This window comes from Necator americanus, chromosome X (genome assembly GCF_031761385.1).
Source record: "Necator americanus strain Aroian chromosome X, whole genome shotgun sequence".
Lineage (NCBI taxonomy): Eukaryota > Metazoa > Nematoda > Chromadorea > Rhabditida > Ancylostomatidae > Necator > Necator americanus.
This window is the reverse complement of record NC_087376.1, coordinates 27,532,977-27,672,826: the sequence shown is the minus strand read 5'-3', so window position 1 is coordinate 27,672,826 and position 139,850 is coordinate 27,532,977. Positions and strand designations below refer to the sequence as shown.

The following is a 139,850-nucleotide window of genomic DNA, read 5'->3' as shown; positions in this document are numbered from 1 at the left end:
TTATCGACCACCTGTAGCAATAGTCGTTGATGGGATCAATTTAGGAAAAAAAGAAGCGCTAATTGCTGAAAAAAGAAGCGTGAGAGCTGATGTACTTATGCATGGGAAAGAAAAAATAGCATAGGAATAAGAAGAAAAAAGTTCAAACATAAAACTAAATATGCAGTAGCAACGATGTGACAGTACGATTGACAGGACCTAACGACGATGAGGTGATGACAGACGTCGACGTCGCCTTCACCACCACCACCACCACCACCATCACCACCGCCGGCGCCGCCGTTGAGTGACGACGTCGCGATGGCATGAACAACGGCCGTTGGCGAGGCACAGGCGAGGAGCGCGAGGGGCACACGCCGCGAAATCAGATTGTGCGTGCAGCGCCCGCATGAGGATAATAGCGCGCGGCGACAACGGCCCATTCAAACTGGAATTTCACTCACTCACATGCGGTTCGTTTCCCCCTCTCTCGTTCGTTCACTGACCACCTCAAACAGTTATGGGGCCGATTACGTTGCGGAATCGAAACCTCATAAATGGGTGTGTAACTCAGCGCAGTCACATCAAAGAACGTGCTCTAATCGATGACGCGGTGAGCTCAACTCAATTCGAAACCTAGTCTAACATTTCAGACGTTATCGAAATTGATGCTACATAAATATAGAAGAAAAGTGAGGTGTTCGCAGAATATGCACGAGATGATCTGCTGCTAAAAAGGAGGTCAAGTAAGTTATGTGTTCTCTTCAAATCCAGATCGTTAGTAAAGGCTGGTTCGGTTTTCAAAGTCATGGTATTACTGGAACGATGCGAACAGATTCCAATCAAATACAGATGAATCAGGCATAGAAAACGATAAGCATTGTGAATCATGTTTTGTCAAATAGTAAAGGTACGGAGGGCTAAAATTTTCCAAGATAGGAGAAGTGGTTGAAGAAATTCCCGAGTTATGGCAGCGTTGAGAAGAAAATACTTCAAAAGATAAGCAGGAGAAAGAAAAACTTTCCAGATCAGATCTGTAATACGCCACTAAACATTTTTTTCCGAGAAAAGTTAACATGTCGGAAGTTTACTTGTTTCAAATCCATGGCGAATATACAAAAACGTTCTACACCATGCGAACAGGTGGACTGAGTAAGGATAAGAGGAGATCGATCAAATCCAGCACTTCACTCCAGCTAGTCAAGCGCCTTGTATTCTAAGTAGTTCAGAAAAACACACGAAACAAGAAAAGCAGTCAGATGAACTAACAATCAATCCAGGATTCAACAAAGAACTACTGATAAATAAACAAAAGGCTTTTTTTTTCTTTTCGAAAGAACCATGTATGAATTGGAATACGACCATCAAAGATATTCCTTGGAAAAAAAAATAGAAAAATCGAAATACTCCTTGTTAACGAGTTTTACTGATTATTTCCTTGTTTCAGGTTGTTTAGTGTACCTCCTTCATTTCCACCATAAAACACAGAACAACCTCTTGAAGGAGCTCGGTAAGTACACAATGCTACTAAGCGAGAAATAGTCACACTTAGTTTTCTTGACAATGTGCAAAGATTTTCAAAACTTCTAATGATTGGCTGTGCTTCTCCTGACTATTTTTTTTCTTCCGAGGAATGCACTTTTGAATAGTGATTGTTTTGCGTTGCTGCTGCAACAACCGCAATGTTTCTTCCTGTGAAAACAACTAACATTCGGGGAAAAAAAACCTATTCTACGGCAAAAGTACGTTTGTTCGCTGAAAAATTGTCACAAAACTTTACATGCACCACAATGAAAAAGATGATTTTCAATGAATAGAATAGAGAACAAAGAGGACTTTTTTGAAAAATATTTTCATTCATTACTAAAATATAACTTATTTTGTTTTTAATTTAGCGATTAATGCATCCAAAATGAAGAAAATGTCGGCCTCGAAATTCCTTTTTGTATACAATTTACCTGTTCAGCAAGAATTTCTTGCCACTCCAGTAAACAATGAGCAACAAAGGCAACACTTTTTCAATCATTTATCCTCAGTAAAATTTTTGATTTCTCCTTGAGAAACGAGAACAGATGATGAACTCCATATTTGTTGTCTGCTCGATAATCCTGGATAATTTAGAACTGCAGAAACTAAAAATTTATTTATATCGATGATAAAATTCTATTCTCAAGAAAGAAGCTGACTATGCTTGAACTTAAGATGAAAGATCTATGATCTAAAAATTTCTGTGCTTTTTTTCACCATGGAAATGTCCTCAGCCAGAAATTATATGGGAAGAATTGCAATGGGCACACGGACAATTTTTTGTTAGTCTCCAAAATGTCTTGTACAAATTTAAAATTTGTACTTGTCATTGAAGCAACCATAAGCGGTCAGCTTCTTAACGATCGGCAATCAAAAATAATTCCTTATCTCGTGAGAAATCACTTTTTTCGGGGAAAAACGATCGCTACATCGCAGTGAAATGACGCATTTCTATGTCGCACTTCCATTTAAAGCCGATTTCTCGAAGAAAAAGTGAAATTTCTAATATCAGATGACGGATGAATTTTGAACGTCGAAACTCAAGAGTCGAAAATGTATTGAAATCGAATTTCAGCGACAAAGTGGATTTGATTATGACGCTAGTTACGCCGATGTGCAGCGTTCGTAAGTTGGGAAAAATGGGATTTTTTTTTTGTGAAAAGAAACTATTTTTTCATGAAAAATAAGATAAACTTTTTTCCTGGATCTTTTTTTAGGTTTCAACTTCATCTCATACATTAGTGTTTTAAAATCACATCAGCTGAAGTGACGTAGTTCTGTGTAAAGGTGAGTTAAAATTTTCCCCAAGAATTTTGGATAGCTGCCCTAGCTAGTCGGCGTTGGACCACTTGTTCCGACAACTACAAAAATTTTCTTCTAAAGAAAGAACTACTGTAAGTTATAAGACCTTTAAAACATGTAAATCATGTCGTGGGGTTACGTCCAGAAGAATAAAATCATGCCTTTCTATATTATGCACAAGTATTTTTCTTTATTAGAGCAACTGGTTTAATTATAAATCAAAGATAAGAAGTATGAGAAAATCCCTGCAGATCCTTGAGAAAAAGGTAGTCGGTGTGAAAAAAGATAGAGTGCAATGTTGTTTAAGCAGTAAATATGCTTTTTTTCTCCAGTGATATGGAATCAAAGAATAGAAAAATTAAAATTCAATTACAACTGAATTAAGTGATAATTTTTTTTGTTTATGAGTAGATTATAAAACAGATTTATAAGCGTTTCTAAAATGCTACAAAATTTGCAGATTATAGAAAACGTGAGGGTGCAGAAATTTCTTTTACTCCTATGGCAGAAAAAAATAAAGAGAAAATGCGCCATTATTCTAAGCAAAGCCTCATAATCCTAGCGTGAATAGCATCTAATGAAGCTGCGTGGATGTAAAGCCGACATAATCATAGCTAAGAGCAATCGACATGGACAAACGGAAAAGTGCTTCAATTTTCCTCTTAGCTATAATAGGAGCGGTTTTTAGAGCGTACAGGAAGGAAAAGTGCTCAGTATTGAGCGATATTCTGACGTAAGATCCAGTACATGAAAGAAAAGGAGAAAATTGTTATGATAGGAACAATAGAGATCTTTGAAGTAGTTGCTGGATTTGATAAAGGTGTAAGAAATACATTAAAAGAAAGAGTAATTTGGATTTTCTAACTAGTAATGAGAGTAAAAAGTGATTTTATTCTGCATATTTACCGTTGAAGTTGAAAAAAGGAGTTAGAGGTTTTATAAATCGTCAAAGTAAGTTCCGTAGGTACCCTTTGATGCGTGAGTTTTATCCCGAGAAGTTAAAAAAAAAAACAATATGATATATTTACGTAGAAGAAGGTCCAGAAAAATACTAGGTAAACAAAGCATGAGGTAATTCTCATCGTCTCCCTTGCCAAAGCAAGTGTACGCACATGGATATATGATAGGGGCACCTGTTCCGAACCATTAAGGACCTATGAGGGGACCAATAAACATGTCACGCGTCCAGGTAAGTCATATCGACAATTATCCATTAGAAAAGGTTAATTAACGCCCTTCATCACGCGTAAGCAACGAACGAACGAAAGGCGACGTCTGTGCTACCAGATGGCGAAGTCAGAGCCGAAATTAAAGCACACAACGATAAGAGCATTGTATAAGTGGCTTAGAACTGGTAAGAAGGACAAGAGGTGCTACCTAAGAACCATATTAGCATTCATTTAGAATACTCAAGTATAGAGAAACACTAGCACGAATCGACATCACGGCAATTATGAGTCGAATATATAGTCGGACGAGCTACAAGGTCATTCAGAAGAAACACACATACTATTTAGCTTTTAGCTATTTACCTTGATGTAGAAATGTAAGAATCCACATATAAATCCGAGCTTACGCGATATTTTGTCGAGATTTTCTACAGTTCGTAAACTGGACATTACAACACATCCTCGCTTTCTCCCTAGAGCATTGGAATAACAGTGAATTTTCCGGGAATATCGATCAACATTGCAAACGAGGCACTCTTGGTGACAAACATTAATCACACATACACACAAGTGCAAGATGTCCACTCGAAGCGGATGTTTTTTTTTTAAGAAAATAAGAAAAAAACGACGTCATTTCATTAGAAGAAATTTCCAGAACCGCCACACAGTAGGAATTTAATGCGTGAACGAGTTGAAGGTGAACGTTTATGACGCGTACGAGTGCCCGAACGTTCCGTATGTGGCCCGTTTCATACCGCAAATCTAAACGAGGTGATCAGAAAAAATGGAGGTATGCGACGACCTTCACATCATATATGCTCTATTTTTATAAATACTATAATAACATTAAGGTGAGGGTTATTCCGGATTATCATAAGCTGTCGAGGGTAGAACTATTGCTATAAATCCTAAATCCTTAAAAAATTTCGTAGGCAGAGCTCTAAGTCTTTCTTTTAAGCAATCTTTGCTTTCTTACTCTTTCTGTTTTGCCTTCTTGTATGATCAGACTTTTATACACTTATAAAATTACAATTGTATTCACTCCATATTTTGTTTCTACAAAATTTTCTATTTTTTCTCTTATTTCGTATTGAATCTTGGGTTTACACTTGTTTTTCTAAAATTGTTTTGCTTTCTGTTTCTTGAAACAGCAGCGACCATGCAACGAAGGAAAAAAGATTGATTGAATAAAAATAAAATCAAGGGGAAGTATTGGAGTTTTCCCTTGTCAAATTAGAAAATAATTTCTAATACATTTTTATTCTCAGTCAATAGTTCAATCAAACTCATAATCAACCTTATTCCGCCATCCGACCTATCTGATGTAGAAATTTCCTAAACCAGAATCTCCGGAATGACGATGGTCTTTGATTAAAAGCAAACTTTAGGTTGAAAAGGGAAAAAAATGACATTACTTTCGGATGCCGCTCATACATAAAAGACGCTTAAGAAGTTTTATGAGGACAGAGAATCCTTCAATCGCTATGGGATCACGTTGTTATACTTGAACCGACCAAAGTTGCAAACCGCAACGTGACTGTTCGCCTCGCAAGCATCAGCGTACGAAAACAAACACGTAATGATTGGATTGTGAAGAAAAATGAACGATCCTAATGAGTTGGAGCGATGAAAAAGTGATAGTATTTGCCGGGAGTGCACTTGTACTATGACAAGTGATAAGCGTATGGATAATGAGACAATAAACACACTGTTTGCTTTAATTTCAAGTGCTCACAAAAAAAGTGAGCATAACGTACGGTAGGATTGCATTACTGCATCGCAGCTGTACTATGTCTTTGTGTGTGAGATCGTGGAAAAATCCACGAAGCCGAAAGATCAAGGACGAGAAGTAGTACAACAGAAAACTGCTCTTTATCTTCGAAGATACAAAATAGATGTACATTTCTCTCCATATTCATGGAAAATGAGAAAATGAAAACCTATAAACTCGGATGAATCCTGCTAATCCAGTCCCACCCCCACAAAAATAAAATCATTTCCTGAAGAGAATGAAGGAAAATGGATCAAAAGTGATGCGTCAAAGAAGCGGCTAAATTCTACGAATCGTCGACTTCCTAATACGAATGTTTTAGGTCGAATTAGCAGATCCGTGAGTCAACGATTTCGTGGATTCGCTCGCGCACACACACTACACGCCACAACCGACGACATTTTGACGGTTGCGAAAAATTCGGGGCGTTAACGACCTGCCACCTACAAAATGGGTCGTGAAAATGACGTAAATTGCTGCAGCTGCACATATTTGTCCGGAATTTTAATGAATTATTTGGAATACGAATACGGACGTATATACATAATGGATAAATTCAGAATGCGAATAGGTTTTAATGTTTGCTAAATCAAAAGAAAAAAATCGACAGTATCACTATATTGTTGGTCGTCAAATTATCCAGGTACCTCTAGGATATCAGCAAGACGTCGTAGCCCAGTTGCGCGTACTTCTTTAGAATTCCCAAATACATATAGATCTTGCATGTAAGATAAGCCAATATATTGAGTTTTTTTTTTATTCCTGGAAGCGAAATCTAATGTTACAGGTATCTGGATTTTGAAGAACGAGGAAAAATAGTGGACTATATCTAATATTGATACAATTATCTAGTTTGTCACCATTTTTTTTTGCAAAGCGGCAGTCATTTCAATAGAAGACTCTGGATATCGGCTTTGTGCGAACGAACATATCCAGAAAATCCGAGCAATTTCATCCAAAAAACGTATTGTTTGCATATGAAACATGAACATCATTCGGAAGATTGATAGAAAACAAAAAAAAAATCCACAATATAGGAGATGAACGCACAGAAAGGCAGAAGCAGTATTAAGATCCGAAGAGCTAATTTCACTGAATGTGCAGCGAGCTCGGAATAAAGAAGTAGTGGAGAAAAATCTAAAGGACGTGAAAAGGAGATCTCGAATGAATGAACGGTTCAGAACAGATTCTGGAATTTACGATTTAAATTATAGAATAGGAAATACAAAGGTGTGAGAAACGAATATTTAGCAATCCATAAAATGTGATGGAGCCTTTTTCCTGACCGAACACATCTCGTTTCCGAAAACAATCCGTGTTTTTGTGAAGGATGCTCAAAATCGAGAAGACGAAACCGGATGGCGGGGCAACAGGAAACAGCTTTCTGTGAATGTGAGACTACAACTGTGCGTGTGTGTGCGTGAGATCTTAGGAAGGAAGAAAATCGTATAGAAGTATGGATACTTTCAAATGTGGAACGCACCGAAAACAACAACAATTACGGATCGGACAGCTCCCGCAAAGCAACTAACAGCAACATGCATGAATGACTCTAGAGGCGTTGAAGAATGAGGTTGAGGAAGGGGGGAACGAAATGAGGTACGAGGCTGCTAAGGAGCTGAGACGAAGCAGGATATGCAGGTGCTCGAACGGACTTCTCCCCACTCTAGGAGAGGCGATCAATTGTCGGGCCAAGTAGTCTAATCAGGACCGGACTAATCCCACACACGAAGAGGTCAAGAGAACCGGCGACATGCGTTAGCTATATATCGATCAATAAATGGCCACCAACAACATCGTCGGTCGGTCACACTGGAGGCGAGGGAGGGGTATCATCATTGCTGGAAGGGGTCTTGCTTATCGTTCGCCGTGGCGAATCGTGGGAGAAAACGGAGCGAATGAGTGCTGCAGTAGCGTCGGTGCATGATGCGAAACCTCGCAAACGTTCGTGGATATGTCCTCCTCATCGTGAGGGCGGACCGGTGCCGGGTGTTTGGACGAGAATTTAAAACAAAAGGGTACGAATGCGCGAGTTGAACGAAAAAAAAGCGAGAAAACTAGCGGCACAATCAAAGGAATTAAATCGTAGCCGAGGAAAAAAAGGTGGTGAAAGGAGGTAGTAACGGGCAGAGAATAGTAATTGTACGCTTCAAATTGCGTCTGTTTGGGCGGCTATTGATGGACGAACGGGGCTATTTTGGTACGATAAATTTGTTAGCTATGCTGATTGATAACAGTAGAGATAGAATGTTGGAAGATGTATGAATCATACGAGGTACAATAACTCCAAATACGAGTAAGGTGGACAAAACCCGCCGACGGGCACTCCAAGAAATGACGAATGACAGCAATCAATAAGGAGCTGGTCTGCCAATTCCCTATTCCGACAGAATATTAGCAGAAGAAAAGTGAGAGGAAATAGAAGAATAATGGCCTATGGTGGTGGTGATGGTTCGGTAGCGATGGCGCCAACATGCGCTGAGCGATGCGATTGACGGACGTCGAAGATGCGAGCGCGCGTTACGTCGCTCTCGCTTACCTTTGCTGCCTTGAAGCGGGGCCTTACGTAATCGACGAACGCAGCCCACAACTGCTAGGCCACCATCTATGCGAAAGAGACCATTCAGCATCGATCGACCACCTCAAAGTAACTCTTCACTCGTTCGATATCCTCCTTTACTGACTGCTCGTTGCCATTGGTCTCTTGTCCAGAATCACATAGCATTTATTATAATATTTCCCGTTTATTTTTTCATAGTATATTTATAAGCAACAAGCAAAAGGGAAAGTATTAGAAATCCAGAAAGTAGTTCTCTAAAATATTTGAATACATCATCGCTGAATGAGTAGCGATACGATCGCATTGGTGAAAAACGTGCGACGTCCCATATTCCTGGCGGGTAGTGAATTTTATGGGTGCATAGGCGGTAAAAGTATCGTAAATTGGTGGTTTAAAATAGTGCAAGAAGGTCCTGAATAGAATGACTGAAATCAGTTCTTTTCAGATAAAAGAATTTCCTCTTTAAAATAGAATATTCGATACTAATATAAAGAATATCTATGAGTCATATGACCCAGCTTTCGCCGTCATTTTCTGTGTTATGATAGAGATAACGGCCGGGCACTAAAGAACTGATCTATACATGGGAATGGGAAACAAGCTATTGTTCCGGCCGTATATGAACATAATTTCCTCGGATAACTTGCTTCGGATCTCCTAATCTCTATTATGGACTGGAAGGCCACAATTAGGATGCACGTTTTATTCGTGTAATTGCGATATCGTCTGGAAATTCAAGTGAATACGTGACCTTTCACGTCCTTCGCTATGGACATACAGTACATTCTCGAAGCACATCAGGTTAAAATATAAAAAGTCCCTTTATCCGTTTTTGAATTGGGTATATTCAATTTTGTTTTTTCACCACATATTTTTTCATAAAAATATCTCTAATTGAACAGATTCATTGATTTAAAAAGTAACTAAATGGAACCGAGGACACAGGAAACACGCAACTTTGAGTTTTATACGAAATTTTTTATACGAAATAAATGCTTGAAAGACAGAAGTGTTCGACTTAATTTGTCGCGACATGCGTCACGTTTTCCCGCATTCCGCGCTGACAAAATCGACACATAATCCTTAAGCATCTGTTTAAAATAGCTCAAATATAAAAATCTAAAGTGAAATTTAGTTCCCTCATGGAATAGCTGGCGTTCAGGACATTTTTTCCAAATATCCACTTTTTTTCTTTGGGCTGTTCTACCTTTTTACAAAATGATATTTCTTGATATGTACATAATTATAAATTTGCCTTGCATAAAAATTGTTGTAGTGATGATACGTTTTCCCGTTCGCTTTTTGAACACGTAAAAGATCCTTTTCCATATTAAAATGTACAGGCTGAGAAAAGTTTAGTGCGTATTCGAATATTCGAGGAAGAGTGAACATGTAATTGCAGAGAAGACTTGAGATATTTGGCTCACAGAACCCGGAGTTCTACTGAGAAGTTATTCTCATTAAAAGTGGTTCTAGGAACATTTTAAAGGATTGGACGAAGCGCTGGAATTTTCGTAACGGATCTCTCTGTTCACATCAGCGGACACCCTCAGAAGAATTCGTATTATTATTCACAATAACTGCAGGACCTGAGACTGTCGTTTATTTGGAGAGAACAATAAGAATATATGGCAAAAATCTGGCATCAAAGCTTTTTAATTACGCACTAACAAATGAAATCTTGTTAATGAATACTTGGTTGCCTCAGTTCAGTAGTATGAGCTAAAAAGCTATACACGTCCTGCATCCATGAAATGTAGGATGAGCTGGGATTGCGTGGTTAAGCGTCGCATGCAATCTCAATTACCAGGCAATCTTATCCGGGAAGTCTTCAACTTGGAATACTGCTGTAAACGAATTCAATCTCTGAACTTTAAACGTAACACTCCTTGAAGATGGATGCGATGGATTTTCTCGATGAGCATGCGAAGCAGAGGAAAGTCGGCCGACAATCAAACAGTGAGGTGAGTTGAAATAAAAGCGTCCGTCCGGCTGCTAGTGCTCAATGTGAGCTGAGTACACATCGGTGCTCGACCGTACACGAAAAGCGAGTGCTAATATCAGATCCGTCAATGTTGCTGGTGCCTCTGTCCACTGCTTCTATGCAAAATGAGTCGCCACCGGCATTCGGTCCTATGTGTGTTCAAGGAATTTCGGCATGGTTCGACCGCCTCAGCGATAGCGTTTCGGAGGTCCAGCTTCGTCGTTCTGGACCGCTCAGCCATAGCTTGGTGCTATTCATTGCCAAACAATAGACAAATGTTTTGCATGTTCTGACTAAAATAACGTGTCGTAAAATTTTTTGTATAGACTACGACGAAAAGGGCATTATAAACAAATTCCTGTCGGGACATTTCTCGATACTATTCTCGCACGTATACTGTTGTAAAATCTACGCTGTAAATTCGGCTGTTGAAAAGGTCGTGGATAAATAGACATGGATAAGAAACAAACGGAACGGAAGTTGTGTGCCTTCGTAATGTGATGAAGAAGATACTCTCAAATCCAAAGAGCAGGAGCTAAAACAGAAAAATATTGAAGAAAAATTCGTGGATTTCTCAAAATTTGTAGATTCTTCCTTTTATGAATGAAACGAGTTTTGATTTTATGTTCACATTTTTTGTATTTGATTAGGAAACGGAGCCTAAAATTGCAAAACTGGGAAATTTAATAGGGGATGAACTGAAAGGACATGCGCAGTCCAATGGAAATTATGGATTTTGAAAAAGTGCATGGATATGTGTATCCCTGAGAGAGGGAAAAATTTCATTAGATTTTCGCCCACAATGGACATCGAACAAGAATGGCAAATTTCAGCGGAGAGTTTTAAGGATCTGAAAATAATACGTAAATGACGATGATCAGAATGTACACGAGCACATGTAGTAAACACTTCTATTTTGAGGGTTATTAGTGTTTCAGGAAATCTATCCTACTCTTCTGGATAAAAGAGCAGTTGTAAAGAAGATCAAAGAGAGCTGTGTTCGATTTTCAACGAGTTCAACTTCTTAAGAGTCATCTTTCAGAAAAAGCGAAGTGTACCTACAATTTTATGGAATTGCCATAACTGCAACACATTTTCTGTACTCCTTTTTTTAAGCTTAACAAATCAGGGTTGTGTAGCTTCTTTTGAAAAGTCCTAAATATACAAAAGTTTTTTGCCTTTTTTAGTTAATCTGTTATTATCTCAGATTTTAAGCTTGAAGGATAGGAACGGAACGATCCGTCAGTATCGCTACGGTAGATATCACAAAACGATCAAAGCGCATCACAACTTAAAGGTATCACTCCACGAATCTGAGGTGATACGGATTTCAGGTGGAGTATTCGTATGCGGGGTTGTAGATTAAGGAGTGGAGAGTGATTCCGCCCATTTCTTCCCTAATTGCCGTAAAAATACGGCCCGGAAGATACGGCTTCGGGCGTTCTGGCGCACTATTTTCTACAGGGAGTTCGACTGGAGCGCGGCAGCCTTGTGCGGCGCCGCATCTTCCGGGCCGTTTTTTACGGCAATTAGGAAGAAATGAACGGAATCACCCACCTCTCCATAATCTACGATCCCGTATACGAATGCTCCACCTGAAATCCGTACCACCCGAAATTCGTGGGGTGATGCCTTTAAGTAGAACCTAACATTGCGGATTCGTTTTACAGGACAGAGTTACGTGTAAGGATTTTAATGGATTTTCAAGTATTATAGTGGTGTAAAGAGAGTGAGAAATGTATTCTGTTTTTAGGAAAGTTTTACTCTACAAATTACATGAATTGAATTGATGTCCGTGAGCATGTTATGCGAATTGTTTGTAATTTATGCAGCTTATTCCTACTCTAAGGGCAAAAACTTCATATTTAACGATGTTTCCAGAAATCACTCAAGTTTTACGGATCGACGACATCATTGGTGTATAGAAATAGAGCGCACGCGACGAGCACATCGAAAACAACACCGGATGGCGAAGGCCGGCACTTCTTTCTAAGATCGGACTGACACTTACTCGACCGTAAAGTTTGATTGCGCAGCACATTGTAATGTCATAACTTTTCACATCAGATGGGCATAGAAGAACGTTCAAAAACGTGCCGCCTAGTTTTGAAGTAACACCTGAGATGAACAAGTTTTACTACGTACTATATAGAATTACGCTACGCAGTAATTTTTCGATGATGAATGAGATGTGGTTCTAGACTGACATTTCTCACGATCATTACTATGAAGAAATCGCGAAAGTGAACAATGTCACCGGAACTGAATCCGTGAATTTATGGAAGTGAATTCGATGACAAAATGAGATAGATGACAGCGGCACATATGGAATAAGGTGCTGGAAGAGAAAAGGCCGAGGAGACAGGAGGGCATATGGGTTGGGATTATAATGAGCGTGCGATTAGCACTCGTTACGTAGCTAGGCCTCCAGTAAACATCATCACATGAATGGAGCTCGTCCAACTAACGTCTACAACAATCAATACAAGGACGAATATTATACGAGATGACCTTGCTGAAAACGAAAGCTTTTCGGAAGATCTTAAGAATTACAAGGGATCCCTGGATGTATGAAGGACACGTGTATCTATCATGTCTGAACGCTACCGCATAGAAATTCCCAACAAAAAGTAGGATATTGGTTATTATGCAGAACATTTCTTAATCCTAAAGTGCGCTTCTCTTTCGTCGCACAGATGTTGGATTCAGCGAAGAACAAGGACAATGCTTTCAGCGAAGTTTTATTCGACGAAAAGAAGCAGCCGATGTACGCGAACGCGTTGAAAATCCAGGGAGCGGCAGCAGATGCACCTGCTACGCTTTGATTACAATGCGTTTTGATGGCACACATGACGACATCTCTGGACATATCGCTAGAAAATTGTGAACCACTTATATGCGGAATGTAGTGGGAAATTTGCAGATAGGTAAATTTCTTTTTTTGAGAAGTTGCTTTATCTTTTGTCTGTGTTATGGTCATGCTTCCCTTGTGTACGTGTCTTTCCCTGTTTTTCATGAAATACTCTAAAGAAAGTTTCTTGCATATCACACAATTGGGAGATTTTTTTGATGTCACGGAACTCGAAAAAATTTTTAACGCCCTCTAAGTATCAACTTTTTTTTTTTCATCTTCTCCATCATAATGTCAGGAATATTGTGTAACAAAATTTAAACATTTTGCAAAGTACTTAGATAAGTAAGCAGAAAAATGCACTTAAAAAGGATTGAATTTCGTATGCAGACGTATCCGGGAGCAAGGACGTCTATAAAAATTCATATTGCGATCATATTGCCACGGCCAATAGTCGGATTTACACCTGTGTAGCAGCGGGGAATGTGCTTGAATAACAGGCGTTGGCGATTTTCCCATCATTTCATGCAATACGGTATAGGAATAACCGCATACTGATGATATCCGTGCATGTGATTCCTCTGGACAAGTAACACATTGGATGAGCCAACACAAAGCTACAAAGCTACCAAACGTTTGGGATAATGTTCTAGAAGAAATGAGTTGGTGAGTGTTGCAGGCAGAAAGGGAGGCAGGCGTTGAGTGTCTCAGATATGTAGCAGATGTGTTGTATTGGATTCTGGAAAACTTGTTAAAATGCGAATCCTCTCGGTCCTCGTTTTGCTGCTGTCTGCTCGGAACCGCTACGGAAATGATTCATATGAGTGGTCGAGGAGTATAGCCAGAAGACAGATGGGCATACGTCAAAAGATCATGGATATGTGTCCAGCGCTAAATGAGGTGCTGAACGTTGAACGTTCATCACTGTTCCACGAGAAAAGAGGAAAGAAATTTTTTTCACTCGTAGTTTGTTGTACAAATTACACATTCTCCGTCTCATCTCATACCGTAATGTGGTTGCTGATAAGTTATCCTAATGTTCCATGGAAGAAAAGGAAGCAGCTTTTTTATAGATATTATCCTTTTCAAAGAGAACTACAAGGAAATAAAATGCAAGCCATTTTGATTCGATTTTACAGGAATATATCCGTAATTGAAACTTCTTCCTTTCATTTCTCTGCAGAGGTTTAATGAATTTCAATTGAGAAACTGCTTCAGGGTATTGGCTTGTAAGAAAAAAGCAATTAATTCGGCGGCTAGGCTACAAGAGATCCAGTAAAACAATATTTTAAAAATACACTATAGTGAACCTGATGGCGATCTGATACTCATCATGATTCATTTTCGAAAATGGGTTAAACACGATAAGGCAATCCATCAAATCACTATTTATGCACCTGAGCTCGGATAATCTACTCAGAGTTGTACGGTAATGTAAATTTAATCAAAGCTAATGTAGGATAAACAGAGATTTTATTGCGATTCTTTGCATAAAGTGGTGACTAAATTAAATAAGTAATAAATTACGTTGAGAAATATTGAGGAAAATTACTTGTTGAGAAATATTGAGGAAAATTACGCAATGAGAAAACGAAAACAAAAAATTAAATTGAATCTTATGCAGTTATTACTTCTGCAAATGAATATGTTTGTCTAGAAGTACATGGTGTTCAAGTGTGAACCTGATTACGGTGAGAAGCCCATGCTTTTCATTCTTTTCTATCATTATTTTTTTCTAACCAGATTGAATATTTGATTATGTTAGGTTTCTCGAAGTTTGTGGATTCAAAAAAATGTGTGACAAAGTTTTGATCCTTTCATTTCAAAAAAGAAAAGTTAATTGAGCGCAGCACACAATCGGATTGAAGAAAATTTCACTTCAAAATCTACTACTTTTGTTAAGTGTCTGTATAGCTTTATAGGCCACTACTACAGTAACTATTGCTACTTCACTAGTATTTTATGAAAAGTAAATAAAAGACATAGTAACGTAATACCAGTTATTAGGCTATCATTTAATATTGTTTGTTGAACATTTTTAAAAATTAAATAGTCATTGGAAAAATACTATCTGAAGAATATTTCTGAGTATTTCTCATTAAAATTCTTTATGAAAAGATATATTAATCGAGTTGACAGTAGAAGTGTATTTAGAAAAGAAAAATTTAGTAAGAAGGTTCTTCTAAATATTATTTTTCCCTGGCACAAACATAATCTACAGTATCTTTTACTTCTTTGGTTAATGTTCGTTAATGTACTTGTGCTTGTTCTTTGAAGCAATTTTGAACAAGAATAGCAGGTGCAAGTTTATCGTACGCTAAAAGCAATAATTTGCACGTGAATAGAAAAAAAGTACACCATAAATCGACGCCTTGAAGTCGTTTCTGGACAAATTAGCAATTATGGTCGACGATCTTAACCTAGTTCTCAAGTGCTTAGTTGTTCTGGACGAAGTTAGACGTAGTGAGAAGTTTTTCCACTAAGATATTAATGCAATACATTAGTCAATGCTACTACGCCAAGGTGACTTTTTAATGTACCGTAACGACGTGTGTATTCATTTATAAACGAAGAAGAAAAAAAAAAGAAAAAGAGAGAAGAAAGAAAATCTGGACGTAGACGTAGATGGTGACCTTGTGAAGCATAAAGTTGTATACTACAGCTGCTTTCATATGTGATGATATTGAGGTCGGTGTAAGCCTAATGAGAGGAGAGCGAGGGATGAGTGATGATTTGCGGCGAACCCTTTCATATTACGTGCCTAATCACCATACGCTAGCGATCATATCATGCATGTTCCCATAAAGTATTCATCAAGTTGTGGAGAATCTGTCTCGTATAGTAGAGTCAACATTTTTTTTAAAGTACACGGTGCTGAAGTTAACACATTCGAGAAAAAAATAACTTTTTCTTAAGAATTAAAAAAATATAAAATGCATTAGAAGTGCATCAGTAGTTGTTGATTCCTTGACGTTCTGGGGAATTCGGAAGGAAGACTCATATTCAAAGTGTTTTTCCTATTTTATCCTAAAAATTTCCACCGATGCCATAGTGAAGTGCGTGCGTTTTCCAGAAATTAGACATATGGAATTCATTGCTCAGATTGGTCGTGCATCATGGAGTTTAATGACGCAAACAAAGAGAACACATTGGAAACAATTCGTATTGTTCATTCGACATATGTATGTATTTTAGCTAGGACAGCAAGAAAAGATCCAGGAATGTTGACTCATATCACAGTAAGATGAACGCTCACAATTATTCACAGTCAGATGGGAGTTTTTATTGAGGATTTGTCTCAGGATGAGTAAAGCGAGCTTGTCAAACCTTTCAATTACTGCCTACAATGGAACACACTTTCGTATAAATTATAGTGAAAAAATTCAACAGAAAAAAAGAGCTAGAAAGCGAAGCGCATTGCGTCAGTATATGTATAAGTGAATGGGTCTGGATTAGATCGGAATTTGATGGTAGCGGTGCCCTCTAGCAGCTGTTGCCGATTGTGCAACGAGCAAAACGCGTCCAACCGGCCAGCGCGACACAATGTAATAGTTGGAGGGTGGAAAAAAATTGCGGAACAGAAGCACTGTTGTAAGGAAAAACATACGTCTATAGAGGGAATCGTTCTTGGACAATGCTAGGATTTTTCTAGGATTCTACGAGTAGCGTTACAAACATTTTAGTTCAGATTTTTGGATGAAATCGTAGTGGCTCGTTTTACTTTTGTACCTATCTTATTTCCTTATTTCCTTCTCCAATATTTTTCAATATTTTTATTTTATTTTTAAATTTTAGCTTGTCATAGAAAGTCTGGAGAAGAAATTGTAATTTGCTCAACTGGAAGCGCTTCTCTTAAAATTATTCTCAAATAGAACGTGAAAGATGATTGCTGAATTTGAGGTTACACGTTATTATTTTAGATTTTAGATTTTAAAGAAAAATAAAGATGATTTCTAAAAATAGATAAATAATCAATCCTATACAATACATCCTTACATCTGAGCAAATTTTAACTATTAACTACGTATTTTTGTTTTTTATCTTGAACTCTGTTAGTAGATGAATATTTTATAATATATTCAACATTTTATGACGTTTCTGGATTTACAATTCCATAAAGGGCAAAAAGATACAAGCTGCATTTCGTGGAAACCTACACTGTATTCCGTGGAAAATATCCGCTTCCATAATTATGTAAGTTTCAGAAATATAGGAATATCGTTTCATTTGACCTATGAAATCACTTGAAACTATTTCACTTCTTTTACTATTGTTGTCTGGCCAAGTGAAGGAACTGCTGGTATTTCAGTGTTAGATTACTTGAAGTGAGGGTTAATGAATACTTTGGAAATACTGGTAACATTTCATTGTTCTAATTGTACATTATTACAGTGTTTGTCAATAGCAGACAGGGTCCCACATAAAAATGATTAAAATATGGATAGTTTTTGGGAAGAGCGTTGCTACTCCTTATGCTGTTTATTTTTGTTATTTTTTTAAATTATTAAACAATATTAGAGCGACTGGAATGCTTCAAAAAATTTTCAATAATGTACTGATATGAAATAATGCTAGAAATTTCCAGAGGCCTCTAAAATACGATTCTCTAATGAGAAATAGGGAGGAAATATGCTGTGCAGCATTGCACTTGAAAATAAGTGTTTTCAACGACGATGGACAATTGAGCTCAGAAAAGAGTATTGAGGTTGAGATTAGATTCGGAACGGCTAAGAGGGAGGGAGAGGGGCCGGCTGTGCAGAAGCCTATTTGTGTCTTGCAACCCTCACTGACCGACGAGGATGTATGGAAGACAAATCGCATTTGGCCTTTACACGAAATTTCATTATTCTCGTGAAAGGGTTTCGGTCAACGTTGGCGGCTGATAGCCGACGAAATTCTACGCGAACACCACACATGTCTCTTATTTATAATGTCGTTGTACGTAAAGAAAAACATCGGATACTTTAACGAATATTTTCTGGATGGTGTTTCAATGTAGAGTAAAGCGAATTACTACTCTGCTACTCGCACATGGGCTCGGGAAACGATAATTGCAGAGTCCTTTCTAAGCACTTTCTTGCACTCTTTTAAAGGAAGCGTCGGACAGCGAATTTTCGACACAGAGGTCTCCCCAATATTTGATATGGATCGGGATGTATTATTCAGAGGATGAATCGTCCGGTGACCTCTGCAACATCGAGCAGTGAAATCGTAGCATTTTACAAGATCTATCAAATTTTGACTCATTTCGAGGAACCCTCTGCTCTCAAATTTTGAATTATTTCGAGGAACCCCCTGCCCTGCTTTTTCAAAAAAAAAGACAGACGATGAAAAATGTAGGAACTCTACAGCCGAATTGTCGAATGTTGGTGACGTCATCGGTCGAATTGTTACTTGTAGCTAGGAACTATGAATCCTCCAAATTCCACTCCGACTCCGTTCCATGTTAGGAAAGGATTTTCTATTTCTGTTTTTCTTCCTAAACAGTGAATTCTTTAAACTAGTATTTGATATGAACTTCACTCCAATAATTTCTTGAACTCTGCCTTTAAGCAATTATTGGCAAAATTAAGAACAGGAAAATCAAGTGAGGAATTCCCCATCATTTCCTGAGCGCTTTTGTCTTATTTTCCTCCGAAACGTCCTGGTGCTGACCAGCTAAAGTGTGACGTAGTCAGAATAATAAGAATTTCATTAAAATCGGTAATTTCCATGGTCAGTATTGTTAGAATTAACTCTGGTTTTCATATTGTTGCGTTGGTATCCAGTAGATATTCCAGTGCACCAACTCCCGGATCACGGTGGGAAAAACCGTTAAAAAAGAAGAAAAATGAAAAAAAGATAAGATATAAGGGAGGACGATCAAATATTGCATAAATAATTAATAGTGTTTTCGGTTAAAAAAGTTTCAGGAATCATGGATGCAAATGAGGAGGGGAACCAAAAGGGGAGTCAAAACGATCGGAAGGGGCAGTAGTTGGGGGTTAGTGACACGCGCTGGTCGTCTTGATAACGCCTAGTTTGAGCAAATATTTTGAGAGGATGACAGCAAATTACTCCGAGGTCAACATTGAGGAGGAAGGCTACTGTTGTATTTTCCGCAAATTAACTAAACATCCTGTAGGATCAGGAACATTTGAATTGGCTCAACAATAAACAAGTAAAGCGTTATAACAATTTTATTACAAGTGCTAAACCTGTTGAGGACGAATTCTTTTGATTTTGAAAACATGAGGAAATTCCTATAAGAATAAAATATACAACCCGTTCAAATGAGACTAGCACAATATCTACAGAAATATGGATGAGACATTCATGAAATAATGCACTTGGAAGGAAAAATACCGCTTTGCAAATAATTGCAAAGTTCGAAATAAAAAAAAATCACGAGAAAATGATTGTCTGGATTAGACAACCCATTCAAATGAGAACAACCGTCACCCTGTTACGCAGTAGTCACAGATTCTCTATGTATATAACCAAGATTCGCGTATCCTTGATGTTTACCTGGGGCCTATAAAGGGAACTAGTTATTCCAAACTATTTATTTATTTGTTTATTTACTCAACCATTCACTAAAAACGATCCATATGTAGGCAACACTCAAAAGAGTGAAAACAAATGTGAGAAATTTAATTTTTTTTACAGGCAGTAGAGTCCACGGTAATAATGTCTATAGTGGAAGGCTAAAAAGGCAATAGTAGTTTACTGGCTTCACCTGGATTTCTAGCGAATACATCCCTAAGGAATGGCCAGGTCCTTCAAGTCGACTAGCGGTTTCGTATCCGAATAGTCGTGGAATGTAATGCAGAGCAAACCTGAAAAAAATAAACCTAATAATAAAAACAAAAATAATAATAATAATAATAAACCATCCAGAACATATCCAAAAATTTAAATGCAATAATACGTGCAAATTTTCTCCACTAACACTTTTTATCGAATTTTTTAAGGATAACCGCGCGGAACGAAGTGAATTGGAATGAAATCCAACCAATAAATGTGAAATAATAACAATGACAACAATAACAGCTTAGCATAGTAGCTTAGTTCATCTTCGTATTCTCCTTTTTTACTCTTATTTTCGCGTTTGTCATTTTTTCAACGTTATTATGGTGGTATTTAGGATATTGCCGGTTTTTTATCGATAAATAATTATTTTAAAAAAACCAACAAATAGATGCGCTTCTCTACTGAATCGAGACATTGATGAATTTCTTCATCCACAAAAAAGGCTGTACCTCACTGATCGAAATAAATGGAGAAATCCTCGAGATTCACAGTGAGATGACGTAGAAGTTCTCATATTATAATACCAATGTGTTTATTTTTGTAGTGTCTCGTCAATAGGATGTGTTCTATGTTGTACGTTTTGTAGATACCTGAATGCGATAATTAATAGAACGAGAATGATTATGATCATTGCTATTCCGCCAAGCATCCACGAATCTGGTATGGTCCCGTGTGGAAGTGAGTGTTGCTGAAATAAAAAAAAACGAGGAAGAGGCGATGAAGTTTGCTGATCAGCTGTGCTGAGCTAACGGCGTAAATGATGACTGGTTTTATGCTTTGGAACTGTTTACACTACAATGTGCTATTTGCAAATGAACAAATAATGCTTGAAAATGTGTTTCCTGGAAAAATCGATTCGAGATAGTCGGCTGTGTGTCGATGCGATTCCGAAATTTCTCTAGGACGTATTTACATTGTGAGCGTATGACGTCATGATACGCGTGTGGATTTTATAACACAAAGAATAAAAAAACGAGTGAACTATATCTTCTGCTTTAAAAGATAGCAACGACGGTTGAAAAGAGAGCATCTGCGGCGATAGATGGATGTGCGATGTTAATGTTTGTTGGGATGGCAATGTGAAAATTGAATTGGCATCGAAAAAAAAAGCGGGACTAGTCCTTTTTGTCTCTGTAAACATTCTGCTGTTCTATTGAAAACGTCAATTTTAAACAGTTTAAACAGTAAGAATTTGCATTATTTGTAGCAACATATTAGAAAAATTGACTTTCTTTCAAATTTTCTAAAAAACCAAACATGTAACATCGTTATTTATTGCCAAGGGATCTTTTCAAACGAAGGAACGAAAATATGATTACTCACTTTTCGGAATGTGGAATTCTGATACAATGCAAACGTTCGATTTTCGATACTCCTTGGAACCATAATAGAAATAGAATCTGTAAAGGAAAATCTTGGATTTATCACTTGTAGAAGTCATCCGTGGCAGATAAAACAATATAACGAGATATTTTCTCAAAAATATACAAGAAATGTACTTCATAAGCTACACCATTGTCAATACATAGCAGCTGATAATGGACCGCGATAAGTTTTTGTTTAGTGCAGGGAACGATTAAATTTTATAGGTATAGAAAAATAGAAATAGACAATGGGCCATTTTGTGACGATATGAAATGTTACGGATCATTTCAAAGGGAGAGGAAAGGGGAAAAAGAGAAAAAGGCGAAAAAGTTTTCCCAGATGTACAAAGTGAGAAAAATATCCTTGCACCCGTAACCTAGGTGATGATTCTTCCCTAAGAAACACTAAATAATATAAATTCTACAAGCAGCAGGAAAAACTAAGAAATCGTTGCAGAATAATCACATAATTTGCCCAGAGGTAATTTTTTTGTAGGTGTACGTCACTGCTGAGTTGAAGTATGGATTCCTGAATCACGTCCGATATGTCACATGTAACGAGAACTGGCTTTGCGAGCTTGTTGCCGAACTCTTCAACCGCCATCTCTATGATTTCGGCTCTATTTGACTCTTGAGTGATCTGGATTGAGGATGAAGGATTTCATTTAAAAGAGCCAGATATATATATATATATACTATATATTTATTTATCTAGCAAATATAGCATCATTTGCATCGCAAAAAAAACATCTGGTAGCCAATTATTCCAAGCTATTTCCCTGTGTGAAACGGAAAAAGATCATAAAGATCAAAATTAGTTTTAATTTAAGTTGCAGCTTATAAATTTTACCCGCTTCTTCACACGTCTTACTTTTTTTTAGTGAAGTATTCAAAAATCTTTTTTTTTTGTTTATTTAGATTTTTAATCTAACATTTTCTAATTTCTTTCCGTGATTCTCTAGGATAACTATTGATAAGAAAGGTGCTCACTTCTCTTTTTTAAATAACCTGCTATCCACTTTTCCTTCATTTTATTTATGGGCTCTTTTTATTACTTTTTTAAATTTATCTTTTATGGGCTCTCTTGGTAAAATTTTTCAGGTATATATATATATTTACTTATCTAGCAACAAAAACAAAACAGAAAGTCGAGAAAAAACAGGAACAAAACCAAAACAGAAAGTCGAGCACCAATAAAAGTCCAGAAGCTTTAGTTGTTACTTTATAATTTACCATATTGTAGACTTGTGGTTGTTATTTATTATTTATTACAATTAAGTAAGTTGTTTTCGAACTAAAGTTTTTTTTGTAGCAATTACATTACTAAAACACCATCTAGATATAATGAAATGACTAAATTTTAGAAAAAAAAGTTGAAGAAAATTGCCGAAGATTTTTTTATCATAAAATGGGCGTGATTTGCATCAGAGATTCCAATGTTTTCAATGGTTCTTGTCTATTTTTCCAAGTTTTAATAAATGCTACGAGATGAGAATGAGCAATGTGTCGCAAAACGCTGAACACAAAAATAGTAATTTTTGATATTTTTCGAGAAAATCCCCTTCAAAACATCAATGGAAACGTCTAAATTCCACACGTAGCTACTGTAGTTTCATATGCAGAACAAGTTAAACGCAGAAAAAGATTCATATTAATTCTGTTCTGTTTTTATATTCATTCAGGATCAGATATGCTGAATTACTCGGTTGTAAATCACCTGATATCACTGGATGGCTTTTCACAAAAACACGATATTATTATTCTTTTTAAAAATATTTATTTGTAAGGGGTCAAGAAAGTTCTACAGTGGGAGTTTAAAAGACAAAAACCGATGTGAATTTCAAAGTAAGCAAATGTTTTAAAATTTCAAAATATCTAGAATTAATAAAAACAGGAATAAGGATCTATTTACAATGCACTATATGTAGAATAATATCATATATAGTTCAAGGTCATTAAACAGTGAATGGTATATAACTTATATTCCATGCAGTTGAATGAACATTCAACTGCATGGAATATAAGTTAAAAAATTATTGAAAATAAAGAGAAGAAATTTTCGGATAATTCTCAAACGGGTTCTCTTTCAAGAAATATTCTGAAACTATTATGTAGAAGCAGTTATTGGAAAAAGAGTGCTTGAGTGAGTAAAACAAAATTCTGTAGACCAGCAAAATTCAAACAGGGCTGTGTTTAAGACGAACGTGTTTAAATATTTGAAGCAGTCATAAAAAGCAAAATTCCCATAGTCATCGCTTTGTGATTCAGCAAGTATGACAAATTGTTATCCGTGAACTTCATAACACCTACGTATTTCCTTGTTATCAACGGGAAATTGTAATAATTTTTATAGACAGGGATCCAAGATCTTTCTGATATCATGTATTTGATATAATTCTCGATCTAGCGCGGTGAAAAGCTTCTTTTCCTATTCTATGCTGCATTGAAATAACATTTAAATCACAAAACAAATATAAAAACAAACAAATAAATAAACAAATAAATATGAATGAAGCCGTGTAACTTCTCAAAGGGCTGTATTCCACGACTGCATTGTGAAGTCATAATTAATGCAGTATCTTCTATCTCCTATATTTTTCATAATAAGAATGGAAAAAACGTTTTTTGAATCTAAAATATATTCTTATTCATTGTTTACCATCCTCTTTGATAATTGCTCACAGTGCTCATTCATAATTCTTCTCAGATGTCAAATTATGCAACTCAAAAAAAAAACTACCGTATTTCGCATTGGATGACCCATAAGCACTTAATTTACAAAAAATTAAGTTTATGTCTTATATATCTACTTCTGAAACTACATAGAATTATAACCGATATTTTTCCTGTCAGAAAACTTTATTAATGAGTATATCTAATAGATATCTTTTACACATATTGCTATTGCTTTTACTGACGAGGAAAAGAAAAAAGGCTCAAGTGTGCCGAATCCACATAAGCATAGCCGAATAAATGTGTTTAACAACATCTGACTAACGAGAAAGTGGGAAAATGAATGAGAACGTTGTCAATACGCAAAAATCTAATTATACGAAATTTTGCCTAGTAAAAATAAGCGAAATATATAATATTACCGGTCGCAGCTGCTCGGTCCGGATAGGTGCAAAACCAGACTTGATGAGAGTTTTCATCGCCGGATTATGAGTATTATTCATTGCAACAAAAATAATTATTTATATCAATTAAACTATGTAATTCTATTTCTACTCAGATCCCTATGGTCGGATATTTTTGCGATCAAATCCGTTAAATAACTAATCAAAACTTCAATCAGTCTAAATCTTTTTTCACCTTCTTTTTCAAATAGAAATGGATTAGAATGGTCGCATAAGCGTAAATCAGAAAACAAAATAAGGATTCTCTTGCAGAACAGGGCAATATTTTGTGAAGTATGCTTTCTGCTTTTAAATCACATAGAACTACCTTAGAACAGGGCATCGAACATTTAGGCAAACATTTTCAGGAATTATATCCAAGAGATTCATAGAACGCCCAGGTTTCACATGTAAGTGCTGCGTAGTGCGGTTGGAGACATTTATTTATTCTGCAATTTGTCATGAAAAGCATTGATATTCGCCAAAGGTTTCGAACCCGTTCTGTGCATCCCCCATGGCTGTACTGATGGAAGAAAATGTGCCCGTTAACCAGAGAAAACGAAGCGTACGAGCGACTGAACTAACTAAGCGGCTAATAGTCGGCGCTGATTATAAACTATAATGGAGTTGTTGCTCTAATCTGTTCCCCTTAGCGATCCAGGAAGTGTAAAGAAGAGAAAAGGAGAAGAAATCCTGCATACTTTTCATTGTTAGCTCAGATGACTTAAACGTGTCCATTGCAACTCAGCTTCCCGACCGTACTGCTATTCCCTATCACAAAAGCTGTCTCTGCTTGTTGATTATTATAGCAATAGTAGAGAAAAATATTTGCGTATGAAAATATTTATGGAATTTATAAAGTTAACAAAACTAAAGAAATAAAATGAGAATGACATTGTGAGGAGACATGTGCTTTGATAGACTCTACCAATTTTTTTTTCTTCAAAATGAAAACCAGGAAATGAGACTTTCTACAAGAGACTCTAGGAAATGAGTTATTTTGAATACTTAATTTATGCATCATCACTTTCTTGACATAGATTTTTGGTCGTTGAAAGAAGGTGCTCGAAGCTGTCAGAGAAGCGAAATGATTTAAGTGACCAATTTTATACTACTTAATTATACCAATACAATTCGAATTATAGGAAACAATAGTGAGGGTTGAGAAATTGGAAATGTCGAGTTAAGGAAGAAATTCGCGGAAACGTATATTCCATTCCAGGCATAGTTTATGGCATCCTTCCTTCTTTGTACCATAATATCGAGTGACTCATTCGGCATCAATAAAACGTCAACAAGGACATAATTGCGTGCAGATGGCTGCTATGACAGTGGAAGGACTATTTATGCTTTTTCAATCAAACTCAGAATGAAAAAAAAAACGCTAGAGCTGTTAGTGTTATCTGTGTCCAGAACAATTGTTAACCACCTTAAATTACCAAGCAACGTCCTACGAAGAAAAATATTCGATTTGTTTGAACGAAGTACTGAAGCAACATTAGAAACATTAACTGAAACCGAAAAGGGCGATTGCCCTCATAATGAGGTCCGAGAAATTTGTGGTTAGCTTCAAAATGAAGTTATGCAAAATGCATTTCTATTAGTGTTACGGTAGAAATGGATAGTTGATTTGAGAGTAGAATTTAGAGAGAAAAAAGTAGCGATAGCATGGAGTGCACGAGTATATCGCAGGAGCACGTCACCACCTCGGATTTTCACTGGAAGAATATATCGTCCTGCCTCCGATTGATTTTTACAATTTTCACCGTTTCACTTGCTGGTTGGTTTAAGAAGTCGTTTCTTGTGAAGTTTTACGGAGTAAGACATTATTAATAACCATAGGATGAACGTATTTGCAAATTTGGTTGTTCTATGATAGAATGATTGCTCTATAAGTGTTAGTAGATGAGAAATGGAGTGAAAAATAGAGTTTCATCCAAAAAACCTCCTTTTTATGGAATTAATACAAATTAACGAAATGACACCAGATTATCATAAATATTGTAAGCATGATTTCTACACTAATCTTTATACGTTGACGGAAAAAAACTAAGTCAATACTACTGTAATCCTAAGAAATCCAGACCTATCATTTAATTACATAATAATGAGGAAAATGTGGATGAAAAAATACACTAGAGCGCCTTCATTTGCACAAATGGCACAATCCTGAAAAGGCTAAGCAAATCTCTTTGCTGTATACAATAACATCGGCGTTTATTTTCTTAGGATGAGTCCTAGGATTCAATAATTTCAACAGCCCATTCATAAGATGCTGCATTGCTCATCTACGAGCGGCACTTCTTATACTCATCACACTCATACCCCTCAAATGTGGAATGAAAAGTGTTCTAAGGACTAGAGAATACAAGAGGACACATAGAGAGGCAAATAAAAACCTCACGGAGTTGTTTATAGTCCACGATTCAATCAAAATAAAAGCGTTTTGGTTTTCCGTTTGTTCGGGAAACAAGAGCAAAAGGCAGTGATTACATCCAGCACGACATTATCCAACAAAGAAAAAATTGACTGAGACGTGTATGACTGACATTTTGCAGTCAAAAATGGTTTGCAATGAATTTTGTTTCGAACTTAATTAGCCTGAAAAACATAGTGACAGAGAAAGAGTAGCCGTGTTCGAAATTGAATTTTAGTACTAAATTGTAAACTTGAAAGATTCCTTATTATGTCAAAAGAAATAGGAAGGGAAATTGTTATGAGGTTGTCTGGAGAAGGCTTAAGTGAAGTAATGCTCTTTAGTATTAGTTATTAATAATTTCTTAGGTGTTTACAATATTTTAGTGCCGTTACCTGACAATTCGCACAAACCTCCACGGAAGTTAAATATGGATCAACCAAAATAGTTGTAAAAAAATTATAAAATATTGATTCCTTAAAATCTCATCATTGCTGTACTTCGGCTATCGTAAGGTAATTACTGCAAAAGGTTGATGATAATTCTCCGCCGTTTCAAGAAAAAAATTTCTAAGTAAAGCTTGAGCGCATGATTTCTCTTAGAGATTTTTCTTTCTTCAGCTGTTATTGTTTACTCCACTATTTATTCATAAACATGGAAATAAACATGCAGTTTTGTGGTCAAACGTGGCTACGAATTGCGACATCGTATGTTCATGAGACAGCCGACATGGAAGGAGTTTGTTTTCGGCAGTGTTCCCGAGGGCGAAATCTTTTCGAGGAAAGTTCATTAGAGCCTCTTCAAAGTATACATTTCTGAAAATGAGGTTGAAAATAAGATTACGTGCACTGAATCACTGAATTTCATGAAAAGTCAAAACATAACAACTTCTTTTTCCATATATTGATAGTACACTTCTAGGAAGTAACGTGTTATATTTCCAGAGAGTTGAAGAGAAACATATTTTAATATTTCCAGAGAGTTGAAGAGAAACATATTTTAATATTTCCAGAGAGTTGAACAGAAACATATTTTAATATTAACAAGACACCGACTTTTTTGAGTTTCTATTAATTTCAAATGAAAGTCGGGTTCATTTCTTTGTAAATGAAAAGCAATATTAATTCTGTTCAATTTAAACAATTTTCCAGGTTTGTTGTCATTAGAATTCTTGAATTATTCATGTTAAGTGCACACAGTTACATTCTAGTATGTCACAAAAATACGACATTATAATTATTTTAAAAAATACTAGTATGTAAGAGGGCAAGAAAGTTTTACTTTGGAAGAACAGGAATGAAAAATTAATATCGCCTCTATAAAACAATTAAACAGAAATTACGAAATGGGTTTCAATACTTACGACTAACAGAAATATGTGGTAGAATATGTTCAACCAAGTGAACGCAACGCTTTAACCGCAACGCACACTCTCTCTCTGATTGACGTTCTCTCTCCTCCCTCTGCACCACTGCAATCGATCAACCCAACACACCCACCCAATTGAGCATTTTCTGACCCGACTAGATTTACTGATATATTCATAAAATCTGTAATATGCTATTTTAAAAGGTTAACAAAACAGTATACAACTGGAATTGATTCATTTTTTTTCGATTTTTTGCGTTTTTTAAGAATAAAAACTTTCAATAATGAACAATGTGTACTGTTTACAAATTTGCTTCTATAGGATCCTACACACAACGAAACGCTTCTAGCAGCTGTTCAAACAGTCCAGGACGTTCGAACTGTTTACGGGCATTTGATCATTCCATTGTGTTTGTAGTTATCCATTTCGACGCACGTATTTTCATTTTGAACTATTTTTTCTGGTACTGTATGTCTGAGATGTTGAACGTTTACGTTTTACGCCATGATAGCTGAAGATAGACCGATGAGAAAGAATTGTTTACACGATTATTCGTAATATTTATGATCTACATTCATTCCCAGGGATCACGTTTTTCCACATATTTGTAAATTATTAGCCTCAAGCGGGATTGAATTTCACCCGTACTTTTGCACGAATGTTTGAATAAAATTCCGGAAGCAATCTCATTCAGATATTTAAGAAAACGAAGTAATCACACTATTTGAAAACAAAATGTACGTTAATGACAATGCATGAATTGTTTTGGAATATCTGAGGAAAAAATTTGAAAATTCAAATATTCGAAAGAATTGGGTGTTTGGATAGAAAAACTGTAGCGTACTCCAATATTTGAACAACAGTTTCGTACGAGACGTTAAATAAACGATGTTTGCCCAAATATTTTCGCGATAACGATAGTAGGTTGACGATAGCTCTTTTTTTTTACAGATTTTCTAAGCTATGTCTTATGAGGTTCAAGCAAAGTTGTCACACTAATTACTCTAAATTATACAGCACAGTAATTAGTAAAATAAAATGATATAGGTAGGGCGTAGCGCAGTTGGTCCGCTGTGGTCGCATGGTCGATGTTCCGAAACCGTCCAAGTGCCAACCAAACCTTTCATGTCTTCGACGTCGATAAATTGGGACCGAGAAATGTTTGAGAGGATAAAAACACTGGGTTTATACATCGGTTGGCCCACGCAATTCATTGAAGAGGCCATCACTCGTTCCAGAACCTCAACGATCACGAACTGCAGTAGAACGCGTTGGCCCATCCCAAGTGGATTGATACGTCACAGAATTTATCCTTCATCCTTCAGAACAGTGATCCTGCATCGTTCTTACAAATTTGTTTAAGGAATTTTTAGGATATTGTTAGTAATAGCTCCATAATCAGCTCCTTGAAACTATTGGTACCTGAATGTTAAATTTTTGTTTGACTATTTTATCTTTGTATTTTTATTCAGTCGGACTTCGCACCCATTTAGAAATTGAAGCGGTATTATAGCACTTTCAAAAAATCTGATTAAACTACTACTAAAATTCTGGTTAAGCCAGTTACATTATTATTCGTTTTTTTTCGAGTATTTCCATATTTCAGGACACTTAATTTTCTAATAATCGAGTGGGAGCTAGTCGTTTTTGTTTGAGTGGTAATGTTTCGAAACTTATAAAATATTCTTTCTTTCAGATATTTGAAAATCTCAACATTCTTTCTCCCAATATTCTCCATAAAGTTAAAAAATAAGCTCTAAATGTCTACTTTTACGGGAAATGTTTGATAAACTCACCTATAGGGCATTGGAACTCAGTTGGATCATGGACAATTTTAGCTGAGTTTGTAAAGGTACTCACAAACTGCTTAATTGTGGAAAAACTTCATGAATTTTGTTATAGGAAAGTGACCTGATGTTCTAAATCCAGAAAACGGGACTACCGCAGAGTGTTACATACATTATACATTTCCACGTTACACTGCTGAATTAAATCAAACAATTTCTTATACCTGGAATTCGTAAAAATGTAATCAATAACATTTTTGTGAAATGTTATTTTTCTATGTTTTTCCTTTCCTGGCTCAGTTAAGTACTCGGGCACTCACTGTTTTGTAAAAAAAATATGATAAAAAATAGAAACAAGTAGAACCTACGAGCAGAACGAGAAAAGAAATTTGTGAAATAAAAAATGGTAATAAAATAATAGTTGAACATAAAGGAATGAAAAACTTGGCCTCAGGCAAAGATCTTCGCAGAAGCTACCTTTTTTATTTGGCAACTTTCTGATCAATTTAACTCCCAATCGAGAACGAAGTGACTAAACCACCAAATAATTTCTACTATGAAAATATATTGTTTCACATTTTAGACTTAAAATTGCTATTTTTCTCATAAAATGAAACTAAGACTGACCAGTACTGCTCGCTTACAATGTCTACTTTTTCCAAAATAAATTGTAGCCATCTTGTTATTGTCGATAAATTACACATTATTACTATTTTCTTTTCATTAGAGCATCTTGTCGGGTGTGAATAATAAAATTAGCAATTACTGAAAAAATGACGAAATGAATATTATAAATGGTGCACATTGCATCAGGAGTCTTCCGTTATTGATTTTTACGTAGTATTTTGAGATTAGTTACCGTGAAGATCTCCACGTTTTTACTTTTCCTAGAAACTACAAATAATGGCTTCGGCAGAATTTTCCTTGTTGATGGCCTATAGCATTTAAACATAAACAGCAAGAAAAAAAGTCGTCCTAAAAATGCCCTCCATAGTAATTTTTCAAACAAAAACCAACGAAACGAGGTTGTTTACAAACGAAGGAGGCTGTTCTAAAGTCTTGTTTATTACAGGATTATGGTAGCACCAGCACACGTTAAAAACATTGTACAATTCCTGCAATTATGACTAGCTTCCTTTAGTTTTCATAGAAGTTTCAAGGATTGTTCCATTAGCGTAAGGTGAGCGTCGTCAGTGGAGAAGAACTGGAATGAATGAAAGCAATTAGAGCGATCATTTTGTGCTGCAAAATAATGCTTTTATTTTTAAAGTAACAAAAAACGACAAAAATCTCATGGAGTACAATGTTGTCATTAATCTCTCGTAAGTTAGGAATTTTCTTCTGGAAGCCTCCTCAGAATAACAGTGCCCGCATCTAAAATTGAAAAGAGTGGCTAAATTTTGAAAACTATGAAAGTAGGGATTTTAATTCCATTTCTGAAGTTTTGGGATAATCAGCCGTTAAAAAATGTTTATTTTCACCTGTAATCATAAATTTTATTCAAAAATAATCTAGTGAGAAAGAAAGGATTTTTTTTCAAGATACTGCTGCGTTTCGCCCTCATGGTAATTTAAGGAACGTTTTGGAAAAATTCTCCTGTAAATCTTCATTTCTAACCATTCTAGAAGTAGAGAATGGGAAAGAGCCAAAAATGAAAGGCTACTTTTCTTACATGTATTTAGGATGTAGCAATGGAAGAGAGATTTAGAAGGATAAGCATTATATTGGTAAGAAAACAGAGATCAATCTCCAATAATGGGATTATACGTTTAAAAAAGTTGTGACCATCCACTAATCCGTCACCATATCAGGATGTGGTCACCGCTAAATTCACTCCTTGAACCAGTCTGAAGACCAGGGTTCGAAGCAAACGTCCCAGATGAGTCATTTCGCTTCAGTCATTCCTATTGATGGACCATAAAGTGTGACCAGCTAACTTTCCTCCGTTTATTTTCTCCTTTTTTCGTCACCTGAGTCCATTTACATGAAGTGTTTTCTGATCAATAAAATGAACCTACTTTCTGGAATCATGCCAACTTTTCTACGAAATTTAAAAAAAACTATTTTGCAACAGAATTTCCTTCCAAAAACTTGTAATTCTTTCTTCCCTCATCAGCACACATTTCCTTCATCTTCCAAGAAAGCGAACATTTCATGATCAATTGTTTCATCGCCTGGATACCATACTTCTTGGATAGTCATATATATTGCATATATGCAATTGTCGAGAGAATTCCTGAAATGGGCACACTACCACCAGCGATCAAATAGGTGTTATTCACATAGTTATTAAGTTGACTTCTTATTTTTTAACGCACGCATACCCTTTAAAATTTCTCCCCCATCACATTATCACTTGCTCTGAGCCTCTGAGCCTCTGAGGATTTCCTAAAACAAAGACTTTTCAATTTTTTTCACTGACCTTAAATCTGCTGTTGAGCTATCCTAGCTATGAGTCCTAGCCCCACAGTTTCTGGTCTCAGCGAATTGTAGCCGTTCCAGAAAGATAGAACACTGCGATGGACACTCATACATCGACGATCATGAATATGCGATTAAGATACTGTAGAATTGTAGAGGGTGTGGTACTGTAAAGAAACAACCAAATAATCTAAAAAAGGACAAAGTGTTCGACGTCAATCATACGGCTTAGGATAAAGCAACGCGTTCACTTCAATTCAGAATCGTTTTCGGTAAACGAAAGCGTGTCTAGCCTAAATCTCCAAATAAAAATCTAGGCGAATAAAGTCAGTGTCTTATCCCTCCGAGGCAGGTCTGGTACCATTTTGTCGACACCGGTGGGATGAAAGATTTGGCTGACACGAGATCGGCTTTTAATCATCGGTCGGTCGATATGGAAGCTTTCAACGACTGCGCTACTCCCGCCAGGCAACCTAATACAATGTATATTTTGATTTTTAATTGTGATAAAGGTATCAACTAACATTAATGAAAAATTAATTTTCTAATATCACATTTCATAACATACCCGTAATCGTTTGGATATTTTTTTTCAACGTTGCCCGATTATTAGCGCTATAGCGAAGTATTTTTTTCGATTATATTTTTGCTCGTTGCCTCTATATGAGAACTAGAGGGTTCATGGCTTAGCAAAACACCTCAAAATTGGTTGAAATCATGATGAAATAAAACTATAGCGATCGATAAACTGGAACTGGTACTTCTATTTTCCGTTCGTTTCAACTTTGAATGAAGGCTATAAAATTTCTGAAGGATTCAGCGTGGGAGAACAAAAAATCTGGGATGAAATGAAATCTGCTGCAGATAAAGTAGAAGCCCCAATATAGTAGTCAATTATTTTGGTAATATCATAGAGCACTTATAACAAAGAGTTGTTTGTTAGTTAAAAAGAATTTTTAGAGATTATCTTTAGTATATAAGATCAATACATGGAATTTAATAAGATATCACAGAAAAAAGTAGGGCTTATACAAAAGAAATCCTTTTGTAAATATGTTGTCTTTTGTAGAAAAAAAGATATGAACGAGGCACAATATTCTACTAATATTCAAAATCACTCGCTCTTCTACGCGTTTCGTTTTATTTTTGTTATTCCATGCATCGTCCATCCAGCTATGATGATGATCCTAATTTCTTATTGTCCTCGATCTTCCTACTATCTTCTTTATTTCACATACACTTTATTGGAATCGCATAGAAAATATTAGCTCACGTGTCCGAATTATGCGGCCCGAATATTAACCGTTTCGGATGCATCCAGGTATTATATGGATGACGCCGGTGGAACGGATCAGATCGTCGAGCGCTACAATAGCGTATAGGCGCATAGTGTGTGTATTTATGTGTGTGTGAGAGTTGTTTATGGTTGTGTATGCAAATCAGCGCACTCATCCAGATTGGCCTCTTTCAATAACCGTCTCAACCTCGACCCTCAATATCGTTATTCCTGTTCTACGATCATCGTTAGAGGGTAGAAATCGTTATGATTCGTCTCATAAGCACAAATCATACGGGTTGGCATGAGGATATCCCTCAATTTTCGCGAACACGTTCTTTTTTCACAACTGTAACTACGTATCCTTACTAAATTGTCATGTCCTTGACTGTTCACTCGAGTACACCACATTGTCGGCTTATCGCTAAATGTTTCTCACAGCACTTTGTCGACCTTTGAAAAAAAAAACACCACCACACTATTTCTGCAATTTTGAGATAGAAATCTATTGTTTTTATGTACTTTTTTTTGTTGAAGTGCAAACTTTCAGAGAACGATGTGCCTAAAAGAGCCGCCCGCCCATTAGGGCAAAAGAGACCGTTTTTTGCTTATTAAATATGCTCACGATAGTCTTCCTTGTAGCAATTAACTATTTCCGAAAGCATTTTAGCAAATCTCGGATGTAATGCAAGCAAAGACGAAATTAATCGCAGCTACTGTAACTTTTTTTCGGAAAAAATCAACTTTGTTTTTCCGAAATTTATAACAATTATTTTTTGCATCCGCCTTACTTAGACTACTATATTCCAGCACTTTTGTAGCAAGAACAATCGCAAGGAAATAATAATGTAGTATGTAAAACATTTATGCGTTGATTTTTTTTTCAAATAACATTTCAACGAGTTCCTCATTTCAAGTATGAAACATTAATTATCCTGGTTTTTACCTTCTTCCTCCGCTCTTTTCATCCTCAAATTTGCACTCAACTTATTCGCGGAAATTGGTACTCGGTTTAAGCGGGATTCGACTCGAATTTATTCGGTGGTCTTAAATATAATCATCTAATCGGATTTTCTTGAAATATTTAATGAATTAGCTAACTATTTGAAATATCAGTTGATGAGATTCCCGAATGTCACTGTTTTCTGGAATCCGTCACAATATTTTCATTATTTTCTGGAATGTTTATCTATTTTGTAATCTTCGGAAGAGAGCTAACCTTTTCTTGATCAATGTACCATTTTTTTGCTCTACCAATCGAAACTAGTCTGCAATCTTCGCGTAATCGATGCTAGTTCCGTGCTGTATTCGTGCTCCAGGTATTTCGTTCGTATTTTCGTTCCCATCCATACAAATTATACTATGAGAGCATCCAAAACGAGTAGTCTTTGAGTTAATAGCCGTACACTTACCTTTACCAAGGTGAATTCATGGGAACTCCTTTTTCTTGTGTCTGGATTCTACTCTGTTCGCTTGTGAAAACACTAAAAATCGTTTTCTGTCTTTGTTGTTTGTTTATGGACTCATATGTGTATTGCTTCAGTCTGTTTCCATCGAATTTTTCTTTAAACCCTTTTTTAAATTTCGTCCATATAAACTACATAGTTTTTATTTAGTGTTCAATTTGTAAACAAACTTTTCATTCTTTCCTACTTGTTATGGTATTCTCTTCGTTCCGTAGTCAACTCTCCGAGTAGTTTCTGGATATTGTTATATCTCAACATGTTCTATATGACCTCGTAAGAGTCCTATATCGTTCTATATCGCTACTGTCGATCCCTATCTTTCATATTTGCGACTCGATCTTTTGTTCTTTTTCCATCTCCGTGCTATGTGGATCTCAATCCGTTATGAAACCATTGCAATATACATTCGAATGTTTCACTTTTACATTTATTCTTACTTTTATTTTCTCTTTTTTTCCTTTATTCCTACAGGATATTTCAATTACGTTATGTTTAATGGTATTTACTTTTGTGTATGATGAGATCTTGCCTATCTATCTGCATTTTTTTTCGTCGTAATATTTCAATTTTGGCTGCTTTTGTCGGAACATAGGTACGGATTGCATGTATTCATTTATTGCTCTAATGTATGTGTAATATAAGTTGAATATGCATCATATTTACGTTTAAATCCTTTTATTTGCACCATAACAATAATTAGGAAGAAGAACCTTGAAAAATTAGTAGAAACTCGTTTGAAACTAGTAATATTTTGTCCCGGAGCTGTAAGTGAATTAATTTATGTAGGATACCTTGGATAATATTCTTTTTATCCATAATTCACCTGGTTATTAAGCCTTCTAGAAGAGTATCACGGTAAGACCTTATAAGTGCTTAATGAATTCGAAAATTAAGCAAGCAGCAAGTTTTTGACGTTGATTTCCGGAAATACGTCAAAAAACACGTTCGCAACAGATTCGTAATAAGAAAAGAAAGAACTTTATGCGATATGTAGCCCGTATTCATGTTCATTCTTTTTCATTCTATATAGAAAAAGAAGTGTATACGAATATTCCACTTTTATCGTTACTTCAAAACATGGAAGAATATTCGTGTACATAGAAATACAGGCAAATTGCAGGTTGACCTAGGTTGAAGCAAGTTTTTCCTTCTAAAATGCTACTTAGGAATTTCACATGGGAATTGAGCAAGTTTTTGTGGTGTTCATTAATCGGAGAAAAAAATTGTTCAAACTCGTAGTTGATCGTAACTACTCACGATTGAATGTCAATTTAGTTCACTTCCACTTAACCTTAACCTAGGTTGCCTAGTATTTACCGTACTGCTTGATACCAAGAATTTCTATACTTATTTCCTCATTTTTTAGAATATTCCTATGCTAAATTTGTTTACTTCACAAAGAAAGTAGAATATTACGGTACAGGTTATGGCCATTAATTTTATTTTCTCCTTAATAGCTCGATAATTTAAGCGCCTTTTCTTGTTCCACATGGAAAATGACATGTAAACTAAGTGTTTTGTCAAACACGCTTCCCAGAATCTGGAACAAACATCGCTTTGTGCTAAATTTTGAATAGATTAAATTAAGTGGTCTTTTTTTTTCTCTGAAATTTCCGCGTTTCGTTTGCATTTTCGTTTTGTAATGGGACTGTCCTTTTAACGACTTTCCGAACGTTTTTTTTTTCGATGGATAGAAGTCCTCATCCGACATCAAAATCCCGAACATTGAAGTTCATTTCGGGAGTTTTAGAGGGAAAACGAAAGAAATGCGCGGGAACTTTGAGGAGTGTGACTCTAGCGATGCGTACGTTTCTCACATCCTGCATTGTTCACGTCATATCGGTGACGAGTCAAGCGCACATCGTCGATTTTCATTCGAATCGAATGACATAGATTTTATTTCAGTTCCTTTTTTTGGTAACTATTTGTTCATTCTGTAGTAATTCAAGTTTTCTGTCTGTTATTTTTTTTAGCTCACCTCGATGTTTTCACTAACCTCAACCTACACCTGTCCTGAAGAGGATCGTTGTCCATGTATCGGTCGTCATTCGGTTCTCAGTCTAATTGTTCACATAGGGGTAATTCGGCGGCGATTCGGCTCAGCGCTCCCCTCTTATAAGTCGCGTGCAATTTTCTGTTCCCTCCCCGTATCCTTACATAACAATTAACCTTCCCTATATGATCAAAGATAAAACATCAGCAGTATTTTTTTTTTCGTGAAAACTGTCCTTCCATGAGAAAATATTGGCTACGAGAAGTCGTTTCTTTTCAATGATTTATCTTTTCATAACAATTTAGAGCATTTTCTTTAGGTAACGAAACCACCATGTTTACTGTAGAAATACCCTAAAGCCTTGTTTAGTTTTTCCTTTTCTGTCTTGAAAATTTTCCTGGAAAGTTTTCGCTTGTTAAAGCTTTCAGGCTCATCTTTATCCTCTCAAAAAATTTCTCTTCTCGGTTTCACTAATACTAGGAAAGTAGAACTTCATTTCTTTTTGTTACCTTACCTTCTACCTCTTCTATTTACTCCTGTCTCTTTCATTTTCTGACGTAAAAATGCAAGGATTACGATGTCATCAAATATGTGTGTATGTCTCTTGGCACGTTATACACGTAATTTTTATTTTTAATCTGATTAGGCAACTTTCTACAATCACTCCATTGAAGATGTCTAGTGAAAACTACGGGAAGTAGGTGTTTCTCATGCTCCTCATCGGAATTTTTGAATGAAAAAATTGATTGCTACGTATTTATAAAATTTTTCTTGTGTACTATCGATTTAAATCCCGTTACCCTCATTTTTCCACCATTTCTGCCAGATTTACCTCATACTAGTCACCGCAAATATTTATTGAAACGTTACCTCATTCATATTACGATTAGAAGCTTATATGTCTCATGCCTATCTAAGCTTAGCTACAAATATCCTATCCGAGTTAATCAATCCTTCCATTCACCTATATTTGGAAATAAAATTTTATTGTTTTCAGAATGCTTCTTATTCCAGCAGCTACTTATGTTTTCTATGTGTTTATATTATGTTTTGAGTTCAGCTTAGTTTATTTTTAGTCAAAAAAAAAATCCAGAAGCTTGGTTAAGCCATAGAAATTTCAACTATACAGAAAGACGTCACAAAAAATGTAGTGCAACAGCGAAAACATGTGTAAAAAGCTGCTAAGATTTAGGAATTTGTGAAATGCTACATTTGAATACAGTGTACCAACTTTTTCTCCTCAAATCTCTTTTTTTTTCTGAAATTAATAACTGAAAATCCCTTCTTTACGCACTCTTCAAATTTTAGGTGAACGTATTGTACTGACCTGAAAAAAAATTCCGGTATTGTTATTTGCTCAGCCATTCTCATTCACTTATAAGATAGTAGCACGTTTTTTTTTGCTGGCGGATATCTTTGGGTCGCTTTGTGGTGCTTCTTTTTCTCTTTTTCAAGGACAATCGCATTTTATCACTCACCGCATCCTCTCCTTTTCCACATCGAAGGAAGAACACGATTTTTTTTAAACCTTCCAACTCGTTTTTCACCTCTTCTACAGCTGTTGGATCCACATTTTTTATTCCTCGTTTTACTCTTCTTTCTTCTTCTTGCATGTTTCTGCGATCCGTGGCCGCGATCCGCGATTGAGGACAGATGTTCTCAGCAGTAATGTGCATTTGTTGACCTCTCTTATTTAACTGTATTTATGTAGTCAAATAATAAGGCCAGTTTTTTTTTAAAAGGGAAAATGAATGGTACTAAACTGTAAGTCTTTTCTATAACGGTGGCGACAAAGGTTAGAGAATAGGGATTTTTAGTGAATTTCTAGAATGTTTCTCTATCGCATTTCACCTTCACACCCAATCAGTGCATTTTTCGAAATTTTGCGGTGGGAAATGATTTTAAAGCCTTTGCGAAGATGGGGGGGACGAAGATACCCGTTATTGTTATTACGGATTTTTTCATCATTCTTTTCTAGAAATTAATAAAACATTAAGGTTGTTTAATTTGAAAGAGTTCACAAACACATTTCTTTACTCACGCACCTCTCTTTCCATTCTCAGTAGTTCGCATTCATATGTCCAGGAAAAATTAAGCAAAAAGTAGTAAAAACTTTTTTGGGGTTTGCGAAAATAACGAGAATTTTTCCCAAACCTAAAATTTCCTCCAGAATGTCACGATAAGATCTTACAAATGTACTCTTCTTTAAGAAAGTGGCGTGACTTGATTGAGCTCAAGAATCATGAAAACTTTTCAATACTTCTCCCTTTCCAGTAGAGTTCCACGCCTCCACAACTCCATTGTTCTTAATTTGCTCCCACAGGCGTGTGGTTTTGGTCAATGAGATAACAAATTATAGCATAATTTTCCAAGAGGAGCGCAAATTTGGAAAATCACAAATTTGCACTTTTCTTGAAAAGATAATTAGCACTTTCCACTCTGAAGATCCAGATTTCACCCTGTTTTAACATTTCTAAATGATTCCCTGTATTTGCATCTTTGTACTTTTTTAAAGTTCTTTTCTCTGCAGTAGAAAATGAAGTAAATATTTTATATTGAATAATTAATTATGAAGAAAGTATAGAATTGAGAAAGGTATAAAATCGTTTCAAGCATCGCAGTGAATAATGAAACTTTGTTTTTTTTTTCTGTTATTTTTTTCTCCTGTCTTCAAATTCCAGTCCACCATTTTTTAAAACCTTGTAGTTTTTGACAAAAAAACTGGTATATTGTAATAAGTACTTGTCAGTTATTTTGCTTTTTTTTGAATTGTCCGCGTGGCTGGGCGTTTTCATGTTTCCCGCTATCTGCTGGGGGATCTATGAGAAACTACAAGTAAAACTCTTTTACTAGTAGTTGCTTACAGATCATTGTCCTAGCTTAAGTCACTTCTCAAAGATATGAAGGATATCTTCTGCATTTGTTCAATAGTTTTTTTTTCTCAATCACATAATATTTTCGATTGTCCCCTGTTTTTTTTTGTTTTGTTTTGGTATTCACGGTATCTCTCTTTCGTCTTTTACTAATTGAACCCAAAATTCCTTCTGACAACATTCAGGTTATGTATCCTACGGACCCTCATCACATAGTACGAGAAAGGATGTCTTTTTTTGAGCACCTATGCAAAGAAGAGGTACGATGTTTGTTATTGTATCGGTTGATCCATTTCACCGTTGAAAAAAATGAGGTTGAGGATTTGTCGGACACAATGGATGGTAGCGCTATTGATCGTCACGCAAAGGATTTGCTTTTTTCAAAATTTCGACACTTGTTGTATGTATAGAACCATGAAATGTTTACATAGCAGCTTTTCGCGTTACTTTTGCAAGACCAGAGTAGGGCATGAGGCACACTTCAGTTGAATAAGCTTAATTAAGTTATAAAACTGTTATTTCCGCCCTTAGGAATGCATAGAAACAATTATAAATCATGTAATCTTCATCTTGTAATCGATCTATTATTTAGTATGCTGACATTTTTAAATAAAATTAGTACATAATCTTTGACGCAAGCAATATTGAGAAGGACCTCTCAAATGTCCTCTTAACCTCGAACAGACCTTTTTTTAGAGCTTTTTTATAGTTTGTAAATAAACCATAAGTACGGAATGAAAATATCGCAAACTCATTGCACATAAAAATTTTCAGTGTTCAAATTTCACTCCAGAAAAAAGTTAGCGTTTCTACTCTTCATACAAAAGCAAAAGTTTTTTTTTTGTAGAAACGGTGACCTGCATGTTTACAAGACCCTAGACATTTATCGCGGTCCGAAATTTTTGTATAAAAACATTTCAGGATGAGAGGGAGGAGAAACGTAGAAAATCCACTGAAATTTTGAAAGTTGGTTGGGGTGTGTGATATGATGTGAGCAACTTAACTAGGTTAGAGGACAATAAAAAAAAAAACTTTGAAAAACTGGAGCAATCTTTTTTTTTATTTCCTGGGTGTGCTTCTCCTGTGGAAAAAATAGCGTAGGGAATTGTTCACGAACTCCTAGGTCATGTCTTCGTGTTATGGCATTTTATAAGCTTGTTTTGGATCCCTTTTATTCTAATGCTCTGTGTTCATTTTCTTCCTGCAACGCTAGCAACTACATATACATTATGACTCAATATTTCAAATCCAGCAACTGGTTTGATAAAATAATGCAAATCTATCCGCGATTGAATACACAACACCATACATATATGTTCATTATTCGGCGGCGTGAACCAGGATCATTTTCTCTTACTAAGGTTCAGATCTGTTCACAATTCAATTTTGGTAAAATTATACCCAAAAAATGTTTAGGTCAAATCATCCACCTTGAGACGAGTCAGACCCACATCTACAACGTCATTACCACAGTAAGATTTTAGTTGTTCTTTTTTTTTCGAAAAAAAAGTCAAAGCGTTTTCTTATTCCTATAATCGCACAGAGCTTCACATCCTCCACAAAAACCAAAACGAACATTCATGCACACTTTCAAGGACGTACAGGTTGAGGTTGGTTAGATTGGAGGTTTTTTTTTTGTACTCGTCCTTTTTTTCTGTCGATAGCGACGAAACGACCTTGGTCGTTTGACGGTTACTCTTCTGTCCGAACGTGATATTTGTGTAAAGAAAAGCTACTTTTTGTTTCCTTTGTTGCATTATGAAGAAAATATTGAGAAATTTTCATTGTCTGAAATGATATATACAAATGAGAAAGGCAAATATGTCGGAATTGCCGATCATAGTCAATCTATTAAAGTATTGAGGATAGAGTCAAAATGAGGTAGTAGTAGAAGTTCGTGTTATTCATGATCTCCATGGATGATAATGATGTACAACAACAGTTCGTTGAACGTATGGTCTTGGACGCCAACCCCATCCACCTCCATAGCCGGGATAATTCATTCCATAACCACCACCCATTCCACCCATTCCATTCATTCCATAACCACCCCATGGTCCTCCCCATTGCCTCTTGACTCGGGCATTGTTGAGCCTAAAAAGGAGAAATGATAGTGGTCCTCTTTTTTGTTTGGTTTTTCGTTTTTAAATGTGATTTTAAGAATTTTTCTTCAAAAAAAAGTATAGGTTACGATAAGGGCTAAGAACTTACGGAACAGCTGCTACAATGGTAAAGATAGCAAAAATAAGAATAAGGAGCTGCGTGTGCCTCATAGTGAGTTAGTTTATGGGGTACTCTTGAACTGAAACCTTATAGATAGTAGCCGCTTTTATATGATGAGTGAGATGAGTATAGTTACGTTGTTTGGCGAGCGTGACCCGCGGAAGGTCGTTGCTTTAGAGAAAGAACCGGACGGTCCGCTTTGATTTTCATATGCGATTCTTCCTCGATTCTTAAGTGACCGTGAAATTCGCAATGATCGCATTGTGTTTATGCTATCGAATTGTACAGTACGTATCAAATATACCAAATCATGATGTGCTCTACAGTTTCTCCTACTATTGTTTGGCGAATAACAATGCCAAGAAACAATTTGATGGATTCAAATTGACGTGCTAACAATACGAATTGATCGAACAGTGTCGAAAAATGTAAATGTTTCCCACAACGTCATGATTACCATGCTAGTGGATTTGTATACGAAGTCTAAGATCCGAGATTGTGGAGTTATCGAAATCGGCCGTTTTTATTTTCTTTGAAACAAATGGAAATGAAACGCTTAAAAATTTTTTCCAGTAATATTTACTTGTGCAGGAATGTTTGTAGTAATTTAGAATTTTTGTGGGAAAAAATTCCGGAGCAGAGGGATCTTTTTATCTTTATATTTTATTGTTGTTTAACACATTTATTTATTGTCTAAATCTCCCAATTAAATTTTTAACATATTTATTTTTTATTTTGAATTCATACTAGTTTTTCGGTTATGACTAACTCTGGTCCAAACTGTTTTGTATTCTTCAACGTCTTTCCTGATTAAGACATTGCACGCAGTTCGGTTATTTGTATACAATACCAGTCTGACAGTCCGACTAAAGCAGGACTTCAGACTCTCTGTGGTGTTCGCCCCGTTCCTTCGACACCATTGCAATATAGACACAACTTGGAATCATTACTCAAAGTATAGGTTTCCCTCTTGTTTTCCTCAACCGTTCTCACAGAATGATGTTTCACATAAAATGAAGTGAATGACATCATCGTACTGATAAAGATAGCGTTGCACATCAGATCATGTAAACAGTTGACTATTAATTAAGCAGAAGTTAGCATTCGTGTTTCCAAATTCTGAAGAATCGGAGAAGTCGTAGAGGTGAAAAGTAACGCGGAAGGTGGATACGACTATGAAACGCTTGCAACGTCCCATTTACCTTTTGCGAGATGCACACGAAGGTACTGCGCGATACTTCTACACCACAACACATGAATTCGACGCCATGGGACCCGTGGCCCCCTCTTCTATAGCTATCTGGCACCGGCGGCCCAATCCGACGTCGATGGACCGGTCGCACCTCCCTTTTCGAATTTCGTGACTGACACACACACACGTGACAGAATAAGTCCGTTATTATATATCATGATAGTCAAGAATAGAGGAAGGTGATTCCTAGAGATGTAGGATGTATACCACAGATTTACACTACTTGATGTAGGAGAATTTTATGGACTAAAATTAAAGCCGAAACATATTTTTGTTTCTTTCTCTTTTGTTTACTGCACGAATTACCATTAGCAAGCGGAAACAATTCTAGTCCAAGAATTCCTACGATCACTGTTCAGATAAAGATATACATGTTATATGTTTGGATAAAGATTTAAAAAGAAGCTTTAGAGATCTTCTTTGTAATACTGTACAGTAAAAACGGCTCAAGGATGCTGATGTCGCAGGTTTGGATTGAAAAAAAAAACAACCAAAACAACCTCCTTCTCCAGGTCATTCCATATATTTTCATTTTTACATGCTAAAATGTTTCAGGAGAGACATAAATGCTCCCAATTTTCTGTTGAGAGTACTTATTGATCCCAAATGTATGGATTGTGATACAAAATTAGAGAATATGGTTATCAATATGTAAGAACCACGATTAGAATCATTTTTTAAATGTAGTACCGGAACGGCGAAGTGCGTATACTGATGGACCCGTATTTTTTTCGGAATCAAAGAAGAAAGTGAAATGAAAGTCTTGTCTTCTCCTTTATTTTCTTCATGGCAAAAGGGCGAAAGAACATTTTTTTTAAAGCATCTCTTTGTGAGTTTTCAGCAATATGTTCTCATTGGAACACATTTCATTTCGTCGATGCTTCCAGTAACATAACCAGTGCATACTTATACAAACTCGAGTAATTTTTGAATGATTTACTCTAGTCTTTTCTGGCTACGCACATTCGTACAAGCACTAGGTGTCCTGCCTGATAATTAACAGTGCATATATTTTCGTTTTTTCCATTCCTCTTCTGATATTAGGGGTACCCGTAAGTAATAAATAATTCCAGTAAAAACAGAAACAACAAATTCACTTAAATATAATTTTACCTTTAGTAGATCATGTTATCTCCGTCATTATCCAAGACCTTTGGCCATTTAGCTGGTAGGGTTTCAATCTCTTGTTCATAAAATTTTGTTTTTTTTTAAAGAGAAATATGATTCTGGGTAAGCTCGTACTTCATCTATTTTATATTTTATACTATATTTTTGAAATATTATTCTATTTTATTAATTTATATTTTAATATTATAATATATATTTCATTGGTGGGGAATATTTGCTTTAGTCTGTTTGAATTTCTTTTTTTTTGTATTTTTATATAATATTACTTATTTTGAATTTTGAATTATTCTTGAATTTCTATTCTTAAGGGGTTGTTCCATCGACCGGAATAAGTGAAGATCAGATAGTGCTGTGACTATAGATTATGGGGGATTTGGTGAAGCTTCCCAGTTTAGCTGCCCCATTTTTTCCTGGAATATTCTCGCTGCGTGCAGCCGTGCATTATCGTGCTGCAATAGATGTGAAACCCATATACGCTGCCTGTGAACCTTCCCAAATTCCTGAAGATGTCTTAGAACAAGTAGCCTGAAGGATAAAGGATAAAAGGATAAAGTCACTGGCGTATCAATCCACTTGGAATGCACCAACGCGTTTTACTGGAATTCGTAATCGTTGAGGTTTTGAAACGCGTGTTGGCCTATACAATGACTTGCGGGGGCCAGCCGATGATCAATCCAGTGTTTTTATCCTCCCAGACAAGTCTGGTACTAAATTATCGACCCTGGAAGGATGAAAGGCTTGGTTTGCACTAGGGCGGTTTCGAACCCTTGACCGTGTGGCTACAACGGACCTCTAACCGACTGCGCCACACCCACCCCGTAGCCTGAAGAGTGTTTGCTATTTCCTGAATTCTTTGTTTCGGATTAGTTTCCACCAGTTATTTAAAAAAAATCATTAACAAACGTGACAGGGCGTCCGCTTCGATAGTCATAAGACAAGTGAAAATCACCGCTGGAAAATTTTTTAAACATGGGTTGACACTTTTTGACTCTCAATACGTTACCATATACATCACAAATTTTCTTTATTGCAAACGTCGCATTAACACCCGATTGAAGATGAAACACCATGCAATGACGTAAATGTTCTTCGGTTGGTTGATTGCCCGCCATTTTACAACGTTGTAATAAAAAGTTTAGAATTTAACTGTCACAAATGTCAAGGCCACGAGCCTGTAATATTGATATATAAAACATGTGTTTACGAATTCACACTCTGAAACAGGGCTAAAGCAAATATTTCACACCAATAATAACTGATTACTTTTTGGGTACCCCAAAATCTTTCAAAAAATAGATAAATAATGCTGGACTGACAATTGCAACACTCTCTTCAGTGAAACTTTGACGTTGGATTTTGTCATTGATTTTTTGATTAGTGAATGTGGTATTGTGAATCCAGGATTGCTAAAATTTCGTAGTTACTACGAAAATGGCTGGTCAGGATGAGATATGAATGGTTCGCCCTTATCCGAAAAAAAAGTTTAAACTGCGCATTATCCTTCTTTATGGAACGTTATAAAGTCTGATGGTTCCTATTTGTTCATTTAATAGTGGCTTTCATTTGGTGAAAATTCGTTCAACTTACCGATGATGAATTACTACTACTTTTAATTTAAATAATAGTAATGAACCTTTTGTCTAACCTTTTTTGTTTTTAGGATGTTATCCATGGAAAACAGAACTTTTTTTCTGCACAAGAATTCGTTCGCTAAAAGGTTAAAATTATTATATAACGTTCTATAAAGAAGGATAATGAGCAGTTTAGACATTTTGTTACAATGGATAAGAGCTAACCATTCATATATCATCCTGAACAGCCATTTTTGTAGTAACCACGGAATTTTAGCAATTCTAGATTCACAGTACCACATTCACTGATCAAAAAATCAATGACAAAATGCAACCAGTGGATTATGTTGGTGTCTTAGTTTGCAAAACGAAATATACTCGGATTACGACGTAATAGGTGTTGGCATTGAGGGAAAAGGCTGAAGAGTTTTTTAAAGTATTCTCGTAACTTTTTATTGTTGCAAAGAAAATACTTGTCAGTTCTCACATCCCGAAAACATTTATTCTCTATCAGAATAAATGCATTTGAAGAAAAGATAACGTAAAGAAATATTGAAGAAAATGTTTACAGCATGTGTAGCTAATGCTATTGAAAATTAAAATACAAAGATTTTTGCCAATTATTCATTTAATCTGGTAGACATTCGTGGCGTTAGTTATTGCTTCTTTTTAGCATGAAACGTACTGTTTCGGTAGTTATAAAGGTTTTGATGAACTCTGAAAATAGTCTACAAAAATATGAAGAACTAGAAGCCACTTTTAACTTTTGCCGTTTCAAAATTTCCCTGTTTTAACTGTTTTCATCGGAAATTCGTCAAATAGAACACTCTAGCTTGATCCTTGTAAACTACTGTAATTATTTCACTCTATTCTTTTGCAGTAATCAAATTTTTATTTGTATTTTCTTAAAAGTTGAGCGGAAGAAATTATCCATTGCAACGATGAGTGTAGGATAGAAATTCCACTGATTTCAACGATTTCTCTCAGTATTATTTCGCAGCAGAATTTCGTGGAAATTTCATTAGGTTTGTGTCCTTTCGGACCTACTCATTCCGATTTCTATTTTGCTTATCATTGTACGGTGAAATTCACGATAATGTTGTGATGAATTCGCTACAAAATACATATTTATTGAGGTTGAGAAAGTGTCCAACAGAGTGTTATTATCTTGAGCACACATTTATTCGTTTTAAAACTGATTACAGAGTATACAAGAAAAACAGTATCTTCTTCAGATGAATCTTATCCTGGATAGTAAGTGACAGTCTTCCTTACAATTTTGACACCTCCAGGACCGAAGCCACCGTACCCGTACCCGTAGCCACCTCCCCACGGTCTATAACCATAGGCGAAACCACCACCATATCCTGGAGGACCATAACCCCATTGTCTCTTCTGCCTCACCGGTGTGGAGCTGAAAATATTTGAACATAATAATACATCTTAGCGCCTATGAAATATCAATTTCACTAAAGTTTTTCTCTTCATTTAAATGCGTTAAGAAGAGCTATGCGGTAGATGCAATCTGTGGTTTTAGGGCGAGGAAAGTGACAAAACAAAGTCTAGACAAGCTACGCGAATTATTTTGTATTTTTATCTACAGACATGTATTTTAACGAAACTTAATGTAAGGGTATGATAAAATTTGCACTCACCTTACAAACGAGGCAACAAAAACGACAAGAACAAGGAGGGTAACGTAAAGTTTCATTGTTCTACTTGGTGATATTGTGATATGTGAGAGCCTTATATACACCGTACTCGGGTACACCTACTGCAGTCGTCACGGTTTGCCCAGCCTTCGAAGTCGCTGAACTTCATACGAAAAGGTCATCTCATCAAAACAAGACAAGAAGAGCATTAAGAAAAAAAAAACCGATGTGAATGATAATGAGTGATCCAGCTTCTTTTCTGCTTTCTTACAACACTGTTGAATTATAAGCGGACACGGACTGCATCTATGCTTTCTTTTTCGTTTTTTTTTTGGAGCGATACAGGGATTGGGTGGGCTGCTGATGTCAGGATGCAAAAAATACTTATTCTTTACGCTAAAAGTTTTCGTCTCTCAAAGAATTTGATCTTGAATATTTTCCCATTACTTCTGATCGGAGATATACGTTGCTTCGCATAAATGCATATGTAGAAAAACCTACAACATACAAGAGAAAAAATGGTGTTCTTTTACACGTTTAGGATCCAGTAATTTGTTCATTGGTCTTCCAAAATCTGAACTCTGATGATCGCAACGGAAGATTGATGACCTACGTAACATTGTAATCTGTCAAGACGTTTTTTAGATATAGACCCATTTATTAAACTTCTATTCACTCGATGAGACCTGTATACATTTTATTTCAACATTAATTCTAAAGAAAAAGTTTTAGGTGACAAGTCTGCGTTATTGAAAAACATGATCCACTTTCATCTAACTCGAAAAACCTCTCAAAGTTTGTCAATTTTTTGAAGTGCTTGCTTCAAAAAATTTTTTGAAGCGGCTGAACTTCGAAGACACTTTTCAGTGGAAATTCACTTGTATGCACTTGTGTTGTATGCATTTTGTATTTTGATTTTTATCGCCTTCAAAAATTAAATAATAAAAAATATATTATGGTATTTTCACTTATCTATCTTCATACTACTGGGAGAACTGGTTCTAAAACTGTTACTTCCGCTACTTTTCATTACCTTAAACAAATTGTCGAACACTCCATGTCATGTGAATATTTTTCAGAATTTCCTCATAATAAGTTCATCAGTATAAAATGATTTTCCCACCAACAAGTTTTTTTTTCGTTGGCGTTTTGTAAGGATCATTCTATCATTTGCATGGTATGTGTAAAATTCTGGTCAACATTCTTGACATTATTATTTCTTTCTTTTCGGAAGGAAATTGAAGCCTAAAACCTGATCTGAAGTAACGCTTTGAAAACGTTGTATTTACCGTGCTTATTACACTTCTTAGCATTCTGTTGGTCTTATAAAAGTGATAAATTTTCTGGATGTGACCAGTTTTTAATTAATAAATGTATGATTTGTAATTTTCGAACTTTCACTCTCACTTAAAAGTTCAAGATTGATTTATTGGAACTAAGGTAATGTTGTGTTCGTATGTGATCCTTGCTTCAAATTATTATTAAAAATCATTTGTAGGCATATTCCGCATGTCTTGTACCAGCTCTCTTTTCAAGCTCTGCTTCCTCTTTTTCAATCAATCTTTTTTTAAAATAATGTCTACTTAAATAGTTTTGTTCTTCATTCTCTAGTCTTTATAGGTATCCTTTCTTTTTTTTTAGAGATCTTTGGAGAGGAAGAAGGAATTTTGCAGAATTATTTAAAGTATATACACACATACGTGAATTTTTTAAAGATAGAATTCCTATTAAGTTGGGCGAAATCCTCGCTTAAAATAAGGCTAATCAATCTGAGTAATAAAATTAATTAATTAATTTTCTGTGCACTTCTGGAGGTCAGAGAGGGAATTTTTCGTTAATATTCTGTATTAGGCGAATTGTTGCTATCGTTGAAGTATCCATCTGTCGTTTGCACTTTAAAATAGACGTCAATAATGAGAAAATGCCCTTGTAACACAAATGCGCTGCTGTAAACACTCGTGACAGAGGGTCAGAGAAATTTAAACCTTCCGCATAATGGCTGTCCTTGAGTTCTTTCCCTGTATGAGAAGATTTGAAGAAAAAGAGGAGAATATTCGTGATTCTATGTTTCCCTATTTCCTTGGATTATGCATAGAGTGAAATAAAAAAAAGACATTCTGTAAGGAGAATAGGCTAAAATTAGGAAGTAATCATGGGGAGAGAAAGTGTGACGAAAAGAAATTTGGATCTGCGTATTTCAGACAATTCATTTCATGCTATTTTCCATTTACTTCTTTATGTGGAACCGTTTCTCAACTGAAAGGCGGACTTTTTACAAATTCTAGTTTTTCGGTTCCGCCTTTGTCACGATCTTCATTCAAAAAGTCGTAGAGATGATTTATATTGGTTCATATCACCTATTGTTCGAAAAAAAAAAAACCAGGAACTTCTGTTTGCGATTCAAGGTCAAGTAAATTTGTCATTTTAATTAGAAACACAAATAAATAAATATACATGTATAGATGTGCATCAGCGGTGATCACAGATCACAAAATTTTCTCTTCAATATGCTTGACCAGAACACGAGTGTCACGAACAACTAACAAAATACAATCACTTTTTTAGAAAAAAAAGCAGAAAATGTTAGAGGGAATTATGTACTTTTGAGGGATTTCAGGAAAAGTTTCGAATCATTCTCACTCAAGAAGCATGTTTTTCCTTAGAACTCCTTCAGAAAACGGTCTCTGCTATCACCGGTATTTTGACGATCTTACACGATTTAAAGGCATCACCCCACGAATCTGAGGTGGTGCAGATTTCAAGTGGAGTATTCGAATACGGGATGGGAGACTATGAAGAGCGGGGTGATTCCGTCCATTTCTTCCTAACTGCCGTAAAAAAACGGCCCGGAAGATGCGGCGCCGCACAAGGCTGGCGCGCTCCAGTCGAACTCCCTGTACAAAAAAAGTGCGCCAAAACGCCTGAAGCAGTATCTTCCGGGCCGTTTTTTTACACCAATTAGGAAGAAATGGGCGGAATCAACCCCTCTCCGTAGTCTCCCATCCCGTATACGAATACTCCACCTGAAATCCGTACCACCTCAGATTCGTAGGGTGATGCCTTTAAAAAGAGAAAAGATAGTCATCAAAGAAAGAAATACTGCACCAATTACTCTGACGAAAGAATTGGATGTATGGCAATATATTCCAGTTTTGAGAAAAAGAGAAAAAAAAAAGAATTTCTCTTGTAATGTTAGAGATCGAATCCACATATTGGATGTCCTTTCGACAAACCTCCACTGGTAGCAGCAGACTTCTACCTTTACTTAAAATTTTAAATGGTTTTATAAAGAAGATTTGGTAAGATTGAAGGTTTTTCACCATTTTCAATAATTGACATATTTTGTGTTTTCTTTTGTCGTTGTGTCTTTCATCTTTAAAAGAATCACAATGAATGGAATACACACTGATAGACCGGAATATCACTTGTTTTTTTTTTGTATTAAATCCTCCTATATCACTCTTTCCTGAAGAAACGGATAGTTTAGGGAATGAAAATGTTGGACTTTGTCGGAAACCAAGAAGTCATGAGCATGTAGAGGCTCCTAGATAGGAGGAAACGCTCAACATTCGATTTGACTCCGTTGAATTGTTTCCGAGAATTTATTAACTATTCTATAAAATACTTGTTTCATGGCGGACAATGGTAGAAATCCTTTCTTCTTCCTTAATGCTAGAAATGACGGAGTAGTATTTTTGATTTTATGGTTTTTGATAAAATCCTCATAAAATCGCGGGAAAAAAATGTGGGACACACATTTGCAAAAGATCAATTAGAGATTAAAATCTTTCCAACCATGAATGTCATTCTGTCAAGATCTGATATTCTCCTCTATTAAGCTCCGAACACTAATCACTATCTCCTTTACGATAATTGGTGTTTTATGTTATCCAGACGGTTGCGGATAGAAAATTGTACCGTATTTCTGGTCGTTCAGCTATATCATTGTTCTATAAAATCTGCAAAATTTTTGGAATTCCGTCAACAGGTCTCGTGAACAACGATTGTCGAATAAACAACATATAAACAATTGGAGAAAAATACGTAGGAAAGGTTGAATTTCTTTTGTAGAGTGGTAAAATAGAAAGTAGAAGTTTTTTCTTATACGTATGACGTGGGAAAATTTCGCGAAGTAATATCTGAATCTCTATATATCTCTTTTCATAATTTTTTTCATAACCTATGGTCTTTTTTCAAACTAAAACCTGGATCATTTTAACTTTTTTCATAGACATCAAATTCTTCTTTCTGCTTGACTAATTTATAGAACAATATTCCATATTTTTGTACACGATACTGATTTCGAAATGTAGTTTTCCAAAGTGTGTCTGATTGATGTCCTTCTCTCTAAGCAGTTTCGCTGACGGTTCTTTACACAGCCACTAATTCCGCGAATGCAAGTTATTGAGAATGCGAAGAGAATTGTGTAGGAGTGGATCTTTATGTCGATTTTGACAGGTACTGAATACAACGTAACTTATCAAATAAAATGCAATTTTTATTGATATGTAAGGCGTACTAAATATTGCCAAGTCTTTTAATACTGTACAGAACAGTCTTTCACTCATCCTTGTCTGATTACAGTCGTCTTCACAACTGTCTGAGGTGGAGGTGGACCTGAAAACTGTCTTGATAAACCTCATAGAGTAAAATGTATTGGTCCATTTCTTTGAAGGTCCAAAGTTTTGCCTGCTGGAAATAATGAACTGGTTCTTATGCTATGATATGTTTACCGTTGTAGAGGGAGTGCTGTGATCTGGTTCAAAATAACTAGAGATAAGTGAAAGTTGACTGTTTTGAAGATTTTTGCAAATAGTTTTTTTTTCTAAATTACATAGAAATCCACTGCCGAAATGCTCCTATTGAACATAACACCTGTTTTGTTCTCTCTCTCTAATACATCGTCTAACATAATTCTTTTGAATAATCAGGCCTCCCTGTTAAACTCACCTCCAAACGGACCTCGGTTAAATCCTCCCCAACCGTTATGTCCAAGACCTTGATTGAATCCTCCAGCTCCTGGTCCGTACTGATTACCAAATGGCTGTCGACCAAATCCACGTCCTCCGTAATTATTGATGACAGTGCGCTCAATAACTGTGCGTTGTCGTTTTTCACGGATAGCGCCCCTAAAATGAAAATATAAGCGGTCCTATAAAGAAAATTTCATGCAATACTAGTAAAATTCGATGCGTTTATGCTTACCATACAGCTGTTACGGCGACGCATAAGAGGAGAAGAAGTGAAAAAGTGTTCATGATGATACGCTATACGTTGTTTATCATGCTTTTATAGTTCCGATTTGACCTTCGTAAAACACATCAATCGCATCGTTGGCTATCTCTTGCCATTTGAATCCACATATACTTGAACGCGTTGTTTGTTGTAAACCCCGTTCGAGTGTGATCTTGCGATCACGAACTGTTTCCTTGTTTATGTTAGAAGCAAGTTTAAAATGTCCTCTGCATCGCAACGCTTTGTCTACATTCACAAAAGATTCATCGAAGGACATCATTTGTAGAATAAATTAAACGGGAGACATTGAAAAGTGTTCTCACCCTTTTCTCATGTACATGTCCTTCTTCGGTTCCTTTTCGACGTCAATATCGTTGTGATGATGATAAATGATTTCGGGAACAAGATCTTAGAAAATATTTCCGTTAATTCACGTTCTTTATTTGGCGAATATGGCAGTTCATTAAATGACTGTCATCAGCGAAATACTTATCAACATCAACATCAACAGTAAAACCCACAATTCAACGTGCGATCAACACAAATGGGGAACATTGAACAAGCAAAAAGATGTTTTCGAGTTTTATCCATTCTCGACCTTGTTAGAAAACAGGTTTAACCCACCGATTTTGATAGCTAAAAAAATATAATCATCGTCATCGGATTTTAAAAAATCAGCTGGAAGGACTAAAACTTGTTTGTTCAAAAAACGACGCCGGGAGTCCAACGCCGTTTGATCATCTTCACCTCACGTCACTGCATTGTGGTGGTGGCACTCCGTGGAAACCGTATCACCTCACCTTAGTACTTTCTTACGCCGATGCAATCAATTAACACCGTGAGACCTGCAACTGTCTTCTGGCGCAAAAAAGCTTAACTGGTTTCGTACCACAACACTTTTTTAACTTCTGGCCGCGGCGTATCTAATAGATGCTGTGATTCCGTAACGCTGTCTTGTGGCGCCAACACCTAACTGACGGCATATGGTCCTCTTCAGCCCACGTCACTGTTTTCTGATGCCAACACGCGCCGCTGATGCCGTTATACTCAACCCACCTCATCTTTCTGCTTTCTAGCCACGAGACATCTAACTATGACTATTGAACCCGTCCCATTCCACCTCACTACACTCTGACACCGGCGCATCTAAATGACGCCGTCGGATCGATCGCGACTTTCCTTATTAATTTCTAGTGAAAAGACGTGACGACGTTCAGCTTAGCTTACAAGAATATGTAGAAGCTGGAGCAAGAACATTGTGAGTCTCAACGAAAACCACGCAGAACTAAGTGGTAAACGCAATTTACAAAGGACAAAGGATAAGGATAAAGTTTCTGGTGTTTATGAATCCGCTTGGGATGCGTCACTACGTTCACTTCAATTCAGAATCGTTTGAGGTTTTGAGGTAACTGGCCTATACAATGAATTACGGTGGTTAGCCGATGTGCCAAGTCAGTGTTTTTATCCTACCAGACAAGTTTGACACCAATTTATCGTCATCGGAGTAATGGAAGGGCTTCGTGGGCACTAGGGCGGATTAGAACCTCTGATCGATCGTGTAGGTAGCGGAACTTCTTACCGCTACACTAAACCCGCCCCTAACACAATTAATACAAAAAAAATAGCAAACAAACGATTGAACTCTGTAGATAAATGTTGAAAAAGATGAAAACATTAAAATAAAAGTAGGCAAAGGTTGGCCTCATATCGACATCGCTTTCCGTGTAATGTTGATATTATCACATAGAATGCGTCTAGTTCTTTTTTGTTTGTTTTTTATTAGGTAATGCTAAGATCAAACGTTTAACGGGATTTTCCTCTCAAATATCATCACATGTTTTCGATGCAACCAAATTTAAAGGCACATTACCACTCAACTGACGTGGAATGAAAACCCCAGGAAAGGCGTAAAGTTAGGGATGTAGATTAAGGAAACAAGAGTGTCTCCTCTCATTTTTCCCTAATCGTTGAGAAAAATGGCGTATAAGTCGGCGTTCTTTCCTGCGACATCGAGCGCATTGCAACGCTCTCCTGCACGCGTCGCGTCCACAAGCGAGCAGTCAAAGATTAATGAGGTTCTCTCATCAGCCTAATCAAGTAAACCAGTGATTAGGGTGCTGAGAAAACCGGAGCGTGCACATGGGTGCGCGTTCTAAGGCATCTCGTAAGAACTAAACCGGTTCTTACGCCGTGTTTTACGGCGACTAGGGGAATTAAAGGTGCCCATACCCACTTCCGTAATCTACAACCGGAACAGCACTTTTTCCCTGGGATTTTCGTACAACGTATATTACGTGATACGTTACCTTTGAGGACACAATTGTTATTTTGAAATATGTTATACCAGTAGACCTAAAAAAAAGTAGAAGGCTTGCCTTGTACGCGGCTGGTCCGGATTCATGGAACGCTTTTGTCGTTTTCATTTTCATATGAAGTATTTCCATGACACAAAGACAAGCACATACACATACGCACGCAGAGTAACATTGTTATTATATGGCATGATGATTTTTTTTACCGCAGAAATCCTTGAATTACCCTTGACACTTGACTTCGTGGTAAGGCATAGGCGAAGGTTTTTTTCCGGCACGTCTACGTCCGTGTCGACCTTGCAGAAAGTGCAGCTGTCGCCCAGTAGGACATGACTGCAACATCGGAAGCGTGTTTTACATATTTTCTCGGCTATGGTAGTCACGACTAATCCATCGCGGATATCGTTGCGGACGTGATTGACGCGGATGATACCAATCGTTCACCGCATCACCTACATTTTCATCACTTTGAGACGACGTTCCTGTTTTTTAGTTGTGGGCCAGCGCTCGGCGCCAAAGAGCGATAGAGATCGAAGGCCAGTTCAATGTACTTTTGGCTTCAGATGCTCAATCATCCCGTTGTCACAGAGCAGATCAGATGGCTAATCTCGACTTCAAACATGCAGTGTTTACGCGAGCGGTAACCTCGCGTTTGAGGACTCCATCGGATGCGATCGTCCGTGCGAGGTGCTATATCTACTTGGAAGCGGCGGGCCTGGGCAAGTATGTCGTCACCTTCGGTGGTCTCAGCCTCGTCATGTACGCGGTGTCTTTGACGTTGAGAATAAGCCCAAGTGTCGCTAACCTATCACGCTACACATGTCTTTGGTACTCCAGTTCTTCTTTTTCTGGAGACATCAGCACGATATCACAGCGTAAAGGAACGTCTGTGGTGCAGATTTCAGAGGATCTACTGTTATGGCATGAGTGACGATTATGAGGGACAGAGAGAGGGGCTGAGCCTGAAAGCAGGCCGATGGATTAAGGGATGCTATCTACGCTCCCGCTACCGCTCTGCGCTCGACGTTGTGAGTCAGCTTATAGGATTCTGACCCATCTGATTAGCTCCTCTGACTCAGCATATTGTCGCAATCCATACAAGATGTAAACGAAGTAGTCAGCTGAACTGTCCTTTTTTCGATGTTTCCAGATTGGCATTGGTGTGTTTCGTTCGCTGTCCGCGGTCTTCTTTTTTCTTCCACGACTCGGTTCGGAAAAATGGGCCAATTCATAAAATTCTAAGTTCGTGACATCCACAGCTCTTCGTCAAGATCATCTGATTGATCGACGACCTTTTGTTCTCCCGGTATTATTCTTTTCCGGGCCGATTCTATTCCGAAAGCGGTTAGCTGCTGAATTAGTCCCTTTGTGATGTGGAGCTAAGGGAATTGGTGGATAGAAGGAAGTTTTCTGTCAGTATTCCCTCGAAGTAGTCATTCCATGACTTTAGCAGCTTTATAAGAATTTTAAGGAAATATTTCTCTTGATCACATCGCGTATAACATTTACTTGTATCATCGTGCTTGTTGTTCGTCATTATGTTCGTCATAAGATGCTCAGATTTGATCCTTAGGATCGGATGAAGTACCATTCTTCGCTGACGAGATTACATTTCTTTACTTCGAAAGGATCTCGTATAACATGTCTACCTTCCCTTAGATAGTGAAGAAGCAAGTGGACGTGGATGTCAAACAGAGTGGAGGTAAAATTTGTGAGTGAACTTCTCCGTTCCCTTCTCGGTGGTGAATTTCTCCATGTGATTTCTGGAGGGCAGTCATTTCTATTTTACGGATTGGCGACGTTCCGACGGAAGCAATCAATGCTCTTTTCCGCTACTACTACTTTAGCCAGTACTGCTGCTCTTCTCCTTCGAGGTTTCCTTTTATAGTTTCTCTGCAAAGACTCGCGAGCTTGGATGTGAGTTCGTGGTTGTAGAGTTGTGATAGAACAGCGAAGTCCGTCAGAGAAAACCTTATACTGATGTGGTCCATTTCATTACGGTACCCTATACCGTAGGACTCCCGCACCCAGGATAAAGACGAGGGCTTCTGGAATTGTAAGTTCTCGTAGGAGCACTTAGTCGTCATAATAAACTTGGAAAATTCCTCTCCCTGCTTCTTTCAATGTAGGTCGCGAGGTAAGCTTTTCAGGCGTTCTTCTGGACCCAATTTCGATGTTGAAATCACCGGTAATGACCCTTAATCAGGTATATTGTTCTCAGTCAAACTTATCTAAGTCTACACAAAAGTGTTCGTCTTCGTTGGACCGTAAGCGACGAAGATTGTAAAGGGTTGATCCATATATTCTTCTCCACAAAGGCCGATTTGGGTCGTCAGTTGTTCGAAAGAGGCAATTTTCACTACTATTCACTCGTGTGGACGAAAACACCAACGGCACTATCTGGACTATTCTTGGAAACAGTACATTTTCAGTGTCACTTGCAGGGCTCTGTGTGTCGCGTCGTCTCGTCTTGTTCAGTCCGATGACATCGTACTTAGCTTTCCTGGCTTGCACCGTCAAATCTCGAATAGCGGCTTTCGATGCAAGCGTACTTGTCTTGTATGTAAAGAAAGTGATGTCAGCCTTTTTCTATTTCAGGAGCTTAGAAGATTCCTGTATTCCCGTCTATGTCTTACCAGGTGTTCCTCCAAAATGAGAGTCTTTGGCATTGTGTCTTGAGTATAATGTTAAAATCTAAGGGCAAGTTGTAGGTCTCTACTAGTCTGGTAGTCTACTGATCTTGTGGAAAGATTTCGCAACACCCGTGGTGGAGAAATAGAACTTATTTATGGGAAAGACTCCGATCCCACTCTTTGCACCTCCATGTCACTTCACTGCGGAATTTTGGCCCGGATCGAAGTGCGAGTAGAAGGGTAGTACAAGGCACTCCTGGCGCTGCTAAAAGAGGATATTTGTCCTCTGAATCCACCTGCATCTCGGCGCAGGTAGAAGGTAGCTTTTGTGTCACGTTCAGCTGTCTATCTGCCAACTGACGACGCCCTACGTAGCCTCACGTCTAACCGACTGTGATCTTCCTCCATTGAGGTAGATCCATGCGAGTATAATATTATTCGCCCGAAACCGCCCTACTGCTCAGCAAGCCTTTCATTCCTCCGGGGTCGATAAATTGGTACCAGACTTGCCTGGGAGGATGAAAACACTGACTTGATCATCGGCTGACCCCGTCAAGTCATTGTATAGGTCAACAGGCGTTCCAAAACCTCAACGATTACGAATTCCAGTAAAACGCGTTGGCGCATCCCAAGTGGATTGATGCGCTAGTGACTTTATCCTTTTTTTATAATATTATTCGAAACTAACACCCCGTCGAATTTTAAAGAATACTCTCAGAAAAAAAAAACAGCAACCAAGAAATTGTGTAAGAAACTAGTGAAAAGATTGCTGTTTAACCATAGACTGTTTTAAAAGATCATATAATGGAATTACATCCAAATTCGTTCACACGCCAATAGCGTGGGATTTGCAATTCACAGGAAAACTGCGGGTTGCTTCTTGTACCACCTGGAATATATCTTGTGGTCGACCTTGACCAAAATTAGTAATGTTGATCAGTAGAATTAAAGCTTGCTGTTAAGTTGTAGCTTACTTTTGCACTCAAATGCTTAGTTGCTTTGAAAATCATTAGGATTTATTCAGATTATAGCAATGACAAAATCCTTGTTTTGAAATGCAACTGCTTTTGTATGAATTTTTTTGTTGAACTTGCGGTTTAAGTTTTGAAGATTTTGAAATTAGGAACGTTTCAGCCGGATATTTCCTTCAGAGAATAAGAAATGTTTTCTATTCGAATTACGTTGGCTTTTTTAGGGTCAAAAAAGAAATGCTGAACATATATGCGACGACAGATCCACTCCATCTACGACCAACTCTACATTGGCGAACACATATGACGTACCTATCATCGAAGTAAGTTTTCTTTAGATCCAGAAACCTCTACATATGTAATGCTTTGTGTATGAGGCCCACACCTTTTCCTGTCAATTTTTTAAATCTTAGTGATCTGTAACATTGACGGAGCACATTGTTGTGGTTCGTCTTTTCGTCGAGACTGTAAGATTAGCTTTCACTATCGTAAATGAAGGAGCCGTCAATACTTAGGATTTGAGCCTTTTCTTTCTTTTTTTCTCTTACACATGTTCTTCTCTGCTGTTCAGTGAATTGTCTACTTCAGGAAAAAAAATATTCTTGTTTCAGTCTCATGTCTCTCCTTCAAAATCCCAAGCAAAACACGACCTGGTTACTTATTATGCGTCCGTTCCAATCGAACGATGCACGTCAACAACAGATTTTCCTGCAACGATGTCTTCGTCGGATGCAACAGTTTCTACACCGTTACCATGTAAACTCGCAAGAACACCAGGATTCAAGTAAGAAAACAGTTTTTTCCCCGTTTTTATGCATAGACAAACAGAAATGCTGGTGGTTGCTAGTGGCAATCGATCGATTGAATGTGATAGCGTCAGCTTTTCATGTTTCCCAACGAGCCACAAAACTCTGGAAGTGTTTCTGCCTCATGCCATTCTGGTTATGTTTCTCAACTCCGAAAATCATCCTTGAAAGCAGTTAACGTGGAACTTCTATGAATTCGTAGTCTCGTTTTTCATTATAGCCTGATAACTAGTGAAGAACTTGGTCTGGCTCAGTGTTTGTCTTGATTTGATCATTACTACAGCAATTTTCCAAATTTCTGGATTCTAGGACAACTCGACAAAACTAAACGCTTCTCTTAGTCCTTGTTATTTCGGATCAATTACTTCTCTCAAATTTGCTTTCCTTCCACTTTACACTCCAGGTCACCAAATGTTTAGTCCGATTATTTGCTCGCTAGTTAAAAAAAAGCCTTTCAGTTTCGATTGTCGTTAGGTCGGTGTATTTTACTCTGTTATCAAGTAAGTCAGGAACAACTTGGAAATGTCCTCTACTTTGCTGTTTAATAATGGATACGCTTTACATTTTTGCAATGGTTGGGAGCTTTGTACTATTTTGTAATCACATTGTATGATTGCGAAATGTTGCATTTTTTTGCTCCCAAAAAATACAGATCGTGATAGCCGTTGCCCCAAAATCCACCATTTCGGACCCTAACCAATTACAGCTTCGATTGTCGTTCTATTCTTTTTTTTCAAATTGCTACAGGTTTGGATCTTTATCTTGATTTTTCGTCAAAGATTCGGGAATTTCGTCAGAGATTTTCATCGACAGTTTAAAAAAATACGCTGTAAAACGGCACGAAATCGAAATTTCACAAGAAATCCTTGTCATCTTCAACAGCTTCTTGATATCTCTTTCTACAAAAGAAATTGAATTTTGATATTTTTCGTCAACGAAAATTCACAAGAAATTCTCATCACTGTCAACAGATGTTTCATATCTCTTTTTACGAAGGAAATTGAATTCTGATACTTTTCGTCCATGAAATTTCTCTTGGACTAGCAATTATGATCGATCCAATATTTTCACTGGTAATGAATGCTATGGGTTCCTGCAGTATGCAGAGAACACGCGTGCACAGAAATTGTATCAATGCTACCTCCGAAAGCTTGAGTCCTCATCAGTTGTCGTGTTAGTGACATACTTCCAGTACTCCGGACGTGTTTGTGCCTCATATTATGTTCTTATTACTAATACAATTATTTCTTAAAGAGTATAATGAGATAACTTGTAGAATGCTTTAAATTTTCCTCTTGATACCAATGTCTGGACTAACTGAATTTGATCCGTGTAAGAATTGTTACGTCTAATTATTTACCCGTCCTGAATCTTAAATCTGTGACTCACGTTTGGTAAATAATTTGGTGTTTCAAGTCTTAAACCTCGGTAAACCCAACGATGGGCGAGAAAAGAAATACCAGTGAACTGGAATACAGCTGTGCTGGTTCAGGATGATGTAATTAAGAAGATCTTTGGAAGTGCTGGAGCAATCTTTCTCCTATCCTAGCTTGTCCAAAATCGAGGATGGACAGAAATGCGAGATGGTGGGAACAAAGAAGAAATTCCTTTATTCATTAACCTTTCCATGAGCAACCATTTTCTAAGACTCTTAGAATGATTGAAACTGGCTGTCTCAGTTCTATGTCATTTCTACTCCATATTATTTTTTTGAATTATTCTATTGAGTTTACATTGAATGATATTTCACAAAAAGTATAAATATTGGTTAACGAATTTGGTTCTAAAAAGATCATAAATAGATTAGTCTCCATTAGTTGATCTGGTGTCCATAGTCTGCTGATGAGCTGTTTTTGAATCTTATCATTTAAGTTACAAAAAAATGAATCCATCAATTCCGTTTTGCTATTCCTAAATTACTAAAAAAAATCAATTCTCGATAGATGTGTAGTCTGTGGATCTTTCACTAATAATATTAAGCCCGTAGAAAATAATACCAGCAGCGTACTAATAGTTTTGAAATCGTGATGAAATCAGCGACTGTGCAAATTTTGACGTTCTTTGCTCGATTATTTACCTTAATTTGTGTTCAATGAAGTTCTATGGGAAGATTAGTTGATCAATAAGGAAGAAACATTCCTTGCGCATATGTATCTTCACAGTATTGAGGTTCTATTCCACATAGTTATGGATTTTGTTTAACAATCCCTATAAATGTGTACGTATGAATGTTGTAAATTGACGAACGCAGAGTTCCACATAATCTCAACAGTCACGATGTTCCCCTAAACATTCCGTATCGGTTTTGCATACATGGGGAAAATGTACACGTTGATGACTAACACCCTCATGCCTCATCATCAAGTTCTATTGTGTTCGATACGTTTGAAAATAGGTCACACAAGAGAAAAGTTGCTAACTCAACATTTTATCGGTGATTGCCTTCTATAAAAGAAAATTTCTGTACTTTCACGAAAGACAACAATTAACGCTTTCATTTATTATTTGAGGGAAAAAAGAACCTTCCTAAACAATTCCAAATATGATAGAAACTATCAGCCACATTTGAAGTTCTTCTTTCTTTTGAAAGTTTTTTGAAATCCTTGCTTTTATCCGACATTAACGACCATGGAATTGCTAAAATGACGTTCAACAATAACGTTTTCAATGATGGTTTCGCCTTTGTTATCGTATAATTCCATTTCGTGTACATACGTTTGCTTCTAGTGCACATATATATGTGATTAGAACACGCCCCAATCCTCCTCCATCAAACGATTCATCATCAAATATTACGAAAAGATCCTTCTTATCCGTACGATATCGCTTGATAGTCACGGCGAGCGACTCACTGTATAATCGTTTGATATTGTCGGAACATTCATTTGTACGACCTACACGTTTTGGTCTGGACGATTTCCTGATATTTGCTGACATTCTCGGATTCAGTCGATGCTTCGAAGTTAATCGATTGGATCCTAAATGGAGGCCGAGAGGAGCGGACGTTTTTTCCCCCCGTTGTATGCACTAGCATCCACCCTTGTGCAATCGGTACGACACGTCGTCGAACGAGCGCTTTGTCCCTAGAACTTTCACTTTTGTGCCGAAATTTTTTTGAATAGTTTCTTGTCTGGTTTTTTTTCGACGTGCTATCTAGGATGTCCTAGATTCATCGTTCAAAATTCTTCAAACCTGTTTTGCTAAGGCTCACTAGTTCACAGTTCCAGACGGTGCTATCTTTACGCTTTCGAATGTTTGCTATCCTTTCGCTCACGCTGCACCAAGATTTGATCAACTGTAGTCCGGTATTTTATTCCAAAATATCTTTCTTGCTTAGTTTGATCTACAAATATTTTCTTATAATGGTCCTTTCTTTCCCACATTCCATCACTTTTACTTCGACCACTTTCCAAAACTTACTTGTTAAAACTTAATTTAAACAACGATTTCTATTTTTATAAACAATCCTCAGCAGATTTTGAGTGCTTGTCCTGAAACAAACACAATTAGTATTCTTCTCCCTCCGTGTTAACTCATACGAAGCAATTTTTAGAACACTTTTCAGCATTAGCAAAATTCTTCAAAGCTTCCTTTCAAATTTTCAAAGCTTTCTGTAACATTTATCCAGTTTTTCTTCATTTTGTTAGCTACCTTCTAAAAATAAGAGACACTATAGTTGTTAAAAATAGAGAATTTCTGTGTTTTTTCATCCTCGAGGTAATCTTGCTTCCTTTCCACTGCATATCTCGTTGAGGATCTCTTCAGTTTCTTTGATCGCCTGGATTTTTCATCGCAGACTTTGATCGCTTCTATTGTACAGAGAACATTTATCCATGTAACCCACATGTCTTGGTGTTTTATTTAAATTTCTAAAGTTGATGAACGATACGTTTCACCGCGTTGAAGGGTCTTTATATACTTTTTATTATTTTTATCGGAAATGTCCTCTAACAGCCATTTTTTCCTTAGTTCATAAACCTTTCTGCTAATAGTAATACCTAATTGATATGAACTAAATGAATGAATTGATGAATTGATTCATAACATGTAAAGTTCATCAGCATTTTTATTTTTAAACCTATTTAAATTTATCTGCGGACTCAACCAGGGCCCCATTGTTTTTTTTCCCTCAATCGTTCCATTTCTGCACCTGGAAAAATTCAAACCACTGATCTTCATTTCAAAAGTTGTTTTCTTCCTTTTCTTATGAAAAAACTCTGCTCTTCTCTCTTTCATTAAAAAAAGTGGTTGTTGCTTGTTTTAAGTGCTCGTTAAGTACGCCCAACAGAAAAACTATTTTTTGTCCCGCGATTGTGTCAACGGTGTTGAAATTTTCGTTATCAGCTGACCCTACACTCATATTCTACTGATAAGTAGACATGTGAGTAAGAAGAGAGGTCTAGCGGCGAAAAGTGTGAAAAAAGACTGAGCCGCGGCAAATTATTCGGAAAAATAATCAAACATTCAAAAACGCTTTGAAAATTTCTGGTTACAGGTCAAAACATCGCGCACCTAAAGGGAAACGACCTGGAGATTGTCAAAGGGAATCGGAAGAGGAGGTTTCGTAAAAATATGAGAAATTTTAAAAAATTGGAGCACTTCTATGATAATGTTTCTTAGGGGAAAAATCTGGTTCAAATGTCTTTTTTTAGATAGTAATAAAGTCGCTACAAAAGCAAAAGGTTCGTGCTAGGCACTATCGTCGACGAACTTTAGAGGAACGGGACAAGTACATGGCCGCCATGTGCGGCACCTCACCGCAGCTGTTCGAATCCGTTCTAATTGTTTCGCTTGAGTAAGTGCTATTGTTGTAAGTAATTAAGTATACTGCATTGAAATAAATAAACAATAAAGTAGAATATAGTAAAAATAAAATAAGCATCTTCATCTACGCCATATTAAGATCGACGAGCTGCTGTGGTGAGGAACCAGTCAGAAAACCAGCAATCACATATCGTTTTCCGGAGGATAAAAATGGTTTGTTCATTATAACTGTATTTGTTTTTTTTTGTGTTTGTATTAAATGGATTTATCTCTATGCAGTGTTTTAAAAAAATATTTCTTTTGATCCCATTATCCTTTTAATTAAACAGAAATGTAAGAAAAAAGTGGGATTCTTCTCGAAAATATTAGTGAAGATAGCATTTAACCTCTTCCAGAATGTCAGCAAATAGGTTGTAATCAGATAACTTAATGTGATCAATTCCTAGGATGAAATCTAATTTCTCTCTATTCTGGAAATCATATCATTTTGATGGTTTCTGGTTTATCCTTCTCCAGAAAGTCAAATTAGTTGCTTGATGAGGCGTGTAAATAACGACCGATACAGATCTTGTTACTAAAAGAACTCTAAAATCGAGCCTCTTCTGACGTTTTTTATGTTTTGTCCTGATCTATGAATTAATTATCGTGATTTGTCTATTTTCTTAGATTTTTCCTTTCCTTCTTCTTGGGCGTCGTGTCGTCTGCATGTCTTAATCATTCCAAATTACTTTTTATTCCAGGATTCTTCCTATGCTTTGGATCTTTTCGCTTTAAAAAGTTTTTTTCGTAGTTGTAGGACTCATTATCCTCCCTAGTCCTTGCAATAAATAAACAATCAGTTTTACATATCCTAGTCCTTAAGATCCAAAAATTCGAATTAATTCGGGAACAAGAATAATTGAAAGTGCGATTCTTCTTTGCCTTTTCTCTCTTTCTTTTCTTTTCCTTCTTTTCTTTGTTCGACAATTCATCAGTTTTTATTGTTCAGAAACAGACAATGTCTGCCAAGAATTGGCTACAATGTTGTTCGCAGGAAAAAAAAGCAAATTGTACTTGCAATGCTCTGCGGTGCTATAAATGTTCACTCCGAATTGATTAAGTGATAGTGATAACAAAAATGCACTCTTTTTGATGACTACAAATATTTTGTTTGAAAAATATTATTTTCAAATCCATAGCGTTAGTCCTACCTATGGATTCAATCTCTAATTCACCGAAATCTCTAATTTAATGTTTACGAGGAAATTTTTAGAAATTTCGGGGTCTATTTTGGGTATCGGAGAAAATGAGGTATGCCAACGAGTAAATGATTAGAGATGGATTTTTTTTTATTTTTTTAAATTTTTTTTTTCAATGTCTCGTCTTTGATCAAACGTAATATTATGGTATAAAGTTCTGCTTTAAATGTGATTGTAAGGGGTTTACCCAGAAACGTAACAGTACAGAAATTTATTTTTGTCTTTCGACTCAAACTACGACAAATTAAGTTTAGGGGTTTAGTGTGCATGTTCACTTGAGCAACAAATAAAATTTTTAAGAGAATAAAAGTTCTTGTTTCGTTTTTTTTTTCTATCCCGAAAATAATCTTGATGTATTCATCAGCACATGATGAGGAAAAAACTCATTTCAGCTGAACACGTGCCAGCCGAGCTATTCTTCCCTGATTATTCACGAGCACAACGTAAAACCTGGGCACGAGAGGAATTCGTTTTGGCCTTGACGGATCACAGCGGAGCTAGAAAAAATGCGTATTGCCATAAATTTCTACCGACATGGGACGATAACAGTAGGTGACCTTCCTGTATGTCCAGAGTTTCCGCCATAAATCTTATGAATTTTTTTTTCTTCGAAAATTCAGAAAATGGAACATATCCAGCTGTGTTAGTGGTTATTTCGCCAATTCGAAATGCTGTATTCTATTTGGATCTGGCTAGAACTATTCTCAAATATATAGGACGAAGTCGTGTACAACTCACTAGTTTTTTATCGTCAATTGTTCAACATAGTTATCCACAAAATAGAGGTATGTGGACAGAAATGGACAAAAATCTTTTCATACGAATATATTCATTACAAAAAAAAATTCAACACTGCTAATACTGTATCTAAAATAGTTTCTCGAGTCACATTTTGCACTGATATTCATTTTCATATTTTTCTAGGTGCAAGTCTTGTGGTTGTTGAAAAATGCGCTACAGGTTGGCCTATTAGAATTGAAATTTTTAATCAGGGAACAATTCTTGGAAGGACTGGATGTTCTCAAGTTATAGAGCGGTTCGTTCACTAACGTCGATCACTTCCAGTGTTTGTTCAGCGTATTTTTCTCAGAAAAAGTTATTCTTTTCAGGATATCTCCTGAGATAACCACATGCATCGTTGCATCACTTTTGGGAGAGCAAAGAATATTATTAGCAGATAATACTGTAAGTTATATTAAATTTTGCTGCGGGAGTATTTTTTCTTGTTTTTCATGGAGATTTTTTCGCTTTAATTTTTTAAAGCCTATCCTATGCTTTGTTATGCTTAGGAGATTATTTATTTCCTTCTACTCGTATTATAACCACTGCTTAGGTATGCTCTGTATCGAAAGTTGTTCAAGTCATGGAAGCCATCATTCAACCCCTATCATGGCCACATGTTTTTATACCAGCTGTTCCGGATAACTTGCTTGACCTCTGTCATAATCCTACACCTTATTTGATGGGCATATTAAGGTGAGGTTGTCCAAAAAAATCCATCCATCATTTGAATGTTCAGTACTGAGCCGTCAATCCTGTTTCAGAAACAATCTCGCCCCTATTCATGATCTCATCATTGCCGATCAAACCGGTGAGAACGATATAGACCAGGTTAGTTTTTAAGATGATTGTATGGAATACATCTAGTGCCATTATCTTTATTATGATATTATAGGTGGATTTTGTATTTATTGACGCTGACAATGGACTCATAAATCCTCCTCCAGATGCTTACGTTAATGATAGTGGTATAGCTGCATGGAAACAGCAGGTGAAGGTTTTTCATACATCGCATCGCACATAAATCCATGATCGAATACGTAATTGCGTAACAATAATCCAGTAAGAGGTTTTGCGTGAGGTGTTAGGTTTGTCACCTTTTCTTTTAGCAATCCTGTCAGCTAGGAATAGAAAAAAATCTAGGAAAGCCGGATGGTGACGCGCTTGCTTAGAACATTTATGGGCAGAAAATATTATAGTATGCTTGCGAGGATTAATTCCAGATCATGTGGAAGTACCCTCACGAATTCCTCCTTTAAAATAACGTTTTTTATCCAATAATTATTGTTATGGTTATTTGTATTTATATTTATTTTTTGATCTTAGTTTTGGGGCAGGTTCAGCGGTGTCGGTAAGAGGTCCGCTGTGCCGGTACGGTTAATGGTCTGAAACCACCCTGGGGCCAACCAAACCCTTCATCCCTCTGAGTCGATAAATTGGTATCAGACTTGTCTGGGAGGATAAAAAAAACACTTACTTGATCATCGACTGCTCCTCGCAAGTCACTGTGTAGGCCACCTCACGTTCCAAAACCTCAACGATTTCGAGTTGAAGTAAAACGCGTTGGCGCATCCCAAGCAGATTGATAAGCCAGAGACTTTATCCTTTTTTATATTTGTTTTTTTTTGATGATTTTTGAGGTTATTTCATGCAACATATGTGTATCATTGTTTACTGTAGTATGATATAAGGGAAATGTCAAATTCTACAGATGGATCATCAATTTTCGTTCGATCAAACCATTCATTGTGGTGCTGTGTAAACAAGAGGAACAGTTGCGTTTATTCCTGGAATCGGTCACAAATCTGCTAACGGATAAAAGCGCTTATGTCACTTCTTTTTAATAGCTAAAATTATGGTTTCAGCATGAGGAGAAACTTGACTGCCAGCTGAACCGCTCAGCATACATATAAAAGTGTTTTATTAGAGTTAAAAATATCGTATTGTATGATGGCCTTTGACTTTTGTCTCCTAAAATCAATTTTCAGGGAATTATTGCCGTCAAAAGTTTTTGGAGCATTAACCTAGCGGTCAGGATTAATTTAACACCATAAACACTATCAAAATTCAATCAGTTGAACTCGAATGTTCAATCAGACCTCATTTTTGGCAAAGGTATGATTTTAAACAACTAATTGCGAATGGAAGATCGTTCTCGTTAATTTTAAGCTTAACGGTTAGCCAGTCGAATTAAATAAACTTTACATCTACAGTATTTTTTGAGAGAACGCTTTCAAAAATTTATTATGTATACTTAAAGAGATTTGAGACTTTTAATGGATTGTTGAATGAAAATAGGACTTTATACGAAAGTTCTAGATTATCTTGCAAATTTCGAATTTAATAAGCTGTAAAGGTGTAGCGACAGTTGCTACGTTAATATTAACTATGGTATTCCTGTACTCATAATCTTAATTCCGGAAAAAAAGGAAGCCGCTTCAAAATTGTTCTGTTCGAAACAGTTACAGGAAACAATTTTCTGATGGAGATAATTTAAATAACTGTGCAATTATGCATTTGAAATGTATTGCAAAATCGCTACTGGCAAGGTTTTAGGAAAACTGTTTGTAGTGATGCATTTTAAAATGTATTCTAGATGAAGTCGTTAGAAAAACTAGGAAAAATTTCATGGAAAATATCAAGTTCTTCAATTTGCAATATTTCATTTCAATTTCAACCTTTAGATTCAGTATACGTTCTCTCTGCGTACAGAACACATCCTTTTTGCATACATAGATTTCTGTAGGATCTTCTCAAGCAAATCTTCCCAGTAGTATTTCCATGTTCTATTTTTCAGTATTTTTGTTGTGCTCTCATTAATAATTTATTGTTGAGCAATATTAGAACGAGAAACTTATAAACTAGATCCGAGAACTTTTTGGATTAGGATAGGATTGGAACTAAAACTGTTTTTCTTGTATTGAAATAGCTGCACGTTGCTGTTAAAAATGGAGATCAATTAAAGTAAAGTCATGAGATAATTATCTACTCGAAGAAATTCTATATCTGCAAAAATTCTGCAGAAAAGTTTTTTTTTATTGGAAGGTGCCAATAAAAAAAAATGCTAAACTACATTGAAAACTTCCTGATGTGATAGAATCGGAATCAGTGAGCAATTCATTAATTTGAAATTTAAATTTATTTTTAATTTCCATACAAATGTGAAAGCAATTTTTTTTGCAAAATTTAAGACATGTTAAAGTGAGATTTGTTTGGATGATAGGGCTAGAATATTCGAAAATTATACATGTTTCGAATATGCATTTCAAGTATTTTCGTACATTTCGAACAAAGTAGTTAGCATGCTCAGAAATGAGTGTTGTAATCTTCATATTGGTGAGGTAAAATTGAGTTAATTGCGGGAAAAAAGACATGAAACTGACTTTATTGCAATTTATTGAGTGTCATATTCAGTTTTTCATTCGTCCAGTGCTCGTTCCTCACCACATGTGAATATTTGTGGCTGTAATACGTAGGGATACTTCTTCTCATGTTAGTTACTGGTTCCCATATGGCAGGTTCTGATGTCATAAGAGTGGATATCATTTCTGGATGAACGATTGTCGCTATTAAGCACCAAGCATTAGGTTTTGCAATGCATAAATTTTGCTATAACCAAGCCAAGTCTTTTTTTTCCAACTGTAGTAAGTCAGCTATAAAGGCGGTTTAATTGAATATACATTTTTGCCTTCCTTTTTAGAAGATTCACTGAGTTGTCTAGCCTCTAGAATGATTTCTCAAGATCACATATCGTTGGAAGTTTTTTGTTAAGGAAATTAATGTTAGCTTTTATGGATGTTTAACACAAGTGGAGTCTACAAATACATCCCCTTGAATCGTGACAAAATCTAAAAAAAGTAAGTAAAACTAATTTGAACTTTTGAAGGGATTTTGTAGGAAGATGTGAGCGTTTTAAGTGTTCTTCGACATCTCTGTACCATCACTGTTAACGTCTACTTGTTAGTAATATATCAGTATATAAATCTCTGAAAACTATTTAGGATAAAGTCTCACCTATAAAAAGGGATTGAGAACCAGTAACTTGAAAGGGGCACCGTTACGGTTGTTGTATCAACAGGCTCATTAACCTTCTGAAGTCGTTCATGATCTAGACAAGAATATTATGTAGGATAGGAGCTCCTTGGATGGACAGACTTTTCATCTTCCATAAAAATTAAAGGATGAAGGATAAAGTATTTGGCGTTAATCAATCCGCCTGGAATGCGCCCCCCACGTTCACTTCAAATGAGAATCGTTTGAGGTTTACGATCGTGTAACTGGCCTATACAATGGCTTCGGGGGCTAGCCGATGTGTCAGGTGGGTTTTTGTATTCTTCCAGACAAGTCTGATACCAATTCATCGACCCAGGAGGAATGAAAGCGTTGGTTGGCATTAGGACGGTTTCAAACCAGCGATCGATCGTGCAGGTAGCGGAACATCTACCGACTGCGCAACACCGGCAACCTTTCATAAAAGTTATCATGTGCCAATACCTCTGTTTAATTTCATACTTTCTTCGGAAACAGAGAGTGAGAAGGTCGGTGAATCCGGATTTTTGCTCGCAGATCGAACTGAGCGAGCAAAAATCAGTCTAACACAATATTTTGCTAGTTACCCAGGGTGCAATGTTGGAAAACAGAGCAAAGATTTTTCCATAGATCCTGCAATCCTTCTTTCATATCTCATTTTCCATTACAATGGCTCCCGTTTTCAAAGTTTGAAACATTGAAGAGAAGGTCCACTTTGTTTAACTACTAAGATCAAACAGCATATGAACATAATTCGTTTGTTGCTGAACAGTTTTTTTTACATCGTATAATTTTTTAACAGCAAAAAGGTGATCCCTAAGGGAAGTAGGACTATCAAATCGAATAACACAGAACTCATTCACTATTCATCTGTTTACAAGGTTAATTCTAGAATAAAATATTTTTCAGTGTGCGGTGAATTTTTGTCAAAGACTAGGAATGCCGAAAAAAGTCAGTATGGCTTTAATAACGGGTTTAAGAAGTGCGTTAGCTGGAGGACCTGGACCAGCTGCTGATCTGCGGGTTGAAAATGTAAGTGAATTTTAATGGGGATTTTTTTAATGACACCTCGACGGTTTTTTTTTTTCACAGATAGTGTTGGTCTGGTACGCCTCATTATTTGGACATTATAAAACGGTAGCATCACAGTTGGAATGGGGAGCAGCATTTAAACAACGTCTTGTGGATACGCAGCCTGACAAATCTATTAGGCCATACTTATCCTATTTATGTGAAACTGTAATGTTTCATGAATGGATCGTAAAAAGGGTGAGAGAGATGTGCATCCTGTTTCTTCAAGAAACATTTTTTTCCGAATTAAAAAAAATATTTTTCAGTGCTCCAAAACACTAGATCCATCTGATCCGCTGCCAGGTAGCGAAGAATTCCTTAATCGACGAATTGATAAGCTTTATTCAGCGGGTGTTAACTGCTTTGCTACAAGGCCATTGGCTAAAATGTTCACAAAAGTCACTAATGTTCTCAGGGTAAAGAAATAATCGAGTACAGTAGGCGAGTAGAGAGTAGGTACAGGCTTAGCCATTGTCATTTTAATGCTTTCAATTCTCACTTCTTTTTTTTGCCATTTCATAGTCATAATGCCTTAAAAATCCAGTACCGTAACCAGATCACTAGTCAAAGGCTATTAATTTATGTATATCTTATTCGAATCGAATCGAATCGAATACACTAACATTTCCAAATTGGTCATATCACATATTCGTCGATTATATTGATCTCATTCTTTTTCATAGCAGACATTTTGTGTTAAATTGTCTAAGACCAAATAAATGTGTTTAAAAAAGTCATAGAATTTCTGAAAAAAAATGTACGCTATAATGGAAGAGATTGAAAAACGCTGTTGAAATCTCCGGAAAGACCTTCAAAAAAAACTCGGCATTGTGATCTTTCAATAATTGATTGTCTACACTACATCGGAGTGCAAAATATGTCCGGATAACAACTTGTATTGGTTATTGGATATTGTATGAGTTCATGTGTTGTTTATCTGAATTCCTGTATGCAGTATGGTGACGAATACATAGCAAAAACAGCTTGATCACTATGTGTTCGAGTCAGGAACACCTAAACAGGAAAAGGAAATCATGTGACTCCACTGCAGTGAGTGCTCATAACTTCATAATGGAGAAGATTTTGAAGTTAAAATCACGATATTGGCGTGCGAACCTGGTATTCCTGCGCGCTAAGCTCTGGAGGCATTTTAGATCCACACCTAGGCGACAAAGATGAATCGCAAAGAGGAGTGCCTCTGCACTATCGGGAACTCGCGCCCTATTCAAGGCTGAAATTTGATTGCGCTATTCACCTCACAACAGGTATCCTAACGGTGGCAGGGTAGTCAGCTGATCCTAAGGTACGATGTTACCTTCTATTGGTAGCTATGAGGCCTAACAGTAAGCTTAGGACTTTCTTTTTTGGACGGATAAGGCGTCTGATCGGATATATCACGCTCGATTCCACCCTTTCAGATTCTGAAGAAGTCGGTATTATCGAAACCGACTTCTTCAGAATCCGAAAGGTTAGCTGCGAATAAAAGATAATAACAAGTTCGTGTGCAGCTCATTTAAAGAAACCAAATTCTGTAGAAATCCTTTATACAGCTTGAGTCCATGAACATAGATCTTCGATACATTCCAGTTTCATAGAAGTTTTTTTTTTCAAAACGAAAAAATTCATATCTGAAAGGCACATGCAGTGAAAGAAAATCAGTAATATGATATAATTGGACAGAAATACTGTAGATGGAGAACGAATCGATTAGGAGAGTGGTATGTAATTTTCTCATAAAAATACATATGTCAACAAAGACGAAATGCATATGACACGTGAGACGACGATAGTGCTCATCCAAATGGCAGACAACAGGAAGAAAACGTCGAAAATCTTCGCTCGAGCATCCACGATTCACCTCCAACATTGAGAAAAGAAAAGAGGAAGAATGGCAGAAATTATAGCAGAGGGTAGCGGAAAATATGCGTGAATTACTGCAGGTGCGTCGCGGTCAATCGGATGAAGAATTTCTTCGCCAACTATAAATGCGTGATTTGTTCTAATGAAATTCTTCGGAGAATAAACGGTTCTTAAAATCGTGAACATTGGTAAATTAGGGCTAGCCTTTCTAAAATTTTCAGTGTTTGTACTGTGGAAGTAGTAGCGAAGGGATCATACAAAACATGGATTTCTGACGATAATTCATCAGCAAAAATGGATGACTAGATTAAGGTTAACTACTCTTATAATGAACCCATATACTTGAAAATTCCGTCTGGATGAAAAATTATTATCAAGATAAGGAAATGGTTTTATGGATTATGGTAAGTGAAATTTACGAAATTAATGCTAAATTGCTTACTTGTTTAATTTTCCTAAATTTCTCATAAGAATTTTCATGAAAGAGATCGATTTCTTTTAAACTTGACCACTGTTTTTGTAATCTTGCTTTTACTGACAACTACTCGTAAAATCGATTAAAATCCCAAAAATTTTTCAACGTCAAGCTGCTAGCCACTGCGCAACCGGAAACTTTCCAGTGATCCCAGTCTTCCTAGACGAATTATTCTCGATATAATCATGTTAGAACAATACATTCATCTATATTACAACTGAGACAATAGATTACACAATAATCCACAGTTGTATCCAGCCAATCCACACGACTTATAAAACTATTTCAAACCAAGTACCACTTAGATGTCCAGACGTTCCTTGAGAATTGAGAGACGAAATAAAAAATGAATAAGTTATAGAAACACTCCTTCCATATTTAGTCGGACCATATTCACCCGGACAATTCCATCACATTGGTGCACCATCCAGAGCACTCTTCATAAATACCAGCCAGTACAATAGGTTGTAGCACGTATATACCACTAAAATCCGGAATATTAAAGGACCGAAATTTTATCAACTACCAAAAATTAGAACAAATATAGATGAGATGGGTTTTCGACGGTTTTCAGTTGCATGGCTGATTTTTCTACATCGTCCTGAGTAAGGAAGACTTTCCTCAGTCCGAGGTCGGTAAATTGGTAACATTTCAAGGAGAGATCAACCCTCTGTACATCTTTTACTACTTTTTTTATATTTTTGGAAGGAGCTTAAAGAGCAGCAGTTTTTCTTGTCTCCATGTCCTTAAGACTCTTTTGCTTTAGTACATTTTTTTTTTGCACAGTTCCCGTTTAGGATCGACTATTAACAACTCAATCTGTTTTTTTCCAAGAAACAGATCCTGATTATACCAACTTTCTAAGTTGAATTCTTTTGAAAAAAAAAATCGGGACATTTTTCTCTCTAACACATTTGTCGTAGTGGAAAGAGGATGACTTTTTAACAACTCTCGAGAGATTCCCGAAAGCAATAAATTCGAAAGATGAACGGGATTGGTCCCATAGTGAACAGAAAACAACATCGTGTCTCCCCGATAATCCTTCACATCAAAAGAGAAGTTCTGCTGTGGTCCTGCAGTGAAGTCCGTTCAAGAATGTTATACCATATTTCTAGTGCATACATGTGCCAACTATTCACATAAATCTTCTGCAGTGAATGGAGACTTTGTGTAACTGTGTAACATTTCAGTTCATAATATTTCTGTTAAAATTGCTGCAGTATTTTCTATTGATGTGGGGAAACCAAAAGTAAAGAACGACCACACTAAAATTCCCTTAAACAGCTTGTTTGGCTTTTTTTTTTGTTCGAGAGAATTATGACTCCAGGAAAATCTGCAATTCTTTAATTTATTACACAAAGCTAAACGTAGTTTATATTATAAAAGAACATTTTATGAAAAGACGTATTGGATGTTTCTTTTCTAAATCATTAACCTTAATGTTGTAAGCAGATATTTCTCCTATTCTAGGAAAAAGCAGAGAAGTATTAAAGCACATACATGGTCATCGTTAACAAAAATAAAAATCTTTTATTTTGATGGGACCCTACGACTAGTTTGATCCTGTCTACGTTATATTGACTGTCCTATTTCACAAAAACAAAACATAAAAGAATATCAACCGTAGTGAATGAAGTAAGTTTCAAAATTTATGGTTGTTGTCCATAATATTTTTTCTTTCACTGAACGAAAAAAAACTCACACGGGAACGCTATTCGTGCACAGTAGTCCACTTTTTCGCAGTAATGAATATTTCGAGATTTTTTCGGTACATCACTACACGCAGACGTTTTACTGATGTTCCATCTGTAAAGGAAATTAGGAAAAATAATCAAAGAATCAGTTGAACATAAAATTAAAGAATCATTAAATAAAATCAAATAAAAAGATCATGGAAACGAAATATGCATCTCCTATATGTACAATACTGCAGGAACAACCACAATTCGTGTTTTTTTCCGTTGGGTGGTGAATTGGCCAACACTTTGTGCAAATTCATTTCTGCTCCAACATTTTTGTTTTTCGGGATAAGAATCCATACGCGGCGCATCCGTCACTGGGATCTCATTGCGAAAAGTTGGTCGTTCGGCGACAACACGGACCTAACTAACAACGTTTTGCAGATGAGGTAAATTGCACAATGTCCATGAAAACAATCCCATTGTGTCGTACTTCTGCCGAACCTTATTGCCTAGTAATTTTGAAGGAGTGGCGACCAGAAAGAGGCAAAAGATTAGAAGTGCAGAAGGAGAGGAAGGAAGAGAAAGAAAAAAGAAAAACTGGAGAAGGGAAGTTTAAGAAGAAGAAGTAACGTGAATTTGTGGTCAATTTTAAAACTGATTTAGTACCAGTTGCATAAATGTCACTTTGAAAACCACTTTCTAAAAATTAGATCTTAACTACAGCGCTACAATTTTAGCTAGAAAAAAATTAGAAACAAGTAGATTGTTTTAAATTGGCTGGAACATGCAGTTTCCTCCAGGAGTCCGTGGAAATCCGTGATAGATTTCCCAACTTGAAATATAGACGAAAATATCATCAGATATTGTATAGTATATTGTATGTATATTGTAAGTATATGAATCGATAGAACAAGAACCTGTTGCCGTTGCTTACAATAACGTAGAAAACAGAAAAAAAATTAGAAAACCATAATAAAAGAGTAGGATTTTTAGACCAGATTATTTTTTAGCTTAGAATACTTTCGTTATGGGTGCTTAAATGCAATCGAAAATTTTCCCATGTAATAATATAATACAAAAATTTTAATTAAAAAAACCTTACGCATTACAGATAGAGATCAGTTCATATAAATGCTAAAACTGATGTTTTTTCTTTATCAATTTTCTAAATTTTCTCTGGTAGTTGGATATCTCAAACTAAAAACCACTATAATTCAATGGAGTAGCTAAAAATTAGCTGAAAAATAGCAACAATTACTCTTTTATTCGATCCTGTAATCTTTTTTTAGAGAAGTTGTAAAAGTTTATAAATGAACGATTTTGAAAAATCAACTGAGCAAATCTGTTAACTCAGCGATAAATACCTCCTTCCTCCAAGTTGACTGGAAAGTGATTGCGGTCGTCCCTCATTTCTCGTTATATAACCGATTGTTGCCAGTTCAACCAGTGATGCAAATACAAATGAAATTCCGCTGAAATAAATGAATTTTTTTGAACGTGTTGCCTTCAGGGAAGTCGTACAACTTACCTAAGCATCCAAACATCTATAGCTTTAATATAAGAGACCCGAGGCAAATTACGGATGATGTTACCAAATTGAAATGTCATGGCCAGTAACGCATTAACACCAATCATCGTTCGAGCAGGTATCGCTCTAGGACCGAGGTAAAAAGGGATCCACGAGATGAAAACGGTCATATATGTTGGGATATATCCTAGAATAAAGAAATAAGGAAATTCACGTAATATTATACATAATATTCACATACATATATAAGAGGAAAACATTGCAACATTAGAAACCTACGTATTTGTAATAATAATAGAATATATTTTTAATACTAAGTATTTTCTTATGCTTATTCCAAAATATCACTTTGAATAAACTTTTTGTCTCAAATTAAATATGTATTTAATTTGGAAAATTTGGTTAGCAAAAGCTTCTACGCACATGGAATTATGTTTTCTAAGTGCTCTGAAATGTGAAGCAAGACAAGCCCAAGATAAAATATCAAATTTGTGCTAATTTTTTGAATAAATAGACAACCTTAATAATATTGAATTCTTTCTTAAGCATTCCTACAAATTGACACATATATGCAATAATAGTACTAACCCTGAAGCAAATACCACCCGTATCGTCTACGGAAAACGAATGTTACGGTAAGCTCATTCCAGTATCCAGCAGCATAGAGCTAAAATAGTTAATTTAAAAAGAAACTTGTAAGAGTATAGAATTGCAAAGTTCAGATTTTGTTAACACTTTAATTTCTCGTGTATAAAGCCGATCATATACACAGGAAGAAATGAATTTTCATTCGAGTAAAGTTTGCACCAATAAACAGGAAAACAATCAAAAACATAGACATGGAAACAGTTCTATGAGCAAAAAAATAACTAAATCCACGGAAAAATCCTCATTTCCTAATCAAAAATTTCTCAGGTCTTCGTCGTAAGAACAAACAGCTTCACACACGAGAAATGAAGGGAATTAATGTTCGCTTTCTCCAAAAAGTTACTAAATAGCTGTATCAAAACTAAGTGACAAAGTTGGTAGCAATATCAGGGCCTTGTGAATTTTTATTATATGTACAAAATACTTACGGTCAAATTATCTGAAATTGTATAATTAACCATTGAAAAATCGGGTAATTCAATATCCTTGTACTGTGTCAATGGCGAATCACTCCATCGCATATGAACTTCATCCTAGGACACATTCTATGTATTCAGACACTTTTTTTTTTCCGCTCATGCACTTTTATTCACGAACTTACCTTGTTATAGTTGAAAGACTCAAATGTTAAAATGCATTCTATTGTATCCATAGGGAATTTTGATAAATCCATTCTGCAAGGACCCGTACATTTTGTTCGCCAGTTTGACCAAATTGAGCCTAAAAATATAAATTTTATTAATAATTGTGTTTTGGATGAAAGAGGCAGTATTCGTATGTATCGTATTAATGAGAACAAGGCCGTACGCTTCTAAAAATTCTTTAGTTTATTTCAATATGGGACCGACTGAGTCACATCCCTGCTAGAAATGAACATGACAATCAATGTGGATTAGATTTGGATCAAAATCTGAGGAAAAACTTCACAATGAGATGTGGAAAATTTTAATTTTTGGTCATTTGCTCAAAGCTTAGACAGTTGTCCGGGAAACCTGAAACTATGAATCGAATTTTCTTATTTTCTACATTTACTTTCTGAAATTATTCTCGTTAATGCGACTTGATTTTAAAACGTTTTCATATTCGCTTCACATTCGAATCTAAGCAATGAAATCACCGGAAATGATTGTCATTTGAAATTATTTATTTGCGAAAATATTAACAATAATATAGTTCAACGATGCAAATTTAAAAAAAAAATGAATAATAAAAAATACACCTTTAGGGATACTGTGCAAAACTGTGATTAGAAAAAGGTAAAATCTTTCCAGCTTTTTGTTTAGAACAATGTATATGTCATCAAATAACTACTAGTTTCTCCTAGAGATTTTAGCTGAGACTTTTGAACTATGAGATTGAGTGTTTAAAGTTTTTGTAAGTTTTTTTGCAAACAACTTTTTTTAAAGGTTTTTTTGCAAACTTAATCATTATTCTTCTGATAAAATACCATGCTTTAATCGCATTACCGTAAATTTAGAAAAACCTTCGACCCCGGCAACCCCTATAGATAATTTTTTTTCCCCATTAAAAATTTGAACTCAACTTGCAACTTCTTCACAGTCTCGCACGTGTTTTGAAGTAAACAGACTTTTGAGCTCTGAGTACATTTTTGTCAAAAATTTCACTACACTTCTCTCTCATAACCTTATAAAACTCATAATGTATTGTTTTCTTTCAGAACACTGTCAGATCCAAATTTCGACCACCTGCATAATTTTTTTTGAAATGATTTTTGCTTTAACATCTTTATGTCAAAGATTCCCTCCCAACAACATATGAATTTGACGAGTTAAAGCTTCTGAATGATTTGCACTCTTTTCGAGGAATATTCCATATATGTACACGTCTGTTCTGGTTAGGTTGCATCAGATTTCTGCGTAGCGAAAAGGAAACTGGTGAAATTACATTTACCCCAGCTCAAATTGCAGTAACTTTTAAGCTTGAACGAGGCGTTACGCGTGTTCTCAAATTTTCTCAAATTTCTTCGTTTCAGTTTGCTATTCTTTACAATGTATACGAGAAAAGTAGCTTCAAGTGAGGTCACACGATGCAAACAGCAGTCGAGTTATAAATCGATGGCGCAAATTGAGTTAAATCCGCAGTTGGAGTGATTTTGAAGAATCGCAGCCCACATATTCCTTAGGATGAGTTGAATTATGCGATATACTTCTTTATCGCTATCTATTTTATAGAAAAGAAGAATAAGATTAATTAAGAAAAATAAAAAATTAAAATGATTGGCAACTGTGTTTAAAAACAAGTAGATAAGGTTTACGAAGAGGATATCATGTGATTAAAATTTATTCAGCAGGAAACTCTTCAATTTCACATACCGTATACTATTTGAACATCCTTTTGCTGCAGAAATTAATTGAAATTCAACAAAGGCAATGTTTGCACACATGCTCTTCCTGCTATTTTCTGTGCAGATAATGCCTTCAGTGTGATTCTTTCGATTTCTACAACCTATATGAAAACAGTAGATTCCAGGCAGTTCACCATAGGATCGGTAGATTTTCATTCTGCAGTAGCTGGACCTTTTTACCGTTCAGAAATGTACTTGTAAAATATTGATGCAAGCGCAAAGTGCTTACACGTAATTTCCTGAATCGTAATTTCCCTGAATTTGATTTGTCAAACAAAGACCTGGAGACCTTAAGATTCAACACGAATAGTGCATACATGTGTACTTCAACAGTATCTAGGAGCGTTCTCAATGTAGAATAGAAAAAAAAGAACAAAAGAAAATGAGAGAATAAAGAAAAAGAAGCATACCGTTTGGAAACACCATGAGGAAAACATTCCTGAAAGGAGAGCTGTGAATCTGAGCTTTTTTCGAGTTCACAAAACATGTATTTGGTGTCCAGATATTCTGTAACACAGTCCAATCGAATGAAAGATTTCCTTGACATGGATTTAAAATATCATATGCCAGTCCTGGATCTGTCCAATATTCATTCATGTATAGATCTGGAAAAAGATCTGCATAGAAAATCGCTTCATAGCTACAACAATATAAATATTTTGTTCTTAATATGCTGACTCATCTGTGGATGTAATAAGATAAAGATTATAACCAATAAAACAACTATGAATAAAAAGCAATAAACGAATAATTAAAATAGATAAGTTATTGCGATTTTTATCTTTTTCGCCAGGGTATCTCAACCACAGCTTCTACTGTTCCGTAGGAGAGAATTCGTGCTTCACAAAAGGTGCTTCTGATTCTTCATTACTGAGGGAACATAGACGTTTGTTATCAGTAGTGTCACAAAAAAGAGGAAAGAAAAAAGAGGAAAAGGAGAAAATAAATAACTGACAACTTCTACACACTCTAATCTATCCATACGCTCTATGTACGCATTATCATAAACATAACCGTTCTCTAGACCGATTTAAACATCATTTTCTCGTAAACATTTGGATAAGTTTTGTAAAAAAAAAATTCGAAATTAAACGCTCTAAAAAGTTTAGCGCTTTTAGTGTAAATATAACATTTCTACATGTCATATATTCCTTCTTATGGTTCAGTTGTTGTTCAACCGTTCAATTCGCCAAAATACCATTGATATAATATTTATCATATTTTTCATGTGAATCACCGCTTTCGGATTTATTCTTCGAGAAACCTAAAAGTTAGTGATTTTTCATGGAGTGAGGATAGTGCGACTGATGCTGTTCGAGCAGCTAATGGAATTGCGCCGTCCCGTCCCAGAGGAGCCCTTCACCCTTGCTATTCTGATGAATCCTACGAAACACGACAACATCATGACTATTCGAAAAAACGTGCAACATATAAGTGCCGTTAAGCTTCTTCATTGATGGATACAATCTGGGAAAAATCCTTGAAATCATGAATAGGAATTTCACGGCAGGTAGAGATATAGTTTTCAGGAAAGGAAAGCGTTTAAAGATTTTATCCTGAATAGAAATTTTGCTACAGAATTCTCCAGCTAAACAAAACTCTGTATGACACTCAGATAGCACTACACACTGCTGTTAGCTCCATTAACATTTTTCATAGAATAATCACCAGGGACTCACTCATCTCACGAAAAAAAAAACCAAAAGATTTTTGGTATTGGAAAAAAGAATTTTTCTAGAATATTTCCACATGTGCAAATCTGCTGATTTCTTTCGGAATCTCAAAAAACAACATTAAAAGTAGGTCAAATATTAAAAGTTACCCATTTCAAGTTTATAGACTTAAAAAATCACTTATTTTCTTTTGCTCGAATAACGTGGTTAAAGTTTCACGTGTAGCAAAAATAACCGTTTAGAAGAAATATATAATCTTATTTGTCGAAATATCGATCTACTGGAAAATTATACGATTGTTGTTATTTTGTACTGTTTTGCGTGGAATTGAGTTTAACCCCAGTGGAACGTCCCGGCGTTCTTGGGGATTCCAGATATAAATCTTGTTTTAACCTATTAAGATATAACTATTAGGGTTTTAAGATAAGAAATAACACAATAAATAAGACATTAAAAACTCAAAGAATTAAGTAATTAAGCGGATGAAATCCTAAAATCAAGGATACTACTGTGCATTCATAAAATATATCAGAATTTATGAGATGTTGGTCTGTCCAGTGTTTTCCCTCCAATATACTTTTATATCTAGATAAACTCGCTTGAAAGCTGTGATGGAGACGTATACTGGTGAAATTAAGCCACGCCTTTTTCCTTAACAAAAATTCAAATGTCATTCATTTACCGATCTCAAAGTCCTGGGTGAGTTCGGACACGGAAGTCACTTCCTGAACCCACATCTCTATACGAACATCGACAGGATTCGATGGTAATTTGTGTTTATTGTAGTGTAGTGCTGTATCGAATAGTAGATGATCAATAATTTCCGTATCATTTGCACATCGTCGTGGAGACTGATACGAATAGAAGTCAGTCACGTTTTTTACCGACTGAACATGTATTAGTAATAATAGTAATAGCAACATCTGACGACTTTGTCAAGCCATTCGTCTTCGTGAGTTTTTTCCTGAAATGTTGGGGATTTTCGAAGATTGAGAAAAGTGTTTTCATGAAAAGGATAGAGATACAGTGTATTACAAACCGTTTTGGCCAAATTCAACTTTTTTTTTTCAGAACTGTTCAGCAAGTGCCAGGTGAAGTCAAGTGGATAGCAAGAGGGGCATAACGCTCTCGAAGAAGGCCAGAAGCAAGATGCCCTGGTATGTTCGAAGCAGAGATGTACCAGGTTAGAGATCAGCTGGATTTATTTCCAGGATCAATTACGAAATATCAACTACATTGTGAATGCGAGTTGTGAGGAAAGGAAACAAATGGACCGCACGAAAACTGAAAAGAATGCAGAGGACCGCAAGCGAAGAAAGAATATTTGAGAACTTAAAAAGTAAGTCAGCGAATTGTTCTTTGAATAGAAGGATAAAATTTATAAGAGGAAAGAGTAAGAAGATGTCTTAGCGATCCAGAAGAAAGCTACGTCTGAATCCACTCGTTAGGCGGCTGACATCAATATTCAACCACGCCCCATCCGACTTCAACAACGCCTACATTACCCAAAGTAAAGGGAACACGTAAAAACATCATCAGTAGAGATGAGCATTCTGTTCCGTGGTACAAATTCAGTTACTTCCTGACTTCCTATGGTAATCCTTGTAGGCGGACGGTGCGAGAGATTTAGATGTCCTGTACTCGTCACTTGATATTCGATGGTTTCTCTTCTAAGAAATACTATTTTTTAAGTATTGTTTTTACCATTTTGTGTCATTTTTTGTCAGATTTTTCGAACTTTCTGTCGAAATATTTCAGTGCACATGCGAGTTGACCTGATTTAATTCCTGCATAGAGATCCACATGGAAGCAAAAGGCTCAACGCTTAAGTGTCGTCCCTTCTTGAAACATCACATCAGCACTTGCAGTAATGTGGAAAAGAAGAAAAGTCGAAGTGAATCTCATATTTAAGAATAAGAGCAAACAAGAATTTTCACGAAATACTGACAGAAGTCCTAAACTCCTTCCGGAAAAGGCGCTAGACTTCTAGTCATTGAGAAAACTACCAGAAATCTTTTGTGATAAAAAAAAACCTGGCGAAAAAAGTCTCCATTATGCGATGTGTTCTGGTAAATAATAGTGCTAATCCAGGAAAAAATCTAACGATAGCTTCAAATTGCGATGTTCAAAGTGCATCAAAATGAAGTATTTTCTCCAACTTTTCAACTTTCAACGCTATACTCTTCGTAAATGCACCAGGAAACTTTCTGACACCAAACGATGCAATAAATAAAGAAGATAAGGTCCCTCATCGAAAAATATAAATATTTCTGGCATTTTCTAACTACTAAAAGTCTCTAGAGATTATTCAACTAAGATGCAGGACAACTTCAAATTTATATAATCATTATAGCCTGAAGAAACTCATTAAATACCTCAAAATATTTAGGAGAAAGTTTTTTTTACTTGGAAATGTTAGAAATATTCCAGCAAAGACACATATTTCTAAGCTACTTCACTATCCTTATAGGATCAGACTCCAAATCCAGGCGTTCTAGTATGTAACGTGAAGTTACATACGAAATAAATTTTAAAATATCACGAGAGATTTTCTCCGAAAACAAATTGCGATAGCTTCACTGACGTTATTCTCCAAATGTTAGTCAACCATGTCTTTTGAAGTAAACACATGTAAAATTTGATTACTAACCTAACTGACCCGCAAGCTATGTCGATTGAAGAAGTTCTGTTCAGGATTTGTTCTCTCTATTTCGATAAAATTTCTATTGTTCCTCATTCTTTTCGAATTCATTAGGATAACGAACTTCAACAACGAGGAAAAAATGAGGAGAAAGGATGTTTCTTCAGGAAATAACAAATATTTGCCTCCAATGTTTGCTTTCTATAATCAGAAAAAGAGGATAAGATAAAATGGATGTTCATGATCACCTCGGAATCCTGTTTTTTTTTTTGGAAATTTTTTCACAGCATCCACAAATTTGTACAATTTGCATATCAAGAACTCTGTTATATTTTCTAACAAAACTACAATTATAGCCCCATACTGTTCAAATGCAGCATCTTTTCTCCTTCTTCTTATATTCTGGATTCACCTTTTCATTCGTAAATAACCATTATCTTAACTGCTTCTTCGTATTAACGTAAAAAAAGTTAACTATGTATAGATTGAATCTAGTGAGGTAAAATTTCAAGATAAAAAGAACATTTTGAGCTTTTATTCTTTTGAGTTATTTTCCGATCATCCAGTTCCCTATAGAAAACTGGGTTTTGAATTCGTAATGTGAAAATGAGGTTTGTGTGAACTGGTACGGAAAAGAGGTCAACAAGAGGTTTTAACGTTGATTCTTCATTCAAAGGTTAATGATGTTGAGAATAAGTCTAGCCCCATTTCAAAACATTGTGAACATGTATCCGTCATTAGAAATTCACGGATTTTACGTCGAGTGGATTCCGTTTCATTCTTGTTTGCTTTTTCTTTCACGCCTACTAAATATTCGAAAAAATCCCCTTGTATTCTCATTTCCACATAGATTTAGTGCGTTCTCTGTTTTTTGCCTTCAATATTTTTTAGGTTCTGTTTTTTTTATTCGCTATTTACAGAAAGAATCCGAACTAAACAATATGTACGCAGTGGATGTCCAGATGTTTACGCAGGGTTTTGGATTGTGGATTGAAGTATTTTGAATTCCCAAACTCATAAAAATAAGTTATATTTAAGAGAGATTTTTTTTATGCAAAAGATTTCAGTCTAGTCTAACACATATAAAAATTGTCTTCCCGCAATTTATTTACCATATGTGCCTTCTCAAATACATACGTGATTGATTAACCCCATGAACACAACAAAATAAATATTTTGTGCCTTATTTCGATTAAATGTAAATATGAACGTAGATCAGAGAATTTTATGGAACTGATCTCACCACTCATTGCTCGCTTTTATTTTTTCGCATCACTTTCGTCAATGATTTGATTTCAGGAAGAATTGCTCTGGTGTCGGTTGATACACGGTCATAGTGGTTAGAATTCAGCTTTTTCTCATTTGCTGAACATTGATTTTTGAAACATTTTTTAAAAGTAACCATTAAATATCTTGCTAAATCTTCCAGTAAATCTGGCAAATCTATAAAATATCTAAAAAAATCTAGAATTGCGAAATATGATAGTTAACCGGACGGAATCTAAACGAAGGTATTGAAGGGGGGAATTTCCTCGGAACCTGTCAAAAATGAGCTTAGGAACCATCTATCGTACACGTAGTTTGCATGGATTGTAGAGTTTTCCCAAAAATTATCACTTTTTTTCGTTGTTTTTCACTTCAACTGCTTATGAATTTTCATTCTGTTTTAAAATAAAAGAAATCCACAGTGTTCTCTATAGGATATATGTAAATGTGTGGTTTTCTTAAGCAGCTGGCTGTTAGATTCTAAAATAACATCGTTATCTGAAAAATCAAGATTGAAGGCAGTAAATTTTTTTTTGTTATTGGTTTCCACAGAATTGACGAATGCAGCAATAAATGAGGCATAGGCAAGATAAAGGATTGAACCATCTTCTTCCAGCAATCATAGAAACTCCAAACAACAAAAAGTCCAATGAACTTATAGTTGCTCCGTCAATTTCCTAAATTTCAGATAATTTACAGTTGAATTCGTATTTTACTATTTTTTTTTTGTCGAAGAGGTCAAGTACTACCAATTAGGTCATGAACTATAAAAAATTGGTTACTTTTCTACGCTCTCTTATTTGTATTGATATACCATTTCAACAGCGACTTTGCCACGTGGTCATCTTGATAATTTCGATTAAATTAGAGATATTAGTAAAGGTACATATTTTAGAACTATGTATAGGCAACTTTGAGATTTTGCATGTTTTTTACGAAGGGATTGAAAAATCCTTTCGTGAAAAACATGCAAAATCTCAAAGTTTGAGTTTTTCAGCTGAAAGTTTTTTTTTTCGGAAGATTGATATAGAAGATGGAGATGTTGTGCGACTTCAAAGAAACTCATTCATCCTTGCCCCTCCATAAATCTAGCACCATCACACGAATTTGTCCGAAGATTAAATGGATTCGAAGAACAGATGAACAGCAAGATAGAATATTTTTCAAAATTAAACAACATAATTTTCACTTTTAATTGCTGTATGGTAGCAATTACGGATGAATTAGGTTCTAATTCTCAGTCGCACGTTGGTTCCAAATTCTTTCATGGATTCACAACATAGGGTCTTAACAAATTCCTCCATGCATGTGTAACATTATATTCATTCATAACATTTAGTAGTTAATGTGTGCTAAATAAACTCTAAATTTTTCAAGCAGACTGATCTCCCATATCCTCTGGATTATGTAAGAATAATCAAAATCTTACAAACATTAGGGAACTTTGTGGTCCAGTGCGCCAATTAACTTAAATGCTCCATTTAACTAACGCGCAAACTATTCGAAAATATCGGACAAGAAATTAGAAATTATAGCAATCAATTTTTATAGTTTTTCATTTTTTTATTTTTCCAACTATATCCAGTAGTTAAAATAAAAAATGGTAAATTCGAAAAAAGGTTGTCACGATAAGGAAAATCAAATAATAAAAGCATTTATTCTGCTAGATCAGAACCCTATGCTCTACGACTACCGTTTCCTTTTCGTTTCGTCCGGAAATCAACGCAGGTAACCGTTTCAACTCGTGTCGCACTTCCTATTCCCACCGAATACTGGAATTTGTTCAAATTCGCACATGCAGCACCGTAAACTCCCCGTACATTGACAGCAACAATAGCTCCTGTAAAATCGTAAGCTCACCTCAGCTGAGTTCGTGAACTCAACTCACTAACCTTGAAAATGAGGATAATATTGAAGTATATGTCTCATAGCTTTATGTGCTGCTCTGAGTGGTTTCGTTCCACCTCGTAGTTGTTCAACCACATAAAAACTAAAAACAATTCGTGGATTTGTGGATTTCTATATTCTTGGTAAGAAAGCAACTAATTCAGTTATTCACCTAGGTAAAAATCTCATCATTATATCCCCATCTCCTGTTGCAGCAGCCGCACCAACACCTTCAAGAGCGTATGCACCAGATCCAGGAATGGGCGAATCTCCCACTCGTCCAGGAATCTGCACACAGTTTTTTCAAGTGTTTTTAAATAAAATCAATATAAAGTATATCAAAATGGAAAAAAACCACAGACTTTGAATTTCGCACCATTTGTTGACGTACCAGCGGCCACATTTCCGTCAGCGTCAAGGACGACCATTCCAAGAGTGTCATGGTTGAACCTAAAGTTATCTCCTTCCCGAGGAAAAAGCTGTTAAACTACCAAGAAAACTCTTTAAAGAAAAAATATTGATTTAGAGGAAATAAGTTAGTAATTCGGTTTTATAAATGTCTACGTCCCCGATACTAAACAGGAAGAGGAATCAATACTTTTCTATTGAAATTGACTCGTTTAGAATCTGCAAAAATTTTATTTTATTGAATAAATACAGAACAAAAAAAGGCTGACAGTAGTAGTACATAGCTTCACCTGTCCACAGCTGATCTAATTTGTTGAGGCTTATAATTATTGTAGTAGTGTTGTTGTGAGTAATATCCTGGGCGATACGGGCCACAAGATCGAGAAGGATCGGGCGAAACGTTCTGAAAATCAACTCGGTGAAGGACTTCTAACCAAAATTTTTTTCATTAATAATTTTTTTAAAGCTATTCACAAGAAAGAAAAATTTGAATGAAAATTTTCAAAGATAAAAGGACCAAGTTTTTTTAGTGGACACTTAAAAAATACAGCTTGCTTCATTTTTTCTTTCTATTGTCCGCCTTGCTTGCTATTGTCGACGTTTTAAAGGAAGAAAATACAGTTCTGCCTTCTTTGAAAAAAATCCACAGAGATTACGGATGTCCATGACTACGTTCTCATCATTTCCCATATTTGTTTACACGCATGTTTCCTGATCGAATATTTTTCTATCGTTGCAGATAGAAACAGATTACATTGTCCAGGAATAATGGTGTCCTAGCTGTAAAAACCAAGAAAGATCACATTTTTCAAAGGAAATCCGAGAATTCCCTTATCCACATGCAGCAAATATTAAAAATACGCATTTCAGATACCAGAAGTTAAGTGAATACCATAAGCAAAGACTCATGTTTAAATTTTGAATTCGAACTCTCTTCCCTAGGCAGGATTCTGGAAATTTCTAAATATCTGGTTTGCGTCAACCGATATACAAAGACATGTCTTAAACAAACATGTTTTTACATCAAGTATCTAATATTCCATCGCGCTACTTCAGATTTGTCCTTGCAAATGTTGACGCAAATCTAAATTTAAAAATATTCCATACTCCACCAGTAGAACTCAGTATGAGTTCATAAAAATGGAATAACGAGGATTTCCATGAAAGACAATCACCTACCAGTAATCAACGAATATCTTATCGTTTCCTAGAATCCTCACCAAATTGCGGAATTGTCTATCAGCTCGACCACAAAATTTTTGATTGAAGGTGAATGTTTAATTAATTTCATGTATAGCAATAGTTAACTGAGGTTCAATTCAATATTTTTCATTTGTAAAAGTTATATCCAGCAACTTCGTCACGCTGTTTTCATGGCGTCAAACAAATTATAGTTGACATAAAAATTATGAACATATCCGGGTAAAACGTGGCAGGAGTATATTGTATTTAGACCAGTGGTCTAGCTAAATTTTTTATTCTTTTGAATATCATAAAGTAGCGTTAGCAACGTTAATTACTAAGGATACTCCTAACCTGCCAGAAATTTGGTTGACAATTTCTGGATCTCCAATCAGAAATCATGGCTCTAGAGACATTCGATGAGATATCCTCTTCCCGAAATCCCATCTGGACAGCAAATCTTGTGGCTGGAATAGTGCAGGTAGCATTTGTATCAATTAAGAATGAAAAAGTGAGTCGAATTGTTGAGGTTATAAAAAGTTGCAACGAAAAGTTACGGGAAAAAAAGATACGAAAAATTGGAATTACCTGATTCTCCAACTAATAATGTATGCTTCGTGTAGTTCATCACCGCCCAAGCAACACGAGCGGCATCCTTGATCCTGTGCAAATTTGCCACAGCTCCCATACGAACACCATTTCTTAGAAGAAGTTATTTTTTGAAAAAGTAACAAAAATAAAACTACGAATGAGGTGGAGGAATGTTGTACAGTGCAGAAAAAAACTGTCGTCTTAAAAACAAAAGTTTACCCATCCACAATCAATGCGTCAAGTGTTGTTTCACCATTTTCATCCGGAGAACCGTCATATCCTACAGTAGTATCGCATTGTAGCCGCTCACATGTCGATAAGCCTTCCACCAACGCATACAATCTACCAGCGTACATAGAACCAAGAGCTAAAAATGAGTTTTGGTGTTTAAAGAAGTACTGATCCAGAGAAAACAATATTTACAAACCGTTTCTGTTAGCTTGTTGAAAATCCTTAGATCCCCATGTGTTCACTACTACAGGTTTCAACAGAGAAGCGCTTAGGAATATTTGAATAGCAAAGGACAGAAATTGTAGCCACATCGCTATGGAGTGATAAGGACGTAGGATGAGTTCTAACTCCAATCTTCGCAACCGTTCTCTTGTCGCTCCAAAGAATAATGACCTTGTAACAGCAGTTCGGTCAATCGATGTCCGTTGTAATAGTTTATCCGAAGTTCAAATAATTGCTGAGCTCTGTAAGTAATCCTTATAGCTATAGTAATTTGTATGGATAATACCACTACAAATATCTGAATTATGAGGAAAGTCTTATCCTCTTTGCGACTTCTTCAAAATAAATTTTCGAAATTTCGACGTGAAGTTTAGACGGACACAAAAGTGAGGGGAAGGGAGAGGGGACCAGATAAGAAGAATCACAATTTATTCTCCTCAATTGCCTAATGGGATGTTTTTTAGACAAGATATCCATTAAGACTTAAAATTATATATATATATATATCCACGGATCTCCCTCACTAGAGGGATCGCAGTCGGTTAGTCGCGAGGCTACGCGGCGCGTCCCCGGGTGGCGGATAGGGGGCTAATCGCGGACCAAAAGCGACCTTGTGCTTGCCCAGAGACGCAGGTGGATTCAGGAGATGGACTCCCTGTTTCTGCTGAGCCAGGACTGACTCATGACATCCTTGTATCCCGCACGTCGATCCGGCCAAAAGCCTTCAATCAAGTAACTGGGAGGTGCAAGGGAGGCGGTTTGGAGTCGCCTCCAACAAATAAGCTCCACATGTCCACTCCGGGAGAACGGAAGTTCTCCCAGAAACTCATGGGTCTAGAGGCTTGCAACCTGCCCATGGGTTTTAAAATTGCACGCAAAACACAGTGATAGAAGAGTCTCCTGATTCTGGAGGAAAGCCTGGTACGATAGCGCCAGGTAGGACGGGGTTGCAGGAGCCATGTAGGCTACCAAAACGGAAAAGAACTAGGATGGCGATCTGTACTTATAACGCACGAACGCTTGTATCGGAAGCGGCCATCGAAGATCTGATGATGCAAGCCAAGAAGATCAAGTACGACGTCATCGGACTGACCGAGACGAGACGACACCTTCTCAACGCCGTATATGAAACTGGAGAAGAACTGTTCTTAGGAACATGCGACAGTAGAGGTGTTGGAGGAGTCGGCGTCCTTGTCAACACGAGTATTGCAAAGAACATTGACTCTTTCGAACAACTTACGACCTGAATCAAACGTCTGCGGATGAGAAGATGTGATACAACACCAGCTTTGACTATCTTCGTCGCTTACGCTCCAACATCAAGCTACGATGAAGAAGAAGTCGACGTATTCTATATGGACCTGGAGAAGTTCTACAGAGAAGATCATGCCTTCTACAAGGTCATAATTGGCGATTTCAACGCCAAGGTTGGCCCAGGAAGAACGCCGGAGGGACTTCACATCGGGACCCACGGCCTACAATGGAATGACCAGAGGGAGAAGCTCTCTGAGTTCATCATGACGACTAAGACCATCCATGGGAACTCGCAATTCCAGAAGCCCTCCTCTCTACGCTGGACGTGGGAGTCACCCGGTGGAGGGTACCGTAATGAAATAGACCACATCATCGTCAATAGAAGGTTCTGCCTGACGGACGTCGCTGTTATACCAAAGTTCTATACGGGATGGGACCAACGCCTCCTTCGAGGCAGATTTTCCTTTACAAGGAGAGCAGAGAACGCCGCCAAATTCAGAGAGAGAAATCCTAGGACTATCATCAACTGGGATCTCCTCGCCACGCTAGCAGGCTTTTGGGAAGATTCCGCAATGGACAACATCGACGAGGAATATGACCGGCTTGTTGAACACCTTCACGATTGCGCGAAGAAGGCTGAGAGTTTTAAAACCACCAAGAGGCGCCTGTCTCTTGAAACTCTTGAGCTGATACGCCAGCGTGGAGCAGCACGAGCCGCAGGGAACCAAGAACTCACGTCCGAGCTCGCAAAGCTTTGCAGAGAGGCGATAAAGGAAGACCTCAAGGATATATATATATATATATATATATATATAGACAAGAGGATGGATTATTTAGTTATCATATCCAAATTTATTTTGAGGAATTTTAGGACGTTTTAGCTTTTAGTCAAATTTTTTCAATGATTATTCCACGAGCACATAGTACTGTGAAACGTAATTAATACTAACATTTGCATCGCAGTTTTCACATCTCTTTTCATTCCAAGAGTTCCTTACTTCTCGCGGATTCAAAACCTTTCAATGGTAATGATAATATTAAAAAATTGATCGTGCGGCTTCACCAACATAACCTTCATGGATCACAAGAAATCCTACAAAATCGATTCTTTACTCTCTTCAAGATTTCTCACTTTATTCGTCATATGTCATATTGTCACTTTGTCAATACTTATGCACCTGCGGACAACGTATCCAGAAAATCCTGTGGTGACAAATATTGAGAGAAGTGGTGGAGTTACTGCAGGAAAAAAACAAAGGAACCAAGTGTGTTCTTCAAGCTGTAGAAATCCGTGTGCATTTCGCTAGAGTTCCAGAAAAAAAAGCAATCCATTTCCGAATATTTCCCAAATTTTATGAGCTCAAACAGAATCTGTTTGCCGTGGGAAGTTCAGAATGTGTCAAAAATCATTGAAATGAGGTACTTTTCCCACACTTTTCCTAAGGGAAAAAATTACCCCTCAAATTTCTGTGTTTATCGATCGCATCGGAGGCTATTGCAATTGTTTATAGGAAGTAACATTAAATAATTAACTAACAACCCGGCGTGCGTTTAACATCCCTTATCAGTTTCTGTAATTCAGGAAAAAGATTATTCCATGAAAGTGAACGCGAATCTGTTTGTGTTGAGCAAACTTGAACCAATATTTTCCGCTTGCAAAGTGATAAAAAATGTGAGTCATCCTGACGAAGGGAGCATCGAACGGATATCTTTCGCAGAATTGTTTTCTTTTCGACTATTCACAACACGAAAAGAAATCGCCAAAATTCAAGTGTAAACATTTTGGTAATACGAGTTCAATCATTTTGACTTTTTTGAAATAATTGTTTCTACCTTTAAAAATAGTTTCGCCAACAGTCTATAGTTTTTATCTTTCATTGAGTGTTGTCCATGAAACATTAGATTATTTCAGGAAAATACTGAAGACATATAAAGATTTGGGCGGAAAAGAGTATTTTTAGAACGAGGAACTTGAAAAATTAGAGAATAGGTAGAGAAAAAAATATACTGCTACGAAATAAAGGATAAAGAAGGACGACGAAGAGGAGACAGGTTGAATAATGCACACAAATATCCCTAAATGCTCATATTTCAGATTTAATAGCCATGGGCTTTGGAAGTGCTTGAGAATCCTAACGTCAGTAGAAATTAATTAGAAATCAAATTTCTCAATTATCTTTCAAAAGATGAACATAATGGCTTACTGTAAGTTTATGCTTAGATTTTTTGCTTATTCCAGTCATATGGAAATCTTCAATTTTTGGTGAAATTCACGGAATTACCGAGTATCAATAATTTTGACAAACACTTTCAATAACGGCATATATATGTAGGTGAAATGTATATTATACAAGTGAAATTCTGTCGACGTGTCACAGGAATCATCAACAGCAATCAGGAGAAATTTCAGGAAAACCTTTTATGAGTTTTATTTCTTCAATCACTATAAAACACAAGTATCCTCCTCTCAATTCTTCGAAAAACTCTTCCTCAAACGCAGCTAGCCAGTAAGGTCACCTCCATATATTTCAGAAAAATTCAAGGAAAATTATAGAAAGGAACTCGGAAAAACGATATAAAATAGAATATATTTTTAAATTTTTAGAAGTTTGAAATAGTGGGTCATTCTTCATTTTTCTACTTTTCACCTTCGAGAACACTGGATCTCCTATCTGCAATAAGCTCTGTAGAAGATCTCTTCCTGAGATGAACCTACTTCCAGACTCAGTGTTAAATCGTAACAATCCGAATTGGATGTAGTTGTTACTGACAGCTTATCCAGAGAATCTTCCAAAGAAATTAAACGAGCGAATTCTACTAACCCCTCATAATTTAGTATCTTGCATAAGATAGCTACAGAAACGGGAAAATATCGATATCAGGACGTCTTTCAACGGGTGTCTGGAACGAGGAACGGACATAAAAATCCGAACTGTTGCTTATTCAACTGCATAAAATCATTTAAAACCAGATGTACGAAGCAGATGTTTAGCGGACAGATGTACATTCAATTACGAATTGTGTATAGACGTTCAAAGGCAAAGTCGTGTTTATCAGATCAAATTAACTTAAATCCGGAATATTCTGAATTATATACACACAAGAAATGTTTGTCTGTCGTTTCAGATATGAAACTGAGTGAACGTCATTTTGTACGTTTGCAAGAAATTCGTCGAACACATTTCTAAACATCACTTTCATGCCATACCTCATTCAACAATGCTTACAAATAGAATTAAACTCATTATATAAATGTAAATCACCAATAAAACATATCGTTAGAGAAAGTAGAGCTATAAAACCACTTCAGGATCATAACTTGAGAAACATCCACCAATTCAATCAATAAAGTACTTCATGAAAGAAGTTCTCAGCAGCAGTTTCGTATTGTATACACGTTATGCATTGTTGTGTCATAGTGACTTCGCAAAAAAAGAGAAAGTATAAAAGCAGAGTGGATGAACAGAGAGAACACAGGAAATGAAACATAAAAAAACCGTGTAGAATAATTGAGACACTATGCATAAAAGTGCAAAATTCTCGTGTAAATGGCTCATATTCTTCGATAGGTCCCAAGAAATTTGCCACAATTTGGACAATGATGTTCAGTATCCTAGAAAATATAATTGACAAATGAGAATAAGGAATAAGGTCTAGAACAAAGATTCTATTTATACTCACTTGACATGAATCCACGCAGAATGGAATACAACAGCACAGCCAGCACCTGTAGAAATGTCAATGTATACTACTACAATTTAATCAATTTTTAAATAATTTTAAATTTTCTCTACCTACCCGAAAAGAGCCATACCACCGCATAACAACCATGTGAGTAATCCACTTTTTGGCGAAGTTTTCGAGAGGATCTATAACAGATTGTACGTGATTGTCTTTAAGTATACAGGGAACCGAATATGTTCATCCCCATGAGCGCGACGCGTCCGGTTCAACTCGCGCTCCTGCTTGTCTCGGCACGCTTTTATCTTCCGGATTTTTCTCACCCTTATTTCAGTCAAAAGCAAATCTCGGTCACCCGTTTGAATATATTCAGCGTCAGCGATGCAAGGGCAAACTAGCAAGATTTTCGGGATCTTCAGAAATCATCACATAATATTTAAAACAATAAAAATTTAGAAATTGTTACTTGTTGATGGCAGTGAGGACATGTCATGGACATCGGATTTTGATTAAAGGCGATCGATCCGACCACTACGGTATGAACAGGACCTGGCACATATCCTGGTGCTCCTGCTGAAAAAAAAGGATATACATTGAAGGAGTACTCGACAGTACTCTGGACAAAAATCATTATTTGTTGAAAATAAAAAATTAAAAAAAATTGTAAGAAAATTTGAACGTCACCGCCTTAGGTGCGATAGGGAGAAGCCGGACACTCCTCAGGTGGAGGGGGTTTAGCTCACAGGCTCCAGCTCAAGTAGGTGAGGATCATTTCGCCAACCGTTCAAGAGTGAAGGTTCTTTCAGCAATGGTCCAGACTACTACTAGGGACGGGGGACGGAGTACTGGCTCCCATGGCCTCTTCGAAAGGAAAACGAAAGAGATTTAGCCAACTTCATAAGGTTTACGTTACAAACATACTAGCTTACTACTTGTAGGGTCTCATTTTTGTTTATTTGCAAAAAAAGCTTCGAAAAACTTTTAGGAAACAAAAATATCGAGAATGAACCTTTGCGGAACCCAAATGCAGTAACCGTCAAATTTATCTTGCAGAAAGAATCCGTACAACATTTCCTTGAACCTTTCCTATTCAAAAAATTAATTGAAGTTATTTAGGGATATTTTTGCCACCTGGATTCTGGATCCATCCCCAACTGAAATCGACCCAATAAGATTGGCCTTTATGTAGTTAGAAATGATATTTATTTAATGATTTTCAAATGAATCTATTTTGGGGTGTGTGGACGAGTTTACGGCACTATACAGGTTAATACACATAAACGTGCAGATTTCACGTGAAAATGCAAATTGTGGGACTGCAGTGCGGTAAACTCGTACATTAGTTTAACGTTGCGTAGATCATTTTAAAAATTTAGCCAGAAAAAAAGGTTACTGACATGCGACATCAATTTAACTTTTTTTCAGTTTTCAACAATTTTCCGCAATGTAACTCATATCCATTAAAATTTATATGGCTGTTATTACCATGTTTATTCCCCGTAAGCTTAGGTGAAAACAATCATTCATTCACTCCCAAGTGTGGATTTAATGTGAAAAGTGTTTACACGTGATCTCAAATATTCCTCCTGATTCATGTTCGAAAGAAAAAATATTCAAATCAGTACAGTTTTAGTAATTAGGCTCAGGTGAAGTTGGGAAGCTCGGAAAATGCCTAAAATTTAGCTGAGAATTACTGATATGAACGATCTGAACCGCATAAAACCTAAAGTTTTTCAGTATAATTTTTATAATGGTTCGATCCTAGGATTGTCCCCAAGTTCTCGAAATTTTCAGTCCATATTCATTGTCTTGACCTTGCAGAATCTTAGATTTTTCTATACGATTCTTAATGGAAGCCATATAGACGTGAAGTACTGGATCAGCTGACTCATCTAGATATCGAAATGTTTCCATCCCGCAAAAAAAAAAATCCCACGTTTTTGCCCACCCCGACAGTCCACTGTGTTATTTTCGAAGTGCCTGTCATTAAAGGAATCATCTTTGAAAAATCGCACCTCCTCAGTGCGCGAGTCTCAACACTTAAAAATACAATGAGCGGGTCAAGAATTTCCATCGCTCATCGTTCCACCTGGTTATCCTTGACCCGAATTCCACTGTAATTCTACAAGGTCTCTTTCCCAACGGAAGCACTTTTCAAGAATAAGCATTGTACAGCAAAATTCAGAAAATTACGTTAAAAAATATATACTGGACAACATTAACATCTTCATGCTAATGTAAAAAAAATCTCCTTCGGATTCATCCAAGTGCTGTACTTCTTGAAACCAGGATAATGAATTTACAAAAGGATGTTGTAGATTTTCTAAGTAGAATTGGAATTGAAAATTAGAATATTCATAGAAAAAGGAGTTGTACTCAAAGATTTCCCAAAAACTAATTTGTCTCTGAAAATAATGCAGATCGGAAGGAGGGAGGACAAAATCCTGAAGCTAAACTCTTGCGGTTATCAATTCAATCGAAATTCAGCAAGTTTCGCATACTGTACTAGATATTTTAGCTGATAGAGTGCTACTTTGTTGTCTTCCAGGATAACTGACCTTCTCCATAATATGGACCATATACATCCACGAAAGAATAAACATGTAATAGTCTACTTGACATTTTTGTGTAAACAGGAGAAAAATGCATAGATTTCTATCGAAGAAGGAAAAGTAACTTACCAGGATGCTGCATTGTCGGTGGTGGTGCGTAATTTCCAGCTGGAAATGTTGGATTTGGTGGAAATTCAGGATTTGTAGCCGGTTGTTTCGTTTCGGTTGGAACGTATGGATTTTGTAAAGCTGAAAATACAGATTTTTACTAAGTGAATTTTTACATAAGCAAGCAACCATGGGTATCAATACAAGACTGCTTTTCAGTGTTTGCATTCGAACGAGGGGGGGCCGTTCTCGGGTAGTGATATTCAAACAAAATAGAGCGTTATGGATGACGTTGTGTGTTAACGCTTGTGCGGAATCAGAAATGAGACGTTATTGATTTGAAATTCCACTTTTATCCAGAACGAATGAGATAAGAGTAATATGGTAATATGAGATGATGACTAACTAATGTAAATAATACACGAACACATTCAACCGACCTTCATAAGCTGGAGGAGGTTCACTCATATTACCTGAAAATATAATCAATGAGTTACAAGTAAAACTCTTTCGGTTGGCATGGTTGCACATAGTAACGCGACGGTCACACTGGTTATGAGAATAAAATCTGATTATCGTTGATAATTTTGAGATGATTTTAATAATTGATTAATAATAATAACACAATTGTATAATTTTAATAACTTCATTTGAACAGTTGAAATTAATACAGCATATAATTAGAGTTATGGTAAGATTCCACAACTGGATAATTTACAAATTGAAAAAAGATGAAAGCAGATAGGTACACGATGTAGTAGAGAATTTCATAGCGAAACTTATCGTGGATTCCGTTTTTTTGTTTGTCCCAAATTTCGATATTCCTGTTCTTGTCATATACGACTAGGAACATTGGTGCTTAAAGATCCAAGGACATCTCTTATTCTCTCGTTTAACAAATGTTGCGAATAATTTTGCCGTAAAATAAACAAATAGAAGAGTAGGGCAACTAATCCGGTTTTAAGTATATAAATGGAAACCTTAAGGTGCATATTTTTACATAAGTAATACTAGAATAAATATAATGATAAAGAAAAATACCGCATGAAGAATCACGAATGAGTATGATTACTGGAAATCAACACATATCGTCGATGAATCCTTGAATATATGACCTAATTTCATACGAACGATTGTGTGCTAGTTTTAAAACACGCCAGGAAAAAAAACGTGAGAGACGAAAAGAATCATGTGGTATTTACACAACGCATGTGTGAACGACACATACTTTTTTTTCTGGAGAATGAAAATAAGAAATAAAAAATTGAAATGCCAATTGGTGAAGTGAATGTCAATTGAAAAAAAAAATCAAAGATTCACGAGGAAATGAGTAGCAGATGTTTAGGATCGCCTGTCACAATCGAGTTTATTGTAATTCTTGAAAAAAGAGGTTATAATTTGAAAACAACTAGGATTCCAAATCAATAAAAAAACTACGTATTCAACATGCAAAGATTCAAGGACAGTCGAAAATGGACAACTAGGATTTCTTTCGGATAATATGTCCTGAGGAACGCTATGTATGGAAAACCACTCCGAATAATAATTTCGAGAGAAATTATTTAGGATAGTGCTTGGAAATCGAGAAGAAGAGTGCTGATTTGAGCCTGTCTCCAAAAACACCTCATTAGGATTCTTATCGCCGATGAATCAGTTGAAAACACATTAGAATGAATGGAAAAGTACATTACACAAAACCAAGTTTTTTTTTCTTGGAAATATTAGGTGCAAATGACAGAAAAGATGGAATATTGATGATCAAAACAGCAGAGAGCGTATCTTCCGCTCTCTACGTGGGATTCACTTACGTTATGTCTACGATAAGCAATTTTTTTTGTCAATTTTTTCCCCTTTTATCTCTCACATGATAATCGAAGGAATTATGGAGTCCGAAAAAATCCGAACGCTAATCAAATGACACACCAACGGAGATCGACATATTTATAGGAATGTAAGCTAATTTTTAAAAGGAATTTTTAATGGCACATAAAAATTGTAATCCCGGACAGTTGCTAGAAGAGAAACTTTGCTTTGTCATCACTTTTACATTCTTCAATATTTTATTTTTTATGTTTTATCTTACTTGGATTAGCATGAAAATGAAATTTCCACCTCAGAGGGCTGACACCAAAAATATTTCCCCACTTTCATTGCAGGGAATATCAAATTCTACAAACCGATTTCTGGAAAAAAAAAACTTTCTTTTCTCTTTTCGAATCCTATGTTCGCTCCAATCGCAATTATAATGCCGGATTTAACATTCGTACGGGATTTTCGTTACAAGATCACAAACTGGTTTGAAAGGTTCGATTTGTTCGAAATAACGAGAACTAGTCCCAGAGCGGGATTTCAAAGAGAATATATATATATATATATATATATATATATTAAAACACAATGGAAAAGAAATGAAGTCAAATAAAACGAAAAACAGAAATCAGCATAACAGTGGCACAGGATAATAAATGAGTCCAGGTGACGAACGCTAGAGCGATGACACATTTTAAGTGTTTTAAATAACATAATATAAACTGTGTCATCCATAAACATGTTGCGGATCGGAATTTCGCAAGAGAGTCTCGCCTACGACGTCATACTGATAAGAAATGATCGTTAAAAACTAAAGAAAAAATCCGCAAACGAAAATGAAGGATGATCAAGTATGCGGATTGGAAACGGATGAATATGAAAGTGATGTAATTTTAGCAACAATAGCCGAAGGAGGATCCACAAAATTCTGGCACGCATTCTACAAGAAATTTCCTCGTGGGTCTAACTAACACGTATGAGTCAGAGCGTACACGTGGGGTGTCCTCGCAAGCATCGATCGCCCTCGGAGAGACTGACTGACACTTCAACACAATCGCGCTTGCGCAAATGTGACGTATTGAGACTTTGTGGATGAACGCGAACGCTTGTGATCCAGGAAGATCCCGTTGCGCCTTAAAGCGAAACCCATTGTTAATCAGCGCTAAGCTGTTGCAGTCGAACATGTCATCAACATTCGTCGTCGCCGATAACAATGGTGGGAATGGCGGAAAATGATCGTGATACAAATGTATCCTGGTACAATGAGTCACGGATAGCGCATCCTGCAAACAAATCGCAACTAGCTGCCGACTGGAAAGATTCCTCACCAAACTAAGTGATATTGATGGAATCAAACGAGGTGGAGAAATTGCCTTAACGCAGCGAAGCCAAAAACTTTCGCAAATATGCATAGGGGAAATTGAACCGATTGAAAAGGCATGTAATTTTTAAGTATTCTAGATGAATTCTGGATGAGTAAATCTAAAATTTCAGTGTACACATAGTCAATTGAGATTGTCGAAAAGACTCATTTCATTCCTCTTTCTATCGCTCTCCTTCTCCTTTTTCGCTGCTTCTGCTAACAATCTTTCTTTTTTGTTGAATTCTTGCAAGGAGCCTCCTTTTTCTCGTTCGTTCCTCGACTGAATAATTCGAAACGCAAACTCAAACTCAGGCACGTGAACGGACGAAAGAATGCGCGGCAATTATTGCGATCTCTGACATCAACGATGTGATCAACGATCAAATTTCATCAAGGATCCCAGTAGGTATCCACAATGAAAGATTAGGTTTCGTCGAAATAAAAAAAAACTACAAATTTCGCATTTTACAATTTGTTGGATGAAAGCTTAGGAGACAATTAATGTATTCATCGTCCTTTCATTTCTTCAAATGTATTTATTTAATACTATTTATTTAATGTAATTCAAATTCAATGTATTCATCGTCCTTTCATTTCTTTCTTTATTTCTTACCATTTAGGTGTGAATTTCCTTCTCGAATAATTTTTTTCATCACATTTTTCTTACCTTTTGATTCTTTTTTAGGTTTTAAATATGGATGAAGAACACTTTTATGGAAGATTTGGCACGGCCATGAGAAGAATTCTACTAATAATTTCATAAAATCAGAAGATTTTCGCCAATACATAACTTGACAGAAAATCTATCATTATACCTTCTCTTTTTTTTTAATCTTTAACCTTGTGGAATGCAAAATTACGACTTTGCTCAAATTTTAACATCGATTACTTTGTTTTAGTGTTTCGTGACGGAGTGTTTGCGAGGGTCAATTGCATATTTCTTGGATTTTCTAAGTTTCGAAATAGGCGGCGACACCAATACACTGGATAAATAGTAATAATAAATAAAAGATATTAAGCATCACTAAAAATCTTGGCTCAGTGTTTCATATAACGCTAAAACAAATTTCATTTGTCGCCTGTGAATACAAGCACATCCGGTCGAATTACTAGAAATTTTCATTGATTAAGAAAAACAGCATTATACGGCATGTACGAAAGCTATGGGAAAACAACAGTGGTTCAGAATGGATAGTAAATAATGAACCAAGTAATAATAATAAATATTATAGTAATGAAATTATTATGATAGTAATGTATTACGTCATAATATATATATATATATATAAATATATAATAGTAATAGATGTAATATACTGCGGGCTAGTAATAGCCCGATATTACGGCTAGGATCCATTCAATTCCAAGGATTCGTAAAATGACCCTTTTAAGACAAAGAAACTTCATAATTAATTGATTCGCTGCTACTCCTTCCATAGAAACGTGGGGAACTGGATTGTGATCGGAATATTTTTTTCTGATATTGTTATAATAAACTCACTTTAAACAAATATATCCTATTACGGTCATTTGCATTGATTTATTTGTTTATATGAAATTGATACGAAACGCTCCACGTGCAAAGAGAATAAACAAAAGATGTCAGATACAATTAAAAAAACAGCTGAAACAGAATGTGATGGGAGGATTTTCTTTTACATAACGGTTAGAGGGAATGAAAAGGAGGATTCCCACAGGATCTCGTCATTGATATGTTGCGGATTGAAATGAAAAAAAAACGTTGAGTCAGCGAAGCGAAACAAAAAGAAACTTTACAAAGACCTTTCAACGCAATTATCTCTTTTTTTACCATCCATTACACGCTTATCTCATCGCAAAAATATTATCTTCTCTCTGGAATCTACATTTATTGGGAAAGAAAAGGTGCATTTGATTGGTGGCGTGATTTGGTTGACTTTTTTTTCTCCGGAAAGTATTTCATAAATTGATGAGTAATGGTATGAAAGCGATGACAAGGAATTTTTGCTGGAAAAAGCATTCTAAAATTCAAATGAAGCAGATTCACCCCTTTCGTAGATTTTTTAAATGAAAAACTAACTAAAATTTCTGTTCAATGTTCCATGATAAATTTTATAGTAAGATTCCAAAGGTTTCAAGGATGTCTCAGCACATAACATGAAACTCTGACTACGAAGCAACAGGTATGGAATGGTTGGCATTGGATTCCCAATGCCAAATGGGGGCGGTCTCCGAACGATTTGACGCTCCGAAGGGGAGTGTTCAAAAAGTCCATAAAAATCAATAAGTATCCATAACAATAAATAAGTTTTATTTTTTCTAACTAATTAGTAACACCATATATCATTCATAGTTTTCTCTTTCCAAGTTAGCGAGGTATATTGTGTAATGAAAAAAAAAATACGCTACTAGAATCTGTTTTCCACACTAAAACTTTAGAGTTAAACCAATGCCTGGACTAAACTAACGTCAGTTCAAATAGCAGGGTCTCTGCGTCACAAAAATAAATATTTTCCCCCTCTGTAACTCGACACTCAAGCCTATGCTTGAAAACAATTCTTTGACTGTGGTCGTCATTGAGTTTATAGTATCTATTCCGAGACTTATGTTCTGGTGAAATCACCAGAATCCTCAAAAAATGTAGACAATTGCTTCCTGTATCTTGACTAGACCAAGAGCAAAGAACTCAGCTCAACCCGGATGTATTCAGCTAGCAGTTGTCAATTTACTGCTCTAACAGTTTTGTCATATTACAAAAGACGCAGGCGTAAGCGGGTTTCTATCTTTTTTTTCGTAATTCAAAAATATTTGACAGCTGTGTATGATATCAGGAATTCACTTCGTAAATCATCACTTCCTCCTACACATCTGTCGTGAACGTAAGTTTTCGGAAACCGGCCTCATCTAGATCTTTTAACGTCTTTTCGTAACTTCTGGATAATATCCTTCCTTCGCTATCGGTTCCGCATAGTTCACGTTTACTCTGCGCGTTAATCATAAAAACAGTGCTCCCGAAAATTACCCCAGCTGAAAGCTTTCCCTAAGTACATAGAGATCAGAGCGTATTCTAGAGGTCCCATGGTTAAGACGACCCACATTCTGCGAGATCCAGGAACCAAATATTACAAAAAAAAGGTTATAAAATGAGCAATCCTCCACTTATCGAGGAGAAGCTCCCAGCTACGGAAATATTTGTGAGCACTTTGTGGAATCCTGGAATTTTATCACAAAAAGACTCCGAAATATTAAACTGAGCGGACTGCGGACGTAGGCCAGACAGTTTGAGCTACCAATCCTAACAAAATGAGGACATGCCTCGCACTAGCTTAAGAATCTTTAAAAAGAGTATCTTTTGCTAATCTATTGCTGATCTTCTTTAAATTAGCGTTCTCGGAATTTTCCCTTATTCTACGAGAGCCCGTGATTGATTTTGTCGGATGTTTTTTTTGCAGAAATCGTTCACACTAGTCGCCTTTAGAATCCTAATATCTCAAATTTTTGGAGTTCTGATGATAATTGAGCATTTTTCATGGTGACACATCTGCATTACGTCTCGATCTCTACTTACAAAGAGACCTCAACCTCTGGGATTTTCCCGGATACTGCTTGTAATTTGTGTTGTGTGTTCATTTGTGCTGTTATATAATTTGTTTAACGATCCGCTGACATTTCACAGACTTTCAAGGACGGAAATCGCTTTCTCTGATATCAACAATATTTATTTTATAGTTATGTATTTATGATTTATTACGACTTATTATCTTATATTTACAACATTCCATCATTTTCATCAAATTTATGTCGAGCATAAATTTGTTATTTCACATTACCCATGAAAATAATTTATAATGTTTCATTTTCTCTCGTTACACGGGTAAACGTGTTTTCTAAGATATTCATTATCATCATACTTTTTCGGAAACTCATTTCAATTCAATATATTCCAGAAAGAGGAATGTAACTAGTATTAGAATTTAATTGGCGCTTTAAATTCACCCCTTCCGTATTCTTCCTGTCCGATAAATAACTGATTGATGAATAATCCATATAGATGTGAAAAAAGAAGATTTCGCAAAGAAAAAATGATGACGCAAAGTGTTTAAACGTTGAAAGCAAGCAATCGATTTTCAATGTTAAAAAGTACTAATTTAAAACGGGATAATCCCCAAGTTTTCTACGCATACATTTTAGACGTCATACAGTTGTAAAAAAATATTTCCATGCCGATATGCACTACTTCTTGTTTGGAAATGTATGTTCGTCTCGGAAACAGGATCAACAGAAAGTACGTCGAGTGAAATATTACCAAAAATTTGGAAAATGTTTTGATTTATAACTCGAAAAGATTAAGTCACATCACGTCACATAAGACAAAGAATTTGATGAAGTATCATTCATTATTTCACCTCAGAAAAATTCTTTTGTATCCGGCTCTCATATACACACTTTTACCGATGAACTCAATTTTCAATCAAGGACTATTTCAAAAGTGAAAATCGATTTTCTCCGTGGATATTATCTTCTATGGATCATGAGAAACTAATCCGAGGGAGCATTTGATCGTAGAGATACTTTACAGATAACGGTAATTGTAGTTTCTAGATTCAAATTACAGGTATAAACAAAAAAAAATTAGCTTAGCAGAACTGTTTTTTTTAGCCGATTCAGTGGTTTCGCTCCAAGAATAATACATCATAAGCGACTGTTCCGGTGACTAGCAATTTTCCATTAAAAAAAGAAACATTATCTGCACATTCCATCCTTCTGCTGTTGTTTTGGAAATTTATTGGAGTAATTATAGCTGTACTGGCTATGTCGTAATGTTTTTGAATCATAATGTTCGCGGAATTACCAACTACCTACTCATCTCAAAGCAGCAGTTGTAGGAAGTTCTAAAAAAGCACCTTGGGGTAACTAAGATTTCTCATCCATCTGGGAAAGTTAATTTTGTACCACATTTACCTAGAAGGATACAAATACTGACTTAATACGAAATCGATTGGTTTTGAGTCATTGTATAGGCCACATATGTGTGTGTGTTCATAAATGTCTACGATTCCGGATTGAAACCAAACGGGTTGACGCGTCCTAAAAGGATTGGTCAACATCAGTCACTTTTTTTACTACAAAATACATCCATGAATGCACGAATAGCGTCGACTGTTTGGTAAAATCAAGTAGAGTCAAAAGACTGGAGGACTAGCCGGAGATGAATCGTATAAAATCACCCTTAAAATATTGATCGAGTAACGATGAGGTTATAAGTACTAAATTTTACACAAGTGTAATCCATGCGTACCGACTGACTGATTGGACAGTATAACCTATTGATCGATGACTATTCCTTACTCAGTTCAATGGCATCGAAGTGAAAAAAACCGGCACTTATGCCTCATCGAGTTCTTTGTAAGTGCCATTCCTTCGACAATGAATGTTCCAAAGAAAAGTGAGTAATCGGTGAAGCAAACGCAGTGAGGAATGGGTTTCTGAATGCGGAAAGGTTACGAATTCGTCTCGCCGAACTCTTTCTGACAAACATATGAAAGCAGAAATCGTAGGGGACATTTATAATGACAACTATACTTTTTTCGCTAGCAAGTCGAGGAAGCTGCACTGTCATAGTATACGATCGAAGAACAAACGGTGGTATGATTTCTCATAAACGCAAAGGTCAATTGGGAGAAGGAATATGTTGAAAATGAAAAAATGAATGAATGAATCACTATGAGACTTTGAGCCAATTATTTTATAAATAGACTTATGTACGGTTCAGTTTGTACCGAGTATTTTCTACCGCACGCGTCTACCGTAACACATACGCCATCATTCCTGAATTCACTCACGCACTCCGTCTTATCACTGTTGTGCAGTAAATGAAGGCTTCAGCCGGTTAAACGTATTCGGTGCCAAGTATATCTTATTTTAGGTATGCCAAAAAGAGAAATCTAATCTTGTGGATCACCTGAAATCCTCCCCAAAGTATGCTCGTTGAGGTGAAATCACTCACTCAGAATCACTTAAAATAAAACAAGCGAAGGCTCAATTCTTTGCGAAACGCTCGACACTTCACACTTGGAATCGCAACTGTTCATTGGGACTTTCACAATTTTTTTTTCCACGTTAACAGTTTGATTAATGATTTCCATGATCGGGGCTACATGATTACTACAAAATAAACTATAAACGGTGAGAAATTGTTATAATTGCAATTCTCCAGCTAAATGATGGAAGAAATGAGCTCATTTGTCATGTAATGTAAAAGGCAGCGTACCACGAATCTGAAGTGGTGCGGACTTCAGGTGGAGTATCCGTATAAAAGGTCGTAGATTATGGAGACGGGGGTAGTTCTGCTCATCTCTCCCTGCATCACTGCAAACAGCCGCCTCCAGAATGCTGTTTTGTACGACGCCATCTATTGCAACGCTCCACCCCTTGCGCCGCCTCCGCTCTGCGATTCGTCGAAAATCAATTCGGACCGCCCCGATAGGCAGTAAGGGACGCTACGCGTGCAAAGGTGGCGTTAGATTAGAAGGCATCGTAAAAAAAACAGCATTCAGGGGCCGGCTGCTTGCAGTGATGCACTGCTTGCTTGCAGTCAGAGAAAGAGAGATGAGCGGAACCACCCCGGTCTCCATAATCTACGACCCCGTATGCGGACACTCGGACACTCCACCTGAAATCCGTACCACCCCAGATTCGTGGTATGCTGCATTTAAGTAGATTTTGTCATGTGGTGGGGTTAATTAAGCGATTCCAATAAGACGGTCCTAAGTACTAAATCAGCCATTCTTTGCTCTCTTTTGTTCATTATGTAAAAAGCGTTGGCTATTTATCTATTCGGTGTGCACAGTGGTCCTAGCCTCTTCCACGGTCAATGGTTCGAAACCGCTCATAGTCAACTAGGTCCATCACAGGAGTATAGAAAAGGCACCACCACTGTAAATACAAAAGTATACCGAAAAAAATGAGCATATACGCATTTCCTGTTGGATCCTTTCATATATGTATTCAATGTGTATTCCTTAGTATTGTAAATCATAGTATCAATTAAGACCACACTAAATCTTACGCACCACTACGGACTTGGTCTACGTCACACATAGGATACTAGTAATATCCATCACTTCCTGTTGATTGCTAATCTTTTCCTTATTACCGCTCATCTACCCACTTTAAATAATCGGTTATAAATCTGTTATTGACCGTAAGGGAGGGGAAGGGTAGATGTTGGTGTTATTGCTTCAAACTGTAACTTCATAATCGAAAAAAAAGAATCATATCAGAGTTGAATTTGAAAACTGGATTCGGAGTGTTGACTGTAGCGCAATCGCAAAGTTGCGGAAGTTCGGCTGCGGCTGCACTGCCAACGTTTCGAAACCGCCCCGGGAAAAATCAAACCCTTCACCATTGCTCGATAAATTGGCGCCAAACTGATTTGGGTGGATAAAATGCTGACTTAATATATCGGCTAGCGCTTACATGTCAATTGTAGAGGCCGCATGGATCTTCACTGAAAATGAGTTGAAGAAAAGTCGAGATCGGCGGAACCCAACAGTGACAACGTATCATGAAACTGATGCATTCGGAAAACCTGAGGGAAAATATAGGATTTGGGGTATAAATTATATGAGCGTGGTCTCGCTCTATTCCCCTTAGGAACCGCCTTAGTTCCTACAAGATTCATTAAAACGCGCCACCTTTGTAAATGTTCCTGTTTCCTTCAAGCAAAATCACTGAATAGGCTGCCGTGGAGATATCATTGATTTTCGACTGCTCGCGCGTGGTTGCGGCGCGTGTATACGCCAGTTCAGTGGTACGCCGCCTTTAATCGACGCAGCGCATTTACCATTATTATTATTTCTATTATTACTCTTTTTTTGTTCATAATGAATATTTATAGCTATGCAAGATGCAAAAACGTAAATCATACCATGTCCTCTTTATTTGAGTTGGGAGCTGGCAGGATAAATAATCGAACTTTTAGAGCTGTCAGAGTGAAGTGAGCAATAACAAATCAGCTAAAATGTCACATAAACTGTATTTTCTGTCCTATGCTCACCAAAAGTAATGATTTCGATAAAAAAACAAGAAACATGATCTACTGTGGAAGAAATCCAGTACTGACAACACAACATTACTTAACCTTTAACAGATAACTGTTTCGCTCAAACAGAAACTACACTATACAAAAGAACTCAACTTTTCAGATGTGATCTGCAACGATATTAAGAAATCTAAAACAAAAACAGCAATAAAAATTAGGATTTTCAAATTTTGCAACGATGAAAACATCAATTTTTGCGGTCTTTATGGCTATTCCATAGAAAGTGAGCAGTTGGCGATTTCGCTCGAAGACGAGCTCCACTACATACAGTTGAGTCAAAACGACGTGAAACTTCATGTTAAAAAAAACCCTGCTGCCCAAGCAAGGTTTCTTTTACGAGGTTAGTAGTAAAGTGGTGCCTTTGATAACTACTGTTGGATCACAGAAATTATTAAGGGTCCCAGCACACTATTTCAACTGCAACCGCCTACACAACTACAACTAGCCTCAGTTACCTTTGGTGCACAAAAACTCAGTACTTATGATTACTAACGACGAAAGATCTACAAAGAAGAAGACGGAAGGAACAGAAGCGAATAAAAAAATATAGAAGAAACTCATGTTATGCACTCTCTCTTGGTTCGAAAACAGAATGATCATGAGCGATTCCACAGGATCTCGATCAGTGATCGATTTACAGAAATGGCCTACAAGGTCTCAGTTTTAGTTGTTGTATGACTTCAATCCCTTTGTTTCTTGTGTTATGTTTCTTTATTCGACTGAATGATATATGTGAGGGTCATGAAGAAAACTATTCGTTTCAGAGTTATGGAAACAAAAGCATTCCCAGATGAGTTATGTCAAATCCAACCACAAGGATGAGAATGTTGAAAGTTTATGCATAAAAAGGCAAGAAAGTATTCGACAGAATTGTGGTCCTAAGGAGGCGCTTTAGTTCAGACAGTGAAAACAAAAAAAGAATAGTGATTGCGCGCTTTTCGCTGATTCTGTTTAAAGGCATCACTCCACGAATCTGAAGTGGTACGGATTTCAGGTGGAGTACTCGTATACGGGATGGGAAACTACGGAGAGGGGGGTGATTCCGTGCATTTCTTTCTAACTGCCGTAAAAAACGGCCCGGAAGATACGGCTTCAGGCGTTTTGGCGCACTATTTTGTACAGGGAGTTCGCTTGGAGCGCGCCAGCCTTGTGCGGCGCCGCATATTCCGGGCCGTTTTTTACGGCAATTAGGAAGAAATGGACGGAATTATCCCCCTCTCCATAGTCTTCCATCCCGTATACGAATACTCCACCTGAAATTTGCACCACCTCAGATTTGTGGGGTGATGCCTTTAACCTCCGGCAAATTTCTGAAAGCGCAAAGCAGTCTTGCTATCCTGTGTAACGTTTCGCATTAAACGTAGAAGGAGGAGCCTGCAGATAAACAGTTTGGTCTGATAAAAGCTGAAATCCTGAAAAACGACGAGCAGTGGTGGTAGGGCTTCTACGATTTTCGGTGGTGAGACCAAGCTGAGAGCATCCTTCGTTACCAGTTGCTTGCAAGGAGCATCTCCCTCGGTAGACATTCAGACGTACAGTCTATTTTGTAAGGACCATTACTGCAAATCCCCAGCAAAATTGCGAAATGCGGATGAACCGTTCTAGCACGGTCCCATCAAAGGCAGCATACCACGAATCTGAGGTGGTGCGAATTTCAGGTGGTATATCCGTATACGGGGTCGTGGATTATGGAGACGGGGTAGTTCCGCTCAACTCCCCTGGATCACTGCAAACAGCAGCCTCTAGAATGTTGTTTTGTACGACGCCTTCTATTGCAACGCTCCACCCCTTGCGCCGCCTCCGCCCTGCAATTCGTCGAAAATCAATTCGCTTTGTCCCGATAGGCGGTAAGGGACGCTACGCGTACAAGGGTGGCGCGCCGCAATAGTTGGCGTCGTACAAAACAGCATACTGGAGGCGGCTGTTTGCAGTGACGCAGGGAGAGCTGAGCGGAACCATCCCGGTTTCCATAATCTACGACCCCGTATACGGATACTCCACCTGAAATCCGTACCTCCCCAGATTCGTGGTATGCTGCCTTTAAACCAGCTGGGGAGGGCGGAGCTCATGTGTGATCCCACTAGGCGAGTTGCTGCTAGGAACACGGTAATTCCAATTTGGGCCTATGTCATTCCTTCGTTACGCAGTGTTAATGCAAATTATAAGTTGAGCCTCTCAAAGCCTGTATTCTACCTCGATCTGAAAGTTTATCATCTCTAAATCAAGAGTTAGATATTAATAGCATTTATATTCGGTTCGAGGCAAAAAAAAGCATCTAAACTGTTCTAGAAAAGACGGAATAGAATGAATAGCATAACTGAATTATGATTTCATGTTTTGGGCTGCTACCAAAATCCTCTGAAAGGACCCTTTCAACCAAACTTAATGAATAACTGAATTCCAGAACATAGTACTTGCAAAACGTTATTTACACTCATTATATATGTTTGCGCTGCTATTTACCGCTTTAGTGCGGAGATATTCCGAAAGGATATAGGGTGCGTCACAGTAAGCTCACACTGGTCGGCTGCTTCACGTATCAAACCCTCAAAAACTCAGCAACAATGAACTTCGAATCCCTTCTATGACTTGCGTAAAGCGGGATACTCTTAGCATAGCCCCTTCAGCTGCGCGTTCATTGGCACTCACCTCATTTTCTTTCTGCTTGCGAACCGACCAGGTTTCTAAAGCGTAGGTCAAACCAGGAAGAACATTGGCGTTTAGTAGCTGTGCACGGACCCGAATGTCCTTAGTCCTCTCCACACATCCTTTATACTCTCATATGCTCCCCAAGTCGCTTATTTCCTCCTACCCAACTAGGAGGTCAGGTCGTTCATTGTGTCAATTTCCCTACCTAGATATACATAGATAAAATATTCGGATATATTCACCCCGTTGAGCGTGAATGGGGCATCAGAAACCCATAGTTTCCCGTGAACGTCGTTTTGTCCAGGTTCAGGTGAAGGCCAGTGTGAATGCTGGGCGTCAATTTTCACTCCCATGTTATCCCATTTCCATCCTTGCATCGCATTCTCGGGACTACCACTGAATATTTTGAGATTGTGTCGCCCTGACAAACCTTCCTCTCGATTGTGACAATATCGAAGAATGGAGAAATGTTGGTCGTGAAGTTTTTCTACAACTAACGAAGTAGCTTCATGTATGGAGCTTTTTCGAAACCCTGCTTGCTTGCATGGCTGTACTTCATCTAATCTTCTTTCTATCCTGTTTAAGATAACCCTTGCAAAAAGTTTGTGGAAAACAGACAGTAGACACACAGGTCAATAGCTCCTGATGTACCGTGGGTTTCCCTTCTTACACCACAGCACGGTCTTGCTGTTTTTCCATTGCTTAAAAACTTTGCATTCCGACAGGTAACGAGTGAGGAGCTTCTCCAATGTGTTGATTAGGACTGGCGATTAGGCGTTCTTCATATGTTCGGGCTTGAGTCTGTCGGGACCGGGTGCAGTACGATTGTTCACCGATGTGATGGCGTGTCGGACTTCTTAAGGAGGACCAGAAGTCGTAAATGACTTTTTCCATCCCTTTTCTCGATAATGTATTTATTCCATCTTGGTTCCGGAGAGCAGTCATTTTTGTTTTACGAATTTGGAAGTTCCGACTGGCGTAGCGAATACTCTTACCCACCTCACCTGCTTTAACCAGTACTGCTGCTCTTCTGTCTTCGACGTCTTCTTTTATCGCTCCGCAACGCCTTGCGAGCTGCGACGTGAGTTCATGGTTCATGGTTGCGTGCAGTTGCGTCGTGAGATCATGGTTCATGCGTTTCGTGCAGCTCCATGCTGAAGTATTACCCCTAGGGTTTGCGGAGGCATCAGCCTCTTGGTGGTTTTGAAACTCTTCCTCGTACAGCCATGAAGATGTTCTTCAAGCCGACCATATTCTTCGTCGATGTTGTTCATGACAGCATCTTCCCAAAAGCCGACAAACGAAGCGAAGAGCTCCTAGTCGATGACGGTCCCGTGAGTTCGCTTTGTGGACTTCGCGGCTTTATTTTCTCTTTGTATGGAAGAAATCTTCTCTCTTCGGTGACTTCAACGTTTAAGATGTTGGAGAGGTTTTCTGAATTTGTGAGTTCCCATGTGGTCTTAGTCGTAATGATAAACTCGAAAAGCCTCTCGCTCTGTTCATTCCATTGAACGGCCGTCGGTTCCAGTGTGGAGTTCTTCAGGGGTTCGTCTGAGGTCGATTTTGTCGTTGAAATCGCAAACTATGACCTTGTAGGAGGAATGATCCTCTCTGTAGAGCTTTTCCAGGGTCGTATAGAAGCCTCTGACATCCTGGCTTGAGATTGGAACTTGATGTTGAGTAAACGACGTAGACAGTCAAAGCTAGCGTGGAACCACATCTTCTCATCCGTAACCGTCCGATTCGGATTGTTAACTGTTCAAAAAAGTCGAAATTGTCATACTTTCTGTTGATAAGGACGTCAACTCCACCAACTCCTCTGCTGTTCCTAAGAACGGCAATTCTCATATATGGCGTTCACTGGATGCCGTCATCTCGTCTCTCATTCCAATGATGTTGTATTTAATCTTCTTGGCTTGCATCATCAAATCTTCAATGGCCACATCTGATGCAAGCGTACGTGCGCTGTAAGTAGAGATGGTCATCCTAGTACTTCAACGTGCTGGTAGCTTAGATGACTTCCGAAGCCCGTCTCGTCCTTCCTGGTTCCTGGTCCTACCGTGCCTGGTTCCCTCCTGTATCTGGAGACTCGTTCTTATTACTGCGTTTCGCATATAAAAAAAAACCCATGGTCAGGTTGCCAGGCTCTAGTCCCATGTATTTTGGAAGAACGTTTCGTCCTCCCGGAGTGGGCAGGTGGAGATTATTGGTTGGGGGCGGCTCCGAACCGTCTATATTTCACCTTCCAGTCACTTAATTGCAGACTTTTGGCCGGACCAACGTGCAGAATGCAATAGTATTATGAGCCGATCTTGGCACACCACAAACAGGGAGTCAATCCCCTGAATCCACCTGCGTCTCGAACCAGGCGCAATGTCGTATCTGGTCCGCGATCAGTCCCCGCGTCATCTGGGGAAGCGCCACGTAACCTCGCGACTATGACCAATCCAATGAGAGAGATCCGTGGAGCCTTAGATATATCAACTCAAATACAACAACACATACCCTTTTGTATTTTGGTGAGGTATCTTCTAGTAGAGTAATCATTTAAATTTTTGAACATCACAATGAACTTAGCACCCTGCAGATAGCAGAAATGCAGCAAAAATTGCTTATAACCAGTCAAACGGAACGATGCTGACATTCAACAGAAAACATGATCTGGTACGCAATAGCTCCACTGAGTATTGATGACACAATATTATTAAGTGGCTCGGTGATATGCTGTTCAGGCATCTATTCTCAACCTCGGCTACTCCTAATGTACATAACTTCCCCATTTTCCTTGTCCTCGTGCCCAGGATTTACGCAATCTGCAACGATGAAAAGAAACACAGCATGAAGACAGGAACAAATAAATAAACGCCAAAGAACCCCTTAGCAACTCCTGTAATCGAGTAACGAGTTGTTGTACTACCGCTAATAATCATTTTTCTTCTGAGGTCCCCTGTCCACAAGGATTGCATCGCTTCAAGACCAAGGGTCTTGTTCTTATAAGTGTTTATTCGTTTCTGTTTCTGTTGCATTTCCTCTTATCATTGGTAATCAAATAAGGAGAATTAACACTTTGAACCCGCGATCAGAACTCCGTGAAGCCTGTTGCAGTTGCGTAGCGCAGGTTTATGAGGTTTCATGTCGTTTTGATTCGGTGGCTTATAGTGTTCGAGGCTAACTGTCCATTTCCTCAAGTATGGCTATGAAGACCGCGGCTACTGATGTTTTCGTAGTCTGGCTCAACAATCTAGGTTTTTATGTCGTCTTTTTTGTTATGTTTGTTTATGTAACTATTAACCACCGTCGCTATTAATTATTCTTCCTTCATAGATCTATGAAGCTTCGTAGCCTTATATCGTAATCTCACATAGCCGAGTATTTTTAGCTCGCTGCTTTGAGAATTCCTTCTCCGCTTTCAGGTGTGACTTCTTGCGCGATTCACTTCTTCAGGTACAGCTGCACCACTTTTTGGGCACCTAACAAGCTCGGTGTCGCTGTGTCAGACCGGTCGCGCCGTATAAATAGTCCCCCCCCCCCCCTTCCCTGATGCTCCTCTGCATTCTGCTTTCAGCAACAGCACATCATTGATAATTCGCATCTCTTGAATAGTTCATTTCTGAATATTGTTCGTGTTATTTGTGAATATTACAAGAACGGTTTAATTTCCCAAATTTGAGGTTGAACGACAGCGGCGGCGAACACGTCTTCCACACGACGAAGACAAGCAACTACCTGCAAAGCCGTCATAATTTAGTTATATATGAGTATATTTTAATTTCCTTGATATCGTCGCATCTGAAGAGAATCGCTACTATATTTGGGTACAGTGGTTCTTGCGTTTGAGCGAAAAGGCTACCTATTCTCCTCGTCAATTTATTGTTCTGTGTAGGGATATTAGGAGAATGGAAGGAGTTGCCATTGTTCGGTAGAAGTAGCTGAGGTTAAAAATGGATGACCTAGGCATCATATTTCAGAACAACGAAGTAATATTGTGTTATAAGTGCTCAGTAGATTTATTCCAGACTAGATCAGGCTTTTGTTGGATTCCAGAATCATTTTTGTTGGTGATTGTACAACAGAAAATATAACATCAGTGACATTTTTGCTGGTTGGTTGGTGCTAAATCCGTTCTGATGGTTCTGGACTTTGAATGAATTGCGCCATTAGTTGTAAAACTTACGAAAAATGGCACACCATGAGGTACTTTTCATACAAAAATTATTAATCCTCAGTAATAAATTATAAGAGTTTTCAAGGTAGTCATTCGCGATAATAATTAAAAGAAAAGTAATCAGGAAGAAAAAAATTAGAAAGAAACAATCGGTGTAACTAATATGTCTTGTTTTAACGTAGTCACGAAGGTCCTTGCGGTCGATACCATGCAAATGAGCACTGAATTTGGATTCCACGGAATAGGCCTCTTTCTCCAAGGTTTACTAAGGCCTACAAAGGCGGGTTTACTTTTAGCTCTTGGTTGGAACATATTTTTCTTTTTAAATTAAAGAACAAGGAAGTAATCCAAGTGTCTCAATCTGCGAATTGAAACCTCCGTTTAGCCCGTGAATTGAATAATTCCATTGTTTTTTGTTCTTCTATGTACTCGTAGCTGAGTTCGTTTTTCCATCAAGTGTTGTTTTTGTTCATGAATGAGTCATGTGATGATTTTCGGCTAATTCCGCACCGAGTGAGGGCGCTTAGCCACCCTTACCTCGTTTGAGGTCACAAAAAGATTGCTTGCCACCCATGAAAGCCGACGTCGCTACTGGAGACGGATTCGTGAGTGCTATACTTGTCCCTATATCTGGACATGGAAAACGAGACAAGAGGCTTGAAAAAGGAAGAGCCGAATAAAGGTGATCTTCAGAATCCTCGTGTTTTCTGGGTTTTTGCTGCGACACTTGCAAACAATGACCATATCTATACTTACTACTAGATGATTGTACAGTGGAAATATCCTCAAACGTCCCATTTACATTCTTTGAAAACGGTGGTCTTGAAATTCTATCATGACCTTTTATTGCAACCCTAAGTTCTCTTTCAATACTTTATTGTTTTGAAAAACTCACTTAGTAACTTCAATACAAACGACTTGTCTTCCCTGTAAAAATTCTCGTTAGAAAATATCTCCTGAAGAAACGCTTATCGCAGTTGCAAGTAGGAAAATTTCTCGAGATGAGATCTGCAGCAGTCTTAGTTTTAAAGCCCTGGTTTTATGCCCAGAGATTTAGGCCTCAGTTTTTATCCGGGAAGGTTATCCGGGAAGTTGCGGCAGTATTCGCAGAAAATATTCTACCGTAAGCTGAAGAATGATGAGGTGGCTAGGAACTTTCCACTACAAAAGATTAGGAAGTTCCCGGTCATCTCATCTTTCCACATATTAGAGTTTATTTGGAAAGTCTGGAATAGCGACAGGGCGTTTCCATTTGACTTCTTGAATCCTGGCCCTTTACACTCCCATGATGGAAAAGAAGTGTAGCGGAATTTGCGCCGAACGTGTTAAATCCGGTTCATTTGTGTATAAAATGAAAGAGAAGCTTTGTTTCACCGATGACTCTTTTGAAGTTAATAAACCAAAATGTTTGGGATGGAAAAGGTCCTCTATGACTTCGAGGTGTTTATTGTTGTTATTTGTGCAATATTTTTGTAAGAAGAATAAAAAGAATGAGAAGAAGATGGCATGGTAGAATATTTGTTCGAGAGTTATTTACAGTGGTAAGTAGCTAACTGCGGACATTATGGAGTGCATTCCTTGCGGGCGACGGACCACGGTGCTGGAATTTACGTCAGTTGAAAACGACTTGACTTACCTCTATGTGGTTATTGTGTCGTACGCGTTTCCGTTGAAGGCGTCGCAGTTTCCAAAACTCGCACATGACTGTTGGCATATCACTGCAGCTCTGGTAGTTTCCAGTGCGACACCGGAATTGAAGGCAACGTATCACGAAATTGACGTGGAAACCTGATGGGAGATCTAGAGTTCGAGGTGTGTATTATAAATATGAACGTGTTTCGCTCAGGTTCTCCTAATCGTCCGAAAGAAAGGGCGTTTGTTCCTGCCAGGTGAAAACGAGTCATCTCCTGTGCACGCGAACTGTCCACGAGCAAGCGGTTAAAGGCATCACCCCACGAATCTGAGGTGGTACGGATTTCAAATGGAGTATTCGTATACGGGATAGTAGATTATGGAGAGGGGGCGATTCCGCCCATTTCTTCCTAAGTGCCGTAAAAAACGGCCCCGAAGATGCGGCGCGTGCGCAGGGCTGGCGCGCTCCAGTCGAACTCCTTGTAGAAAATAGTGCGCCAAAACGCTTGAAGCCGTATCTTCCGGGCCGTTTTTTACACCAATTACAAAGAAATGGACGGAATCACCCCTTCTCCATAATCTTCTATCCCGTATACGAATACTCCACTTGAAATCCGTACCACCTCAGATTCATGGAGTGATGCCTTTAAAGATAAGTGAGGCCTTCTCAGGATCCTATTTGAATCAAAACAATAGACTCCTGAGGGGACCTGAACGAGTGCAAGGAGGCATTTTCTAACGTACCTCGTGGGAACTAAAGCGGTCTTCAACTATGTCAGTCTCGTGATAGCCTGCCTTTCAACGAGGTTTTAACCGCGTACACGTCTAATGTACGACGTTCAGAGCACAATGGAACGGAGAAGGGAGATCGTGTGTGTATGGCTGAACTGTGCCTGAAGCTAGTGAGGGGTCTTTAAAATGCCCTATCGACGAGTAACATTGTAGTGCTGAGATCTACTTTACATCAATTTTATTTTTTTTTTGAAAGAGTACGGTGTGATATATAGCAAGGTCAAAATGATATGACGCACGATGAGCTGCATAAGATGCGCTCGAAGCGGTGCGGAAGAGCGTAGCGGTTAGGATCGACTGGGAACCCATGCTAGCACCTTTCATCGCTGCAGTTCGCATTGGTCCCACTTCGATTACAACCGCTACGCAGTCGTCCACTGCGCAGCGTCGAACGCATCCGCTTACGCAACTGCACCGTGCTTCATGTCGTTTTGACCTTACTGTAGTAAAGTCAAGACAACTTGAAGTCGGATCAGTTGCGCAAACGGGTGCGCACGAAGTGGTGCGCTATAGCGTAACGCTTGGAATCAACGAGGAACCCTCACTAGCGCAATTCACTGCTGCACTACGAGTGAAGTCAGCAACAGCGACGTTTCTACCTTGACCCCAACCGCTGCCACCACCGTGCGCTTGATGCGCAGCCACTTACGTAAAGGCACCGAGCGTCAGGTTGTTTTGACCCGACACTGCGAAACCTGATCCTAGCAAACCTGATTGGTTTGGAAGAGGAAGAACTCATGTGGACACTGTTGTGGAGTTAACCGGCGGTTTCGTATTTGTACATACACGAGGAGGAAATCCAAAAGAAAAGGTTATCCGTACACGAGGAGGAAATCTAGAAAAGGAGAATTTCTTCTCGCTTTCTACCTGTTCACTTATTCATACGGTGGTATACGCAATTCTCTAACTCTCCTGCCTTACATACAATTCTTTCCTGGACTCATAGTCATGTGTCTTCCGTTTGCGTAGGATGATATAAGGAAAAGCATCGAGGATGTAGGACTCTTCCTCAACCAAGCTATACATTTGAGCCTCTTAGAACAAGATTCTAACGAAATATTTTACTCATATTATACTATATTTAAACTACTTTGTTTGATTCGCATTTCATAACTATTTTATTTCTTAAAGGCATCACACCACGAATCTGGGGTGGTTTTCGTATATTACTCGGGATTGTAGATTATTGAGAGAAGGGTGATTCCGTCCATTTCTTCCTAATTGCCGAAGAAAACGACCCGGTAGATACGGCTTCGAGCTTTCCGGCGCACTGTTTTCTACGACGAGTTCGATTGGAGCGCGCCAGCCTTGTGCTCGCGCCGCATCTTCCGGGCCGTTTTTTACGGGGCAATTAGTAAGAAAAGGGCGGAACCACACCCCTCTCCATAATCTACTATTCCGTATACGAATACTCCACCTGAAATCCGTACCACCTCAGATTCGTGGAGTGTTCCGTTAACAGCCAAATAGACATCTTGTATGCAATCAATTGATAATGATCATCAAACGAAAGTTTCACGGGATGAAAAGAAAGAAAATGTGGAAAGAATGGGGAAGACTCTAATTTGAGTCGGCAGTTCCTTCCGAAACTGACCGCATAAAGAAGTGCTAAGTCAAGATTGCGGAGCAAGTGTCATTTCCCTCATTCTCTTTTTCTTGGATTTCAAGGCGATTGCTTCTTGTTAGTTCTGACCATTCTTGATTTACACTGATTTTAAGTGATCTGAAACTGCCTCGTAGCTTCCATCCAATGAGTAAATCTTTTTGTTTCCTATTTATTCCACCGGAAATAACACGTTTTCGACTTAATCGTAAGCCACACAATTTGAGTACTGACAGTAAAATCAGGCTGAGGAACTGTTTTATAAACTTCGGTTTTGCAAATAGTTCCGGTAGCTTTTGTCCGAGGCAATTCATTAATTGCCCTTGGATTCATGAAATGGTGAAAATGTTTGGTAAGTGGAACAATCTTGCACCGGGGGAAAATTTTACTCATTAATGTTAATGTTTTTTTGTTGATCATTGAGGAGGAAGCTTACAAAAAAAAAGAAAAAAGAAATGAATTAATCTGATTGCTTACAATGACGATATACAATGAAAGAACTATTATTAAATTCATCCATTACCCTCCATTAAGGAAAACAATTATTATTAGATTGTATCATCTTTGTAAGCAACAAGAGTGACTTCACTACAAAGTGCTAGTTCAAGGACAACAACAAATTTCCGTTGGTTCTGTGACAATAGATGCTAGTCATCAGCACCAGCGTACTAAATGAAAGGAAGATGTGGGTTTGCGGAACGATTGCAGCTAATTTTGGATGTTCTGGAATCAGCTAGAAGGCTACATGTTTCTCTGAAAGAACAGTAAACGTTTGCTGTTCGTACGTAGAAAATTTAATATGTATTGGACATTTTGCAAAAATACGCTCTAATGTAATGTAAGATATTTCTACTTCTTGGTCGTTCTCCGAAGTGAATCCCATCCAGCCATTCATCTCAACAATTTTTATTAATTACAACGTCCTGATGTGGCAAAAGCATTGTGAAACAAAACGGGGGAAAATTAGGAAAAATGAGTTTAAAAAAAGATGAAAAAAATCTTGAATACTGAAGAGTTAAGTGCGGATGAGAATACCATTAGAAGTTGGAGATTTTGAAATAAATTTTCGGAGCTTCGACTAATCTTTGATCCCTGAACCTTTGCTACACATTAAAAAGGGAAAAAAACGTGTTGAGCACTTTTTATTTTTATTTTTTATGCATCTAGCTTGGTTTTAAGTAAAATTTCATCTCCACATCATCAAGGAACACAAGAGAAATTTCTCTATATAAAATAAAATAAATATTCTATATAACATATAAAATAACAAAATTTCCTTTTCTTTATAAAAATTCAGAAACGATGCTTGATTTTTTATTGTTCGTGAGTACGGTAAACATTCATTTATTAAAGCTACTATCGCTGTTCGTTTACGTCTTCTCAAGTTACTATGGCTCCAAATTATCCCTGACAGCAACCTTTGTTATCCTCATCCGAGGATCCTTTGATTTGTTGACTCTTCACTATTACAGCTTCTTTTTATTGGTGAGTGCAAAGAGACAGAGGGAACCGAGTTTTTTTTCAAGAACTTTTAAAAAAGAAAACTCCTTGGAGATGTTCATTTCTGGATAGAGCTTCTATTTCAGGAATAGTTAATTAGTTTTTATTTCTGTAGGGAAAGAATAAAACTTGTATACTATTAATAAGTAGGTGGGAACTTCATTATAATCTCGGATGAAGGTGATATATGTGAGATAGGTTTTCCTTTATCTACATATTTTATCCTATATTTATGCAATAATCCTTTCTTTCAAATTCGATGGTCTTTTCATTCTTTATAAACTTTACATTTTGCCGGTTGGAAGTTTCTTTTTTTTCTTTATTCGAATTACTGCTTGACCGATACAAAGTGATACACTAGCTATTTTCGACGGATATTCTCAAGTGATGCTCCTCCAATACACATATCTATCCTAATTCATCTTTAGTTGACATATTATTGACGCCAAAATGACATTGTTCTTTTGGACATTCGTCCTAGGGACATATTACGTATCGTCAACGAACGGATAAACGATCTAAAATATCACTATCCTAAAAAATTCCTTACTTTTAACAGTAATATTTATTTAATTTATTCAATCATATGCAGAAACGATGAGTGAAAAATAGAAGAAAATCAATATTGAGCCAGGTTTCTGAAGTTTAATGTGTCCTTCTGAACGTACTGACAGTATGTTTAGTTCTCAAAGCTTGGGCTTTCCGTCAGCACCTTTACACATATACAAGTAGGTATTGTTGAGGATACGCTACTGCAATTCCAGACATTCTTGCTTTTTGCTTTTGAAGGAATAGGGATGCTTAATCGATATTCAAATAGACAGGAATTATTGACCGCTTTCTGTCAATAATGTGAATTTGACTACTATATACAAATATATGTAGTATATTGAGAAATATTGGAATAATTCTGGATAATATGTATGTATGCATGGAGAAGTAGGAGACTTCATTAAAATACGTGGTTACAAAGAACAGTAGAGACGAACAGATAGATGTGAGAAAAATTTTTCAGTGGAGAGTTACATGGATTCGGAGATTAGTATGGATTGAGAAAGAGATGGTTTTTTAACTGCAATTTTTTTAAAAAAAATTTTTCGCCGTTTTAGGGAGACTCCTAATATGCTTCTCCAAGCACATTTGTTTAATATTCTGACCACTTTTATATTCAAGCAGCTAATTTCTCTTCAACATTTCTTCAACACACGTAACATTGTAAAGAAAAAGCAGTTCATGTTGAAAAACCTGGAACACCCTCCAGAAGGGGAAAGATTTTTTTCGCATTCGTGCTTTCCTGGATTTGCTCTTGCATTATTCATTGTTTTCCATTATATTTCATCTTAGATGAAGATTGTTGAGAAAGTTTCAAGTTTTTGATTTTAATTTCCATTATCTCGATGTTTCGTAGGTTTCAGATTTCGTATGCGTTATGGTTGGGATGCTTTTAGAAGCTCGGGATGTTTTAGCTTAGCTCGTTTCTTAATATTTTTCGTATAGCATAATGCTAATATTTCTAGATCCTATTTGATCGGTTGCAGTCTCGAATCCTTCTCTTCTGATACTTGCACAATTGCAGAGATGAATGCTGATTTTGAATATTTTTTCAAAAAAAAAAAAATTCAATGCTGCCTAACATCAAGATTTTAGTAGTTCATAAAGAAGTCCTTCATGAAGAAATTTTAAAGAAGGTTTCAGAGTTTGCTTCTCTTTTCTGGATATCATTATAAATGTGCACTTCTTTTAGATATTATAACAGGTTTTCTTTAATAATGGAAATACTCATCTCGTCTATTATTAGCACTCGAACCGAAAAAAAGGCGAATCCTTAAGTTGAGGCTTTTTTTGTTTATTAAAATATTCTAATAGGACCTCTTTAAAAAGTTTGGTGTCATGCATGTATCCACCAGTATACACCAAAGTAATTTTCGAAAAAAAAGGACGACAAGCATTAAAAACAACACTGAAATTATAGTAGAATATTATAACCAATTTAAAAATTGTACAAGTTTATTGGTGATAGGAGAAAAATTTGTTAGGAGCGCGATAAAAAAATTATATTTTATTTGAGATCTTGTAGTGTTTCGTAAGAGAATATATTCGTTCCCCTTACAAAATTCGCTAATTTAATGTTTTTTAACGAAACTATTTATATTTAAAATCCTCTTGACTTTTCCTTTCGCTACAACGACTTACCCGTTTAATTTGTTCTGCGTTTTTCGTTTTCCCCCTCATGGTCAAGTTAAGACTCTATCCGGCCGATTAGTTTTCTATAGTTGTATAGGAATTTTTTCAATGACAAAATTATGAGGACCTAATTTTCAAAACAGTTGCGTATAGTGGCTGATTTTCTCATTCAGTTGCTAAGGAAAGTTCAATTAATAAACGCGTAATTGTTAAATGAATGGCATAACCACGACCACGTGTGTTGTTGCTTTGTAGATAACGAATTTTAAAATCCTTAATCCATGGATCCCGACCAACATAGGAGAGATGTGTACAGTACAGTTCTGTATGTGCTCCGAAAACGTGTTTAATCCACTATAACTCTCATTGCCTCAGTAAAGTATAACTTTCATGGTGATTCCTTGAAGCAAACAAGTAGAAAAAAATGAAAGTGCAACATTTGCTACAATCTTAATGCAAAGTGTCCGGAATGTGAAAGCAATGGAAAAGCAGTTATAATAATTTTTTTTACCACTTTTATTAGTCTGGAATTTTTGAGTGTTGGGAAGCATATAAAATGGAGTGAAACTATGAATCAGATGTGGTCCATTTCTGATTTTCTCATACCACGATCGAACAATTTCTCTTGGATTTGTTTTATTACTTCATTATTTCATCTTTGAAAACTAAGTGCGAATTAAATCAGTTTAATTCTCGCACTGCAACTAACATTCATTAGTCTCTTCTAAACAAAGATTTCTGGAGTTGACAAGTTTATTCGATTCCCATAAATTCCTATGCGGAATTTCAGCGTAATATGAGACAAATTGGGTGGTTCTATTTTCAAAAGTTCATCCCTTAGCGTGCTGTTTGCTGTTTTTAAAAGCAGAACTTTTTATGAAATGCAAATGAAATTATAATGGTTGTTAGGGAAAAAGATGAAAAAAATATAAACCCCAAAATATATATGGATAATAGAGAGAGAGAAAGAATTGTTTGAATTTGGTGATAAATGTACTTTTTCTGGAATTAAAACCCAGCCATATATTTCCAGAAGTTAGTAAATTAGGAAAAATATTTCCTCGTTTTGTCGATCATCTTTCGACTTTTCCACATATTACAAACACAGATAACCTTTTGTTAGCCCCGTTATTTGATCCTCATAACAACATGAAATTTGGTATCGTTTCAGCAAAACATCCCCGCCAATGTTGGTTCCCCGGAAAAATGTCACCAAACAAGTCTTCGTGGATAAGGATTGAGTGACCGTCACGTTGTTATCGCGAATTATGGGCCCCTATCGCCGGGATTCGGATTTGATTGGGGCGGAGCTCGCGCGGGCGGTGCCGTCGGTTGCGACCCGCCTCGTCTAGTGTACCCGTCCGTCTCCACGTTGTGGTCATCATCAACAAAACCACGAAAACGTCGGTCTGCATTCCGCTACTACACGGATCACCATTCTAGTCGTTATTATCATCACACTGCATCGTGCCGTCGACGCTGTATGGTCTTCCAAGGCCATCGGACGGCGTCGTACTCGCCGTCGACGTGTCATTAATGCGACATCATAGTTCGACTACATTATCGTCACGTCTTGCCGTTATTCTAACTTTGGTTCACTTTTTCACTCGACCCATCACTGCTGTAGAGTATATGGATTTCAGGTGATCGATTTACTTTTCACACCTGTGACGGGGACAACAGCGGCTGTTTTCCTTTTTTTCGAATATGCTGCTCAAAGTTGTACAATGAGTTATGGAGGTTACCACAAATCAGCATTGACGCGTATTCCTCATTTTTTTCTTCTTTCAGCTCAACAACTAAATATTGTTATAGCTGCATGTCAGAGGACTTCCTTCTCCATTGGCCTTATTTGGAAGAGGTAAGCTGACAGAACAAATCCTTCTATAAATCTGGTTTTTCGCGCAAGGGTCACACGATTTTCAAACATTCGATGACGAAGTTATCATGTTACGATCATCTGACATACGTCACGCTTTGCTCTCTTTTCATCTATTTTCCTATATGCTGTTTATTCATCGTTTCTCACATTTTCCTTTTCGTCATAGGACGTTAAGCTGTTATCTGATCTATTTTGATGCATGAATATACGCCTCTTCCATAGGATCGTCCTGATATCCTGCAGTCAAACAGCTCGTTGAAGCCGCTCTCACTGCGGATTGAATTTCATTTTGTAGTGTTGTAACAAGGCGCTCTCTGTTGCATACCACATGGCGAATGTTTCTCTTTTCCAGTGTTTTCTTATTCTTCGTATCGCAATTTTTTTCCACCCTCTCTCTCTTCCTTTCTCTCTCTCTCTCTCTCTCTCTCTCTCTCGCTTTATCTTATTCATTCTGAGTGCACGGGAATCTTTCCGAACATCCGGTTGTTCATTTTCTGCTCAATCCGGAACATGTTCCCGTCATTTGTGAGTACGTCACATCAATGGCGGTTTATTGGCGTCTATGGGAAATTTCCTCGTCTTAACTCCTAAACATCGGAAATGTCAGCCTAGCTGAACACATAGAATCATTTCCTCATTTTACTGGATTCAACTGAATCCTCTAATTTTAGCCATTAAAACTGTGGTTGTTTTCATCGTATCTGCAAAGCTCCAAGAACCACTACTCACCCGCTATGCACTCATACACTTATAACATAACACCCCCAGAAAAAAGGAAGAAGTCCAGATTTGTTCATTTGTGTGTTTGTGCGTTGAGATGTCTTTTCATTATATTCCTATTATTTCTATTTTTCTTTGTATATTTATTCTTCTCCTTTCAGAAAACTGGAGATTTTTCTCCCAAGATGTGTTATAGAGAAAGATACTATGTAAATATGTGAATATTAATGTATAGCGATCCTCCAGAAATTTTTTCCCTGAATATTTAAGAAACCTGGGCATCATGAACTTGCATAATAAAACACATTTCAAGTTATTTCGGGTTATGAGTTCTATTTTCAACTTTATGTACTATTGGGTTGGAGTCGCCGAATTTGTCAATAGAGATGATATAGTTATTGTGCGCGGCAACGGGCGCCCTATTCCTTGGAGAGCTTCCAGCTATATATCACTTCATGTGCAGTGCTGATTTCGGCCCTCTATATCGAGCTTTCTCCAGGGGTCATCAAAGGATCAAGACCCTTAGTAGGGGCGAGGTTTTTTCCGCTCTCTCGTTAAAGCGAATGAGCCCATTTGACACTCATCACTCAAAGCTGGTGATGTTTTGACTGGGGAACGGGAGCGGAGACTGTCAAAAAAGCACGTTCACACTCTCTTCTCTTGCCGTCGTTTGTTGTCCAATTGATTGTCATTTGATCGGTTTGTCAGTTTGTCATCGTTGATTATCCTCATACAACGCTTTACTGAACGTCAACATCAACAACGTCACTCACGTTTAACGGTTCTAGGTGTTGGACCGAGGAACAGAGGGTGAAATTGCGAATTTCGGAGGTCGTAGGCCGACGATGCGTCCGGCCGGCGTCCAAACGTTTCGCCACTTTTTCGGCCATTGGATTTCCATTTTGTTCGTCGCATAAACTCCTCAAGTCACATTCCTCGTGTGATTCTATGTTGAGGGATGTTTTTTGGTCATCACTGAAAGTTCTGTTTAGGATTAACGTGTAGTATTGACAAAAAGAAGTGAGAGTTTCGGTTTCTTTTCTAATTATTCAAACGTGATAGAAGTATATTATAGCGAGATTTTTCTGGGATTGGTAGACTCGTCTTTAGGATATGCACTTTTTATGTGGCAAACATTTCAAAGATGTCATTCACTGCTCGCAATCTCACTGTTTGCTTGGATTTTTTAATCCCGTTATTCTGCGCACTTTTACCATTATCCTACATTTAGAAGTCGTATTTCTCATATCCTTAATTTTACTTAAAATGAAACGTGAAATTTTGAAGTAGATATAACAGAAACTAAGTAGTGATCCCAAGGTCTTCTATAATTATATTAGTTACATCATTACTATCATAATTAATCATGTCATTACAAACTACATTTTTTCTCTTTCTCTGGTAATACTACTTCCTTTCGGTCCCGAATTCAACTAACAATCTGGTCATTTCTTCATAATACACCCATATAACATTTAATGCATTATCTCACATCTAATTTCACTTCAATTATTCTCCCATAAAATACCGTAATTCATTGCAGTTATATAATATTACTATGGTTACATAAAATCTGCAAAATGATTTCATCATCCTAACAACCATATTTTTTTATGGATTTTATTGACAGTTTTCTGTTCATTAGCTGGGAAAAAATAAGTACTAAAAAATTTATAGAGGTTTTTCCTGGTTGCACGATATTAACACATCTTAAGATGTGCACGTGTAAAAGTACTCACTATCCGAGGATCTGACGTTTCCTTCCTTTGCCCTCACATATATTTTCTTCATAAAAAAGGAACGTTGAAGTTGGTATAAAATAAATGATGCTTTCACGTCGAGGATAACGGTAGTGATCGATGAACGTTTCCGATCATCCCTGACATTGTTTCGTTCGGTCCCGAAAGCACATCAATCAGGTTTCCGTATGTGCAGAAAAAAAATTGTCGGTTTTATCGTGGACGACGTATACATATCGTTCAGGAACTTCCTCTAAAGCTGCTCTAATCCAATCCGTGTTGATGCAACTGTCATTTTTTTAGGTTTATTATCGGCCAATGAATTTCACTGATCATTGCTTTAAAATTCCGGCAAAGATGAATATTGGAATGACACCGTGCAGTAATTCGATGTGTGTTACGGTAATTGAGCCGAGAATTTTAGCAGGTAAGTTCAGCATCTTTGAATCTTCTGTTCCACTCCTTTGCAATAAGTTTTCCGGATCTGTACATTTTTTGTTCCTGGAAAATTGAGATCTGTTCAATCTGAAAAAAAACAACGATTTCTTAAAATAAAATTGGCTGGCGCAGAATGAGAATGTTCTCCGTCACATCGAAATGTTAGGTTCAAAAAGATCATTGAGACGTACTTGTATTTCTATTTATTCTTTTTTTTTCGCTTAACTTTTTCGTGCAAGGTGGAGTCCTAGATTAGGATATTTCGGAAAGCTTTTAATGTTTTCAAGTCGTTCAAATATTGGACTAAAGTGCTGTTCCGGTAATGACATCAATATACTCTTGCAAAAAAACAAATATGTCAAATAATTGGAATACGTTTGACTGCCAATCTTCGAACAATCCACATCCCGTTTTCAGTAGTTTTCCTCAAGTCCTCATAGAAAGGAACTAGGTCCCTTCAAGCAAAGGTCTACCGTTTCTTTCTACTAATGGCGAGTTTACACAGAAATTATTCTGAATTCTACCGTGATCAAGTAATTCTCCACTTTTCTCCTTTAATGCTTTGCATAAATAGTACTAATTTTTCCACCTGTTACTGTTTTCTAGTCAAACACTGCGCTTGTAATTAAAGGTGCCTGATTCTTCAAGTACATTTTTGTAAGAAAGGTGGTAATAACTTGTCGAACGGATTCGTTTCGTTCTTTTGTAAAGTCATAAATAAATGATACGTAGCTCATATTTCTTTGAAAATGAAGCGAAAAACTATCTAAAAAACCGCTTTCTCTTTTTTTAGGCGACCTCCATCAAAAAGTGCATGTATGTCCTTTTTGTTTTTATTTTTTGAAGTAAGAAGTAAATTAAAAGAAAGTACGATTACTTAAAGTTCTGGTGGGTATTAACTCTTTTTGGATGATAACTAGAATCTCTATCCTAAATTTTCAACATGAGAAGTCTTGTATTTCTTGTGCTGCCTGGAGCCTCTTCAGGAAGCGGAATAAAAATTTCTCTTCCTACATACAAACTATATCCAGACATTTCACATGAATTTTGAGACTTCCATTTAGTTCAAGTTCTTCTCAATACTTACAGGACAATACTTCCAAAGTTCTGGGACAAAATCGACTATATTACTTTTATGACTCCCACATCATTATGTAACTACGTGGAAGTGTCAGGAAAGAAGCTGTGAAAAGATTTTCGAATCCTCAAAAGCCTCTTTTGCCCCCAGGGTAGAAACGTCTTTACTTGGCACTCAGTATGAAAATGTTGATGTTCCTTCACGTGTTTATCGGTTCAACTAGCATAGCATTCGCATTTTTCTGGAATCGTTACCGATGAATCCTGAGATTGCTAGTAGCGCCGCGAAATTTCGCGATTTCTCGCAAAATCGCAGAAAGTCAACAATCAGGCAAATCTGTTTGCGAATTTATCGGGAACCTTGGTCGACGGAACTCCTTTACCCTTCATTTGATAAGATTGAATAAATTGAAAGAAATTGAGCGAAAAAAAAAATCAAGAGAATATCGGCTCAACCGCATAACGACAACAATGCTTGCGCAGGGTGGATTCGTTCGCGCACGATCCGTTAAACGTTGGCGCCACCACCGCCACCGCTAAGCCGCCGTTTGAACGATGTGAGATCGCAGTTTGATCGATTACTTATTACAATCGAAAAGCTGCCGACAGCATCTATAAATTTGCGGCCGAATGGATGTGAATTGATTTATGGATTTCGTAGAAATGATGTAGAAATTTGTAACATTTTCAAACAACTTGTTCCGTCTAACACTCGGAACATTAATGCAGTGACTGGAAGCACGAGCATGAATTTGATTTGGGCGCCCGACTAATATCAGTATAGATGTCGCGCATGAACTGGTCCACAAATTCGCGTACGGAGCACGTTTGTTGAATTTTCGCGAGTAAGTCGAGTAAAGGGCTTCGTGGTGGCTACTGTTCATGCCGTTGACACTACAACTGAATCGAGTAAACACCGTTTTGATATCGGCACGATTCGATGGCTGTTGCTGCTGCTACGAGTATCAGCTAACCGAACGATGGATAGATGCTGGTTGGGTCGTGGATGGAGAGAACCTCTTGACGATAATGACTAGTCCATTTGTCGAGTACCCTTCATGCACTGCACAAGCATTCGTTTCCATTTCGCGGTTTTATTATGATTGGACTTTTCATGGACTGCACACACACACACACATCAAGCCAACCAACAACCGTACAGCTATCCCTAGCTTCATTCAGTTGTTCGACATAAATAAGTGGATGTGTGATGAGCGGCGGCAAATGTGGATGTGGATAATTGAACAAAATCCAGAATGACCCACACAATGTTGCGAAACTGTAGTTGTATAGAGGCTACTTATTTTCACTCATTTATTTATTCAAATGCAATAGTGCACAAAAAAAGGAAAACACTTTATCTGAGTCAAAACCTTTAAAAAATTGGATCCTAATTTATTCCCTGTGGAAACTGGTGCAGTTCTTTTATTTCGGCATTTTTTTCACACTTCATGTGAGAAACTCGAATTTTGATCTTGGCCCTATCAAAATCTGTTTTTCTTCCAGTCCAGGTACTTTCTGGATGATCTTTCTGAAAGATTCCTTTTGAATGCTTGTGGGAAAATTTCACTATGAACATATATGGGTTGGAGATTATCCCGTTCGACATTGCGTTGAAGTGGAAGCCGCGTTGTTCCGTATTTGCATAAAGTTGCCAGCACATTGCCGGCTTTTCAGCAAACATAGTCAACAGTGAATGATCAAATCGAATATCCGAATTGCTCGAAGATTCGAGTCTTTTAGAAATCTCATACGGCTGGCTAGTGCGTTAATTTTTCAGCGCCTAATATTTCTAGTAAAACGTAATTAATCTGAATTTAAAAAAACATATTTGCGTATACATATTATATGTGTAATGTGTTTGCTTCATAAGTGTATTTTTCAATGATGTTCCGCGTTAGATCACATCAATTTGGTTCCGAGTTCTTTTTATTTAAGTATACAGATGTTTTAACTGTAACAGTCGACTTCTTTGTAGAGTTCGTTCTATTTCTCCAGAGTTTAGAGTAACTAAATATAGATTTGAATCCGTTATGTACAGTACAATGTGAACATAATGTGGAAATATGAATATAACACTTTTTTTGGCTACCTGTCCTCACATTAACAACTTTGTGCATATTGTGGAATGCGTAGCCAGGAAAGTTTTATCCAAGAAAGATTGGGGCGCTTCGAAACGATTAATATGTGCCCAAACAGTGAATTCTTTGAAATTTTTAATGACCCCTTTTTGAGTTAAAAAAAAGACACGCCTACTCTTCAATATAAGTCCCAAGATCTTGGAAATACACGGAAATCCAGTTATGAACTTTACAACTCTCCATCCGAGATGAATAAGAGCTTAGAGTTAGAGCTCTGATGCGTGAGAAACCATGCAAAGAATTCCCATATTTAAGGCATGATGAAATTAGCGTACTAGCTGAAATTTTTTTGTTAAAATCAGCTACAAAGATTTGGAGCTGATGTTCTGGCTCGATCCTCATTCGTGATTCACATCGAAAAATGCCCGACCAATTTCCGTGTGCGTGTGTGTGTGCTTGAGTAAAGGCCGAAGCAAAAGAGGACGAGTTATAGGAGGAGGGGAAGAATGTAGGGGCACACACACACACACACACATACATACACACACAGGCTACGGATAAGAGCTACGGGGAACTGATTTGCGTTGAAGCGGCTTTTCATCGTGTTGTTCACCGGCTTAAGAAGTGCCCACTTATGTCTGAATATGCGAGCCTCACGAGTGCATACTTCGGCAGAAGACGAACGACGAGGACTTTGCCTACGAAGGCACTCTTCGCCAACGCCGAGCGCTTATCAAACCTTGGTTGCTCATACACGCAGGGAAATGCTCCAATCCCTAATTCTTTCTCCAGAAAAATAAGAACAGATGTCCGATACGCGCGAATTACTATTTGCTTAGCGAACCTATCGTCAACTCGGATAATAGTGCATGAGCGCGGTGTAGCGAGTAATTTAATCGGGTAATCCGAGTGATCGAACCCATCTTCTCGTCATTCACCATCATAGCCCATGCGAAAATCAAACTTTCCTACTAATGGAAATCTTTTAGATCGTTTTTGAGGTCGTTGCAAAGGAAGTCGAGCGTTAGTTGTACAACATTAGCGCTATTCGCTAATTACTCGCATATTCCACCGTTTTCCATATCGTTAATGTCGTTAAAAATGGGTGGAAAAAACGGGAGATTATGAGAAATAGGAACCAGGGGCATATTAGTGCATTTGTACATAGCTAATACACATTATTTGGTTAGTATATGGTCAGAAAATTAAAACAGCATTTAGAGGGCAGTCGAAGAGGTTAAATGACTGCTTGTCCAAGCGCTTTTTTCCTCTCAAAAAGGACAAATGCAATTAATGAAATTTACGCTATGGTTAAAGTCAACTTTATCTACTAAAATTTCATTACATTACCAATATTAATTTAATAAGTAAGGATAAAAAATTTTTGCAATTATCTACTATTACATAACAAGTATTGAATATTCAGGCCAACATATTGGTAACAATATCATTCGAGGATGTTTCGCCAGTGTATTTAAATACGGTGCGGCACCACGAGCGCAAAGCTCACCAATTCTTGGTAAGCGCTTAGTTCATAACTCTTAGAGTATGTCATTATCACTAAATTACCGTATATTGCTTCATATTTTTCATGTCGCATTATTAAATCCATGATGTCAACAAATATACCACATCATTGCATGTCAGTTTTTCATAATAAGCCCAGCTGCATAGGTGGCAGCTTTTTCGTCTGATGAAAATTCCACGTATTGATCCAGAATAAAATGAAAAACCAACATTATAACATTTTCACATCCCAATGCCCTTAGTAGTCCTTAGCACTAATGAAAACACCACCTGGCATAGGATGTAAAGTAGGGAAATTCATATTAAACCGCAAAAATAAGGTATATCAAAGAGAGTACCCTGAAGTACATATTCAATTGAAATTGTTTCTCAGAAAAGGAATAATTCCTTTTAGGAAAAAGGAAAGATTCAAAAAAGAAACACGCTTTCTTTTGAAACTTTTCTAATTTATTAGAATTGAAATGACATTTCTAAGTAAGAGTATTTCCTCACATAATGAAGTTTACAAGTTCCTGCAAAGTTTTAAAAGCGAGCAAAAATCATTCTTAGCAATGATAACTTTTTAATCCATTTTCCAGTTTCCTGCTAGGAAGCATTACTTTTTCTTGTAGCAATTTGAACGATTTCTTCTCGTATATTTGATTAGAATCGGAAAATTTGCTACATGTCAGAATGCTAGGATGTGATAGCCGACAGAGCGAAAATGAGAGCTACTAATACTTAAAATTTTTGAGAGTATGAAAAATCTATTGTTTGGTAACTTTTCTCTCTAAAGACATTCTAGAAATTCTGTAAAGGTCTCCAACTATCTATTTATCTATAAATGGAAAACTTGGAATTAATATCAGTGCGCAAATTATGTCCTTAATAATCTGAGGAAATGTATCACTAATCTTCCCAACTTCTATATCTTTACATAAATAAGAAAGGCCCAGTTTATTTTGAATCTTGAAATTCAATCTCGACCCGTGATTTTATTCATGGTGCCTAATTGACGGTTATTACTTTTTCACTAATATTATCATATATCCACAATATGTCATGAGGTGTCATCTAATTACTGATTTGTAGTGAAAAATGACGAATTTTATTCTATTCTTCACTTAATTCAAAAATTCCGTCTTCATATTCTCAGTTCCATGATAATATAAACTGGTTTATAACGATGTAATAGTTATAATTTAAATCTCTTCCACTGTAATTTTCAACGAAATACTGCTTTTTTTAAACGAAGGAAGAGAGCCGAAAGAACCGAGGATCACTAGGTTCATTTGAGTTGTATGTATTTTCCTCAACCCACCCCAAAATAGACAGCGGTCACTTAATTTTTTGAAATCTCCTGTAGATCCTGTAACCTTAAATAGAAGATATACCTTGCGATTCATGCGATCTGCAATTATTTCAGGTTGAGACTACTGGAAAATAATTAATATCGTCTTCTGATTAGGTATTTGCTCACAGTTCTCAATTTGTGCAGAACTTCCTCAAAAATTTTCCTGCAACAAAATTTTCACGACTTGTTATAGAGCGAATGGCATTAAGTTCAGTGCCATTTGGGGTTTGGTCGTCGCAGCCTGAAACGGCGCCTGCTTTCGCACCCATCCAGAGACCCATATTTCTTCGTTGCCACGCTGCCAATGCTATTCGTCATGTACAAGTGCCGGCAAAAGTCGCATGTGACGCACCCTTTTCCAGAGACATATCCGAATATTGTCATCGCAATAATTTCATAAACATTCTGGAACAGAACGATTGAATTTTCTTGGAAAAGAATTACGAAAGACAACTAAAAATAGATGCGTGTCATGTGCTCGTCGTTGTGCACTCAAATAGCATCCACATCCTTGTTTAGGCATTCGTCCTCCATGGATGGATCCGCAAAACGCTTTGATAGTTCTTGAAAAATTGATGTCGACGCGCTTCATTTATTCATCGCTTAGCTGCGCTTGATACTAATTATCCGGATTTATTTGGTGAAATAGAATGCGATTTCAAGTCATTCAAAAAACATTAATGAAAATTCGAAACTGTACATGATGGGCATTCCTTATCCAGAAACACTTTACCTACGAAAACCATCTCCTGCTTTGATCTACATACATCAATCATATTGAAATTATAAATTAGGCAAATTGCTTTAAAAACCGGACATAAGTACTGTACTTGGTTATATTTCTTCTATTAACGTTTTCCAAGAGTATTGTGGATTTGGGTGAATGATCCTGCGCTGTTAGTTGTAGGCGACATTTAATATGTAAATATAGAGTTTTTTTGACGTTCTAAATTTTGTATATGTACCATGCACGATTAATACGTAACTTGGATTTGCCGGGAAACCAAGGAAATGCTCTGTAATGTATTCCAGAAGAGTAAACAAGTGATTGCGTTTTGCTAAGCCATTTTCCGGTTAAAAGCCATTCCATGCTGCTCTCTTCCTGCTACTTTGAGAAAAAAAAACCTATTTCAAGCTCAATACTTCCATTTGGAACCGTTCCCTTTTCGTAACGGAGGGTAGCACTACATTTTATTTTATTATAATTGTTTAACATCAATTATATCTAGAAGAAAGTATTTTAAAAGAATTAGAAGTCCGAAAAATCCGTAGGGGTTGCTGCAATGTAATTTACAAAAAAAGCGGTCGTAAATAAACCGCAACGTAGCGACACAACGAATTTAAGCAGTTTACTTACAGGTAGCGCAAAATTTGTCTCAGAAAATATAGTTTAGTTAAATATACAGAAATTTTTCTCGAAATTCAGCAGCATTTCAGATTTGAAATGAACTCAAGTAATTTTCTAGCTAAGCAAAAATTAAAAATTCGGTCTTTTTAAAATTAATCTAATATGAGACTGTGTATGTTAAATGTGAGACTTTATTTTTGACGGTTCCCGTTTTTAATGTAGATTCGTTCAGAGCGAAAGATAAAAAAAAGCTTTGTCAAAGTTTATCAATTTTTTCTGCTGGAGCAGAATACTCTCAAAACGATATAACTCTTAATTCCATCAATCCACCAATTTCTGTACTTCTTTGAAACTGTTGACGTATGCAGCTGTAATTAGTATCCCAGGCAAGAAATGGTGCTCGTTTCGGTATAAGGGCTGGAAATGGTTTCAAGTCCAGAGAAAACGCTTGAAGGACTCATTTCCATACGTCACAGTTGAAATTTTCTTAAATTTCGCATTAAACTTCATCATTTCTCTTCGTCTAAAGCGCTTGAACCGGAATTCGCTAGCCTTTTTACAATTTAGTTTACATTTCAATTAAAATTCAATTCTTCAGGTTCAATTTTTTATTTAAATTTACAACACTAAATTTACAAGCATTTCGTGGCGTATCACTTTCGGATTGTCTGGAGTCGTTGCACTAAAGAAGTACATACCGACAACCGACTTGAAGTGGTATTTTCAATCGAATACTAGGAAACCTCTTCGTTCCGAGAAATCTAATGATTAAGGACTTCAGTACTTTTAGGAATGTCCGAACTTAAAAGAAAAAATTACCAAATTCACTGCACGAACATCATTGAAACGTTCACCGCCCAGTTGTAAACTGTAAGGATTATGTTTATCATCGTATACGAGTACATCTCGACTGACATCTGTCTATCATCTCATAGTTTGTCCTCGTTTTGTCCTCATCACTTCAAAATTGTCATACAACGCTGATGTACCATAAGTAAAACGTTTCTAAGCTATGATGATCGCAATAAATCGCAAAAAAAAATTCCCAGAAAGGCCTTACTAAATCCATGCAGCAGCATTGTGCTGATAAAAGAATCAATTGTTCCGTTTACGGCACCGGTACGGTGCGTACCGTTTCTTTTCTTCTCAGTTAGAAGAGCAGGAATTCAGCTTATTTGACCGTTTTTTTTAGAACAGGGGATTCTCCAGAAAAATCTTCCTCTAGAATTTCTTTTCCAACTTTTTTAGCCTATAAAATAAATTTTTTAAAATCTATTTTTTTGCAGATACGTCATGCTCACGTATGCCTGCACATCGCTTACTGCCTCCACATATGGCAGCCCGATCCAGCAATCGTAGTGTGGAATTGTGTTGGTGTGTCGGACAACTGTGTAACGACTATCCGAGCGTTCCCATGAATTCAATGTTAGTGCGATTGTTTCCACAATCTTTTATGTGTGAACCGACTAAGAATATTTTACACCGCCTCACTTGTGAGACTTTGCCGACATCCGGATTGTCTGCGAGATAATAACACCTGCAAAGAGAGCGGATAACCGTAACAAAATTCACGTCCACGAAAAAAAAGATCCATCACAGTCTGTCATCTCGTAAACATATCATAAGTTGTTGTACTTTCAGACGAGCTGACAGCATTGCGACGTGGCTGCTAATTTTATGGATATCTTTGATCACATTATGGGTGCAACGGTGACAAAACTGCGATATAAAAGGGTAAAATACATCAAATAAAAGAAATTCATTCACGTACATACACGTTATTTCATGTGTCATTCTTCTATTCTGGTCGTCTCATTTCTTCGATAGTTATCGATTAGCTTTGTTCGGTATGTTTTCCACGTTTGGTTGCATACACATAAATGCATAGATACATACACGAACTTTTGCTCGTTGGTGTTGTGGCCGAATCAGAGCTTTCCATTTGATCCATCCTCTAATTGATTTCTCTTTTTTTTTGAAATATATATCATGTTAGATTGTCGTTTATGTTGTTTCTCAAAAGCAATGAAGTACTAGGTACTTATTATGAGCAATATTTATGTTTTTTTTTCTTAAATTTTATTGGTGAACCTGTCACATTGACCTCAGATCTCTGCATATTCATGATAATGTTCAGAAAAAAATTAAAAATTTATACATTTGTGTCTTTCCATTGCTTTAAGCAGGAGGAAAACAAATTAATCTCTTAAGTTCAATATATGTCCTAAGTTGGGTCGAACACGTTAAAATGTTAAAATTATTCAGTGACGCAAAAACTGGAACGTTTACATTAAAAGATATACGTCTTGCGATACATGGAAATATGACCTAATCCTAATTCTCCTTAACCTTGTTCTGATAAAAGGTATTTTTAAGAAATGAATAAAAATTATGCTGCAATAAGAACCATGTGCGATTTTAACCCAGAGAAAAAGAATAAAATAATCCCTGAAAAACCAACTTAAGGGAACACCCTACGTGGAATGTTGAAATGGGAGCAGAGCTGTTGAAGAGTTCTTACATGGAATGGAAAATCATGAAATCCACTTTATCCTTAGGGATGGTTCTCATTTCCACTTCTAGTTACACATATGGCCTAAACTGTGAGGAACTGTTTCTGGATAACTCGTAGAAATCTAGAATGGCTTAAGCTCATGGACATTCCTAACTGTCAAATCAGCGCTACGTAATGTGAGTTCACTTTACCACTTTGAATACGAAAACACATACTCTTTAATATTCGACGCTTGTTAGGTATACAATTGTAAATCAGAATCAACGCAATTTTTGCAAAATTTATGATTTTGCGTAACAATTCTGGGAACAACAGAAGGAATTTTGAAGGAATTTTCGCAGAAGAGCAGATTAGGATGGAGTTACCAAGCTTTCTGATCATTTTGACTTTGGTAATTTAGTAGTTGCTTTGCGGTTGTTTTTTTTTTCGAAACTCTTCTCATTTTATCCATTGTTTTTTCACAGACTCCAACGTCATTGTGGTGACGTTTTCTTGAAATTTCTTCGGAATTCGCCAGTGGTCTCTTACCAGGGTGAGAAAACTCTTTGTTAGACAGACAACGCTACTCTTTGGGTGTATCACAGTCGAATTCATCTGTTTATGGTTCTTAAGAATTCGAACTCGTGCCTGCTCCTCAAAATAAAGATCCTATCTATTGCTCTCATTCAAACTGAGGTAAACATTCGCAAAATCACCGTCATCACAGGGTTGGGTTGAAGGTCGGGCGTAGCGACTTGTGTAATTCTCGAATATAACAGTGTCCGGATCTCTCGAGTTCCTAAAATGTGGATCATTTTGATCAACAAATTTTTCTTCATACTCATTGCATCATGAGTAGTTTTTTCGTGAAGGGTCAATTTTATATTTTCACATTTTAAACTCAGTCACAGTAAAAAGAATTAGCAGTTCTGTGCACAAGTTCAACAACGCTGTCAATATTAATGTAGCAACTAAAAGGGCCTGGTTACTAGGGCGTAAATTCGATATATTTAATGTTGATGTCCCTGAAGTGCAGCTATTAGTACGTGATTTTATGCCCGATAATAAAAATACCAGTTTCTATATATTGGTTATTATATTATTAAAATAAAGGATAAAGTCACTGGCGTCTCAATCCACTTGGAGTCCGCCGACGCGTTTTACTGGAATTCGTAATCAGTGAGGATTCGGAAAGCTTGATGGCCTATACAATGACTTGCGGGGCCAGCCGATGATCAAGCCAGTGTTTTTATCCTCCTAAACAGGTCTGGTACCAATTTATCAACTCCGGAAGGATGAAAGGTTTGGTTTCCATTAGCACAGTTTTGAACCATCAAACGTGTGGCTGTACCGGGCATCTAACCGGCTACGTCACACCCGCCCTATATTACTAAAATACACCTAAAAATTGTGTTTGTAACAGAACTTAGTTATACGTAGTCTAATCGCTCGATGTTTAGGACAAACTGAAAAATATTTTTGTTACACTAAATAAA

General features: G+C 36.9%; 13 protein-coding genes across 20 annotated transcripts; 7 read left to right on the top strand and 6 right to left on the bottom strand.

Moving 5' to 3' along the window:
- Positions 1–19,588: 19,588 nt before the first annotated feature.
- On the bottom strand, positions 19,589–21,321 carry RB195_025708 (uncharacterized protein; the record flags this gene model as incomplete). The annotated part of the gene is made up of 4 exons (XM_064213961.1): positions 19,589–19,657; positions 19,862–19,961; positions 20,526–20,623; positions 21,259–21,321. 4 exons carry the CDS (start codon positions 21,319–21,321, stop codon positions 19,589–19,591), a joined length of 330 nt encoding a protein of 109 aa, XP_064069842.1.
- An 18,883-nt stretch (positions 21,322–40,204) lies between these two features.
- RB195_025707 (uncharacterized protein) lies at positions 40,205–42,635 on the top strand (the record flags this gene model as incomplete). 2 transcript variants are annotated; one of them, XM_064213959.1, is made up of 4 exons in its annotated part: positions 40,205–40,276; positions 41,433–41,488; positions 41,560–41,626; positions 42,528–42,635. In XM_064213959.1, 4 exons carry the CDS (start codon positions 40,205–40,207, stop codon positions 42,633–42,635), a joined length of 303 nt encoding a protein of 100 aa, XP_064069840.1. The 2 variants fall into 2 exon arrangements, with proteins under 2 accessions (XP_064069840.1, XP_064069841.1); XM_064213960.1 differs by lacking the exon at positions 42,528–42,635 and having other exon boundaries at positions 41,560–41,635.
- Positions 41,921–47,901, bottom strand: RB195_025706 (uncharacterized protein; the record flags this gene model as incomplete). 2 transcript variants are annotated; one of them, XM_064213958.1, is made up of 3 exons in its annotated part: positions 41,921–42,110; positions 47,506–47,604; positions 47,846–47,901. In XM_064213958.1, 3 exons carry the CDS (start codon positions 47,899–47,901, stop codon positions 41,921–41,923), a joined length of 345 nt encoding a protein of 114 aa, XP_064069839.1. The 2 variants fall into 2 exon arrangements, with proteins under 2 accessions (XP_064069839.1, XP_013305715.2); XM_013450261.2 differs by lacking the exon at positions 41,921–42,110 and having other exon boundaries at positions 47,433–47,604.
- A 4,505-nt stretch (positions 47,902–52,406) lies between these two features.
- RB195_025705 (uncharacterized protein) lies at positions 52,407–53,668 on the bottom strand (the record flags this gene model as incomplete). Of its 2 annotated transcripts, none has more annotated exons than XM_064213957.1 (4): positions 52,407–52,459; positions 52,793–52,971; positions 53,401–53,485; positions 53,599–53,668. In XM_064213957.1, the coding sequence occupies 4 exons, from the start codon at positions 53,666–53,668 to the stop codon at positions 52,407–52,409; spliced, it is 387 nt and encodes a 128-aa protein (XP_064069837.1). The 2 variants fall into 2 exon arrangements, with proteins under 2 accessions (XP_064069837.1, XP_064069838.1); XM_064213956.1 differs by having other exon boundaries at positions 53,599–53,632.
- A 2,319-nt stretch (positions 53,669–55,987) lies between these two features.
- Positions 55,988–72,109, top strand: RB195_025704 (uncharacterized protein; the record flags this gene model as incomplete). Of its 2 annotated transcripts, XM_064213955.1 has the most annotated exons (17): positions 55,988–56,112; positions 57,834–57,948; positions 59,218–59,316; positions 59,605–59,777; positions 64,295–64,358; positions 64,452–64,594; positions 64,703–64,776; positions 66,194–66,349; positions 66,422–66,586; positions 66,726–66,837; positions 66,911–66,986; positions 67,135–67,277; positions 67,346–67,412; positions 67,477–67,572; positions 71,520–71,642; positions 71,703–71,879; positions 71,948–72,109. In XM_064213955.1, 17 exons carry the CDS (start codon positions 55,988–55,990, stop codon positions 72,107–72,109), a joined length of 2,070 nt encoding a protein of 689 aa, XP_064069836.1. The 2 variants fall into 2 exon arrangements, with proteins under 2 accessions (XP_064069836.1, XP_013305713.2); XM_013450259.2 differs by lacking the exon at positions 57,834–57,948 and having other exon boundaries at positions 55,988–56,155.
- A 2,300-nt stretch (positions 72,110–74,409) lies between these two features.
- RB195_025703 (uncharacterized protein) lies at positions 74,410–90,429 on the bottom strand (the record flags this gene model as incomplete). Of its 2 annotated transcripts, XM_064213954.1 has the most annotated exons (17): positions 74,427–74,500; positions 75,719–75,822; positions 77,063–77,170; positions 77,227–77,413; positions 77,815–77,893; positions 78,303–78,407; positions 78,476–78,594; positions 80,650–80,844; positions 87,513–87,659; positions 87,712–87,809; positions 87,879–87,994; positions 88,069–88,156; positions 88,405–88,517; positions 89,651–89,763; positions 89,885–89,997; positions 90,107–90,254; positions 90,315–90,429. In XM_064213954.1, 17 exons carry the CDS (start codon positions 90,427–90,429, stop codon positions 74,427–74,429), a joined length of 2,022 nt encoding a protein of 673 aa, XP_064069835.1. The 2 variants fall into 2 exon arrangements, with proteins under 2 accessions (XP_064069834.1, XP_064069835.1); XM_064213953.1 differs by lacking the exon at positions 75,719–75,822 and having other exon boundaries at positions 74,410–74,500.
- Positions 90,430–91,329: 900 nt separating this feature from the next.
- On the top strand, positions 91,330–91,587 carry RB195_025702 (uncharacterized protein; the record flags this gene model as incomplete). The annotated part of the gene is made up of 1 exon (XM_064213952.1): positions 91,330–91,587. One exon carries the CDS (start codon positions 91,330–91,332, stop codon positions 91,585–91,587), a length of 258 nt encoding a protein of 85 aa, XP_064069833.1.
- A 15-nt stretch (positions 91,588–91,602) lies between these two features.
- RB195_025701 (uncharacterized protein) lies at positions 91,603–92,475 on the top strand (the record flags this gene model as incomplete). The annotated part of the gene is made up of 1 exon (XM_064213951.1): positions 91,603–92,475. The coding sequence occupies one exon, from the start codon at positions 91,603–91,605 to the stop codon at positions 92,473–92,475; it is 873 nt and encodes a 290-aa protein (XP_064069832.1).
- A 2,672-nt stretch (positions 92,476–95,147) lies between these two features.
- RB195_025700 (uncharacterized protein) lies at positions 95,148–100,928 on the bottom strand (the record flags this gene model as incomplete). Of its 2 annotated transcripts, XM_064213950.1 has the most annotated exons (8): positions 95,148–95,207; positions 95,276–95,321; positions 95,393–95,463; positions 95,742–95,848; positions 97,957–98,076; positions 98,376–98,408; positions 98,977–99,006; positions 100,787–100,928. In XM_064213950.1, 8 exons carry the CDS (start codon positions 100,926–100,928, stop codon positions 95,148–95,150), a joined length of 609 nt encoding a protein of 202 aa, XP_064069831.1. The 2 variants fall into 2 exon arrangements, with proteins under 2 accessions (XP_064069831.1, XP_013305709.1); XM_013450255.2 differs by lacking the exons at positions 98,977–99,006; positions 100,787–100,928 and having other exon boundaries at positions 98,376–98,403.
- A 29-nt stretch (positions 100,929–100,957) lies between these two features.
- Positions 100,958–102,102, top strand: RB195_025699 (uncharacterized protein; the record flags this gene model as incomplete). The annotated part of the gene is made up of 3 exons (XM_064213949.1): positions 100,958–100,993; positions 101,420–101,509; positions 102,007–102,102. The coding sequence occupies 3 exons, from the start codon at positions 100,958–100,960 to the stop codon at positions 102,100–102,102; spliced, it is 222 nt and encodes a 73-aa protein (XP_064069830.1).
- A 10,439-nt stretch (positions 102,103–112,541) lies between these two features.
- RB195_025698 (uncharacterized protein) lies at positions 112,542–112,973 on the bottom strand (the record flags this gene model as incomplete). The annotated part of the gene is made up of 1 exon (XM_064213948.1): positions 112,542–112,973. One exon carries the CDS (start codon positions 112,971–112,973, stop codon positions 112,542–112,544), a length of 432 nt encoding a protein of 143 aa, XP_064069829.1.
- Positions 112,974–118,735: 5,762 nt separating this feature from the next.
- Positions 118,736–119,032, top strand: RB195_025697 (uncharacterized protein; the record flags this gene model as incomplete). Its single annotated transcript, XM_064213947.1, has 1 exon — positions 118,736–119,032. One exon carries the CDS (start codon positions 118,736–118,738, stop codon positions 119,030–119,032), a length of 297 nt encoding a protein of 98 aa, XP_064069828.1.
- Positions 119,033–125,251: 6,219 nt separating this feature from the next.
- Positions 125,252–137,574, top strand: RB195_025696 (uncharacterized protein; the record flags this gene model as incomplete). Of its 2 annotated transcripts, XM_064213946.1 has the most annotated exons (6): positions 125,252–125,358; positions 125,507–125,576; positions 128,360–128,483; positions 133,079–133,171; positions 137,147–137,285; positions 137,502–137,574. In XM_064213946.1, 6 exons carry the CDS (start codon positions 125,252–125,254, stop codon positions 137,572–137,574), a joined length of 606 nt encoding a protein of 201 aa, XP_064069826.1. The 2 variants fall into 2 exon arrangements, with proteins under 2 accessions (XP_064069826.1, XP_064069827.1); XM_064213945.1 differs by lacking the exon at positions 125,252–125,358 and having other exon boundaries at positions 125,535–125,576.
- Between the last annotated feature and the right edge of the window lie 2,276 nt (positions 137,575–139,850).